The sequence below is a fragment of the Sorex fumeus genome, unplaced genomic scaffold (assembly GCF_029834395.1).
Source record: "Sorex fumeus unplaced genomic scaffold, SorFum_2.1 ptg000073l, whole genome shotgun sequence".
Classification (NCBI taxonomy): domain Eukaryota; kingdom Metazoa; phylum Chordata; class Mammalia; order Eulipotyphla; family Soricidae; genus Sorex; species Sorex fumeus.
In genome coordinates, this window is record NW_026606130.1 from 5,377,105 (window position 1) to 5,521,283 (window position 144,179).

General features: G+C 43.7%; 2 protein-coding genes and 1 pseudogene across 3 annotated transcripts; 1 reads left to right on the forward strand and 2 right to left on the reverse strand.

Annotated features, from left to right (window-relative positions):
- Window positions 1–12,964: 12,964 nt before the first annotated feature.
- On the reverse strand, window positions 12,965–39,238 carry GCNA (germ cell nuclear acidic peptidase). The gene is made up of 13 exons (XM_056130035.1): window positions 39,226–39,238; window positions 36,603–37,548; window positions 35,486–35,545; window positions 32,612–32,728; window positions 30,476–30,522; window positions 29,840–29,990; window positions 28,680–28,759; window positions 22,156–22,449; window positions 21,298–21,373; window positions 18,123–18,267; window positions 16,004–16,142; window positions 14,660–14,864; window positions 12,965–13,800 (listed from the first exon to the last, which is right to left on the reverse strand). The coding sequence occupies exons 1-13, from the start codon at window positions 39,236–39,238 to the stop codon at window positions 13,551–13,553; spliced, it is 2,523 nt and encodes an 840-aa protein (XP_055986010.1). The 3' UTR covers window positions 12,965–13,550.
- Window positions 39,239–41,617: 2,379 nt separating this feature from the next.
- OGT (O-linked N-acetylglucosamine (GlcNAc) transferase) lies at window positions 41,618–96,949 on the reverse strand. 2 transcript variants are annotated; one of them, XM_056130161.1, is made up of 22 exons: window positions 96,769–96,949; window positions 93,697–93,847; window positions 91,603–91,846; window positions 82,179–82,247; window positions 78,699–78,815; window positions 74,818–74,897; window positions 73,620–73,815; window positions 73,230–73,370; window positions 72,016–72,116; window positions 71,705–71,858; window positions 71,514–71,615; window positions 71,156–71,335; window positions 58,777–58,935; window positions 58,551–58,640; window positions 56,718–56,843; window positions 55,968–56,138; window positions 55,739–55,855; window positions 55,485–55,655; window positions 54,637–54,789; window positions 50,724–50,976; window positions 50,169–50,292; window positions 41,618–43,858 (listed from the first exon to the last, which is right to left on the reverse strand). In XM_056130161.1, the coding sequence occupies exons 1-22, from the start codon at window positions 96,803–96,805 to the stop codon at window positions 43,684–43,686; spliced, it is 3,111 nt and encodes a 1,036-aa protein (XP_055986136.1). In that variant the 5' UTR covers window positions 96,806–96,949; the 3' UTR covers window positions 41,618–43,683. The 2 variants fall into 2 exon arrangements, with proteins under 2 accessions (XP_055986136.1, XP_055986135.1); XM_056130160.1 differs by having other exon boundaries at window positions 93,697–93,877.
- Window positions 96,950–96,998: 49 nt separating this feature from the next.
- Window positions 96,999–103,020, forward strand: LOC130038102 (acetyl-CoA acetyltransferase, cytosolic-like; annotated as a pseudogene).
- Window positions 103,021–144,179: the final 41,159 nt, after the last annotated feature.

The following is a 144,179-nucleotide window of genomic DNA, read 5'->3' on the forward strand; positions in this document are numbered from 1 at the left end:
TGCTTGGGTTTCAGTTATACAATGATCGAGTACCCATCCCTCCACCAGTGCCCATTCTCCATAACCAATGATCCCAGTATCCCTCCCATCCTCCATTCCACCCTGCCTCTGTGGCAGGGCATTCCCTTTTGTTCTCTCTCTCCTTTTGGGTACTGTGGTTTTCAAAAGAGGCATTGAGTGGCAATCATGTTCGGTCTATAACCTACTTTCAGCATGCATCTCCCATCCTGGGAGGATCCTTCCAACACCTTTTATTTGGTGCTCCCTTCTCTATCTGAGCTGCCTTTTCCCCTAGCATGTGCGGCTGGCCTCCAAGTCATAGGGTAAAGCTCCTGGTAATTATCTCGGCTATTCTTGGGTGTTAGTATCCTATTTTGTTACTTTATGTTCCCCAGATGAATGCAATCTTTCTATGTCTGTCCCTCTCTATCTGACTCATTTCGCTTAGCATGATACTTTCCATGTAGTACCATCACTTGTATGTAAATTTCATGACTTCATCTTCCAAAAACTAAATTTAATCACCACAAACTTTTTGAGTTGAAAAGAGACCATGCCTAAGAGAGTAAGAGTTAGCTGGACGAAGCTATTTTTGTTTCCAGGGACAGTACAGAGGTCAATGTACTTCGGGGTGAGTTGGATCCTGAGGGCTTCACTAGCCCCTCTGCTCTCCTACTCTCACAAACCACTCCTGTTCTAGCCAGACTGTCTCCAACTGACAAACATTTCCTGACCACTTTGCCTTGGCAACTGTTTCCACAGGTCATCTTCTTGTACTACCTCACAAATAGTACCAACATCTTTCCCACCTCCCATCCCCAAAGGAGGTGCTCCCCACTAGCTTGGTAATTCATGGTTGTGGGCTGTGGCTTTCTGACCCCCCCCCCCCACCAACACCCCACTCCAAGACCGCTGGTTGCAGCCCATGGTCCCCAGCACATAAAAATGTTTTTTGCCTCCTGCTAGGTCCTAAAGATACAAGGAAAGGAGAATAGGAGCTGGATCTTCAGTTATGGGACTTCCCTGTGACATTAGCTCTTCTCTTAGGAAGTTCAGGATATATATATGTCTGCCCAGAGTCCCCGCACTGTTCTGAGTAGACCCACAATCCTGCCTGGACCTGGACCTGGTATGAGGCTTCATCTCACAGAGGAAAGACCTAACACAGCAAAGATGCCTGAGGCCGACCCAAAGCTCAGGACTCCCAGGGCCTGATCCTCTAACCGCTGGGGGCAGGTGGTCAATATCAAGGTTCCCAGAGACATCTGGAAAAACTTTAAGACAGGCTGAGAGGCAGTAGCAGCTAGAAAGAAGGAAATGATCCCCTTTCCTGGCCAGCCCAACAGACAACTGTAGAGCCCCTCCTTCATATGAGGGTCTTAGCCCAGGGTGAGCCTCCCAACTCCCCAAACCACAACTCATGAGGTGTGAAAAAAAAGAAAAAAAATAGGGGGAGGGGTGGCAGAGAACAGACAGGTGCACATTTCACACCTTGACCACAGGTGGGGCCACAAGAGCTTCACTCTGACTAACTTCCTCCTCCAGCTTCCCCACTGGCAGCAGCAGAACTGCAGGGCCCTGCCTGGGCAGATCTCCCCAGGGACTGGGCCTTCCCCTTATCTAGTCTTGGAGCCTTGGTTGGGGCCAAAGTCAAAATTCAGTCAAGGGCCCATGATGCAGGTGACTTCTGTCCTCAGAGTCATAAAGAGGCCACAGACATAGCTCTATCCTAAGCCTTGGGTTTGAAAGTCATAAAAAGGGAAGAAGCCCTGGCCACATACTTTCTGTGTCAGTCACTGTCCACAGAGCAACACCATCACCTCCAGACTTTATAGATGATGGGAAGCTGAGGCTGGGAGGAGAAAAGATTGACCTGAGCTTATCCAGCTGTGCAAGAGGATGAGGCCTGGACTCCTCACCCACTGAGGTGACAGCGTTAGGCAGCAGGCAGCCCTTCTGGAGGGGCCATCACTAGGCCTTTGGCCTACACTCATTCTCACTCAGTATTCTCCAAACTACCAGGGTCCTAGCAGCTGGGATGGGCTTACTTCCTCTTACCATGCCCTGCTGAGGAGACCAGCTCAAAATGATTCTGTCCTTTGTTCCAGTTCACATAGAGTGGATCGGGGCCAGAGCCCAGAGAATTCAGCATTCCCCTAGCATTACAGTCATACTGCATGCTGGGCAGCAGCCATTCCCAGTGCCAGGGATGGCTATCAGGATGGGGATCAGTACAGGGAAGAAAGCTCTCTGTCTTTCTGAACCTCTTCTGGCCTGCCCTTGTCTCATTTCTTTTCCCAGCAATCTAGGGAATGGTGGGGGTCACTGTCACTTTGTGATAAATGGGGTCCAGGAAGAAGATCAGGGTTCCCTAGACTTTGCTGGCACAAAGACAGGTCAATTGAGGATCCGTCACATAGGGTTTCCAGCCTCTGTCAACACAAGCTATTTCCCAAACTATCAACTGATTTCATCAGCATTCCATACATCGCAAGTCCTTGATGGGGGGGGGGGGGGGACAATACTAGTGGATGGAGAGTTTGCCCTGTACACAGCTGACCTGGGTTCAAGCCTGGGCTCCCATGTGGTCCCCCGAACACCACCAGGAAAGATTCCTGAGCGCAGAACCAGGAATAAGTCCTGAGCACTGCTAGGTGTGACACCCCCTCCCCAAAAACGGAAATGAAAGGGTCCTTTGGGTAGAAAAATGGGGGTGCAGGCAGGATAGAATACCCTCCTTTCATTCGGACAAACAGAGCATTTGGTTGTCCTCTTTTCTCCCAACCGTAAGCTCAACAAACGGAAACTCTCCACCAACCATCTCAGGTACCTGTGGTCCCAGCTCCTGCCCTCAGACCTTGAAGACACTTGGCAAGGCCTGCTCATTCTCAGTATCAGGCCTTCTGGAACCCTCTCAGTGGCCCCACTGGCACTTCCTGTGGCCTCCTCAAAGGCCTTCAGTTGTCCCTGGCTTGTTACTGTGTGTGACACAATTTTAGCACTAGGACACCACATTTTCTTCCCATAGACAGAGGGCAGGGACTCTGGTCCGCAATTGTGCCTCTTGCCAGTAAATTGGAATGGAACTCCAGGCCTGAGCCTGAAGGCTCTGGTGAAGTCACACTAAAAAAATCAACCCCAAAAGAACAATATCTTTTGGGTAACAATATCTTTGCCTGTCTGTCTCTGTCTCTGTTTCTTCTTTTGGAAGAGAGATTACAAGACCTGTTTAGGATGGCTAAGGAAGCTCCAGCCCCATTAAGAACAGCATCATGGGAGCTGAGAAAAGCACAGAAAGGAAAGCCAAGGACAAGGGAGGGAAGAAACAGTTATGACAACCTTCAAGGACAAATGTGCTCGACAAATACTATTTACAGCATGAAGTCATGAATCCTCTCTGTACTTGGTCCCAATCCATTCTCTTTTCTCTCACCACAGAAACAACTGCTGTCATGAATTTGCAGTGTGTTCAGTCTCTGTTTTGGAACTTCTAGAACAAATGAAATTGTTGTGCTCACAACAGTCTTGCATTGCCTTTTGGGAGTAGTAAATTCTAGAATTTATGAGAGTGGTATCAAACTCAGCACAATATTCTGTAACTTGCCCCCTCCACCATGGCATTTCTAGACACATTCTTGTGAGTTCATTATATCTTGCATGAATATACCAATGTTCATCCATTTCAAAAATCTGAAGACAGGGGTTAGGACTAGTACAGGGATTAAGGCATTTCCCATGCACACAGTCAAACCCAGTTCAATTGCCAGCACCACATAAGGTTCCCTGAGCACCACTAAAAGAGATCCCTAAACACAGGAGTAAGCCCTGAGCACTAACTGGGAGTGGTCTCAAAACCCCTCCCCAATAAAATACGTGTATCAAAGGAAATTTAAAAGTTGAAGGCAGTGTGATGAGTAGTGAAAGGACAGCTGTGGGTTCAGCCCTCACACACTTTTACTGTGTGTTCCCTTCTGGGATTCACCCCAGGAATAACCCCAACCTTATAAGGTTGTGTGGTTGCAGTGAGGTTGGTACAGAAAAAGTGACTCAAGCAGCATTTAGCACACGATAAATTCATGACTACTAAGTTCATGACTAATATAAGTTCCCTTTCCTTGGCCCTGTGGCTTAGAGAGGAGGGGAAAGATGGTGCAGGGCACAGAAGGGAGGGGAGGGAGAGAGGAAGGGAGAGAGCACAAAGGACTAGATTTTTTGTGGCAAATTTCTTTAGATCATTTTAATGTTTGAAAAAGACTTATCTCCTTTCCTATCTTAACACACATAGCCATCCAATCCACAAGTCTGCAGCCCAGGACAGATGAGCAGGTGCTGGGAGCATTGAAGTGCAATGCAGCAGCAGGGCTAGCCATAAGGATTCCTTGGAGTTCCCAGCCTCTGCTTCTGTCAAAGAAGAGCCCCTCTTTAGCAAGCCGTACCCTTCCCTAGGAGCCAGTCTTTCTGCTCCCCAATTTGTGGCCAGCTCGTACAGAGCTCCAGTTTTCCCTAGTAAGAGAAATGACTGGGACAGAAACTGGGTGGCTGTGGGTCTGGGTGGCTGTGGCAAAGAACCTCGTGAGCCTCATTTCCTCTGCAGTGCAGGTTCCCAACCACAAGCACTAAGGCAGAGGGCCAGGCAGCACAGTCTCGCCGCCTACAGAGCACCAGCCCAGCCATGCTGCTCGAGGTGAGTGCTGCCAGGCCCGACCCAACCACAGCTGGGAGTGGGGAGGCCAGGATCAGGGCAAGCACCAGTGCTGGCCCTCAATTCAGGCCACCGGAGGGTTGGGTGAGCAGGGAGAGGCCACTGAGGTTCTTGTATGTGTATGGGATGAGGAATTAGGAAGCCACTGTAGCCTCAAAACTTTTCTACCACCACAGAAAAATCCCCTCCATTCACTGGCTTTAGTGTCTCACCTGCAAGATGCAAGCAATTGAGGGGACCCTCCCTGGTGGCGTCTGAGGCTCCCCAGAGCTTAGAACTTAAACTCTTCCACACTGAGGGGCCAGAGAGCTAGTAGAGGGGTGAAGGAGCTTGCCTGGCAATGCAATGAAGCTTGGTTCAATCCAAGGTATTGTATAATTCCCGAGCACTCCCTGACTCCTGAGCACAAAGCCAAGAGTAGTCCCCAATGTGCGGTGTCATTCAGAACACCCACCCAACCTGAGGGGGGGGGAGCTGAACTGATTGTTACTAGAAAGAACTTCAGTTCTAGGGTGGTTTTTGCTGGGGGAAGAACCCTTCTTAAGAGCTTGTGGGCCTTTGGTACAGAGGAAAGGAAAAAGAAAGAGTATGTGTTCTGGGGAAATAGAAATTTAGGGACACCATACTAGGGATGCGGGGGAAGAGGGGCTAAGGAGGGATGGGGGCAACAGCAGAGGAACTGGGAGAAACAACTGTGGGGAGGTGCCTGAGAAAGAAGGTGCTAGAACTAGGTGTGGCTCGGCACAGCAAGCCTTGAAGGCTGATCAATGACAAGTGGGTTGGAGGGTCAGGAAAAACTCTTGGCAAGAGAGAGCAGCTTTTCCCTTTATTTAACTTTCTGGGACTTACCTGGAAGTGTTCAGGGACAGCTCCTGGTTTAGCGCTTGGGAAGGGAGAACCATGTTGAGCCAGAGAGCGAACCTGAGGCTCCTGTATGTAAAGTATATGTTCTAGCCAACTGAGCTCTCTCCGGTCCTGAACGTTTGCTTTGTTTTATTAACTATTTTTTGGTTTTTTGGGGGGTCACACCTGGGGGTGCTCAGTGCTTACTCCTGACTTGACACTCAGGGATCATTCCTGGCATTGCTCAAGGAACCATACAGGGTGCCAGGAATCGAACCCGGATCAGCCATATAAAAGGGAAGTGGCCTACCTGCTGTACTATCACTCGGCCCCGATTTTTACTATTTGAGCCACATATGGCAGAGCTTGAGAGCTGCTCCCACCACCTTAGTACTTAGAGGTTGTGTATGGGGGGGGAGCGGGGGATGCAGTGCAGAAAGTAATTCTGGGGCTCCTGTGTGATGCAGAGCACACAACTCATCCACTGATCTATCTCTCCAGCCCCAGAAGGGAAAGTTTTTGTGGGGAGGTCCACCTGGTGATGCTCATGTGTTACTGCTCGCTCCGCAATCAGGAATTACCTCTGGCAGTGCTCAGGGGACCATATGGGATGCTGGGGATCGAACCTAGGTCAGCGGTGTGCAAGGCAAACACCCCTACCCACTGTACTATTGCTCCAGCCCCAGAAGGGAAGCTTTTCCTCCTGCCCATGATCACTGGCTGATGAGATGGCCAAGAGGGGTGAGAAAGAGAACAAACTTTGGGAAAGAAAGTTAATATCCCAGGTCCCAATCTGTGCAGACTGTGTTTAGGAGGAGTGGCCTTGGGGAAAAGGCAAAGACAGCTACCAGGTCTGTTTTGTTTGTTTTGGCTTGCCTTGGGGGGCATACCCAGCAGTGCTCAGGGCTTACTCCTAGCTGAGTGGTCAGGATTCACTCCTGGCAGGGCTTGGGGGACCATATGGAGAGCAGGGATAGAATCTGGGTTGCCCTGGCCTGGGACCAGCCTCCTGAGGGGCCTCTCACTGTACGGCTTCTTCGGCTATTCTGGAAGGAAGCAGAGGCTGGAAAGATAGTACATCTAGTTCAATGGGTAAGGCGCTTGCCTTGCACACAGCCAATCCAGATTCAGTTCTCAGAATACCATATGCTACTTCGTGCCCACGAGAATTGATCCTTGAGCACAGAACAGACCCTGAGCACAACTGGGTTGTGGTCCTAAAATAAACATAAAAGAATCTGGAAGTAATGAAGCCTTTGTGCAATGCCTTCTCCCCCCAACCCACCCACATCTCCTTCCACAGATGTTAGGCCAGCACCAAGTGTTCCAAACCTCTGACCTTGAGTTTATGATGAATGAGACTAGCCCTCCCTTTGAGTACGAACTGGACAACAAGAGCGACACCTGCTGCACCTTCCCACCGTGCCCACAGGACCTCAGCCAGAAATTTGACCAGACCTTCCTGCCAGTCCTCTACAGCCTTGTCTTTGTGCTGGGGCTCCTGGGCAATGGAGCAGTGGCTGTTGTGCTGCTGAGCCAGCGGGCAACACTGAGCAGCACGGACACTTTCCTGCTCCACCTGGCTGTTGCCGACGTGCTGCTGGTGCTCACCCTCCCACTCTGGGCAGTGGATGCTGCTGTCCAGTGGGTCTTTGGCTCTGGCCTCTGCAAGGTGGCTGGTGCCCTCTTCAACATCAACTTCTATGCAGGGGCCCTCCTGCTGGCCTGTATCAGTTTTGACCGGTACCTGAGCATCGTGCATGCCACTCAGCTCTACCGCCGGGGGCCTCCAGCCCGGGTAACTCTTACCTGTATGATGGTCTGGGGGCTCTGTCTGCTCTTTGCCCTCCCAGACTTCATATTCCTGTCAGCTCTCCGTGACAAGCGTCACAAGGTCACCTACTGCAGGCATAACTTCCCACCAGTGGGCCGCACAGTGCTGCGTGGGCTGCAGCTGGTGGCAGGCTTCCTGCTGCCCTTGCTAGTCATGGCCTACTGCTATGCTCGCATCCTGGCTGTGCTGCTGCTCTCCAGGGGCCAGCGGCGTCTGCGTGCCATGCGGCTTGTGGTAGTGGTAGTAGTGGCCTTTGCCCTCTGCTGGAGCCCCTACCACCTGGTAGTGCTTGTGGAAACCCTCACAGACCTGGAGTTCTTGGCCCGTGACTGTAACCGTGAAAGCCACATGAATGTGGCCAGATCAGTGACTGAATGCCTGGGCTATATGCACTGCTGCCTCAACCCAATGCTCTACGCCTTCGTGGGTGCCAAGTTTCGAGAGCGTATGTGGTTGCTGTTTGTGCGCCTGGGCTGTCCTGAGCAGAGACTGCACCAGAGGCCGCCTTCATCTTCTCGCTGGGAATCATCCTGGTCTGAGACCACAGAGGCCTCCAACTCAGGCTTGTAAATTGTGAATGGAAGTGCCTCTTTCAACATCCCACTGGACACTGCACACTGCAAACACACTCCGCCCGCTCCTCCCTTTCTACAGCCTCTATCCCCCCAGACATGCTCCTGCATTTTCCTGACAGTGCCCCAGGGAGCCACTCTCTGGCCTTTGGGGCCCATGCTACTGCTGATTCTTGGCTGCAAAGTCTCATCTACCGCTTCAGAAGTGCCTGCCATAGAGGCAAGGGGTGGGGAGAGGGGGGTGCGGGGGAGGAAAACTGGGGATATTGGTGGTGGGAACTGTATACTGTTGAAGGGACAGGTGTTAGAACATTCTAAGATTGGAACCTAATCATGAATAACTGTAACTGTATCTGTGACTCAACTAAAAAAAATAATAAAAATAAAAACGTAAGTGGCTGCCTTAACCTTTCTTTTCCTGACTGCCCTTCCTTTTAAATTTCTTTGGGTAGCTGTGGGGGGAGGTGGAGGCACACTGGGTCGGTGATACTTAGGAATCACTTCTGACAGGGCTCGGGGCAGAGAACCATATGTGATACCAGGAGTTGAACCTGAGATGACTGTAGTCACGAGAAAAGCAAGTATCCTACCCGCTGCATTATCTCTCCAGCCCTATTGGATTCAGCTACAGACCTTCTCTGTGTGCAAGGAGCAACAGCCAATGGCTTAGTACATATTGCCCCTATAGGACTTCGGCCAAGGCCTCCAGCTCAGCAGCCACTGCAGCTGCCGTCCAAGACCATTGTCTTTGTTCATGAACTGTCTAGAATTCTCCTTAAACCTTCAATAAACAAGATAATCAAGACCAGGTGCTTCTGACACTGGTGGTGGCTTTGGACTTGGAACACTGAATACTTGAAACTGTTACCTAGAGCTTTACTGAGTAAATGAAAAACTAATATAAAAAGATTGAAAAGATAGTACAGTGAATAAAGCACTTGTCTTGCACACAGCTGACCTGGTTCAATCCCTGACACCCCATAAGGTACCCTTAACACTACCAGGAGTGGTCCCTGAGGGCAGAACCAGTAATAATCCCTGAGCACTACCAAGTATGGCCTAAAAATAAACAACAACAAAAAACTTCAATAAGATACAAAGACCAGGGCATGTCAGGAGTATATCAGGGGTGCATTATTACCTATATCCCTGCCTGGCCCTGTGCTACCAATTCCACCCCTGCTGATGTCCCACCCGTTAATGCCTTTTTTCTGCCCTCTTAGGTCAAAGTCACACAGGTACCTGGGTATGAGGCCGAAGGCCAACTTAACCACTGGGTGGATACTTTGGGCCTAATTTGAAGAACGGACCTTCAGACAAGCAAATAACTGTTCCACATGCTCCAGCAGATCAGAACAGCAGGAGAGGTGTGATGAGGAATACACAGAAGACTATGTCATAAAGCAAAATGTAGAGCACATGGAGACCAGGGCCTCAGAACTCTGAGCAGAGCCCCTCTGAAGACAGAGAATGGTGCAGAATTCGAAGGAGTTATTTACAAGGAGTTATTTACAAGGAGTTATTTACAAGGAGTTATTTACAGGGGGAAAGGACAGGAAAAAATGGTATTTCAAGGCAGAAGGGAGGAGAGGCAAAAGGACTGGAAAGGCCAAAAGCAACAGTGCTTATTGGAGGAAGGAGAAGCAGTACCAACTGGCTAGAGCTGAAGGGCAAAGTTAGGGAAAAGATTGAACATGTGAAAGATTGAGCAAGTGATGGTATGAGACCACTGAGTGCTGCAGTGGTTACTCAAGCAAGCAGGATGTAGGTCCTCACTAGGGAGATGGCTATGGGACTGGGAAAAAAAAAGCAAGACGCATTTGCCAACAAGCACATAGGTCAGTTACAGGCCTGGAGAGGAGGCATTTCCTATAAATCTAGTAGGGGTGATACCTGAGGATTTAAAAGCTGGAAAAGTTCACACTACTGTGTAACTTCTCAATCCCATCAAGACATGTGTTGTCAGCCTTCAGTTTATGGCCACTGAAGTCACTTAACACATGTGGGAAGCCAAGAGCCCTCTCATAGACCCTGGCCGTGGTTCCCATGTTGGGGACTGCTTGGGACAGATATTGGTGTCAGTCTCCTAGGACTTCCTAACCTCAGCTGATGCCTGATCTATCGCCAAATACATCAGGCTGACAGTTATCTTATCTGGCCTTATCTATAGTGACCTCCAGGATGCATCTACTGCCATAAGGCCCTTTGATATACAAATGTGAAACTCAGGAGGCATCTATTGCCATAAGACCCTTTGATGTACAAATGTTTACCTTGAATGCTAGGTAAAGCTCTTGTTGCTGACCTTACCAGGTATGGTTATATTGCTCCTGCTCGTGACTGAGCTGCCCCGGACCCTATATAAACAGCCTGTAGCCCTCAATAAAGTCTATCCCTTTTTCTCTCTGTTTCTAAACTGCACTCTGTCTCTTGTGTCTTGTGTTCATTCGGTTGGTCCCTCCTTGCACCAACGGATCAATCCCTAGGGCCACCTCCGTGGGCCGGAGAGTAGTTAAGCAGGGCCCCCCCCGCAAACACATATTTCTTACAGAAAGTATCTGTGAAGTTCAACTAGTAAAGATGCTTTGCGAAAGGGTACATAGTGGGTCTCCAAAGATGTCCACACTTCCCAGACAATGTAAATGCTAGCATTCCTGGCAAAAGGGAATTGAGGTTCCTTATCAATTGACCTTAAAAGTATGGTTCTCGGGGGTATGGTGCCGCCAGCAGGTCTATCTGTACCTGTGAGGTGAGCACATCAGCAGCCCAATGGCGCCTTCACACTTCCAGATACCCCAAAATTGCTGTTGTGCCTTTGGCCAGATCCCAAAAACTTTTGGCAAAGTTTACCAAGAAAGTAAACGGCCAAAAGTTAGGTATGTAGGAAACATACCCACAAACCACCTCCGGATCAGCTATATAATTGGAGGCATGGTCTCTCTGGTTTCTGATTGAACTGCTTAATAGCCATGATCCCAGAGACTCAGAAACAAATCTCGAAATCCAGCGGCTTTTGGCAGAAATGCGTCCGGTCCCTGCAGTATGTTACCGGTGCTGGGCCAACCCAGATGGGAATAGGTTCGTGCCCTGGCCTGTTCCCCCTGGCGGCCCAGTGGCCACCATCCTTCAGAGGCCACTGGACAGTCAGGTTTGGGCCCACAGTGATGAGACACGCAGGGCCTCACGGGATGGGGGTGGAGCCGGGCCTGTCCTCCCCACCCCAATAAGACCCCAAGTCATCGCCCACGAATGGCCTCTCTGGCTCCTGATCAAGCTGCTTAACGGACATGATCCCAGAGACTCAGAAACAAATCTCGAAACCCAGCGGCTTTTGGCAGAAATGCATCCGGATCCCGCAGTAGGTTACTGTTGCCAAGCCACCCCAGGGGGGAAAAGGTGCTGTCCCTCTGCCTGCTTCCCCCTGGCAGCTCGGTGGCCATCATCCTCCAGAGGTCATTGGACAGTCAGGCTTGGGCCTGCAGTGACAAAACTTGTTGGGTCTCACGGGAAGGGGGGGAGCCGGGCCTGTCCTCCCCACCCCAACGAGACCCCAAGTCATCGCCCACGAAGGGCCTCTCTGGCTCCTGATCAAGCTGCTTAATGGCCATGATCCCAGAGACTCAGGAGCAAATCTTGAAACCCAGTGGCTTTTGGCAGAAATCCCTCCAGATTTAAGTGTTAAAATTTTGGAATTTCAAAATCACATGGCCCTACTGCAGCCATGCAACATCATATGTTATTCATAACCAGCAATAGAACACAAATTGTCTACTGTTGCCTTTTCAGCAGATCTGAGTGTTGGGGTAAAATCCCAAATAATAATGGTGGCTCTGGTGTCGAAATATTGAATGTGATCAAAATAGAGAGAGAGTAATGTGGAAATCATCTGGCCCACAGGTGGGGGGAGGGTGTGGGATGGGGGCATACTGAGGTTTTTGGTGGTGGAGAATGGACACTGGTGAAGGTATGGGTGTTTCATTGTTTGACCGAGACTTAGACCCGAAAGCTTTGTAACTGCTCTCACAGTGATTCAATAAATAAAATTATAAAAAAAAATGTAAGGTGGAGTTCATGCACAATTCAATCAGCTAATCAGTGGCTGAATAAATGGCAGTACTCCTACACCCAAAAAAAGTATGATTCTCCTGAATTACTGAGGTAGAGACAAAGTTCCTTGAAAGTGAAAGGCAGACTGAAGGGAAGAGTGGGAGAAATAGATATTTCTGGATTTGAAATTGGAGAAAGACCACAAACCCAGTAATGCAGGCAGCCTCTCAAAGCTAGGAGGAATCAAGGACAGGTCCCCAACCCCAAGGCATCTGGAGAGGAATACAGCCCTTCTAGCCCAAACCTTGATCTTAACCAGAAAGGGCAGTGCCAGACTTCTTACCTCTACTTGAACTGTTAGATAATACATTTGGGATATTTGGTGTCACTAAACACAATGCTGACACCAATTTTTTATTTATTCCAGATATCTTCTAGGAGGGAAGAGGCAATTGAAATACAAGTAGTTGGAAATGCAAAGGAACCAGAGTGATAATACAAGACAGACTTTTTTGGGGTATCATTTCATTGTTTAGGGGCCATACCCTGCAGTATTCAGGACTTTCTCCTGGCTCTGTACTCAGAGGTTACTCCTGCCAGGCTCAGTGGACCATACGTAGTGTCAAGAGTCTAGACTGGGTTGACCGCATGCAAGGTAAGCACTTTATCGACTGTACTGTGGCTCCAGCTCAGTATCTGCCTTGCATATGGCCGGCCTGGGTTTGATCCCTGGCTCTCCATATGGTACCCAGGCTTTCCAAGGGTTATCCCCGAGCACAGAGCCCTGAGCACCACTGGCTGTAACCCAAAAAGTACAAAATAAATTAATACAAGCAAACCAGAGAAACAATGAGGACTTTTCTTCCAGACACATCCCAAAAGCTCCAGATGCGGGGGCAAAGGGTGTATATTTTTCTCTAGGCACACGTTGTCAATGAATAGACTTTTAAAACAAGTAAACTACAGAAAATGTTTATTTTTTAAAAGTTTTATGAACAATTACATTGGCTCAAGAGGTTTTGTTCAATGTCAACAGCAACTGAATGCATGAAACACAGCTGTCTTTCATGTCTGGTTGGTTTAACAAGTTACATCTGACATAGCCACCCAGGCTTTGAAGTACTTCCCCTAAAACTTGTTCTCTCTCCAGCACTATTCTTTACTTAACTGGCCCCTCATAAAAACCTATTTTTTACATTTTGTTCTATGTGCTAAAATGAAGTCTAAGTAAAAACCCCAAGAACCTCCTTTTGATTATAGCCTAAAAGCCAGGCATCCTACCCCTGGTTAAGAACAATCATGAAGCTAGAAATAAGGCAAATGGCCTTGCAAGTATCCTCTTTAGCCATCCCTGGCACTACATACAATCCGAGTGGTTACTCTGTACAGAGGCAAAAACAGCCCAAGCACCACAAAAAAACTCAAAAAAATTTTTTTTAACAACATGAAACAATACATTTAAATGCAAAGATTCAAAGGAATTAATATTTTCCTGAAACGTCTAACCTTTCTAAATTTTCTTTCAGGTCAAGCAAATCTACTCTCTGATACCTTAAGCAATATTCATCTGTTTCTTGGCTAAAAAGGCCTTGCTGAGCTCTCTCATCACATCTCTATGACAAATCCCTGCGGTCTTCTTCTTAACTACTCTGTAATGCTCTTTCACAAACTTTGCAAAAGGCCTCACGTGAGGAGCAATGGGGGTACCATCTTTCCGTGTTAATGGCACCAAAACCAAAGGCCCCCAGCAGTTTCCACATATAAAGCGATCTGTGTTCAGAGATTTCGAATAGCGGCCAACCCTAGTGAGAAAGGAGACATCAAACAACAAATGAATCAGTCACTGTACTCTCTCTGAGCTACTGGTCGAGGACCCAAAAGTTTACCATTTCTCCTGTGAGTTCTCAGAGAGTGAGGGTGAGGCATGAAGCAGCAGCAGCAGCAGGGCTCAAGCCAGCTCAAAGCAGGAGAGAATGAAGAGGGCATAGGAAGTAATGAGGGGCTGAGATAGGACAGCGTGTAGGGCACTTGCTTTGCATGCAGCCAACGCCTGCAAGGTTTTATCCCTGATACTGCATAGTCACCCAATCCCACTAGGAAAGATTCCAGAGAGCAGAGTGGGGAGTAAGCTCTGAGCTCTGCCAGGTGTGGCCCAAAATCCAAGGAAAAAAAAAGAAAGGGGTAATGAGATTTTTCTTCTCCGGCCCAACAACTATCTCAACTAGCTGAGGCCCGGGTTTGATCCAAGGCACTCTGGAGCACCAACAGGAGTGATCCCAAGTACAGAACTGAGATTAAACCCCTAAGTACCAATAGGTCTGGGCCCAAAACAAGTTTTTTTTAGAAGAGCCCTCACTCAAATCAGACAACTATGTACTTAGCAATAAAATCATTAAAAAGTCACTTGCAGGAAACAGTAAAACCCTAACTGGAAAAAGCCCTAGAACAGAGGGGCTAGAACGACAATACAGCAGGTAGGATGCTTACCTTTTTATACTGCTAACTTAGGTTTGGTCCCTGGCACTCCATATGGCATCCCCAGGATTGCCAGGAGTGCTCCCCAAGTAGAGAGTCAGAAATAAACCATGCACACAATCAACTGTGGCCCCAAAACAAAGAAAGGAGGGGAGGAGAGAAGAGAAAGCCAGAGAAGAATCTTACCGAGATTTGCACTGAGTGCATTCATAATGAATCTTGTAGTTAATCTTGTAGTTATGACAACGCGTGATCTTGGGCAGCTCAGGGTGCACCATATTTGACTTTCTGGCATAATACTTCCATGTACTACCATGACAACTATGGACACCATCAAGAATCCAGGATGCCACATGGCACATTTCATGGATCAAAATATCACGGAGTCGGTCTTAGAAGAGGAATAAAAAAATAAAATTATGGGAGCACTGTCTTCTGGTTTACAACCAAATACCCAGATTCTCCACCCTACCTGACGCAAAGCATCTTTTATCACATATGCAGACAGACAAGAGTTTGCCTCACTCCCCGGGACTCTGGGAGTGAAACATCCACCTACATCAACCTAATATTGCTAATGGCAGGAAGCCTTCGGTGAAAAGCCTTTTCAGAACAGCTCCAAGGTACTCCCAATTTTGCAGCTCCTTACCAGAAACACATGCAGTTCGGGTCTGATTTCTCACTTTAGGGAAAGAAGTGGACAGGGTGGAAGCAAGGGATTTGATCAGGAGCAGTTCCATGGAGAAGTTGGGCCTTAACAATTTATTGGACTGGACATATAAGAATGGCAATTCTAGCTGTGGTGGAAAATATGTGCCAAGGTTGGGGCCTGGAAGGCACTGTGTGACTGAAGCCAGCCTCCTTGGAGCATCAGCTGGTGGAAGGCAGTGAGAGAGAAAACTGGCTAAATGAGGCATGAGGCCCCAGGCTGTAGGCATCAGCAGTTACTCAGGAGGTGAGCAATGCACACGCAGGGGAATGAGTAGGTCAGGGAGAAGAGTAAGGTGGCGAGCACCCAGGCTGTGAGCAGAGGCAAAGATGGAGAGGGAATGATGCTAAGGAGAGTTAGTTCAAAGATCTGGTGATTTGGCCAGATAGAACCTCCTGGGAAAATGGATATGCTGCCCTTGGCAATAGGAGGTTGCAGGGCAAGAACTGGGCCGAGGAGAAATATGGACAAGTTGGATTCTCAGGACAGTGAGATGTCCAATCAGTGTCCTCTAAGTCAGTGCTTCTCAACCTTCTTTCTAACCATGCACACCCTGTCCTACCTATTGACCCCTCTAATCATCCCATGCCCTGCTTCCATGTACATAATTTTCCTTGGAATAACTATCGGGAGGGGGATAACCCATATGGCCCCCAGTTGTACAACACTGCTCTAAGCAACACACAGCAGGACTATCAACTCAGGAATGGTGGGTAAAACTGGGGGGCGGTGGAGCACAGGCTGCCATACAACAGAGCAGCACCTGAGAGTGACAGAGTACTACCCCCTGACAAAGAGCACTACTGTGCTCCTGCAATTACCTGCAGAGTCGCAGATTTTCAGAGCAATATCAATCGTGGCATAGCGCTGGTAATTCGGATGATTTGTCCTGCAAGTGGTGCATAGCCCAGCAGTTCTCAACATCTTATTATTCCACTTAATTTCTATGTTCTCCGGCAACTGACAAGAGAAAGAAAACCTTCCATCAGAAAGCAGCTGGACACCAACCAGAAACGAACATCTTAAGAGTTTTGTATACCCAATTTTTTTCCCCTCTCGTCTATGCCCAGATGGCAGGACAGCAGAGGGTTTCACTCATGCACATGTGGCTGTGGCCAGAGATTAAGGAAAGTTTGGGCACAGGGAGTTACTGGGGTACTGCTCCAGAGAGGCCCAGCAACAGGTATCAGAGTAGCAGACTCCAGCAAGGGGACACAGGTGACAGGGTTTCAGATGCGGTGCAGACTAGAAACACACTGGATTGAGAACAGTAGGAACAAGACTAGGTTATCATACACCATGAGAGACTGTACAAGGATATCATAGGCATCAGGGAACCAGACAAGAGAGGTCGCACGCAGATAAAAGAAAAAAAAAGGCGAGGCCTGCACATTTGAAAGGGACCCAGATGCATCTACTTTCACTTTCACTATCCTCCCGTTGTTCATCGATTTGCTTGAGCGGGCCCAGTAACGTCTCCATTGGAGACTTTGTTGTTACTGTGTTTGGCATATGAATACATCGCGGGTAGCTTGCCAGGCTCTGCCATGTGGGCGAGATACTCTCGGTAGCTTGCCGGGCTTTCTGAGAGGGGCGGAGGAATCGAACTCGGGTCAGCCATGTTGGCTGCGTGCAAGGCAAACACCCTACCCTTGTGCTATCACTCCAGCCCACACATCTACTTAAACTGTAAAATTAACTTTTGTTTCTTAAGCATTAAAAAAATTGACATCTCGGGGCTGGAGTGATAGTACAGCAGGTATGGCATTTGCCTTGCATGCAGCAGATCCGGGTACGAATCCCAGCATCCCATATAGTCCCCTGAGCACTACCAGGAGTGGTTCCTGAGTACAGAGCCAGGAGTAACCCCTGTGCATGACCGGGTGTGACCCAAAAATAAAAAAAAATTGACATCTAAAGTTGTGCAGAAAACAAAGGCCAGGGGACCACAGTGATAGTACAGCGGGCAGTGTGTCCTCGTTGCACACAGCCCACCCAGGTCCGATCCCCAGAATCCTATATGGTCCCCAATGCACTGCTAGGAGTGATTCCTAAGAGCAAGAATGGGTCTGAACACTGCTGGGTGTGGCCCCAAAACAAAACAACCAAGGAAAGGCCAAATCACGGCACAGGTCAAGACACTGACCAGGCAGTTGGAACATAAAGCAGACTGACTAGACTGGCAAGAGCACTGAGGGCAAGCTTTGTGATTCCTTATAAGGAGACAGGGAGATGACAGAAACCTGTGCACAGGAGCTACAAAACAAGTGTCAAATACATCTGAGGACATCCCATATGGTTCCCTGAGCTTGCCAGGAATAAGTCCTAAGCATAGCCGGTTGCGGCCTGGATTTTCTGACTATGTGACCCATAGTCAGAAAAAATTCTCAGCTAACAAGTGTTGGCCACTATGTTATATAGGCCCTCTTATTGGCACATTATATGGAGTAACTTTCTCAGATCTAACAATAATTCTATTTAAGAGGTGCTATTATTGCTCCTGTTTCACAGATGGAAAAACTGAGGCAACAAGGGGGTCAGTAACTTGCCCAATTCCTTTAAGCCTTTAACTCGAATAGTTCCTTCCAGACAGGCCAGCCACAACATATACCCTCTCCCCCTGACTTCTGTTCTCTCCACGTTCCTTCCTTTAAGAACCAGAACAATTTTCATTTCCTCCAAGCAACTCAATTTCCTAAGTACTAAGGCTCCCAATGATTTCTCTCTCTGCTTGTTTTCTCTAGTTGTCCTAGTCTGTACCATATATTACAACCCCAAATATTATTTAAGTTCTTTCACTAAACCATAGGTACATCTCATCTTCCCCATCTGGGGCCTCCCAGGGTCAGATAATTATATACAGCACATCTGTAAGTCGGCACCCAAGCGTGCTGAGCATACTGCAGGTGCTGAGAAGTGATAAGTCCCTTATTGATTCACCTTGTTGTCAAAGACGGAGCTGTTAAACAGAGCATAGATTTTCTGGACCAGCTCATCTCTGTTACGTTTGAAATTCTTTCCAGAATAGCACTTCTCATTTTCTATTCCACGTAGGAAACATCCAGGGATATTGCAGTTGGCATCCCTGCAAAGGGAAATTCAGCTGAGTTTTGTGTAGCATAATAAACAGAAGAAAATGCACATATACAGGTTATATCAAGAGATTGGGGGGGGGGGGGCGGGCAGTGGAGAGATGCTACAGCAGGTAGTGCACTTGCCTCGTATGTGATCAATCTAAGTTCAATCCCCAGCACCCTGCTAGGTTATGATCCCTGAGTGCAGAACCAGGAGTACCCTAGGCAATGCTGAGTGTTGCACCAAAAAAACCCAAAAAAGAGTATTTTTTTTAAAACTTCCCGATCCTGGGGCTGGAGTGATAGTAAACAGCATGTAGGGCGTTTGCCTTGCACGTGGCTGACCCGGGTTCAATTCCCAGCATCCCATATGGTCCTCTGAAGCACCGCCAGGAGTAATTCCTAAGTGTAATGCCAAGAGTAACCCCTGTGCATCGCCATGTGTGACCCAAAAAGAAAAAACAACAACAAAAAACTTCCAGTCCCTTTTCAGGATCTTATGAGGGCATGTCCCAAGGTTCCATTGTTTTCTCTTTTCTCCATGTATATATTCAGAGGCACAGAACCCATGGTTTCCACATCAACACAAAAGATCCCACCCAACCTGCATGGAGTCCACATGTCTCTCCTGTGGTCCAGCTCTGAGTTTACAGTTGCTTCATAGAAATTTCCAATTAACAGGGATATGTCTCACGCTCAATACATTTCACTACCCAACTTCTGTTTTAACAGGCAGAAACCTTCTGAGACTTCATTTATTTTTGGCTTTTTGGGGGGGGGGGGGGGTCATACCCGGCAATGCTCAGGGGTTATTCCTGACTCTGCTCTCAGGAATTACTCCTGGTGCTCAGGGAACCACATGGGATGCCGGAGATCAAACCCTGGTCAGCCATGTGCAAGGCCCTACCCACTGTACTATTGCTCTGCTCCCTCCAAGACATTTTCTAAACCATTTTCTTCCTTTCCTTATATTTGATTAAACACAAACCTAATCCTGCTCTCTGTACACGTTTTTTTCCATCCTGTCCCTCCTTCCCAATCAGTCAATTTCCCTTCAGCTAATTTTATGCAACAATACTGCAGCATTCTATAACTTTTGTTCCTCACCTCTAGGTTTTCCCTTCTACTCCAATGTTACAGATTAATTGCCCTAGGCATGTTCCAATCATATACCTCTGGTTTTACATTCACTGCTTGATCTGGCATGCAAGGCATGAGTGATGCTGTTCTCAATACCTCTTTCCAAGCACCAGTTCTAGGTAGTCAAAGTGGGCAAAATCTAAACATTCCTGGGACACTGAGTTGTGATTTCTGATCACCCCTCGGCACAACCTGCTTGCCCATATCCTAGAATGCCCTATCTCCATCCCTACCAAGAACCAAAAATCCTCAAAGGTATAAACTTTTTAGTACTGCAAAGCATGACATTTTCACACATGCAAAGAACTTTCTTCTGTTATCATAATCCCTACAGCCACCCTCCAAAGTCATTGTGAATACTTTCAAGATTTCCACTTTGAGCGCTGGACAGAAAGTGCAGATGGTAAGGTGCTTACCCCAGTTCGATCCATGGCATCATATAGGTCGCTGTGAGAAGGCAGTCTCTGTGGTTAGATCAAAATTACTCTGGCCCCGATCCCTGACACATCCTTCTTTTTCCTCCCTTTAATATGCATTATTCCAATATACAAATTAAAATCAAATGTGCAGGGATCAGATAATACAGTGGGTAAAACACTTGCCTTGCATGCAGCCAAACAAAATTTAAAATTATAATAAACACACTGTACTTCTCTAATAAAACAAATGTAAGCATACACCATCCCTCAATATAAGTTTTTAAACTGATGAAAATCATGGATTTGGGGCCACAGTGGGTGTGCCCGGGGCTTACTCATGGCCTTGTGCTCAGGGATCACTCTTGATGGGCTCAAGGACCATATGGAATACAGGTACCTGGCCAAACCTAGGTTGGCCACATGCAAGAAAAATGCCCTTCCCACTATACTATCACTCCAGCTCTGACATGTTTTTAAAGGGAGAAAAGCTAGAAGCTCCAAATTCTAATTAGAAAAAAATGTTCTTTTTGCTTTAAGTATTCAGAGTGTTGGTCTACACAAACTGTGGTTTTCATTATCAATCCCACATAGTAGTATAACTTTTTTGCAATTGTCTGGAGTCTATAAATTTCCTACTCTGGATGGAGTAGGGCAATGCCTCAAACTGATTTAATCATGTTCTCGCAAGCACTGTTGGAATATCAGATCCTGTAGGAAATACAAGCATGCTGTAGAATTGAAGTGTAGCTTAATTTGTTAAAAAGGAACTCTGTGCAGCCTAATATTTAAGCTTAAGAAAGTCACAAGAGGGGGCAGAGGCATAATACAGTAGCTACACCATTTGCCTTGCATGCAACCAACCTGGGTTTGACCCGCGGCAAGGTCCCCAGAGCACTGCCAGGAATAATTCCTGAGTGCAGAACCAGTAGCGTCTTGGGGTCACACCCCACCCCACCCCCCAAAAAAACAAAAAAGTTACAAGAATCTAACCAAGGAGTAAGAATAACTGGATTCATCTAAAGTACTAGAAAACACTGGAAGACACTCTTGACTGATTTCAAATTCCAACACATGAGATCATGCCATTCCTGCCCTCTCACAATTTCTACCACAATGGCTTTGGTTTACAATAAACCGATGGCCACATGGCTGAAGAAGAAAGGTGGGTAGGTAGGTCTCCTTTGGCTACACATCACTAATTGTCAATGTGTAAAGACAAAGGAGCCTCTACACCCAGGGAACCATGGAGATCTTTGCAGAGTGTCCCCACCGGACCTATCAGGATGAAGGGAGGAAAGAAGCCCAAGAAGTTTCTCTTCCTCCTGCCCCCCCAACTCAAAAATGAAACTTTGGTCCCTTCCCCAGCCTGACTCATTCATCCCCTTGAAATCCCCACCCGGGGTGTGTACTCAGCCCTGTGGAGTGTTTAATGTGGCAATTGTGTAACCAATTCCTTTTCCAATCATCAAGAGGAGCACATACTTATTCTCATGTTCTTCTTTTTCTGCACTGGACTTCTTCTTTGAACGTCTACACTTCTTTTTTGGTGGTTTAACAGCTGGAAAAAAAGAGTATTTTAAAATTGTATTAGGCATAGCTCAGTGGCAAAACACTTTGCTTTACAATGGCACGGCCACAAGTTTAAGCCTAGGCACAACCTCACATGTGTTGCAAGTTCCTGGGAGCACCACTGTCTGGGATCCCAGGCACCACGATGAAACAGCACAAAGCACATGAACTAAAAAAGTGTCAGCAATAGAATCCATGGCACCAGTCCTGGCAATCCATGGCACCATATCCTGGCAACACCAGGAGTGATCCCTAAGCACAGAGCGTGGAGTCAGCTGAGTGCCACCAAGTGTGACCCACTTCAACCATAAATAAAAATTTCTCCAAGCACTAACAATTGAGCCAAATCCTACAAAAATGGCCATACCCAGGAAAAAGTGCAGGGCGGCTGATTCCTAGTACCACATACCCTTCCCCAAATGCTCCCTCAACAGAGCTAGGAATAGTCCATGGGCACTAAAAGGTGTAGCCCAAACCTGCCCCCGACCAGGTACAGTGCAAGGGAAAGTACTCAGGGTGGATAGAACTAATTCTAAAATAGGAGAGTATGAGAAAGTCTTAGGTTCTTCTTCCCTATCCCTTTAAAGATCTCTTTCACAGGGATGTCTGTCCCACGGCCACAGGAAAGTATTATTAAAAAGGCACAGTGTTGGGAGGCAGAGCAGGCAGACACAACAAGATAAACATATTCAGGGAAAGGGCAAGGAAGGCACAGGGATACAGAGTTGGTAGAGTAGTTTGGGACAGCAATGCTTGGCTTATTTGACTTACCAGTAGTAACTGTCTTTTTGGTTTTGCTTCTCCTTGACTCCTTTGGCACAGGCGTGCACTCTTTATATATGATCCCCGATCTACCGTACAATTCTTTAGACAGACCACACTTTGAGGACTGGCAGGGCTTTTCAAAATCAGCTGAGTTGCTGTCAGAGCCAGTACTTGTAAGACCTTTCTGATCACTCAACTCTTCAGTGAGAAAAGGGATATCCTGGGCATTACCATCATCCTCATCATCAATAAATATAGTAGAAGCACTGCTTGGCACAGATTCAACTTTCAGATACAGATCTAAGATTCAAGAAACACAACGACCTATAAATGCACTACCTCCACCATTAGCTCTGAAACACTCACCTTTGGATTACTTTGCATAAATGAAACAAACCAAGAAGCATAATATTCATTATGAATGACACCATTTCTTTCCCCTCCATTACTTTTAACATTTCCTGAGAATAGAGATGAAACCAGATCCCGGCCGCGCGACATCTTATTATGACATCTTATTATCTTATTATCTCATTCCTACTTTGGACAAACTGGCAGGTTACCGAATGTAGCCTGCCCACAGGGCAGTCTGGCAAACTCCCCTTGGCGTACCCAATATGCCAAATACCAGTAACAATGATGGGTCTCATTCTCCTAAAGAGCCTTGAATATAATCTCAGGGCTAGGATGAAGGAGACATTACTGGAACCTGCTCGAGGCAATCGACGAATAACAGGATGATTTGTGATTTGTGAATTTTTGTGAGAGATGAAACAGCAATCCATGTCCAAAGGCAATTTTCAAATCCTACTAAGTACCCCAATGTCAGTTCTTAGTGGTTCCCAAATACAGGTTTGGAGACTTCTATCTTTTGGTGATTAAAAATAACAAAATAATTTTTAATTATAAAATAATTTTAAATTTAAAAAAATGAATAATTTGTATTTTAAGTAGTAGGTCTATTTTAAAACATTTCCACTGCAGGTGAAAAATGTCTTGTTTCCAAGGAAGGATGACTTCTTTTTTTTTCCCTTTTTTTTTTATTATTTTAAATTTTTATTAGTGAAACACCAGTTGTAGACTTACAAATTTTTGTGCTTGGGTTTCAGTTATACAATGATCGAGTACCCATTCCTCCACCAGTGCCCATCCTTCCCCCCTCCCCATCCTCCCATCCCACCCCACCTCTGTGGTAGGGCATTCCTTTTTGTTCCCTCTCTCCTTTTGGGTGCTGTGATTTGCAAAAGAGGCATTGAGTGGCAATCATGTTCGGTCTATAGTCTACTTTCAGCATGCTTCTCCTATCCTGGGAGGATCCTCCCAACACCCTTTACTTGGCGCTCCCTTCTCTATCTGAGCTGCTTTTTCCCCTAGCATGTGCGGCTGGCCTCCAAGCCATGGAGTAAACCTCGTGGTACTTACCTCTGCTATTCTTCGGTGTTAATCTCCTATTTTGTTACTTTATATTCCCCAGATGAATGCAATCTTTCTATGGGAAGGATGCCTTCTTAAACCATAGTAATACCCCCTCTTTTCTCTGTCCTTATTGCATATCTGAAGTTCTTTAAATAATGAATTCAGACAACAGATGAGACTCTCAAAGTATTTCCAGGCTGCAATTCTATGATGAAATTTTGTGCTATAAACGTATCTCCACATTTGCCTTTGCGCCGTGGTGAAAAAAATAGTTATCTGAGGCCCAGATTTGCTCCCTGGCACCTCATGGTTCGTGGGGCACCACCAGGAGTGACCCAAGCACTGAGCCTGGGAGTAGCCCAAGTACTGCTGGATGTGCCCTCCCCCAAAAAGACAATGACAAAGGCTAGAGGTTGGAGGTCAGGGATATAGTTCAGTGGCTAAGTAAGAGAAACTAGAACAATAAAGTGGAGGTTTTTTCCTCAACAAGTTTAACTTTTATCATTTTATTTAAAGGACTGCCTTTTTTTTTTCTTTTTGGGTCACACCCAGCCAATGCTCAGGGGTTACTCCTGGCTCTGCACTCAGGAATCACTCCTGGCGGTGTTTGGGGGACCACATGGGATGCTGGGAATCGAACCCGGGTCGGCCTCGTGCAAGGCAAACGCCCTACCCACTGTGCTATTGCTCCAGCCCCTAAAGGACTGCCCTTTATTAAGATTTTGGACACTAAATTTTTGGTGCTCTTCATACTGCATGAAAATAATGTGGTAACAAAGAAAGAGAATTACAGGCCGATATCCCTGATGAACACAGATGCAAAGATCCTCAACAAACTACTAGCAAATAGAATCCAACTACTCATTAAAAAGATCATACACCATGACCAAGTAGGATTCATCCCAGGGATGCAAGGATGGTTTAACATTCGGAAATCAATCAACATAATCCACCATATCAACAAAAGAAAAGATAAAAAGCATATGATCATATCAATAGATGCAGAGAAAGCATTTGATAAGATCCAGCACCCCTTCATGATGAAAACCCTAGCCAAAATGGGTATAGAGGGGACCTTCCTCAACATAATTAAAGCCATCTACCACAAGCCTACAGCAAGCATCATCCTCAATGGGGAAAAACTGAGAGCCTTCCCTCTAAGATCAGGGACGAGACAGGGATGCCCACTCTCTCCACTGCTGTTCAATATAGTACTGGAAGTACTTGCAATAGCGATTAGGCAGGAAAAAGATATTAAGGGCATTCAGGTAGGAAAGGAAGAAATCAAGCTCTCACTATTCGCAGATGATATGATACTCTACTTAGAGAACCCAATAACTTCCACCAAAAAACTCCTAGAAACAATAGACTCGTATAGTAAAGTTGCAGGTTATAAAATCAATACCCAAAAGTCCATGGCTTTCCTATACGCAAACAGTGAGAGAGAAGAAAGCAACATGAAAAAAACAATCCCATTCACAATTGTGCCCCAGAAAATCAAGTACCTAGGAATCAGCTTAACTAAGGAAGTAAAGGACCTGTACAAAGAAAACTACAAAACGCTACTTCAGGAAATAAAAGAGGACATGAGGAAATGGAAAGATATCCCCTGCTCATGGGTCGGGAGACTTAACATTGTCAAAATGGCAATACTACCGAAAGCATTGTATAAATTCAATGCAATCCCTATAAGGATACCCATGACATTCTTCAAAGAAATGGAGCAAACACTCTTGAAATTTATATGGAACAATAAGCCCCCACGAATAGCTAAAGCAATTCTTGGGAAAAAGAAAATGGGAGGAATCAACCTCCCGAACTTCAAACTGTACTACAAAGCAGTAATAATTAAAACAGCATGGTACTGGAACAAAGGCAGAACTGCAGACCAATGGAACAGGGTTGAATACACTGACATCTCTCCTCAATCATATGCTCATCTAATCTTTGATAAAGGTGCAAGTAATGTGAAGTGGAGTAAGGAAAGCCTCTTTAATAAATTGTGTTGGCATCACTGGACGTCTACATGCAAAAAAATAGGCTCAGAACTCTGCCTAACACCATGTACAAAAGTAAGATCAAAATGGATTAAAGACCTCAACATCAGACCAGAAACCATAAGGTACATTGAAGATAAAGTTGGCAAAACCCTCCATGACATTGAAGCTAATGGTATCTTCAAAGATGCCACGCCACTGGCCGAGCAAGTGAAAACAGAGATAGATAAATGGGACTATCTTAAACTAAGAAGCTTCTGCACCTCCAAAGAAACAGTGACCAAAATACAAAGACAGTCTACAGAATGGGAAAGGATATTCACCGAATACACATCTGACAAGGGGTTGATATCCAGGATATACAAAATACTGGTTAAACTCCACAAGAAGAAAACATCCAACCCCATCCAAAAATGGGGCAATGAAATGAACAGAAACTTTCTCAAAGAAGAAATCCGAATGGCAAAAAAGCACATGAGAAAATGCTCTACATCATTAATCATCAGGGAGATGCAGATCAAAACCACAATGAGATACCATCTCACACCTCAGAGACTGGCCCACATTCAAAAGAACAAAAGCAACCGATGCTGGCGTGGATGTGGCGAGAAAGGGACACTCCTTCACTGTTGGTGGGAATGTCCACTGGTTCAGCCCTTCTGGAAAACAGTATGGACAATTCTCAAAAAATTAGAAATTGAGCTCCCATTTGACCCAGCAATACCACTCCTGGGAATATATCCCAGAGAGGCAAAAATGTATAGTCGAAGTGACATCTGCACTTGTTTGTTCATTGCAGCACTCTTTACAATAGCCAGAAACTGGAAGAAACCTGAATGCCCAAGAACAGATGACTGGTTAAAGAAACTTTGGTACATCTACACAATGGAGTACTATGTAGCTCTTAGAAAAGATGAAGTCATGAAATTTACATACAAGTGGTACAATATGGAAAGTATCATGCTAAGCGAAATGAGTCAGAAAGAGAGGGATAGACATAGAAAGATTGCATTCATCTGGGGGATATAAAGTAACAAAGTATGAGATTAATACCCAAGAATAGCTGAGATCAGCACCAGGAGGATTACTCCATAACTTAGAGGCCAGCCGGGTATCCTAGAGGAAAGGGCTGTTCAGATAGAGAAGGGAGCACCAAATAAAGGATGTTTGGAGGATCCTCCCAGGAGGGGAGATGCATGTCGAAAGTAGACTATGGACTGAACATGTTTGCCACTCAATGCCTCTTTTGCAGACCACAACACCCAAAAGGAGAGAGAGAACACAGGGGATTTCCCTGCCACAGAGACAGGGGGGATGGGGGGACGGGGGTGGGAGGGATATTATCCATGGTGGTGGAAAATGGGCACTGGTGGAGGGATGGGTATCTGATCATTGTATAATTGAAACCAAAGCACAAAAAATTGTAAATCTACAACTTTAAAAAAAATAAAATAAAATAAAGGGAAAAAAAAAAAAGAAACATTTACACAAACCAAAAAAAAAAATAATAATGTGGTAATAGATGGTAGGTGAGACTGTTTTATCCCCATCATTAGACAAAATTTTTAAATGAGAACTTTAAATGAGGTACCAAAATATAAGTTAATGGGTCTATAAGTATAAAGCTATCAAAAACACTAATGTGATTGAGAGTGAGGGCTTGGGAAACACTGGAAATGCCACCCCCTCATCAAAGGGGCCTGTGACTGGAAAAAAGGGCAGTATGTAATGTTCCCCAGTGCCCGCTCAATGCTCTATTTCTGGCCTTCTGTGCTTTCAGATATGAAAACCAGGGCAAAGGCAAATGTAGAGATGTATTTATGGCACAAAGTTCCTCCTGGACATTTTTATTTATTATAAGTAGAATGTCTGTAGTCTGTTTTAAAACATTTCAACAACTAAGAAAGTTAGACATTTCCATCTGCAGTTAAAATGTTTTAAGTTAAAGAACATACATACTTCTTAAAATAAAAATGTCTAGAAGCCAGAGAGATAGTATAGAAGGTAGGGCACTTGCCTTACAGGCAGCTAACCCTGGCTCAATCCCAGTACCCCTTATAGTCCTGCAAACCTGCTGGGATTGATCTTTGACTGCAGAATCCTGAGGCTCCCCCAACCTCGACAAAAAAGACTGTTAGAGCTGGAGAGATAGCTCAAAGGACTAGACCATGTGTTCTGCATGCAGGAGGCACAGGTTTGTTCCCTGGTACCTCATAGTCCTCGGGACACCACCATGAATAACCAAACACTTCCTGGGAGTAGCCCAAGTACTGCTGAGTGTGCCCCCGAAAAACAATAAAAATAAAAACACTACAATGACAAAGGCAAGAAGTTGAAGGTCAGGGATATAGCTCAGTGGCAAAGTATAACACCTGTGGCATGTATGAGTCCCTGCGTTCAATCCCAAGCACCTCAAAATATGTATATGCATAGAAGTATACTGTGTGTTTTTGGTAAAAAATGAAGTTCAAAGTATATATTACAACTCCTTGGACCTTTCCTTCCTGAAAAATTACCTAAATTACAATATTAAACGAATGACATGCAGGGAAACAGTGAAAATAACCTGCAGCTAGGGAGCATTCTACATTCCGTTATCCCTGGGGTGGACGCCCACAGTTAAGGGGCCCACTGGCAGAAAGGCATAAATGGCTCAGGATGTGACACAATAGAAGAGCTCTAGCCTCGCCTGTATGCAGCTCTGAGTTGAATCCATGGGGAGAGAGAAGAAAGGGGAGGTCAAAGCAACAAGCCTTGCTTCAAAGTCCATCATCAAAACATATATCTTCCGATTCAAGGGAAGAAGCAGAGCTGCCTTTAGGCTTCTGTCTCAGATCTTAACTCTCTCCCCTCCTACTTGGATATTGTGAGGTGGGTAAGAACTTTATTGAGGGAAATGTCCAAGGTCTAAGACAGTAAGAATAATGGCTATGTTCGAAATTTTCCTGGGGTGTGTGGAGAATCCAGCCACACCAGCAGCAGCATGCATGAGACAGAATAGCAGCAGTCAACACCGAGTGATTCAGAACACAGCAACTGTCGCTCCAGATCCCGAAAGAACTAAGCATAATGAGGCGACTGAGCTCAGCTACATCTAGAAGTTATTAAAATACTTGCCTTCTTTTTCAATTTCAGTTTTCACTTCCTTACTGGCCACAGGGCAATCATCATCTGAATCTGAGTCGATAATCACATAGCTAAGTGATGAGACCAGGAAAAACAAGAGAAAAGTGAACAGAATGATTTTTCTTTCCTGGCATTTTCTACCTTTCCATTATAACATGATCATTAGGAAATTTTTTTTGCTGGTTTGTCTCCCGCAATAACTCTGTCCCCCTTCTTTGGAATTATTCCTGATTTAACCCCAAACTGAACTTGTCATCTACATCCCCAAACCCACTCTTCCTACAGTTCCCCGTCTTTTGAAGCCACTAGAGTGAAACTGGACCAAGATTTGGGGGTACCCACAAGAGGCCTCTTGGATTTTCTTATTGGTTTCTTATCTCAGAAGAGAGCAGCATGCTGCAGAGATGTCTTCCCACCGTGAGTCAGGCTGATTTCACCTGGGTGCCTCGGAGGGGAGTGGGCTTTGTTCCTTTGCCTGCTCCAAATGAACCCTGGCAGCTGTAAATCTCCAGAACCCAATTGCCGCCACACTCATGGATAATCTTCACAGGCTCGTCCTGGGGCCCCCACCCTGAAAAACCAGGTACATGGGACGTGTGACTGAATATTCCAGGCTTCACGAGGCAGGAATGGGCCACCTTCTCCCATCTCCTTGCCCTTCTGGTTTCCTAGCAGTCACACCTATGAACTGCCTCTGGGCACCATGTATGCGCATTAACAGCTAAGATCTAGAGACTCACAAATGAATCTCGGAAGAGAGCAGCACACTGCAGAGAAGGCTCCAGACCCCAATTATTTACAGTTGTAGAATTCCAGGAGTGCACAGTCATGCAACATCTCATACTATTCATAACAAGCAATACTATACAAATTATTCAGCATCTGCCTGTGGGGCGGGCTTCAGTGGTGGTGGGAAAATTAGAAGTAATAGTGGTGGGATTGATGTTGAAATACTGAATGTGATCAATTATTGAGAACAACTAGCACAGCATGCCTTGCAAGTGGCCAACCCAGTTCCATTCCCGGCACCACATATGGTCCCCTAAGCAATGCCCGGAGTGATGCTTGAGTAAATGCCAGGAATAAATCTTGAGCACAGGTGAGTGTGGTTCAAAATTTTTAAAAATAGAAATCACTAGTTTTCTACTTACCCATCAACCTCCTTGTAGGATTTCACTTGCACTGCTGGCAGAGCCACCTTGAAGGATTTCACTTGCACTTTAGGCTCAGCCTCCTTGTAGGATTTCACTTGCACTGCTGGCACAGCCACCTTGTAGGATTTCACTTGCACTTTAGACTCAGCTAAATCAGACAAAGAAAGAGAGAAAGAAAGAAAGAAAGAAAGAAAGAAAGAAAGAAAGAAAGAGAGAGACAGGGAGAGAGAGGAAGAAAGAGAAGGAAGGGAGGGAGGAAAAAAGGATATCAGAAAGCACCTGAACTACTATAAAATATGAATATGATTAACCCTATCTTTAACTCCCTAAAATTAAAGTACATAAATTACAGTTAAATAACAGTGATGTTATACCCTTATAGCTTCCATGAGATAGAAAACATAAATACAGAGACCTAAAGTGAAATGGTACAGGAAAATAAATTGGAAAAGAAACAGATTCAATTCCTGAGAATGGAAAATTAAGTAAAAAACTGTTTCACCAATCTAGAACACCCTAGAAGAAAAACCATGAAAAAGCTTACAGAAAATACCCAAAATCTCGTTTCACATTTCTAAAATGGCTTGGCTGAATTACTCTGCAAAATATAAAACTAGTTTGGGCTTTACTTACGGGGCGCCAATTCATCATCACTGCTAGAGTCCAAATTTATAATGCAGCTGCAAAAAAAGAAATACTTTAAAGGCAGGTAAATGTCCAAAAATCTCAAATAGAACTGAGAAGACAGCTGAACTTTAGTGAGTTTGCCTTATACGTGTGAGATCCTGAGTTCAACACAAAGAACCACACATATTCTCAGAGACCAATTTCTGAAAGTAAAACATTACAAGACCTTACGTGCTGATGAAATTAAGTGCACAGTGAAATGGAAGAAAAAATAAGAAAATAAGCTTCCCAATCTTTACTGTAGAATATTAGGAAGATGTTGAGTATAATTAATTAGTTATCAGTGAAAAGCCTGTATTCTGCAAAGTAATTTATTTATATTTAAAAATGAGCTATTAAAAATGGAGCTTTGCATGCAAAGCAAATGCTTTGCATGTATATGTGAGGTCCTGGGTTAAGGTTAGATTCTCAGCAACACACATATAAATGAAAATAAGAGTTTTTCAAAATATTTTGTCTAAAAATACGAAGGCCAGAGAATTGGTTCAAAGGACATCACACGCTCTACATGCAGGAATCTTGGGCTCAATCAAAGCACTACATGGGCCCTGAGCAACACCAGGAACCACTCTCCAAAATATATTGTAGCTAAAATCATCTGAGAAAGGGGCCATAGGAAAAACAACGCAAGGATGAAAAGATGGCAGTTGAAAATACAGAGAGTAATGAGGTGAAAGGAGGACCTCAAGTCCTGACACCTGACAACTGCAAGGCCCAGGTCCATCTTTAGCTGAACACGGTTCGTGCCCAGCAATGTGGCCCTGGTGGCTCCCTCACACCACACTGTATCACAGGGTCTAAGCACTGAATTTTCTTCCTTGTACCACAGACTTACTCAGGAGGCTTCAAGTTCCTGGGTCTCTTGCGTTTTTTACCTACAGTAACAGGAATCGAGTTGCAACTTGAAGTCCTAGAAATGGATAAACAAATAAAAATCTGTTATCAAATAGCACAGAGTCAGAAGGAAGCCCTGAATACAGAGACAAGAGAAAGCCCTGAGTACTGCCAGGTAGGGTCCAAAAATATGAAAAGTGGGGTAGGCGGGGTTGGCAGCTGAAAATAGTACAACATGTAGAGCACTGCCAGGAGTGCAGAGCCAAGAGTAAGCAAGCCCTAAGCACTGTCAGGTGCGGCCCACAAAGCAAATAAATACACGTGTGCACACAGACACACACACACCCCTCCTTTAAGGGCAAGGGAGACTGTTCAAAGGGTCAAAGCATGTATCTTGCATGTGGAAGACTTCGAGCTAGATGCTGAGAAGCACACATACAGAAGTAACTAGTGTTTCAAATTTTTTTTCAAAAGTATGAAAACAGGAAATGGTTCCAAGGATTAAAGCATATACTCTGCATGTGGGAGTCTTGGGTTTGATCCCCAGCACCACAGGGTACCTGGAGCAATACCAGAAACTCTCCTAAAACAAAAATCACTGGCTGTGCCCCAAATTGTTATTTTTTAACATAAAAACAAATTCTGAGGAAGGGGCCATAAGGGGAAAAAAACTAGAGGGGGAAGAAATGGCAGTTGAGGGGTTGGAGAGACAGTATAGTTGGTAGGGCATTTGCCTTGCAAGTAGCCGATCAGGATTTGATCTCTAGCATCCCATATTGTCCTGCAAGCACTGCCAGAAATAATTCTTGAGTGCAAAGCCAGAAGTACTCCTGAGCATTGCTGGGCACTCAAAAAAAAAAAAAAAGAAAGAAATAGCTATTGAAAATCCAGAGAGTGTGGCCGGAGTGTTAATACAGAAGGTAGGGCATTTGTCTTGCATGTGGCCAAAACAAATTTAATCTCTATCACCCCATATGATCCCCACAGCACCACCAGGAGTGATCCCTGGGCTGAGAGCCAGGAGTAAGCCCAGAATACCACCAGGTGTGGCCACAAAAAAATCTCCAGAGAGTAAGGACGGGAATGAAGAAATATATCAAGTGGCAGAGCAGATGCCTAGGACCTGCAGGACCTAGATCCATCCCTAGCCCCACAAGGTCCTGGCCCAGCACTGGTAGATGTGCTACCTTACACTGTACTACATCACCAGATATCCCCATACAACACTGACTTGCACAGTGGACTTACTGAGCCAGGGTTTCTATCAGTTTGGGTTCAATATGTTCTTTCACATCAGAATCCAAAGTCAAGCTGCAGGTTGCATTCCTAGAAATGAGGAAAATGTGCTCTTGGTTATCCTGAAACCTATTAACAATGAGTAGCATTATATAAAATCTAATGGTTATGTTTCATCTATTTTCTTACATATGTCTATGCTATGCACATTTTTTAAGGCACAAAAAGGTATATAGGAGCAGAATATGACAAAATATTACAGGACAGCAAGGTACACTCTCGAGCGGGCCCAGTAACGTCTCCTTTGGAGACTTTGTTGTTACTGTGTCTGGCATATCGAATACTCTCGGTAGTTTGCCGGGCTCTCCGAGAGGGGCGGAGGAATCGAACTCGGGTCGGCCATGTTGGCCGCTTGTAAGGTGAAAACCCTACCCGCTGTGCTATCGCTCCAGGAATTAGGTACACTCTAATACCTATAAACAAGACAGCTATTTACAGTTTGTATACAATGGAAGAGGTCTGAGAGGAAAAGTGAGGAAGAAACAGGTGGTTAAAAAGAATGATTCAATGCCACAGAGATGCCTCCAGACCCTACACCAGGCTATCTCATCAGGAGCACTCCAGAGGGGGGTGGGTGAGTCCCTCCATCTGCCCCAACAGTGACACAGCAGCTGAAAACCTCCAGAACCCAATCACCACCATGCTCATGGCCAATCACAGGTGCGGAATAAGCCTCATCTATAAGAATGAATCTGCTGAAAAATTTCGGTATACAGGTTTTTTGACTGAAATCTCTAGGCTCTCAGAGTCGGGAATGGGCTCCCTTCCAATTCCCTGTGCTTCCAGGAACCTGGCAGTCACACCCACGAACTGCCTCTGGTACCATATAAGCTCATAATAGTCATAATCCAGAGACTCACAAATAAATATGGGAAGAGAAAGAGCAACACCCCACAGAGATGCCTCCGCACCCCAAAGTCACCATCCAGCTAAAAATTTAATTCTAGTTGTTTCACCCTATTTAAAATTGTAGAGTTCCTGGAGTGCACAGCCGTAAGTGCAGCCATGACATATACTCTGTCCCACTGATATACCAAGAGTAGCACACCACATTTGTTGGTGTGTTATGTAGAAGGCAACATATTTTGATATATATAAAGGGGCAACCTGTGACAACATGTTAGTTATCTCTTCTTATATAAGGGCTTAATGGATCCAGGGTATGATACAACACTCTTCACACACTTTCCCCTAAGGAAACTTGGATCATTCTTAGCAGATTATTCATAACAAGCAATACAAAATAACTTATTTATTAGTTCATGCTTTGGGGGCATGTTTGGGTGGTGGTGGGAAAATTTGAAATAATGGTGGTGGGATGGTGTAATAAATTATTGTGAACTTAAAAATATTAAATTAAAAAAAGAGACTGATCCAGTTAGATTAGCCCAGAACTCTCATGAAAGTACTATGAAATCACATTACAAGGCTTTGAAAGATAGATCAAATAAAATCCCTTATAAATATGAAAATTTATACTTAATGTTGATTTGCAAGTCTGGCTAAGTTAACTAAGGATTATATAGTTAAATTAAGTGAATAGGGTCAGTGGAAATTTGTAAAAAGTAAGAATTACATGGTATGGGGCTGGAGCGATAGTACAGCGGGTAGGGCGTTTGCCTTGCACACAGCCAACCCGGGTTCGATTCCCAGCATCCCATATGGTCCCCTGAGCACCGCCGGGGTTAATTCCTGAGCGCAGAGCCAGGAGTGACCCCTGTGCATTGCCGGGTGTGACCAAAAAAGCAAAAAAAAAAATTACATGGTATGAGAATTATGTGCCTTAATGAAAATACAAAGACAATTACTAACTGAATATTATCAGCTAATGTTTCACAAAGATTACCTCTTTAGAGAATAAATCTTGAGAATTTTTTAAAAAATCCCTTATAAAATGGTAACAGGAGGAGGGGGCAGAAAGGTAATACAGATGGTAAGGAGTTTGCCTTGCACACAGCTGACCCCAGCACCAGTATGGTTCCCTGCGCACAATCAGGAGTGAAAGCACAGGGCCAGGAATAAGCTCTGAGCACTGCCAGGTGGAACCCAAAAACAAACTAAAAACAATTTAAGGGCACTGTAGCACTGTCATTCCGTTGTTCGTCAATTTGCTCGAGCAAACCAGTAACGTCTCCATTGTGAGACTTGTTACTCTTGTTGGCATATTGAATACGTCACGGGTAGCTTGCCAGGCTTTGCCGTGCGGGCGGGATACTCTCGGTAGCTTGCCAGACTCTCCAAGAGAGGCGAAGGAATCGAACCCGGGTTGTCCTGGGTAGGCCACGTGCAAGGCAAATGCCCTACCCGCTGTGCTATCGCTCCAGCCCAAAACAATTTAAGGGCACAGGAGAAAACTCAAATGGCCAAAGCATGTGCTTTTGCACATGGGAGGCTCAACACGTAAGTAACAATGTGTATTTCAAACTTTTTCCAGAAATATAAAGGCCAGGGAAATTATTCAAAGGACTAAAGCATATGCATTACTTATAGGTGCCTTGGGTTTTATCCCAAACACTACATGGTCCCCCCCAGTAACGCTGAAACTGTCCCCAAATACAACTGTATTTGCCCCCAATGTTTTTAAACCATGAAAATGAATTCTGAGAAAGGGGCTATAGGAGAAAGAACTGGAAGATAAAGAAATTGCAACTAAAAATGCAGAGAGCAAAGAGGAAAATAAGGAGAGAAATGACGTGTAAGAGCACACGCCTCCAGGCATCTGAGAGACACAGACCCAGCACTTCTAGATGTGCTTGGTGGTTCCCTCAAACATACTGCATCACAGAGCCTGAGCACTGAACCTTCAGGCCTGCACAACAGACTTACCCAGAAGGGGCATCTGTGCTGGTGGGTTTCTGTTCGTTTGCTTCAGATTCCGAAGCTGAGCTGCAAAAAACAAATGTGCTCTTGGTTATCCTGAAACTTATTATTTATGAGTAGCACTATATACGAGCCAAGGATTACAAGTGCCCTACCATGAGTAGTGCACTTCTTTGCATGTGAATGACATGGGTTCTATCTTCAGCACCATATGGTCCCCGAAGGCAACCAGGTTTGGTCCAAAAACATACCAAAAAACCCAAACACCATCAATCATAGTGTGTGCATGGGCATTTCTATGATTACAGAAAAAGAACGAGCACCAAATTACTACCCCAGAACAAGGAAGGGAGCATGTAAGGAAAACTTTTCCTTTTTTGGTTTATGGGCCACACCTAGAACAGCTCAGGAGTCACTCCTAGAAGTTGTTGGAGGACGACAGGTGGTGCTAGAGAACAAACCCATATCAGCTGCATGCAAGGGGAGTGCCTAACCTCTATCTCTCCAGCCCCAAAGTTTGATTATTTTTACAATGGATCAATAGTTCCTTGGTTATTTCTGGAACTCAGTAAAAAAAATCAAATACAGTTAAGTGTATCTGCGGTTCATTCTTCACTGATTCAACGTTTACTGAGCCTCTACAAAAGCCAGACTACCAGGTGACCATTTGCTTTTCTGATGTAATTGTTCAACTGAATGTCACAGGGTAACTACTGTCCTCACCCCCTTTTTGTTGTTTCAAGAACTCAGGCAGTAGGAGCAGGAGGGGAGTTACATATACCTACCTGTGTGGCTTGCAACATCAAGGGGACTCTATTTTCCAATCTGTGTACTATGTTTTATGCATTTTCCCATAATATGCTCACATGGTAAAGGTGGGAGGAGAGATACTGGGGAGGGCAGGTAAGCATTCTAAAATATTGTTATAAATATAATATACTGTGCAGACTCTAAACAAAATAAACCCTTTTTTAGAGGAAGGAATAATTTGCCAACAAGATAAAACTAAAAGGAAAGAGAATTTGGAGGCTGGAGCAATAGTACAGCAGGTAGGGCGCTTGCCTTGCATATTGCCAGATGTCTCACACCTGAAACAAAAGAAAACAGAATTTTTCAAATTTACCTATCACCACCCTGGACCTTCATTGGTTCATCAACATTGTTGGACTCAGCCTTCATTGGTTCATCAGCATTGTTGGACTCAGCCTCCATTGGTTCATCAGCATTGTTGGACTCAGCCTCCATTGGTTCATCAGCATTGTTGGACTCAGCCTTCATTGGTTCATCAGCATTGTTGGACTCAGCCTTCATTGGTTCATCAGCATTGTTGGACTCAGCCTTCATTGGTTCATCAGCAATGTTGGACTCAGCCTTCATTGGTTCATCAGCATTGTTGGACTCAGCCTTCATTGGTTCATCAGCAATGTTGGACTCAGCCTTCATTGGTTCATCAGCATTGTTGGACTCAGCCTTCATTGGTTCATCAGCATTGTTGGACTCAGCCTTCATTGGTTCATCAGCAATGTTGGACTCAGCCTTCATTGGTTCATCAGCATTGTTGGACTCAGCCTTCATTGGTTCATCAGCATTGTTGGACTCAGCCTTCATTGGTTCATCAGCATTGTTGGACTCAGCCTTCATTGGTTCATCAGCATTGTTGGACTCAGCCTTCATTGGTTCATCAGCATTGTTGGACTCAGCCTTCATTGGTTCATCAGCAATGTTGGATTCAGCCTTCATTGGTTCATCAGCAATGTTGGACTCAGCCTTCACTGGCTCATCTGCATTGTTGGACTCAGTCTTCACTGGCTCATCTGCATTGTTGGACTCAGTCTTCACTGGCTCATCAGCAATGTTGGACTCAGCCTTCACTGGCTCAACAGCAATGTTGGACTCAGCCTTCATTGGCTCATCTGCATTATTGGACTCAGCCTTCACTGGCTCATCAGCAGTGTTGGACTCAGCCTTCACTGGTTCATCAGCAGTGTTGGACTCAGCCTTCATTTGTTCTTCAGAAATGTTGGGCTCAGCCTTCATTTGTTCTTCAGAAATGTTGGACTCATTTTCATCTGTAGTCAAAAGAACGGTACATGCTTTCAAGAAACCAGAACCTAGAGCTGGAGAGAGATACAAGAGTAAGATGATTGTTTTGCTTGAGGGTGACAAAAAATGAAAGAAGGGAAAGGAAGAGAGGGAGAGAGGGGGGAGAGGAGAGAGGGACAGAGAGATGGAGGACCAATTTGACATTCTACAATATGCATCCTTTATGCAGCTTGGAAAATGTGAGGGCACTCAAATTAGTCCCACAGTATTCCCCACTACTGGGCTTAAGTATATATACAAACCCCTGTCCTATCTCAGACTTAGCGTTTCAGTGTTCTAAATTCCCGTATCACCAGCACCCCTTCACAGTTCTCAAAAGGGCCAGGGAGACAGGGTTAGATCCCCAGTAGCCCAGAAGCCTCTGAGCACTGTGGCCCGTGTAATCTCCAGCACCACAGATCAGGCATATCTGTGGGCCCTGGCTCTATAATGCCACCTAGTGGGCAGGATTATTATTCACCAGCCCTCCGCAGGCCCCTCCCGCTGGACACTCGGTCAAATATATCCAGATACATTCTGTGACTTGCACCCTTCCCCCTTCAACCGTGACTCCTAGCGCCATGCCCCAGTTTTTTTTTCTTTTTTTTTTTTTTGCCACCAGGTCTTGGACCCTTCCTCCTTACTATTACCACCTTAATCTTCTTCTTTTGGCTTTATGGGTCACACCTGAGCGGGAGTTACTCCTGGCTCTGCACTTTACTTCTGGCAGTGCTTGGGGACCCAAATGGAATGCCGGGAGATCGAACCAGGGTAGGCCGCATGCAAGGCACTCTACTATCGCTCCACCTCCAACAACCCCTTAATCTTAAAACAACTATTTTAAGGGCCAGGAGATAGATAGTATACTGGAATAAGTCCCAATCCCCAGTACTCTGGAAACCACTGAGCACCTCTGGGTTGGCCGAGCACCACAGACCCAAAGCAGCACCAAATCTGCAGGCACTGGGCACTACCCAGCAGGCAGGAGTACTTCAGGAAATGACACTACTAGAGGGTCTCACCTGCCACCAAAAAAACCATGAATCCAACTAAAACTTCTTTCCCCTACCATCTTTTTGTTTCACGGCACACATGGCTGTCCTCAGGGAACTATGTGGTGCCAATCAAACTCAGGTCTCCTGCAAAGAAGCTGTGCTCATCCCAACCCACTACCACAGCTTGGCTAGTCTTATACCAGAATTCTGTACAAAACTAGGTCTCAAAGCCCTCCACTCCCGCTCTGTTCTGGCCACGCTCCTGAGGCAGATCCCTTACCCCAAAACTACTACCAGCCTCCACAGAACTCGAGGCATAGCTTCCCGCCCCGCCCCCTCCGCCGCCTGCCCCCCCACCCCGCCCCCCCCCCCCCCGCACCACCGCCGCCCGCCGCGCGCCACCCCGCGCCCCCCCCCCCGCGCCGCCCCCCCCCACCTCGCGCCGCTGCCCGCCGCCTTGACTTCTGACTGGGGAGGGTCAAGTTTTTTCATTCCAGCATTTTATTTGGCCTCCAGCCCTAGTAATATTATAGGTCTCAGAAATCTCACATAATCAGGCCTCGTGGAGTCAACTCGTACATCACCAGCCCCATCACGCCCGCCATTGAACACGAACCCCCTACCACTGAACCCCACTCATGGACTCTCACTCACAATATCTGAGCCTACTTGTCACCTCCATGCGTACTACCGCTGCCTCACTTTGCGCGACACCTGCCCCAACCCTCACCGCTGAGGAACCATTTAATACCCACGAGATATTTTACCCCCCCCCGCCCCCTACACCCCCCAAATTTTACTACTCTTATTACTAACTGGTCAAACATAAATTATTTTTCCAGCGTCTTAAAATTTTCGTTTTCTGTGAAAAAAGTTCATTTTACCAGAATCTCAGCCCCGGAGTTTAGGGGCACACAAAGTGACCTGAAATGTTCCAATCTTGTTTTTTATTAATATGTCCAAGTAGTATGAGCTTCACAATGGACCCCGCTTCAGTGCCCATCACAACCGGCTGGTCATTTACTTACCTGCTGCCTCCATGTCTAGCCGAGTGGCTCCCCTTCGACGGCAAGCTCCCACTCACAGTGCGCGATCGGCGGCAACTGCGCGGGAAGGCGGGCGTGTGGCCTTATATATGGCATCACGGATCTGACGTCATCCCTATATCCACCTATCACAGCACCGACTTCTTGTTGCGTGATCCCGACGCAAATTTAAAGTTCGCGGTATTTTCTGCATAGCCGGTACAAAAGCTATAACACTGTTTCTATATCCCGGGTAACGCCTACTCGTGAGTGTTACCGTGTGTCCTGAAAGCGCCATTTTATGAATTCGGAGGTGACCCCATTTCTGCACCCAGCGACCCAAAACTCTTTTTGCATGATGTTGGGGGTAATGTCCAGAGCCCAATCTGATTGCTCAAATTTTCATCAGTGTAAGGACTTAGTGAATCCAGTCTTTGATCTTTGATTTTCTGTCAGATGTTCGGCAAATTACTGAGCCTTGGGGGATGGGATAGAGTGGGGGGGGTCGGTGAAGGAGTTTGTTGACATCCTAAGATGTCAACAGATATAAGCAGCAACCCCGGGGGGGGGGGGGGCGCGGGGGGGGGGCAGCAAGTTTTGGGAGCAGCAAAATAACTTTTGAAGGTTATTTTGGAAGCAGCAAAATAACTATGGCCTTTACTTCACAATTCTCCAAACCCTGGAGCTACAGAGGGCACTCTGTTGATCATTCCCAATACTGTGCAAAAATAAAAAATTTATGATCGAACAAAACATTTTCCAGGACTGGAGCGATAGTACAATGAATTGGGCATTAGCTTTCCTGCTGTCAACCTGTCTTCGATTCACAGCACCCCTCATGATCCCCTAAGCACACTGGAAGTGATCTCTGAGCACAGAATAAACCCTGAACACCACAGGAATGTGGCCCAGAAAACAAAAAAAAATGTATTAGAATGGTTACAGGTTTTCTGAAATTATTGTATTATGAAGTTTTATAAATCATGATGTTTTAATCACTATCACTATCATCCCATTGCTCATCAATTTGCTGGAGCAGGCACCAGTAATGTCTCCATTCGTCCCTGTCATGTGCTAGTGCAGGCCCATGGCATATTGGGGGCTCTTTCAGGGTCAGGGGAATGAGGACCAAAGCCTCCATCCCTCTCGGGGAGCCCGACATGCTACGAGAGTATCCTGCCCACAAAGCAGAGCCTGGCAAGCTATTAGTGGCATACTCAATCTGCCAAAAACAGTAACAATGATGTTTTAATAAAATTTCAAATTATTTCTCTTAAAAGAAAGAAATGCTTACAGGATCTTTTTTTTTAAAGTCTTGGTTGGAGGCTATTACCCATCTATCGGTGCTGGGTGGGGGGGGGGAGTAGTTTACTCCTGGCTGCGTGCTGGTGAGTCGGCCCACAGTGCTGGGCCATGTTGTGGAATCTAACACCGTCTTCCGCTTGTGCTCTTCTCCAGCCCTACAAATCTTAAGTGTCTGGAGAACAAAATACAAATAAATGTCCTTGCATTTGAAGCTACTACTACTTTAGAATAAATTTCTTACTAGATTGCACAGTCTGGCCACCACCTGTAGACAACTCCCAGAACAGACCCAGTAGCAGTCCAGAGTATCACAAAGGGTGGTGGCTAAACTAGTGATCATTTTTAAAATAATTATAGGGGCCAGGGCAATAGCACAATGGGCAGGGTGCTTGCCTTGAACAAGGGAAACCCCTGCGTTCCATCATCAGCATCCCACATGGTCCCCCACGCACCTCAAGAGGTAATTTCCGAAGGCAGATCCAGGAGTAACCCCAGGTCCTAAGTAACATGAACCAAATAGGTGTGCTGGAAGTCTTAGTGAATCATATACGAAGCCCACCACTCAATAACATTTAGCTAAGGAAACAAGTTATTAAGATCACATTAGTACTATACTGAAATCTGATCCTTTGGCTACTTAGAATTGTTCAAATATATATTGCATCATTGGATGACCCTCTTATTCTGTCCATTACTCATTATTAATAATAATAAAAATGAATCAGTCATAGTAAGGGCAAATCATTCATTTATTGTTTAAAGAGCGCAAGACACATCTGGATTTCTGTACCACAATTTAAACATTTTACTCTTTTGATAAAGCAGAATATAATAGAAAAAAGAACAATTATTAGTTTCCAGTAATGATTTCTATTCAGAATTTAGTCTTCCATACAGACAATGTTACCTGGAAACAAAAGCCTGTTACAATAAGCAAAGCTTCAAACAGAGCGGCTTAACTTTTTTGTGCCAGGAAAAAGTTCATCCCTGTAGAAGGAATGATATGCTATGTAAAAATGTCTGTAAGGTCACACAGCCCCAAGGGCATCAGAAGTATATTCTCCTATTCCACGTCAAGTAATTCAGTGAATTTCAAACATCAGTTTATTCACACCATTCCATTCCAACAACCTTTACCTGATACCTCAACCAGGTATTTTTTAAAACTTTAAATAAATTAAGAAATCTCTAAACCGATGTTTCTTGATTTACAATTGTTAAAAGGTACACAGTTCATTAACACGTAATTCTGGCTAAGAATTACATTTGAGACTCTTTGCTCAGATTTTGGTTAACAGTAAAAATCAGAAATTCAAGTTCTTATTAATCAATAATTTGTCAGCTAGGATACATTCAGGCATCAGCTGCAACTACAGAATAGGTGCACTGCCTCAGCACTTTGGAAAGACATAATCTAGAAAACTACTAGCAGACAAAAATTATCTGTTACTGGATAGCATACGTGCAGTACAGCAAAGACAAAACATATAGTCATATGTTGGCTTGTTAAATCTCAAGCCCTCAATCCTTTGTTGAAGTTCAATAATTTCATTCCTATATTTTTTAAAACCAAGAACTCAAGCTCCAGCAGGGCTAAAGTCCAAACCATATAGCAGAACAGTTCACTACCGAGGCTGAATCCATACACACCTCAAGACCAAGTTCCGAAGACAATTATTATATAACACCCTAGAAACTGATCTTTCAGACTTTACCTATAAATATTTTGATGGAAATTATTTAATGTATTAGAAATAACTAACTTACTGAAATATTTGAATTCTTATACTTACCTGGGATTTCATTTCTGCTGAAAGAAATAGGAAGAACAGGACTCAAAAAAAATCAAACTAGAAAGGAAGGTAAAAATCTTATCACACAACTATCACTTTTGGAAGCAGCATAAAGGAAGGGACAGTTAAAGGTAATAGAACACTGATGAAATAGGTCAAAACTAGGCAAAAATCTACACCATCATTAATGACAGTACCACATCTGTGCCCTTAAATAATCACTCCTAAGAATTTTCATTTGGCACCAGATAATGTATTAATAACAACAACAAAAATACTCCGGAACGTTTGAATCTGATTGGGTTTTGTTAGGTGAATCACAGGAGAAAGCTTAAATTCAGGAGAGAGGAAGAGAAGGAAATGTCAAACAGACCAGACAAAAATTTTAAGTCATCATCACCAACCAACAATGCATTCATAAGCTTCAAAAATTAGGTCAGACACTAACACAACTGATATAGACTCATGTGGTTTATAAAACCGATAAAAAGACTACACCAGCAAAGTCTCCAATAATCTGTAAAGTTCAGAAACTTAAAACAAGGAGCAATCTTTAGCTTAAAACCCTATCTCAAGAAAATCACTTCACATGAATAAAAACACCTGAAACCAAACATTTTTAAAAGCTTCAATAACCCAAAATATAAAGAAATTAATCCAGAATACTCAATCCATAGAATCACAAGATGGCTGGACAATCTTTATCTCCCCTCCACACTAACCACCCCATGGAAGACCAAAGGAGATCAGAACTTCCAGACCTATGCACCACCTGGTTACCGCCAAATTCTACGGAGATTCCTTATGGAACAGCAGTTTCCATCTCGTGTCTCTCCCTACATGCAGGATGCAAGTCTGGCTGTGCTATTCTATATTCATCAAGTGTCACCCATCTGCAACATGATACTGTACAGAGGAGTGAAAAGTTCATAATCTGGTTCCCTTTCCCCCAGAAGGTTGAGGCTCAGGTATAGGGGTGTTAATCCTGTATATACAGTCTTTATTTAGGCCGACTCTGTGACTTCAACTGGTTTAATCATGTGATCAGGTTTGTTGCCAGCTGCATAATGCTCCCACATCTGTAGATAGAGCCTCTCTAGTTCCATTGTATATTGTTTGGTGTTGAATAGAGGGCTGGATATTCTCTGCTTCCAGACTTTGCCACGAATTTTCTTCAGGCTGGGTAATAAAAATAATAACATTTACAAATCATCAAAATCTCAGAACCAGCATCAATCAATATCTTGCAACCTTTGCATTAATAAAAACCAAGCTTCTTTACTGATTGTTTCCAATTACCTCCATGCTAACAAAAAGGGTAATCACAATATGATGCTAATAATTTTTATTTTTGCAGTCCCAAAGATAGAACCTAGGTCCTCCACACATGTGATTTACCACTGAGCAACATCCTCACCACCACAAATAATTGATTTGGTATCTGCATTCTCTAAAAAGGGGGGCTTGCGGGGGTTGACTTTTGGGTCACACTCGGCAATACTCATGGTTAGTCCTATCTTTGTACTCAGGAACTACTCCAGACTGTGCTTGGGGGACAAATGCAACTCCAGGGATCAAATTAAGGTCAGATGCATGCAAGGCAAGAGCTCTACCTACTGTACTCTCTCTCTAGTCCCCAAGAAAACATTATTAACAGTATTATTAACCACAGAATCTCAAACAATAAAAATAAAGTGATAAAAAATAATAATAAAAATTAATAGTAAGGGCCAGAGAGGTAATACAGGAAGTATTTCCTTACATGAAGCCAACCCTGGTTCAAATTCCTGGTACCACATAGGGTCACCTAGACACTGCCAGGGATCACCCCTAAGCATTAGAGCCAGCAATAGACCTTGAGAACTGCAGAGGCCCAAAAACCTAAAAATAAAAGAAAAAGAACTGGCAGTGACAAAAGTTTATTCAACTTACCACTAGTCAGAATATAAAATCTCTGTCCTTTTAATAATTTAGCAATGTGTGTTAAAAAAAAAACTTCAACGTAATGATGGTTGGGTTGGTGTTAAAATATTGAATGTAAACAATTATTGTACAGAACTTTATGAAAATTTTTCTAAAAAAAATTTAATAGTGTGGAGTTCATGCCCGCTTCAATCAGCTTAAAAAGTGGTCGAATAATGGGCTGGAGCGATAGCACAGCGGTAGGGCGTTTGCCTTGCACGCAGCCAACATGACCAACCCGAGTTCGATTCCTCCGCCCCTCTCGGAGAGCCCGGCAAGCTACCGAGAGTATCTCGCCCGCACGGCAGAGCCTGGCAAGCTCCCCGTGACGTATTCGATATGCCAAACACAGTAACAACAAAGTCTCCAATGGAGACGTTACTGGGCCCGCTCGAGCAAATCGCAGTATTCCTACGTAAGAAAAAAACCTTCAATGTGGGTCTGGAGAGATAGTACAGCATGTAGGGCTCTTGCACAAGATCTATTCAGGCACCCCATATGGCACTGCCAGGTTTGGCCCAAGAAGCAGAAAGAAAAAGACTCATTTGTTCATGCAAGTTTATTCACTGAAGAATCACAATAACTAAGGCAAAATCGTAAGTATTCAGTCTGTGGGTTACTGTCCTCCCGTTGTTCATTGATTTTCTTGAGCGGGCCCAGTAACGTCTCCATTGTGAGACTTTGCTGTTACTGTGGTTGGCATAGCGGATACGTCACGGGGAGCTTGCCAGGCTTTGCCGTGTGGGCGAGATTCTCTCGGTAGCTTGCTGGGCTCTCCAAGAGGCACGGAGCAATCAAACTCGGGTCGGCCATGTTGAACTGCGTACAAGGCAGATGCCCTAACCGCTGTGCTATCGCTCCTCTAAGGGGAAAGAAACGGGTTTGACTAGTCCCACAATACTCTATATGTAAACCTGAATTGAGCTGTTTATTTAGATAGTAGCAAACAGGGTGGGGCAATGGTCTTAACAGTGGCTGACCCAGGTTCAGTCCCCAACACTCCAAATGGTCACCTGAGTTCTGCCAGGATTGTTCCATGAGCACAGAGTCAGGAGTCAGCCCTGAGCACTGTTGGGTGTGAAACAAAACCAAAAAATTATAAATAGTGAAAACAATAAAAAGGATTCCTAGGGTCTGGAGATAGTACAGCAGGTAGGACACTTGCCTTGCAAATAGTCAACCTGGGTTCAATCTCAGAACCCCAAGATCCGCCAGCAGTTACCCCTGCATGCAAAGCCAAGAGTAAGGCATGAAGGACCAGAAAGACAGTATAGGTATAGCAGGGAGGGTGTTTTGCTTTGCGGCCTTGCGGCCAACCCAAGTTCGATCTCCAGCGTCCCATATTGGTCCCTGAGCATCACTCAGCACAGGTGTGATCCAAAAAGCAAAAAAAAAAGTAAGGCCTGAGCACCACCCCAACCCACCCTCAAAAAAGTATTCCTACTAGCACCAAGACTGTGGTTCTACTAAGAAATGGGGGAAAATTAATTCTCCTGGAAAAGGATAGTCTTTCCATTTCCCTTCTGATTATATCAGCCGTCATAAGAATCTTATTTTTTTGTTTTTGGGGTGCCACACTAAGCTCAGAGCTGAGCCCTGTCAGGGCACAGAGGACCCCATGGGGTGCCGGGAATCAAAACCAGGATGGCCATGTGCAAGGCAAACCTTTTCAGTCACGGTAAAAGTATGACAGGTAGGGAGCTTGCCCTGTATGCAGTACTATGCAGGTACTATTGTTTCGCTCCAGTCATATATACTGACAATCTTTTACAAAAAAATTGGAGCCAGGTCAGAGAGACCAGCATGTTTGCCTTGCAGCATGTGACTGACCTTGGTTCAAACCCAAGCACCATATATGGTCCTCTGAATGTAGAGCCAAGAATAAACGCTGAGCATAACTGGGTATAACTCAAAACTATCCCTTCAAAAACACACCAGGTAGGGCTCAGGGGTGCCAGATGGTCAGGTGCTCACTCGACTTCAGTGCTGCTGAGGGCCACCAGATCTACACCTGAGAGGAAGGGGCACTCTACCACGACAGAGATCAAACTCAGAGCCTCCCAGATCCTAAGCATGTCCCCTACCACTTTGAGCCATATACCCAACCCCTCTGAGATCACTGAGAATTCTTCAGAACCAGAAGCTAAGATACACCTATGCATTTGTTAAAAGCAATTAACTGAAACAAATAACCCGCTAGAACTACTAAAATGTCTATATGCGGAGAGAGGGATGGCTGAACAGGCTGAACGCATACTTTAGGTGCAAGAGGCCCAGATTTGACCCCTGGCATGATGAATCCCCCAAGAATTGCTGGGTGTGGCCTGAAAACCTGAACAGAGAACTGAAATGAGGCTGGAAGAGATAGCACAGGGGTTAAAGTCCTACATGCAGCCTATACAGGTTCAATCCTGGCATCGTGAGATTCTCCAGGCATCACCAGATGTAGCCCTGGAAGCTCACAGTGAGCACTGCCTGAGTGGCCCAGGTATACCCCAGCACTGCAACACCAGAAACATTCTCAGACCCTTATATAAACCAAGAGGCAGACAAGCAAACAGAAAATTCCAGGGAGGGAACCCCTGAACACTGCTTGGTAGAACTAAAAGGAAAAAATAGCTATGTATTTCACTGGGCTCCAACCTAATCATGAACACAGTAATTCTACCTTCCAAATGAAAATACTTTCGTGCTCTAATTTTTTAAATAGGAGAATGATTAAACATTCATACACAAAATACCATTCAGCAATAGAAAGGAATAAACTGCTCATACAAGCCAACATGAATAAACCACAAAGATTCAGCTGACCGAGTCTTCTAAAGTACATATTGCATGGTTCCGTTTTATATATAGTGTTTAAAAAAATTCACAGCAGTGGCTGTGTCTTGAGATTTTGTGAGGAGAGTAAATTGAGAAAAGACATAAGAGAACTTTCTGTGTACAGTTCTGTATCTTACTACAGGTTTGAGTCATTAACATGTTTCTCAAAACTCACTTAACATTTGTGTATTCCAGGACTAGGGAGATAACAAGTGTCAAAATCCTGATTAAATCCCCGGTTACAGGGGTCAGAGAGATAGTACAGTGAGTAAGGCATTTGTCTTGCACACAGCTGACCCTGGTTCAATCCCCAGCACCCCACATGGTCCCCAACTCTACCAGGAGTTATGCCTGAGCTGTAGAGCCAGGAGTAAACCCTGAGCACCACAGGGTGTGGTCCCAAAACAAAAATATACTTAGAACTTTTAAATGCTGCTTGTCAGAGAAATACATGAGAGTAAAGAAAAGCTCACTTAAGAGATAATGGCCAGAGATACTGTGCAGGGGCTATGTACCACAGGGATTATGGTACATATTTTACATGCTGTCATTCCAGTTCAGTCCCCAGCACAACATGGTCCCCTGAACACCACAGGGCCATTCTGGCAAGGCAGGAGAGAACCCGATCAGTACCCCATCCTTGGGCCCTCACATTGAACTATAGCCAAGAATAGCTAAGAGGGATCCCAGCAGTGCTTAGGAGTCCTGCCCCCACCCCCCAGAGAGGTATGAAGTACATTTCTTTAAGTATCCCCCCTCTACTTCTTACCTATTTGGGGTTATTTTAGATATGTTTCAGTTTTTTTATGTTACTAGGAAGAGTCATTATTATGGTCAAAGATGTATTTCTTGCTTTCTTTTCTGCTGACATTTCTTTTTTTAAGGCTGTGGAGGCCACACCTGCCTGTATTTAAAGCTTACTCCAGTCACGATTTTTAGGGCTCTTAAAACTTTTGAGGAAGATGTTAAAAAAGGCCAATGCTGAGGTAGAGATACTAAATGAGGTAAGATGAACAATTGCCTTGCATGCAGCTGTGCAGGTGGCTGTGACCCTAGATCAAATTCCTGGCACTGCACATGGTCCTCTGAACAGTACCAAGCAGGGATCACTTCTAAACAGAGGAGGAAGTAGCCCCTGAGTACCATCACATGCCCCCAAGCAAACAAACAAAAAACAAATTAAAATCGGGCCAGTTATTTTTAAAGCCCATATTCTCATCTTCTCTCTCCTCCCCCCCTCTAGTTTTCCACTATGGAAAGTCCCATGTTCTCTTATGAGCATGTATCTCTCTCTCTCTCTCTCTCTCTCTCTCTCTCTCTCCCCACAAATCTCTCTCCTCCCTCTCTTTCTCTCACTCCCCATCCCTCCTTCCTCTCACATTTAAATTTCTTCCGGTAAAAACTATCTTGCTTCACTAAAAAAATGTATTGCACCAAAGAGATAGTTCAGGGGGTTAAGGAGCTTTCCTTCCACGCAGCCAACCCCAGCACTGTACGTGAGCCTCTGAGCACTGCCAGGAGTGACCCCTGAGGAGAGAGTCAAGGGAAAGCCCTGAGTAACATTAGGTGAGGTGTGGCCTCAAAGCCTCAAAGCCAAAACAAAGAAACATAATATGGTTGGTTCCTCAATGCTCCCTTATCACTGATCATGACGAATCACAACCATCCTGTTATTCGTCGATTGCCTCGAGCAGGCCCCAGTAACGTCTCCTTCATCCTAACCCTGAGATTTTTAAGAAAGTGCTATATTCAAGGCTCTTTAGGAGAATGAGACCCATCATTGTTACTGGTATTTGAAATATTGGGTACGCCACGGGGAGTTTGCCAGACTGCCATGTGGGCAGGTTACATTCGGTAGCCTGCCAGTTTGTCCAAAGTAGGAATGAGATAATAAGATATCATAATAAGATGCCTCTATCACTGATATCGTACTTAAAATTTTTATTTTAGGGGATGAGGGACAGCACAGCAGTACACGCACCCAACCGCTTTCAGCCCCTAGCACCACATGGTCTCTCAAGCACCCTCAAGTGTGGCCTTAGAGGTCCCCAGCACCAGAAAGCTGAGCAGCACCTCATCTTCAGGTCCTAGCACAGAACCACCCATCTGGTTGGCTATCACAAGTCATCCCCAGATCTCCTAAGGATCGCTTGGAAGCCCCCTCCCCGCCAAATTATATGTACACCTCTATATTAATTTACACTTCTACTACAGAGAAGGAAATTTTTTCGTGTAAGTCATTTGTATTTCTAAATCAACAAAGTGTCTAGCCACTCTCTTATTTTCCTATCAGGGATTTTGAAATGTAAACTGGGTCAGAGAGATAGTAGAGGGGTTAAAGGTATTTGCTTTACATGAGGCTGACCCCTGATCCCTGGCATCAGGTGTCCTGCCCCACAACCCCATTAATTAAGTAAAATGATATGTAAATGTTCTTTCGTCTATATAGAGCCATCTATAGCTATTTTGACATAATTTTAGCCATCATATAGTAAAAACAGGTTTGACATAATTTTCAGCCATCTACGTAGTAAAAATTATCACTTCATTAATCAAAGTTTAGGAAGTTCTCCCATCAAGGAAGTAATCCACCTAGTCTACATTCTATATTTTATAGTTTTATAACATATAGTTTTATAACATGCTAAAATTTCCTTAATTCTTTCACTTAACCATATGAATTTGTTCATGTAAGTTTACTTACTATTCTAGATCAGTTCCCAGCTTCACAGCTATGTCTTCATATTCTTGTCGACTTTTAGCAATAAGCTCAAGACAACCTAAACAAGTGAGCTGAGACGCTGCAACTCGAGAAGCAAGAGTCTCTCCTATAAGACAGCAATTGCACATGTGAGAATGTGAACAGTACAATTATTAATGTTAAAGTATCTACACAATGCATATGAAAACGGCATGCTGAGACTTGAGCACTTTTTTTCTGTTATCTTGCCCTAAATACTGTTTTTAACATTGAGCCAAAGAAATAGCATAGTGGGTAGGGCACTTGCCTTGCACAAAAGCAACTTGGGTTCAATTCCCAGTACCACATATGATTCCTAGAGCTATACCAGGAATGATCCCTGAGCACAGAGCCAGAAGCCCAACCACCACTGGGTGTGGCAAAAAAACCACACAGAAATGTTATTTAGGGTAGGGCTCATGCTTCTTATGTAAGAGGCCCTGAGTTCAAGCCCAGCCTACCCTCGCATAATATTGCCAAAACGAGATGACAGAATCCAGTCATTTATCAGCAACTCACCTGGCATAGTTACCATAGGTGTCCCTGCCCAGAGGACATCCATCCCAGTGGTATGTCCATTACAAAGTGGGGTGTCCAGGCAAACATCAGCCAGCTGGCCTCTCCTTACATGTTCCTCTTTAGGAGCAACAGGGGAAAAAATGATACGGTTCTGGGGCAGACCCATGCTTTGTGCATACTGCTGAATATTAGGTTCCCCTACTGCAGGAAAACGCAACAACCAGAGCACACTGTTGGGAACCCGCTTCAGAATCTAAAAGAAGGGAAATAAGAGAATTAATTTCCTCTCCGACCTCCTCAAGCAAGGCTCCCCCAGGACTCTATTAATTCTACTATATTCTTTACAAGAGAGAAGCCTACAGTCCTGGCTCTGTACTCAGGGGTCACATATGGCAGCACTTAGGGGAACCATATGAGGTACCAGGGATCAACTGGGGTCAGCGGCATGCAAGACTTACGTGCTTTACACTCTCCTAACCCCATCAAGTTCAAAATTGAAATCCCTCACCCATGACATAATAAAGTTAGCCCTTTATTTGCCTCATCTAGATCAGTTGTCAGAAATTATTTATGTAAAGGACTAGAGAGCAAATCTTTTTCAGTTTTTTGCCACATGAACTCTGTCCTATAGAAAAGACATATTTACATAAACAATATATAAATAAGTAGGCATGGCTAATAAAAACGTCAATTAAAAAGTCACTAAAGGCCTATTTTAGTGGACTGAGTTGGTACATGGGTCATAATTTGTGAAGTCCTGACTAAAATCTACCTTTACTTAACGACACACACACAATTACCAAGCTTTCTTGGAGAGTCCTAAGAACAGAAGATCAGATTTTAAAATATTTTAGTATTTTATAAAGGGAGCGATAGCACAGTGGGTAGGGCGTTTGCCTTGCATACGGCCAACCCAGTCGACTCGAGTTCGATTTCTCCGCCCCTCTCGAGAGCCTGGCAAGCTACCGAGAGTATCTCACCCGCACGGCAAAGCCTGGCAAGTTACCTGTGACGTATTCGATATGTCAAACACAGTACCAACAAGTCTCACAATGTTACTGGGCCTGCTTGAGCAAATCGATGAACAATGGGAGGACAGTGACAGTGACAGTACAGAGCCAGACAAAGCTCAACAGTTTGGAGAGCACATGAGCCCTGAATTTGATCCCAATCACCACATGGTCCCCAAAGCACTACTAGGAGCAAGTCAGGGTACCAGGGATCAACTGGGGTCAGCAGGGAGTAAACCTCATTACTCCCTCAGCACTAACAGGTGTGGATCACTGTCAAAAGAAAAAATGGGGAACCAGAGTTACAGTACAGCGGATAGTGCACTTGCATTGCATGCGGCTGGCCCAGGTTCAATCCCCAGCATCCCATATGGTCCCCCAAGCACCTCCAGGAGTAATTCCTAAGTGCAGAGCCAGGAGTAACCCCTGAGCATTTCTGGGTGCAATGCAAAAAGAAAAATGGGAGCCAGAGTGATAGTCAGAGGCTCGCCTTGCACATGGACAATCTGGGTTCACTCCCCAGAATTCCACAGTCCCCTGAGCCCACCAGGAGTGAGTCTGAGCTTAGTGCCAGGAGTAAGCCCAGAGCAAAACTGGATGTGACCAAAAAAAACAGTAATTAAAAAATGTCACAAATATTAGAAAACTTTAAAAAACAGGGCCAGAGATACTACAGTGGGTAAATGAATTGCCTTACATGTGGTCAACCCGGGTTTGATCCCCGGCTTTCCATTTGGTCTCCCAAGCACTACCAGGAGAGATTCCTGAGTGCAGAGCCAGGAGTAACTCCTGAGTATTACCAGGAATTTTGGTACCTGGTATGTTCCCCCAAGTTCTACCAGGAATTATCACTGAGCAGAGCCAGGAGTTAAATAGTCCTGAGCACCGCCAGGTGTGTGACCACCTCTACCACCCCCCAAAAAATAGAATCGGAAAAGAAAGGGAACCTGTAATGTGGAGCAAAATTTAGAACTTTCTGAGGTACTTCTTATTCGCACTATTCTAAAAAGCGATGGCCTAGAGAACAGGGAGATAGCTCAAAAGCCTGGAACTCACGCCTACCAGATAAATTCTGAAATTAATCCCTGGCACCATATAGTCCCCTGAGCACTGCCTTAAAGTTCTTCCCCTGACAAAAATAGTAGTAATGACATTTATCAATCTCTTTCTGGTTATAGTTTAAAATAATTAAACACAAGTTGATACACATGAGAAAATATGCTAGGTGATGGGCCAGCAAACTATAGTCTGTGATCTAAGTCTGGTACAAGTTCCCAGTTTTATAAACAAAATTTTTTTGAACATACACATTAATGGATATAGTATTTCCTAGTGCAGAAAATATCACAGTTGTCATTGTACATATTAAAAACTGGAAAAAGCTGCCATATAGCACTAAGGAAAAATGTGCCTATCCCGACTCGTTAACACACAAATATTGACATCTGCACTTGTTTGTTCATTGCAGCACTCTTTACAATAGCCAGAAACTGGAAGAAACCTGAGTGCCCAAGAACAGATGACTGGTTAAAGAAACTCTGGTACATCTACACAGTGGAGTACTACGTAGCTCTTAGAAAAGATGAAGTCATGAAATTTACATACAAGTGGTACAATATGGAAAGTATCATGCTAAGCGAAATGAGTCAGAAAGAGAGGGATAGACATAGAAAAATTGCATTCATCTGGGGGATATAAAGCAACAAAATATGAGATCAATACCTAAGAATAGCTGAGATCAACACCAGGAGGATTACTCCATAACTTAGAGGCCAGCCGGATATTCTAGGGGAAAGGGCAGTTCAGATAGAGAAGGGAACACCAAATGAAAGGTGTTTGGAGGATCCTCCCAGGAGGGGAAATGCATGTTGAAAGTAGACTATGGACTGAGCATGATTGTCACTCAATGCCTCTTTTGCAGACCACGACACCCAAAAGGAGAGATAGAACAAGGGGGAATGCCCTGCCACAGAGGCAGGGTGGGAGGGGGGGTGGGGGGAAATGGGCACTGGTGGAGGGATGGGTATTTGATCATTGTATGACCAAAACTCAGGCACAAAGATTTGTAAATCTACAACTGTACCTCATGGTGCTTCACTAATAAAAAAATAAATAAATAAATAAATAAAATGTATCAAGAAACATGACAAGCATTCTAGAGATTTTTTTTGACATTTGTCATATATGCAGTATACATGGATTCTCCCACTTGGCCTTGCCTGTGGATATATTTAAATATTAAAGAACATTTTCAGAAAAAAAAACACATAAATAAAAAAGGTTCATAGTGTTTAGACACTGGAAAAGTCAACAATTATTTTTTGTTCTGGGAGGCAGATATTTTCTAGGGACTGAATCCACAGTGTCCACCATATACATAAGGTATACACTCTACTCTGTCTACCAATGAGCTACATCCATGGTCCAATTCTCATTTAAAGTACAGAATGAACTCAACAGCTGCTGAATGGGCAAAGGAGAAAGGCAACCTAGCAAAATGGGCCTACATATAGAACTTTTACTAGTCTCTAGATACGTAATGTATAGAAATAAAAAATAATTCTAAAATCTTAATCTACAGGGCCAGAGAGAAGGCTCAATGGGCTGGCACTTAAGTATAATCCCCAGCCATATATGATACCCTGAGCACTTCCAGGAACAAACTCTGATCACTGAGCTGGGAGTAGGCCTAAAACACAACCAAAACAAAAGCTTTATGTTCACATGGGGCCAAAGCAATAGTACAGCAGATAGGACAGCAGATAGGGTGCTTGCTTTGCATGCAGCCTACCTGGGTTGGATACCCGGCACATGCCATATGAACCCCCAAGCCCCATCAAGACTGACTCCTGAGCACAGTCAGGTGTGGCCCAAAAACAAAAAAATTACAAACACATACTCACATTTGCCCACATCTGTAGAGTAGAAGGATCAATTTTATATAACTGATTAAAGTTACAATACACAATTGCATCCTCTGGTAACCCATACTGAGAACGGGTGGTCACAATAATGGTACGGGGAACCTCCTCTCCAGTTGCAGCCTTATTGTTGATCTAGAAGGTAAAAGCATGATTTTCTAAAGTCACCACAATCTGTTTTTCCTTAATAAAGATCCTTTAAGATTCAGAAGTAAATAACCTTTAAGCCATGTCAATAAGCTATGAGAAAATAAGTTTTGAGGCCAGAGACATTACAGTGAGGAAGACGCTTGCCTTGTATGCAGCTGACACAGATTTGGTCCCTGGTACCCCATAATGGTCCCCGGGTATCACAAGAATGACCCCTGAGCACAGAGTCACTGAGCACAACTAAGTATGGCTCAAACACTCCACACTCAGCAAAAAATGCCGGAGAGACACAGTTACAGTGGGTAAGGTGCTTGCCTTGCATGCAGCTGACCTGGGCTCTCTACCAGGCACAACATATGGTCTCCTGAACCTGGTAGGAGTTACCCCTGAACCCAGAGTCAGGTCTGATCCCTGAGCACAGGGGAGAAGGAGGGAATATTTTAAGCAGGTATAACATTATCTTAATTCGTGGGAGTACCTCCCTTCAGCACCACCAGGTGCCTCTGCAAACAAATGGGTACACCACAAAAACCCAAAACAAAAATCCAACAAGCGTGTTTATGATCAGACAAACCTATACAAGATGCTGATTTCCACTGAAAGAATGTTCTGCTTACTTCCTACAGTCATTGAGAAATAGATAAAGTAGTACCCATCGTGGTCTATCATTCTCTTCTCACCTGGGTAGTTGCCAGCCCATTGCTAATGCTGAATCCATTTATTGTAATTTGGATTTGTCCTCTATTAATCATTTCAATAACTGCTTCTGCAATAGTATTCATAGGGATGACAGGCATATTAAGAGCTGTACTACTGCTGTCTGCATTGTCTCCTCCATCTGGACATTTCATCTGTTGGGGGGGAGATACAAACCGGATCATTATGGAAAACAGAGAAAACTTAATTTCTATGGCAGTATTACCCAGGTTCTGACCTTGACGATTTTCACATCTGGTAGACTGTCAAGGAATGCTTTGAGATCGATGCCATTCAGGACAATCCGATTGTCATAAATATGTCCATTGGACTTAAAATCAATGACTGCTTTTTTCTACAAGAAAAAAATTGACGTGTGTTTTAGAATATATACAAAATAATAACAATTAAGAATATATACAAAATTTTTTTTTGAAATTCCCTCATAGCACTGCTTTTCTGCCTACCTTCAGGTGAGGAAACATGTTAGCATGATCACCAATAAAGAAAGTATGAGGCATATAAGCCAATTTTTCAGAATACTGCTCAGCAACTTCAGCTGGTGAAGTTTCCTGATCAGTTATGATATAATCCATGAAAAGTGCACCACTAGTTCCAGGGTATCCCAGCCACATTGCCTGAAAGAATTGAAAAAAAAAATCAGACCAAAAACTGAGAACCTTCATCTAATGATTCCAAAACTAAGTAAACAATAAGCAAAAGCAATCACATAGAATTTTAGACTTACACTCATTGTGCTAAATTTTTCTTGATGCAAAAGACAGAACAACCATTTATACCCAATTGTGAAATGCTTGTCTCTATATTCATATGTCTATTGGTGATGTGTTCTATATTCAAAATTCTTTGCCCTGTGCATTCTAACCTATACATTTAATACTCAGTCAACCAGGTAGGTGTTTCAATGTGGGTCAAATAATGCAGTGTTGCTTGGGTCCAGTGGTGTCACAGACCACCAGGGCACCCCTGGAATGCAAGAGGCCTCCAGTAGGCCTTCCAGTGCTCACCCAGCAGTGTTCAGGGCCATGTGGTGCCACAGACTGGACTGGGGTCCCTAATCTCTATCTTATCTCCCCAGGCCCTGTGCCCTGTTTTATATGCCAGCCCCAACCCTACTGTTTTAAACAAGAAGGGGAAATCACATAACTATTTTTAACCCAATACATATTGTATATAATTATTAGCAATTCCTTCACCTGAATAGGAGCTGGCCTAAGAGCAAAAAGTTCATTTCGTGCACCCTTGGTATAACCATTCATATTTACAAGGATGTGAATTCCATCCTGATGGATGCGATCAGCTGCTTTCCCATTGCATGGAATCTATAAAATTAAAAATAAGAAATACATATAAACTCAGACTAAATCAATTTTCTTTAATGGAATAAAACATAATTGAACAAGATGCAAAAGTGTAAGGACAAAACTTTTATGCACGGTTTAAAAAAGGTAAAACAAAAGTATTAAGAAAGAACCAGAATAATGTACTGTCACTGTCACTGTCCTCCCGTTGTTCATCGATTTTCTTGAGTGGGCTCAGTAACATCTCCAATGTGAGACTTTGTTGTTACTGTGTTTGGCATATCAAATATGTCACAGGTAGCTTGCCAGGCTTTGCCGTGCGAGCGAGATACTCTTGGTAGCTTGCCGGGCGCTCCGAGAGGGGCGGAAGAATCGAACTCGGGTCGGCCATGTGCAAGGCAAATGTCCTACCTGAAGTGCTATCGCTCCAGTCCAGAATAATGTACATAGTAATTTTTAATGAGTTTTTTTGTTAGCATAGGGTATACATTAGGGAATGGAGGTATAAAGTATTGGCAAACAGGTTGTGAGAAAAGTTATACATGTCATGCTGAAGATACTAGACTTTAGTCAATAAGCAGTTAAGTTCCTACAGGTCTCAGATGTGAAAAGCAGTATGCTTCTTAGTCGCAAAATAATTCATCTCCACAATTCAAAAATGAACAGTTATTTGCAAAAAAATGTTGAGGTATATTACTTATTAGATAGCAAGAGTCTCACAAATCTGCTAGAACTTCAGTAATTTATGTGTGTATATGTGTGTATATATAAATATATATACACACATATATATTAGACATATTATACATGCTGCATATCTATGCAAATCTCCAAAATGAACAACAAAATCAATGAATAAAATATAGTCTATATGATCAGGAAATAAACTACTCCAAAGAGTTGAATCTTAAAAATTTTATGTTTCTAAATAGCAATCTGTCACTGTCACTGTCCTCCCATTGTTCATCGATTTGCTCAAGCGGGCCCAGTAACGTCTCCATTGTGACAGTTGTTATAGTGTTTGGCATATCAAACACATCACAGGTAGCTTGCCAGGCCTTGCCGTGCAGACGAGATACTCTCGGTAGCTTGCCGGGCTCTCCGAGAGGGGCGGAGGAATCAAACTCGGGTCGGCCATGTTAGCTGCGTGCAAGGCAAACACCCTACCCACTGTGCTATTGCTCCAGCCCGCGAAGCAGAAGCATGCTGGTCCCTAAATGGCAATATTACATGTAATTAAATAAAGATAATCAAAAGGCAAAGACTGGTTTTTTTCCACTCCGGCAGAACCTATAATCTCTCTTGAACACTTAACTATCTCTTTCTCTCCCTTTAGATTTCTCAAAGCAAGTTTCTTTACATAAGGCTACTCTGCTTATCTGAAAAAAGGCAAAGGCTGAATCAAAGTTCATCTATTATTTAAATGTCCTTTTTATTATCCTGAGGTACTATCTTGCTCAATTCACACAGTTAATATAAAGTATATACTGTCATAAGTGCTAACTCAATCCCTAAGAAAGTTTTATGTCCAAAAATATCACATTTATATTTAATTTAAAACTTAAGCAAAGTCCATGCCTATGCCTATTTAAATGACAATAAATAACATCATAGTTATTGCCAGTAACAGGCAATATTTAGCACATATCATGAATAATATAAGCTAGTTGAGTTTTACTCCTGATTTGCTCAAAATAAAACATTGGACACTTTAAGAGTTTGACCTACCTGTGAAAGATCTATGAAATGATTGGCTTCTGCCATCACCTTCACTCGGAAGTTTGTGCCATCATCTGGACTCAAGGCATAACAAAAAACCTACAAGGCAATGCAGAGCAAACTTAGTAACTCAAAGGTCACTGGTCTTAACACCTAATAGTGACAATAAACCTACCAATATAAGCTGGTTTATTCATAAAATCAATAGTGTTTGGATTCTAAGGAACCATCTTACCTCAAATTTATCAGGATTGTGCATGCCTGGAATAGACTGCATAAGGTGAGAAGTAGGATGATTCCCAAAGTCAGAACTCACATATCCTACTCGAAGTCTACCATCACTCAGCTTCAAGTCCTTTGGATGGTCATACGGGGGTTTATGAAGAACATTAATCTAACAAAGGAATGCAATGTTTATTAGTAAAGTTAAAACACTACATAATTTTCATCCAGGAAAACTAACTAGGACATGGACATCTCCATAAAACTCGGTATAATAGTCTATCAGGAAAAAAACTCCCTTAAATATATATAGGGATCTGGAGTAATGGTACAGAAAGCAGGGCACGTGTGTTGCATGTGACTGACTGGGTTTGAGCAGAGCCAAGAACAGCCCTGAGCAAACAATGAGTTTGGCTCTCCCAAAATCAAGTACAAGCTAGATAGAAAGCAACAATGTGGAGCCAGGAAGATAGTATAGCAGGTAAGGCAACTGCCTTGCACAGTTGACCCAGGTTCATTAATTCCTAGAAGCACACTCCTTAGCACCCCAGGAATTAGAGCTATGAGAAAACCTTAAATGCCACTGGGCGTGACCTAAAAACAAAAAAAAAAAGAGCAAGTATGTGTTTCATTCAACTCCCATTAGCCTATCATCAGAGGAGACCTGATCAATGGAGAACCTTTGTTTTTAATTTAAAAAGTAGGTAGTCAAAAGCCTGAGTTATATTGGTAAAAGGGAGACTATAACCTAAAGAAGCAGAGTGCCAAGGGCTAGAGAGATAGTACAGTGTGCAGGGCACTTGCCTTGCACAGCGTATGGTACTGCAGGCCCCACCAGGAGTGATCCCTGAGCACAGAGTCAAGAGTAAGCCCTGAGCACTGCAAGGTGTGCCTCCCCCACAAGAAAAAAAAATCAAAAGCAAAGTGCCATGCAGACCAAGGGGCAGGAGCAGGAGAAGAAAAGGCCTTTGGGGTATAACTAAGTCTCTATAAATCCAATAAAGTACTCCATTAAGCAGGGAAAGACCCCACATGGCCACAAAAAATGGGACAATGCTAACACTCTGAACCCCAAAATTTTAGTAGTCAGAGTGACATGCTGAATCCTTACTCCCCTACACAGCACCCCAGGATGTCTGCCTTTAGTGATAAGAGCCAATAGCCTTCAGCTAAAGAAGCCTGCTCAAGGAAGATAGATCAAGAGGAAGAACACAAACACAAGCAGCTCCGTACACCCTCACGTGGGGCCTCTATTTGGAAAAAAAAATAGCAGGTTACGGCACTTGCTAGCATGCAGCTGACGTTGTCAGATCCCATGTAGGTCAGATTCCCAGCACCACACTTTGCCTTCCAAGTACAGCAGGAATGACTCCTGAGCACAGTCAGGAGTAAGGCTGAGGCATCAATTGGTATGACCCCCAAACAAACAAAAATCCTTCCCTAAAAATGGAGCCTACAGAGTGGCCCTTGGCAGCAGGCTATAGTCCAAGAAGGGAATGAACAAAACACTGGAGACACATAACTCTTCAGGGAGGGCCACAGTGAGTTACTTCATACAAAAAAGATAAAATCCCAATGCTGGGTCTGAGAGCAGACAGATTCCATTGTTTTAGAAAATAAAAAGGCGGCAGAAACCCCTTCCCCCCAAAACTTTCAGAGCTAAGCCACTATTAAGACTTTGGAGCGGGGCTGGAGGATAGTACAGTAGGTAGGTTTGCCTTGTATGTAGCCAACCTGGGTTCCGTTCCCTGCATCCCATATGACACCCCCCCGCCCCCGCCTAACACTGCCAGGAGAAATTCCTGAGCACAGAACCAGGAGTGTGTGTGCCCCAAGTGGCCCCAAAATGAAGACTTTGGAGAGATGCTATATATTCAGGAAACTCCTTCAATTGGCAAGACTCCCAATATCAATTGCAGCCGGGTGCTACACGCAGACAATAAAGCCCAAGGACTGTGGTAAGCAAAGGATGAGGCCACCCACCATGGGAACAAAGCGCAGGGGAAGACTGTCCCACCCGCAAGTCAAGCTTGGTATTCAAGCAGAGCTCTAGAACCACAGATTTTTGAGCTCAGAGAATGGATCCAGTCAGTCATAAGAGAAGTCAGCAAGGGACTTTATACCTAGACTGGTTCTCCCTATTCAAAGCGTTAATGGATGGAAATCCCAAAGAGACGGACCCTTCTACCCAAACAAATCCTAGGTCTTGGAAAGCATAACAGAGCTCTAATCTACTAAATGAAGGAAAAACAAAAGAGCTATTAAAAAAATTGGGGGGGGGGGTTTGGATCACATCCAGATGTGTTCAGGGCTTACTCCTGGCAGAGCTCAAGGGAACATATGGGGTAGGGTATTGGGTTGGCTGAAGTGCCTGATCAGCTTTACTATCTAGTCCCCTAATTTTTTTAAATTTTGGGACAGCGTAAGAAAAATTCTCAGAAATCCATCTTAATAACACAAGAAAGAGTACAACAGTCTAAATTAACTACTGTGAAGACACTTGATGATATTTCCTAAGTACAGATGTATTCATAGAACATAAAATAATAAAACCAACAAAATAAGAATATGCAAAGACAAGGATGTAACTTAATGTAACTTAATGGTAGAGCACTTACAATCCAGTGCAATGATCTGGATTTGATCTGAAAAAGATTTGATCTGAAAAAGAACATGCAAGAGTCACCAAAGGGACTGAAGTTATGAGAAAGTTGGATTTCAAAAACACATGAGTGGGGCTAGAGAGATAGTACAGCAGGGAGGGCACTTGCATTGCACGCAGCCAACGCAAGCTCAATCTCCAGCAACCCATATGGTCCCTCAAGCACTGAGTGCAGAGCCTTGAGCACGACAGGGTAACCCTTGAGCACTGCAGGGTATGCCCCCCCAAAAGAATTCAATGAGTGCTGCAGAACCAGAGAATTGGTTCAGAGGGCTGGAGCATATTCTTTGCATGCAGTAGCCCAAGGTTCAATCCCTGGCACCACATGGGAGCATTATGTACCTTGAGCACAAAGAGGGAAGCAGCGCTTGGCATAGGAAAAAAGAATCCGAAAGTGGGCCTGAGAGATAGTATAGCAGGTGTTCGTTTTGTACACAGCTGGGCCAGGTTCAATTTCTGGCATGACATATGGACCCCAGAGCATAGCCAGGAGTGATCCCTGAGTCAAGAAACAGAAGTCAGCCCTGAAAGCGACTGAGTATGGTCCTAAAGGCAATTTTTTTTTAATTTTAGGTAAATTAAATGGAAACTTCCATGGAAAGCAACACAAGCATGCTTATTCTGGAAAAGTAAAGGGGAAACTAAGAATAAAGTTAAGAGCAATGCCACAAATGAAAAAGGATAAAAACATTTAGAAAAAAAATAGTAACTATCAGGTGCCTAAGAGACAGTTCAGTGTGTAAGGTGCTCGTCTTGCACACAGCTGATCTGGGTTTGACCCCAGCCATCACGTACGGTCCCCCGAGCACTGCCGGGAGTAATTCCTTAGTGCAGAGCCAGGAGTAACCCCTGAGCACCACCCATGTGGCCCAAAAACAAACAAAGAAGTAACTATCAAATCCAAATAAACAAAGAAATATTGGGGCTGGAGAAATAGCAAAGTAAGCAGCACAACTGCCATGCATGCAGACAACCCAGGTTCGATTCCCAGCATGTCATATGGAACCCAAGTCTGCCAGAAATGATTCCTGAGTACAGAGCCAGGAGTATAACCCAGTATGGCCCAAAACCAAAAAGAGATAAATATTCTTAAAACCAGCAAGTCTTTAAAATAAAGAAAAGAGGCAGAAGAAATACTGGGTGGGAGTGGCAGTACAATAGGTAGGATGCTTGCCTTGAATGAACCCAACCTAGGTTTGATGCCCAGTACACCAGATGGTCCCCCAAGCTCTACCAGGAGTAAATGCAGAACCAGGAGTAAGTCCTGAACACCACTGAGTGTGGTCCAAAATTGAAAAAATAAAAGAAGTATTAATGACAATGAGAAGGGAGCAGAGAGCCTATTTTGAAAGACAACAGCTGAGGTACACCCAAAATTAAAGAAAGAATTAACTTTACAGGTTCAGGAGTTGTAAAAAGACACTCAATTTTCTGAAATCAAAATGTTGCAAGCCAAGGCACATGATTAAAATCATAATTTAAAAATACTTTTATAGACAGAGGAAAAAATGCATAGCATATAAAGGCACCCCCACCAAGCTAACATCAGATTTGTCAAGAAACACTAAGTATAATGACATATTCACAAACCCAAAGGAAAAACAATCCAAGACAAGAATACACCTAGTGGGGCCAAAGAGACAGTATAGCATGTACGGCACTTGCTTTACATGCAGCCAACCTAGGTTCGATCCCCAGTACTTTATATGTCCCCATGAGCCCTGAGCCCAACCACGAATGATCCTTGAGAGTAAGGCCAAGAGAAAGCCCTGAGGATCACCAAGTATGGACAAATAAAAAGAATACATCTAGCAAAATAATCAAATATAGTAAAAGAAGAAAAATTTATCCACATAAACAATACCTTGTCGAATTTACCCCCACTAGACCAGCACCGCAAGGTATGTTTAAAGTTCTTTAACTGAGGCCAAAGCAGTAGTACAATGGACATAGCACTTGCCTCGCATAAAGCTAGCGAGTGTTTGATCCCCAGCATCCCATATGGTCCCAACCATATGGATGCACCAATAGAAGTTAATTCCTGAGTGCAGAGCCAGGAAAAAGCCCGGAGTATTGCCAGGTATGGCTCAAAATATTTTTAAAGATTCTTTTACTGAGGGTCTATAGCAATAGTAAAGCATTTAGAGTGCTTGCCTTCTATGTGGCTAACCCAATTTCAATCCCTGGCACCTCATATGGTCCCCTGAGCACTATCAGGCATAATCCCAGAGTACAGAGCCAGGAATAAGCCAGGTTTGCAAAAACACCCTAATATCAAAGGGAGGAAAAGAATTTGTCACTCCCAAGAACTTTGAGGCCAGAGATAGTATACCGAGTAGGGTACTTGCTAACACAGATGCCCCTACATTTACATATCCTAAATGCAAGGAACTGACAGTAATACAACAAAAATAGGAAAAGATCAACATACTGGATGGATTTCTGGAAAGTTAGCAAGGGAAATAAATAATGCAAGTCTAGTCTCACAGATCCTATAAGAAGCCTCAATATACTTACGAAGATCAAAATCATATCAATCTTTTCTGACTACAATGCTAAGCAAGGGATCAACCACAGAAATTTGAAAAATCTCAACATATGGAAACTCAAAAACATGCTTCTGAACAATTCCTAAGTGCAAATGAAGAAATCAAAAGAGAAACAGAGTGGCTGGAGCAATAATACAGCAGGTAGTGCGTTTGCCTTGCTGTGAACCCAGGTTCGATTCCCAGCATCCCTTACGGTGCCCCAAACACACATCAGGAGTAATTTCTGAGTGCAGAACCAGGAGTAACCCCTGATCGATGCTGGGTGTGGTCTAAAAAAAATACAAAGAAAAATGAGAAGTAGAAAATTATCTGGAAACCAATAAAAATGAAGATGCCAGGTATCGGATCCTCTAGGATACAATAAAAGTGGTATTCATGGCTGGGGCCGGATCGATAGTACAGTGGGTAGGGCGTTTGCCTTGCACACAGACAACCAGGGTTCAATTGCTGGCTGCCGGCTTCCCATATGGTCCCTGAGCAATACCAGGAGTGATTCCTGAGTTGCAGGGCCAGGTGTAACCTCTCAGAATCGCTGGGTGTGACCCAGAAATCAAAATTAAATAAAAATGATAAAAAATTTTTAAGATAAAAAAGGCAAAATTTCTTTTAAAAAGTGGCATTATGGGAGATGCATGCTGAAAGTAGACTATAGACCAAACATGATTGCCACTCAATGCCTCTTTTGCAAACCATAGCACCCAAAAGGAGAGAGAGAACAAAAGGGAATGCACTGCCAGAGGCAGGGTGGGATAGAGGGGTTGGGGGATGGGAGGGATACTGGGATCAGTGGTCGTGGAGAATGTGCACTGGTGGAGGGATGGGTACTCAATCATTGTATAACTGAAACCCAAGCACAAAAATTTGGAAGTCTACAACTATACCTCATGGTGTTTCACTAATTAAAATTTTTTAAAAGTGGCATTAATGGCTTTCCCTTTCCTGCCCCACTCCCTCTCTCTGCTGTCTCCCTCCATATTCCTCTCAGCAAATTTCTCTAAATACAATTACTGTCAAAAACAGGTGTTATGATCATAGGGAAGTTTTTGACAATATAAGCCCACATGAATAAAAGAGAATGATTTCAAACAATATGATCTCATATCTAAAGGACCAAGGACGAATGAACATCAAATGAAATCAAGTCAGTTGAAGAAAGGATTAAAATTAAGAGACATAAAATTAGAAAAGTTAGGTATGTGGGAAACACACCCACAAACCATCTCCGGCTCAGCTATATAACTGGAGGCATGGCTTCTCTGGTTCCTGATTGAACTGCTTAATAGCCATGATCCCAGACACTCAGAAACAAATCTCGAAACCCAGCGGCTTTTCGCAGAAATGCATCCGGTCCCTGCCGTAGGTTACCGGTGCTGGGCCAACCCAGGTAGGAATAGGTTTCGTGCCTTGGCCTGTTCCCCCTGGTGGCCCGGTGGCTGCCATCCTCCAGAGGCCACTGGACAGTCAGGTTTGGGCCCACAGTGACAAGACACACAGGGCCTCACAGGATGGGGGTGGAGCTGGGCCTGTCCTCGCCACCTCAATAAGACCCCAAGTCACCGCCCACAAACGGCCTCTCTGGCTCCTGATCAAGCTGCTTAACGGCCATGATCCCAGAGACTCAGAAACAAATCTCGAAACCCAGCAGCTTTTGGCAGAAATGCGTCCGTACCATGCAGTAGGTTACTGTCACCGGGCCACCCCAAGGGGGAAAGGGTGTTGTCCCTCTGCCTGCTTCCCCCTGGCAGCTCGGTGGCCGACACATCCTCCAGAAGCCATTGGATAGTCAGGTTTGGGCCCACAGTGACGAGACATTTTGGGCCTCACGGAATAGGGGGGGGAGCCGGTCCTGTCCTCCCTATCCCAACGAGACCCCAAGTCATCGCCCACGAACAGCCTTTCTGGCTCCTGATCAAGCTGCTTAATGGCCATAATCCCAGAGACTCAGGAGCAAATCTCGGAACCCAGCAGGTTTTGGCAGAAATCCCTCCAGATTTAAGTGTTAAAATTTTGGAATTTCAAAATCGCACGGCCACTACTACAGCTACGCGACATCATATGTTATTCATAACCAGCAATAGAAAACAAATTGTCTACTGTTGCCCTTTCAGTAGATCTGAGTGTTGGGGTAAAATCCCTAATAATGGTGGGTCTGGTGTCAAAATATTGAATGTGATCAAAGTAGAGAAAGAGTAATGTGGAAATCATCTGCCCCACAGGTAGGGGGAGGGTGTGTGATGGGGGTATACTGGGGTTGTTGGGGGTGGAGAATGGGCACTAGTGAAGGTACTGGTGTTTCACTGTATGACCGAGACTTAGACCCAAAAGCTTTGTAACTGCTCTAACAGTGATTCAATACATAAAATTATAAAAAATGAAAAAAATACATACAATGCCTACGTTTCCCAAGTGCTTCAAAAAAGACGAATATTTCCCTGATCCCAAGCCAGACAGGATCAGACGAATACCAGAAAGATCAGTATTTCTGAACATAGAAGTAGAAAATCCTCAATGAAATACTAGCAAACTGAAACTAGTGAAATAATAGCACAAGAGTTTCGAGTTCCTGCTTTGCAAGCATACGGTCACCAGTTCAAATCTGTAAGCAGTCTGTAATCCTTGATGCCACCATCCGTATCTGTAGGGTGTGTGTGCAACTAAAAAGGATGTCTAAGCATTGTAGTCAGGAGGTACAACCCCTGCCAAGCATATAATGTCAACAACATAGCACCCCCAAGCATCACAGTCATTTTGTTGCATGTCTCAAGTAAGAGTCCCAGTGAGCACATGCAAGCAAAACTAGAGAGCAAAGTTCAGTGACCATGTGTAAGCACCACAACCTGATAAGCGACCCTCCGGAGCACTACAGCTAATAAAACATGTGAGCACCTCAGTGAGGTGTCGGTGCAATCTTAGAGGTGCTGGTGCAATCCAGTCATAGCAACAAAAAAGGGAGTAACATTCTTCAAATACTAGCAAACTAACTTCAATAGTACACTTAAAGAACCATATAGCATGATCATGTAGGGTTCATTTTAGTGATGCAAGAATAGCTCATATACACAAATAATTTAATGTCATAAACCACATACACTAATGAAAGGAACCATAAAAGTTCATATCAACAGAGAACAAAAAAGCACTTGTGAAGATTCAACATCCACTTTCGATAAAACAATTGAGAATACAGAAGGAACATATAAGAGCCATACATGACAAATTCATAGCACCTACCACACAGCTATTATCATGGTGAAAACTCAAACACTTTTTGTTTCCCCTTAGAATGGAACAACACAGGATGTTCACTCTCAGCACAATTGTTAAACAGTTTTGGGTGCCCTAGCATTTAAGCAAGAAAAAAATTTTTCCAAACAGTATAGATGAAACTGTGAAAAAAGACTAATTGATAATATACATAGAAAATTCCAAAATAGGGGCAAGAGAGACAGTACAGCAGGTAGGGCACTTACCTTGCTGACCCACGTTGGATCCCCAGCATCCCTTATGTCCCTACCTATGCCACTAAGAGTGATCTCTGAACAGAGTCAAGAGTATACTTTGACCACTATTGGGTGTACAACCCCCCAAAACACGTAGGGGGCCCATAGTAACACTACAGCAGATAGGGTGCTTGCCGTGCACAGGGCCAACCCAAGTTACATCTCCCGGGATTCCATATGGTACCCCAAGCCCTACTGGGAGTAATTCCTGAGCACAGAGCCAGGAATAAGCCCTATGAACAGCTGGGTATAGCCCCAAAACAAACAAAAAAATCCCTGGCATCATATTTGGTTCCCCGATCCCTGCCAGGAGTGCTACCTGAGCACAGAGCCAGGAAGGAGTAAGCCCTGCCCGGCCAGTTGTGGCCCAGAAACAAAAATCAAAATTGGCTACTAGAAATTATAAATGAATATGAAGACTGTGGTAAATAGGATAAAAATAACAAGAATGAAATATTTTCTATATGCAAACAATGAGCAAAGAAAATTAAAGATAACAATCCCACTAGCAACTAGAAGTTTTTTTGCGTATCTAACAAAGCAGCAACATCCAAATCCAAAAAATGAGCAAAATAGAAGCCAAGTGGTAGTACAGTGAGTAGGGCTACCCTGCACATGGCTGACCCAAGTTCGATCCCCGGCACCCCACTGTCCTCCCGTTGTTCATCAATTTGCGAGCGAGCCCAGTAACGTCTCCATTTTTTTTGAGACTTGTTGTTACTGTGTTTGGCAAATTGAATACGTCATGGGTAGCTTGCCAGGCTCTACCGTGCGGGCGAGATACTCTCAGTAGCTTGCCGGGCTCTCCTAGGGGGACGGAGGAATCGAGCCCAGTTCAGCCGGGCTGGCTGCGCACAAGGCAAACGCCTAACCACTGTGCTATCACTCCATGGCACCCCGGCACCCCAATGGTCCCTTAAGCTTGCCAGGAGAGATCCCTGAGCACAGTGCCAGGAGTAAGCACTGAGCAGAGCAATATGTAGCAAAAAAGAATGCTGAGAAAAAGAAACTCTTGCCCTCAAAAACCAAAACTTGAAAATATCCTAGCTTCCAGCAAAAATACTCATAGACAAAGATATGAAAACACAAATTCAAATCATACCAGAATATAAAATACAATGAGGAAAATAAAGGTAGAACACCCCAAGATGTAGACCTCCAAGGAGTCTTCAACGATAGACGCCACTGGCAAAGGCCACAGAATCAAAACTAATGGGATCACATCAAACTAAAAAGTTTCTGTATGGCAAAAGAAACATGGGCTAAAACTAAATGACAGTTGAATGGGAAAAAGTATTTGCACAAAACACATCAGATAATGGATTGATATACAGCATGAAGTACTCACAAAGACCGACAACAACAAAGAAATTTAAAAACCCATCAAAAATTTGGAGGGGAAATGAATAGACACTTGTCTAAGGAAGATAAATGGATGGCCAACAGACACATAAAAATAGTCATCACTTATTATCAGGGAGATGCACATCAAGACAACAATGAGATATCACCTTATACCAGTGAGAATGGCACATATAAAAATACTGGTCACAATCCCCATTGGCAAGGATGTGGTGAAAAAGAACCCCTCATCCCCCGCTGGTGCCACCACTGTTTGGTCCAATCCCTATGGAAAACAGAATGGAGGGTTCTCAGTAAACTCAGAATTGAGCTCCCAAATGACCCACCAATTCCACTTTTGGGTATCTATCCATAGGACAGAAAGAAAAGCCTTCATTCAAAAGGACATATGCACACCATTATTTGTTGCAGCACTCAGTACAATAAGCTAAGATTTAGAACCAACTCAGATGCCCAACAAATCAGTAGATCATGAAGACATGGTATATATACACATTGAAACAGTACACAGCTGTAAGGAATGATGAAATTGTGCAATCTGCTGCAACATGGATGGAACAGGAAGATGTTAAATGAAGCTATAAGAAGGATGAATACAGTATTATATCACTGCTATGTGGTATTTAGAATAACTGGATGAGGAATGCAATGGCTTAAAGGGGGGGATGCTCAGATCAAGCTTGGCCCCAGAGTATAGGGATAAGGAAAAAAAGATGGATGGGGGGGGGAACACAGATGAGAATCAATGAGGGCCTTGCCAAGGGATTCAGGCACAAAAGTGGTGCGAAGGAATGATAGAGCCAAATATCCAAACCACAGAGTCAACAACACTGAACTCATGAGACCTCAAATTTTAACAACTGAATTTAGAAACGTTCCTGTCAAGAGGAGAGGCTAGGAGTGTGTGAGGGGGAATATGGGAAAGAACCTGGGAACATTGGTGAAGGGCAGGTGACACTGGTGGTGGGATCAGAGCTGCAATATTGTATGTCTAAAACCCAACTATAAAATCTTTGAAAATCAAGGTGCTTTAATGAAATTTTTAAAAAGAGAAAACTTTTTGTGGGGTATTTGTAGTCCTACATTCAGAGAGATATGGTTCACAAAAACACAGGGGGTCAAAGGGATAGTACAGCAGATTAGGCAGTTGTCTTGTGCATGGCCAACCTAGATTTGATCCCCAGCATCGTTATGGTCCCCTGAGCACCATTAGAATAATTCTTGAGTGCAGAGCCCGAAGTAACTCCTGATCACTGGATGTGACCCAAAATCAAAAACAAAGAGAGGGGCCAGAGTGACAGTCCAGTGGGTAAGGCTGACCCGGGTTCAATCCCTCTGGGATCCAATATGTGGCTGACCCGGGTTCAATCCCTGGTATCCCATATGATCCCCCAAATGCAAGAAATAACCACTGAGTATCACCAGGAGTGACCCTCAAAAAGCCCCCCCCAAAAAAAGGAATAAAAAAAAGCCTAAACACCAAATCTATTTAAATATTCATTCACAGATTAAAAAACAAGTTGTAGGGCCAGAAAGGTAGCACAGTGGGCAAGGCACTTGCTTTGCACAGTTGACCAACCTTGCCTTGATTCCTAGAACCCCTTATGGTCCCCCTAAACATCACCAGAAATAATTCCTGGGTGCAGAGCCAGGACTAAGCCCTGAGCACTGCTGGGTGTGGCCCAAAATCAAAACAAAAATCATTGTGGTAGGGGACAAGGAAATAGCTCAAGTGGTAAAGCATATGCCCTAAGTCTAATCCCCTGTATACCCTAGGAGCATCCAGCACTGTCAAGTATAACCCCTACAAAAAAACTAAAATTTGCATCTTTTCATGGGTCTGTGTGTGTACTTCTATGTGGACAATGGAATGAATATTACTTAGCAATTTTAAAACATGATGTCAGGGCTGAACAGATAAGACAGCAAGTAGGGTACCTGCCTTGCAGAAAGTGGACCAGGGTTCAATCCCAGCACCCCTTATACCCTGTCAGAAATAATCCTAGACTACACAGTCAGGCAAGATTAAGCCCTAAGCACAGCCAAATGTGACCAATCTCCAAACAAAAAAAAAGGAATAAAAGAAGTTACAATTGAGAGAGAACACAATTAAGGGGGGCTTTTGAGAATGGCTAACAAAAGTCCTTTTACCTTTTTGGAGGGATCAAGGATGAACTCAGGTGAAAGCATGCACTTACTCCATACCCTCCACTTCCACTTATGTTCATGTATAAAAAATTCATTCAGACATACCTTTCTTATCATTTTTGGTACCTGGATTTTACTTAACAAAGAGATTAAAATTCAAAAGAATCACACCTTATCCAAGCAGAGGTTTCCATGTCTCTCAGCAATAGCCTTCCTGAAGCCATGTGAAAGAGGATATAGCATACTATGATGTGGATGTACAGAAGGTAATCTATTCTTCTCTAACTGGTCAGCCACAATACTGACTAACTTCTTCATTCGCTCATCATAATCTGTCCAATCACAGACAATCTGGAAGACAAAAAAGAAATTATCATCCAGAAAACCCTAGTTCTAGGATATAATACTTTATGTACTTTTGACCTAAGGTAAATAGGTAAGATAACCTATTAAAAGTACACAGATCAGTATGTCAATTAAATGTGATTTAACAATACTGAAAGCTTATTACTGGCCTGTTAGTCTTTACCTGCAGGCAATGAGCCAAATTACAATAAGCATCAGGAAAATCAGGTTTAAGCTTCAGAGCAGTACGATAAGAAGCTATTGCTTCTGGAATATTCCCTGAATCCTGTAAATAAAACAAAATGGGAAGATTAAAAAATGTCTACATTTAAAAGTTGCTATTAATTATTGTTCCAAGACTTAGAACAGTAGTACCTTGTGAATAGAAGCCAGATTACTGTGAGCATCAGCAAATGCTGGGTTAATCTGAATGGCTCGAGTATAACATTGCAAGGCTCCCTGAACGTCCTGCATCTCTTTTAGAGTATTTCCCATATTTGAGTAGGCATCAGCAAAGGTAGGACTGATTCTAAAACAGAGAGCACAAGGCTTTATTTATTTAGTACAAAAAGCCTTTTAATCCCCTCTGATGCTAAGTCTATTACCACTTGAGCATATGCCAAATGCCAAACATTAAAATGAAAACTTGGAAAAAGGGAGGGTGGGGTGAGTTCTGAAATTCTTACCGAATAGCCTCCTTATAATGCATCAGAGCTTCCTGTAGTTTTCCTTGCTGCTGGAGTACACTTGCTAAATTTGAATGGGCAGCAGCAAATTCTGGGAATACCTAGTAAAAAGTCAAAATAACTAAAGTTTGAAAATGCTACAACAATATTAACTTACCACAACAAACTCTGCTAAAGGACTTTTATATACCTCCATTTTTAATTTCTTTAATTCTACTCAGTCTTCAAAGGCTAACAAGTACCTTAATTCTACCTCTTCCTTTGATACTCTGCTTTGAAACATAATCAAGTATATCTCTCCCTTTTAATTTATGCCTACCACTTCAGCACCACTGAAATCTCACCTCTACTTATCACTAATATAGCCAACAGGTAATACGTGAGATATATGGTACAGATCATATACCAATCTTAACTTGACTTACAATGGTATTATATCCTAATAAGTCCTAATATTCATAAATTAGGGCCAGAGAATACAAGGGTTAGGGCAGAAGCAAAACATGTACCAGACAGACCCTGGTTCAATACCCGGCACCTTGATCCTAAGGACGAAGCACTGCCAGATGTTGCCCTGGGGGTTCCCAAACATGAGTCCTAGTGGTCACTAGCACTCACATTGAACTATCCAGCCCAATTAGCCAAGAATTGACAAGAAAGGTCTGTAGGCATTCTAAGGACTGCTTGGGAGCACCATTCCTCTCCAAATAAAAGGAAAATATCCTAAGTAGAAAATGCTGTGACCATTGCTAGTATCATATAATGGTTTGCATTGAATGTTTCACTTTGATACCAACGTAGTCGTAATGTCTTAACTCAAGGGAGCCAGAGAGATAGCATAGCAAGTCAGACATTTGCCTTGCATGCAGCCGACCCCAGCTCAATCCCCAGAATTCCATGTTTCCAAAAAAAAAGTCTTGAGTCAAACCCTCAAAAACTTGGGAATGTAAGTACTCACTGGTGACTTTTCTTGAACTACAGCTTATTTTTCAGTTCATTTCTGCAGATCTTATCTACCCGTAAAATAAACTGCATTTAGAGATCTTCTTAACTGCTTTTAGAGATCTTCTTGATAGTACCTCAAGTACCTTTGGTACTCAATGACTGGTTCAATAATAATTCAGCATTTTTACAAAAGAGGCAGATGACATGGCCAACCAAACTATGTTCCCTGATACCAGAAACAAAACTCAACCACAACTTTCTCAACATACTTCTAATGCTTTACGATACAAGCGAACTGCTTCTTCAATGTTTCCCTGTTCTCGTTTGATATTGGCTAGGTTATTCAGAGAATCTGCGTGGGTGGGACACAGTCGAAGAGCTGTATTATAACAATCTTCTGCTTCGGCAACCTAGAAAACAAAATAACTATTAAAAACTTATAGCAAGGAATCACAGAGCCAACAATATTATTCTAGTAATTGCTTAGGTAAACCTAATGACTGACAGTGTTTCTGTAAACAGATTTTTGTTATTCTTCCTCACTACCGAAACTACCAAGTCAAATATTCTATCACATATCAATACTTAAAACAGTAAAGTACAAAAAGACTTTTTGAATCCTACCAGGCAACAATGAAAAATGAAATAAAAATCCTTACACTGCCCTTCTCTTTGAGAGCATTGGCTAGGTTGCAGTAAGCATCAGGGAAATGTGGTTGCAATTCAATCGCTCGCCTGTAGGTGTCTATTGCCAGATCTATCAGGCCTTGCTCATAGTATACACAAGCCAGGTTGCCATGTACCACTGCATGGTTTGGACTCAGGCTAAGAGCACGAAGGTAAGCTGCCACAGCTCTGTAAAGAAACACACACAAACACACACAATGCAAACAACTTTTAATGGATGCTTTGTTATAATTCATGTGATACTTTACCAAGGGAATGCATCAATTGCAGTTCACTATAATGCATGCCACACTATACTGAACTTGAAATCAAAGTGGTATCTTTATAAAATTTCACAATGGAAAGATTTCTAATTGCATGTAAGAATGAGGCTTTCAGCTCTTCCGGCAACCACTGCTAGAGAAGCTGCCACCATACCCACACACTGGCAGTGTATGGTCATGCATAACTGCTCCAGCTTCCTCAAGCAAATATACAGCACTGAGCCTAATAATCTCAAGGCCTGCAATTCCCTTCTGCTGTAACAGGCTTGGCCTCAGCAAGATGGTGGACATGGAACTAATGGCCAACTGCAAGGGCATCATGGTGGTCATGAAGCAGTTACTGACCAAGCAGAAGTTCACCACCTCCTACGTGCAGACACCATCATCAAGAATGCACACACCATCCACAGCAGCAACCACCACCACATGGTGTACCACCCCAAACTTCATAGGGTGGCCACCCACAGAGCCAGGACCATCTTGCACAGCCAGAAGCCTGTGATGATGAAAAGTGGGCACATTCCACGAAGAACTCGTGAGTGCAACCCTCATATGGTAAGCTGAATTTTTTTTAAAAGGAGGTTTTCCTTTAACAAAGAAAAAAGTCAGAATTTACTTAGCTCTCTGGATCTGATTAAAGAAATAATTTAATCTAAAAGAAAACCATTCAAAAATCTGATAATAAAGGAAATTTCAACTTCCAAAGAGCAAAATAAATGACTTTACAGGAAGACAACAATGAAAAGTGAGGCAACAGTATTTTTAAGTAGAAGGTAATACAAGTCATGATCAAGAGAAAAGCCAATACACTAAAAAAGTATACATTTTGACAGATCATTGTCATCATTTCATTCCAAATTCTCAATACAACAGACAATGAAAAATTAATCAAACAATTTTCTCTCACCTGTCAAAAATCCGTGCCTCTTTTAAGACATTTCCTAAATTGATGTAAGCATCCAGAAAATTGGGGTCAAGGGTAACAGCCTAAAAATTGATTACAGGGCAGTTATTTAGAGCAAATTTGGGTTTTACCACATTAACTTCACAATTACAATTTTTTTATTCTAAGATCATTTTAGAACCTGCAATCATTTTCTAAACAAACTTATTTCATTTTTTAAAGAAAAAATCTTTCCAATTATTTTCAGGGGGTGTTGGGGCCACACCTAGCAGTGCTCTTAAGACTTATTCTTGGATCTATAATCAGGAATCAGTTTTGGTGTTCAGGGGATGGTTAATGTGGTGTTAGGGATCAAAACAAGGTCAGTCACATGTAAGACAATCACCTCAACCCCTATACTATCTCTCTGGCCTTTATTTCTTTCATTTTAAAAACCCAATTAGTATCACCCATGCATGACTCCTCATGTACCAAATTTTCACTAATTTTCCTCTAAGAAAGTATTTTTAAGCATCAAAAAAATTGTCATACCAGTATCAATTTATTAGTAACAAGCAATATAAAACAAACTATTGTGGACCTGCTGTGGGGGCAGCCTTAAAGGGTGGCTGGGAAAATGGCATGGTGGATGGATGATAGTGGGACTGGTATTGGAATACCGAATGCTTGTAAGAAATTATCACAATTTTATAAACCACAGCATTTAAATGAAAGTGGGGAGGGACATGAATTGTGTCCTAAAAGGATACATTTTATTATTTTTTTCTAGCTCTTGGCCCATATCTGACAGTGCTTGGGATCACTCCTGGCGGGCTCTGGGAACAATTCTGGATGCCAGGGATCAAACCCAAGTCAGCCACATGCAAGGAAATGCCCTACCTGCTGTACTATCATTAAGACCTACGACTCACAGATCTGAAACACAATTTTTGATCAGAGGGTTTTTTTTGGTTTTTGTTTTTATTTTTGGGGCCACACTCAGCTGTGCTCAGGCATCATTCCTGGAAGGCACAGGGAGCCTTACAGGATGCCAGGGGATGAAGCAGGATCAGCTGCATGTAAGCTGTACTATCTCTCCCACCCTGAGAGGGTTTCTATACACATTTCAAGTGACAGCTTGTAAAACCAAGTGTAGGATTCAGAAATTCAGAGTTAGTGCAGAGGCTTCCTGATTAGCATAAGGCCTCCCAGGGTGCCCTTACAACTTCCTAAATCACCTGCCCAAATTGGAAAGGCATAAGCTGCACAGACATTTTGGCTGTTTTCCTACAGATACTAGTTTTTCCTTTTATTTTAGGGTGACAACAGGCTACACTCAAGGATTACTCCTAGCAATGCTTAGGGAACCATATGCAGTGTCAGGGTCCTAACGAGGTAGGCTGTGTGCAAGGTTAGTGCCATAACCCTGTACAATTCTGAGGTCCCTTCTGTTTTTTTTTTTTTTGAGTTTAAAAGTAGTGCTAAGGAATAATCCCATCTCAGAGCTCACAGGTATCTCCTGGAAGTGCTCAGAGATAACCATATGGTTATCAGGAATGGAACCCAGGCCTCTCACATGCAAAACATGCACTTCGCAGCCCATAAGGCCATCTCTCTGGCCCACTACAGATGCTACTTTTGAAATTTTCTTTCTTCCCTTATGTTCAAATTGATAGATTATGTAATAGCACTGTAGCACTATCCTCCCGTTGTTCATCAATTTGCTCGAGCAGCACCAGCAATGTCTCCATTGTGAGACTTGTTACTGTTTTTGGCATATCGAATGCGCCATAGGGAGCTTGCCAGGCTCTGCTGCGCAGTCAGGATACTCTCGGTAGCTTGCCGGGTTCTCTGAGGGGCGGAGAAATCAAACCCAGGTCAGCCATGTGCAAGGCAAACGCCCTACCTGCTGTGCTATCGCTCCACCGGGGTTATGTAATAAATTCTAAAATTATCCCCCAAAATATCAGTTGTCGTTTAATGCCAATGTTTTGAATATTTATTTTTAGTACTATAATTTGTTCAAGGCATGAAATCATAAGAGGCAGAGATAGTACAATGGGTAGGGCACTTGCCTTGCACATGACCGACCAGGGTTCAATTCCAGCATCCCACAGGGTCCCCTGAGTACCACCAGGGATAATTCCTGAGTACAGAGCCAGGAGTAAACCCTGAGCACCACTGGGTGTGGCCCAAAAAGCAAAATAAAAAGAACAAAAATCAGGGGCGAAAGCGATAGTACAGTGGGTAGGACACTTGCCTGCACATAGCTGACCTGGGTTCAATTCCCGGCATCCCATATGGTTCGCCTGAGTGGGCATCACCTGGAGTAATCCCTAAGCATCGCCAGGTGTGAACCAAAAGAGAAGGGGGGGAAGGGGGAGGAGGGAAGAAGGGGAAAGAAGGGAAGAGGGGAGGGAGGGAAGGGAGGGAGGGATTTTCCTATAGTGCTTCCCATTATTTGGATTTTGCTGATTGCATACCTATGGTGTCCTTTAATGTTTCCTTATCCCGTTCACTTCCTGTAAAGTGGTAGTTAGGACTACAGAAACTTAATCAGACTTGGACTTTCTGTTTGTGAAGTCACTTCACTGGTAGAACTTCTATCACAAGGTGCATAATGTCTGCTTGTGTTACTTTTTAGAGCACTGATAAATATCTATCCTACTAATTGTGATACTCTAAATTCTATCACTCTTAATTACTGACTGGAGCACTTCTATCAAAAAATTTAAATGAATAAAAATAAACTTTCCCAGGGTTATCATCAAGTCCATGTTCTTCCTTGAACACATATCTCGCTTACTTATCTCTATGTATCTTTGCTTGCTTTTTTCCACTCTAGAGAAGCCCATGTTCTCTCTTGAACACATACTTCTCTTTCTCCCTCATTTCTAAGGAAATTTTAAAACCTAGTAACTTTCCCAAATCAACTATTGCTTGTGGGCGACCCTGAGGTCTTGTTCATATAGAAAGAAGACAAAGAGGAGCTGGAGTGATAGTACAGCGGTTAGAGTATTTGCCTTGCACGAGGCAGACCCGGTTTCGATTCCCGGAATCCCATATGGTCCCCCCAGCACCGTCAGGAGTAACCCCCTGAGCATCACTGTGTGTGACTCAAAAAGAAAAAAAAGACAACCGCATTATTCTTCCCTTTGAGATAAGTTTTTTTTTGGGGGGGTATGGGATGAGGGATGATGCCAGAGATAAAACCCAAATCACATGCATATATTAACATATGCTTTACCACCAAGTCACATCCCTGGGACCTTAATCAGCTTTTAAAATGAGTTGCTCATCTTCCAAAAGTGACGAGTTAATTTCCTTTTAACATAAGTACAAACTCACAGATTTAAATAGATTGATAACTCCAACATATTTGTTATTACTCATTCCTACTGACACTAAAGTCCCATCTTTAGTCGGTGGGAATCTATTCCACTTGTCTCCTGAGTTTTTCTGAAACAAATACATGAAATTCTTGTTTGCAGTGTGAAAAAGCACTGTAATAGATTATTTTGTATATTTCTTGCCCCAAATGCTGGAATCACTTTTTTATCATGAAACTGCTTCATCATAAAGCTGACTTTTTTAAAAATAAAGGTTAACTACAAATTAGAAACTGTGATTACCATTAAGCAAACACTGCAATTCTGTCAAAGACATTATGTGACTAGTTAAGAAAAGGTCTATTTGGATCTGGAGTGATAGCACAGCGGGTAGGGCATTTGCCTTGCACGCAGTCGACCCGGGTTCGATTCCCAGCATCCCATATGGTCCCTTGAGCACCACCAGGGATAATTCCTGAGTGCAGAGCCAGGAGTAACCTCTGTGCATCACCAGGTGTGACCCAAAAAACAAACAAAAAAAAAAGGTCTATTAAAATATCAGTATTAATGACTCACCTTTTCAAAGTGATGAATTGCAAGCCAAATCTCCCCTTGTGCATTGAAAACACAGCCAAGATTACTCCAAGCTACTGCAAAGTTCGGTTGCGTCTCAATTGCTTTCAAATAACATGCCTTAGGAGGGGTTAATGAAAGAAGATGGGAGGGGAAGGAGGTAAAGGGAAAGGGGAATATTTGCAAAGGGGGAAAAAAAAAGATTGGGGGGGGGAAGAAGGTGATATCATTATTCCTTCTCTGACCAGCCAAAAGTGACCCTGCAGCATAGGCTCGCTTGCGCCAAAACTAATGCGCTGCCACAGCTGGCTGCTCCTGCGCCTGCGCCACCAGAACCCAAGTGCAAACCACCATTTTCAGTTCTGCCAACCAATAGCCGACCTTACACTGGAATTTATCTGTCAAGTTGTCTTAAACCTATGATAAACTTCTCTTATCTGAATACCCAAGGGTTCTTGCTAAGTTTATAAATGCTACCTAGAGAATGTGACTAAAAGCCAACTTTTCCCATCTCCTCCCCAGCCATCTCTCATTTCCCCAAAGTGTGTTCTTTAATACATTAATATATACCACTAGAAAAAAAGGATTGCATGATTAAATAAATTAGAAAAAATTTTACTACAGAACTTTCCTAAGCCTTTAGTAATACATGGAGGGTTCCCTAAAATTAGTTGACCATGGAACTCTTCTTTCACTGGGCACACTTCAGAAAGTTATGAAACACATTTTGGGAAACTTTACTCTAAACAATACTGTTCCTCACTAACATCGAAACTCTGCAACTGAGGAGAAAAAGTGTTTTTTTTTTTCCTGCAAGTCAGAAATTACAGTCATATCCTCACAGACTGGGTATGCAGTTCTGTAGTTTGGATGTCTCCAAAATGCAAGGCCCTGGGTCTGATCCCCAGCCTTGCAAAAAATAAATAAATTTTAAAGTAAGTTACATCCTCACAATTCTCCCATCTCCCAAGGAGGACTAAAGCTGAAACCTCATATGACAGGATTGCACCTAGGTTGAGGTCCCTGTAATGCGAGCGCAAACATCGCTTGCGCAACCTAACAGCACCGCACTGCGCAATCGCTGCGAACTGCTGCGCTACATAGAATACCCCTAGACGTAGCAAACGGCCAACCAGATCCATTAATCTACTAGACAGGCCCATAGAGAATATTTGTTTAATGAGATTAGTTGGACTCGAAGTATGTTAAAACCCAATTTTATCCAAAAAGGCTACAGAATGGGACTGAGGGAGCCAGTCAATCAGATTACTCATCTAGTCAACCGTTCACAGGGGCTCATTGCACGCATTGCGCATTAACGCTGCGCAGCCTTTGCGCTACTGCAGGGTCACAGCGCATCATCAGAAGAGCAGAATGCTGCAATCCAAACAAAGAAGAAAAAAGGAAAAAAATGAACAACAAGAAGAGTTAGAAGCTTTAACTAGTAAATTATCTCTAATAATTTTAATATCAATTAACTTTTACTTATCTTTGATAGAATTGTGGCCATAGTATAAAACATTCTCTTACATAACTTGCTTGTAATAAAATTATTTTAAGCTGTTTCTGAAGCCACAAGACAGAAGATTCAGGCATGGAGGCAAATTGTTTCGCTGTGGCAGTTACAAACCCGTTACCATATTTCTCATCATGTGACTTTTCGGTGCGTTCCTTGCTGGAAGAGGAGGAGGTGTGTGTCTGCCCTAGATCCAGGCCTCGAGCTCCCTTCAGCGAGGCACCTTACGCATGGAATAGGAGGTTTCACCCACCTGAAACCTTCTAAATACAATATCAATGGTGAAAAACCAAAAACAAGAGAGAAAATAAAAACAAGATCATTAGTAAAAGTTCAACAAAGCAATTGAAATTCTTTGGATGTCTATTACATATGGGAATGAGGACAGTCTCAAATCTGTAACATGGGAAACATGCAGAAGGGAGAGGGTTAATCAGGGCTATTGCATACAGCGGGGATTTTTTTTTTCTGGAAGAAAGGCTCTTCATTTACTATAAAGACAACTTAATTTTGCTTCTATCTACTAGGAACATGCTGGCTTGAATTTTCAAATGCACTGATTACAAAAGAAATACATTGCATTTCACTCAAGAGTATTTTCTTGTTTGCTAAGTTCTCGCAAAAACAGAATAACATTTTTCAAACTAGGTGTCTCCAGAGCTCTGAAATAAAGAAGTCAGCAACCTAAGGCAGGCGCAATGTCTCAGCCTAAACCAATCTCTAAAGCTGCAGTGAAGTGCAATTCATGTTAGCTGTCCGCTTGGTGGGGTGATAATTAATAGGAGCTTATCAAATATTTGTTCAAAAATTACCAATTAGATTTATCATCTAGGATTGGAATCAATTATAATTAATAAGCTGGAAACCAACAAAAGGTTAATCCAAAGTGTCAGCATAATTTATGAACTATGCACTTAAGAATAGTGCCTTTTTAACATTAGATGGTGCTGAAAAGACTTCTCCCTCCCTAGATAAAGCAAACAGACAGCTACGCTGCGCATACACTCCACGAATTAGCATGCGCGTGGGGCTCAGAGCAACAGGTGGGAGTTTCAGAAGCATTCTGGTTTCTCCCCACTCCTCACCCCTGCAGCGCGGTTGCGTAAGGTGGCTTGTAACAAAACAATCGCATTTTTAATTTAATTTAAAATTACACCAAAAGCTTTAATAACCCAACCTGGCGTTCAAATTCAGTATTTAGAAACAAGGAATGCTAAAAGCCACCTTTCCACTTTGGCAAGTTTTCTTTCGATCAGTCCATTTCCCAAACAAGCCAGCTTTGTCCTTCTGACTATTTTTTTTCCAAGGAGATGGGATGGGGAGGAATAAAAGAAGGAAGAAAGAGAAGGTAGACAACTAGGACTGGAAAAGAGGGGAAAAGAACTTGAGGAAAGGAAGTGGGAACGAGCGAAGGGGCGGGATGTTCCAATTATTAATTTGCAATCATTTTTAACAGCCTTTCTTCCACTGTGAAAGGGTAAGGAAGATGGAGGGAGGAAGGTTAAATAAGAATTTTAAATGCCAGTATTACAGGGTAACATTTGGATGAAATTCTTCTCCACTTACAAGCCACAAAGGACTTAGAAGAGCAGCATATTCAATGGCACCTGCATCATACAGGAGTCTTGAGCCAAATCACAGGCGCTCTGCTTGTCACCAGCAGGCAAGCCTCAGATTTGAAGGAATGTTATTTATTCCAACATGAGATCATGTCGGAGCCCACTGTTAAAAGATGATCTAGCTCAGCAGAAAGGCTCCAAAATGTTCAGGTTCTTGCTTTACTCCCAGACTTAGAACAGATATGCCAAAGCCTGGCCCTGCTCTAGTCTGGGGTGATTCATGCCGTCAGTTTTCCTCTGTTTCATAGGACTGTTTTGTGAAGATAGCTCAATGAAGAGTTGAAGACTTGGCAAAAAGTACAAGTTTTCGTAACACTGATGTTTAAATGTGTTCTAGCAAACACCTACCTTGGCTTCTTCCAAGCGACCCAGGGCTTTGAGCAGGTTCCCCAGGTCACTGCGAACACAGTACAAATCCTAGAAACCCAGACATATTTATCATTAATCATATTCTGCTTTCTTCACCAAAAACGTCTTTTGAATTACTGCTAATATTCAAGATCTAGCTCCTGGCCATGGTATTGAGTCAACTAAAGATACTGATTAACAAGTAAAAGTTCAGAACTAAAATGCCTCATCCTCAACTCCAAACTTCAGAAAGCTCTAAAAATTCACTGGCTGGCTACTAACAAGAAGCAATTTATAGAATTTACCATTCCTGCTCCAACGTCGTGTGAGGACTCAGACCTTTCACTGCAGATATGAACGTGATTTACCAAAAGGCAAAGCTACTCCAGGCATACCTGGGGGTTTTATATATGGTATCATCATCTTTCTAGGAGCCCAAACATTCTGAATTTCAAAATGCATTTGGTCCTAGCAGCTTCAGATATAGTTTCTCAACTCAAACATAAGTCATGCTTTTTAAAAAAAAAAAAGCTTCACCCCTTTGTTCAAATAGTTTGTCCAAGGTCATGATCAATCACAATCTATCCAGAGCCAAAAATTCTCCATAGTGGGGGAAAAAGTACCTATGGTTAGCTATCAGTAAACCTACCCTTAGGCTCTTTAGCATATTTAAAAACTTGGACTTCAGTTTATCTGGATTACGACCTAACCAAACCTTCCACCCTGGCACCTGCCACTTAATACTAATACTCATTAGCATTAAGTGCCATTAAAAAAAAAATAAAAAAAAATAAAGGCCCTCCCGTTGATCATCGATTTGCTCGAGCGGGCCCAGTAACGTCTCCATTGGAGACTTTGTTGTTACTGTGTCTGGCATATCGAAGTGCCATTAAAGTTGAGTAAATAAAGAAAAGCAGTTGAGACTGGAGAGGGAGTACAGAAGGTAATGTCTTGCACACATCCGACGAGGTTCAATGCCTGGCACTACATATGGTTCCAGAGCCCGGCAAGCTACCGAGAGTATTCGATATGCCAGACACAGTAACAACAAAGTCTCCAATGGAGACGTTACTGGGCCCGCTCGAGCAAATCGATGATGAACGGGAGGGCCTTTACTTTACTTTTACTTTTACATATGGTTCCAGAACCCTGCCAGGAGGGATTCCTGAGCACAGAGCCAGGAATTAGCCCTGAGCACCATTGGGTGTGGCTCAAAATAAAAACACAAAGGAAAATAAAGGAGTTGATTATGCTTTTTATTAGCCGTGCAATATTGCTGCTAGTCACCTGATTCACCAGTCTGTTCATCAACGTGGCCAGTCTGGGTTCAATCCCTGGGATCCCCCAAGTACTGACAGGAGTTATCCCTGAGCACAGAGCCAGGAATAAGCGCTGAGCACCATCACATGTGGTCCAAATTTATTTTTAAATGAGGATAAATTTTTATTTGTTCTTGTTCGCCTTTTCCCATCAAATCTACTGTCAATAAAGATAACAGTAGGGAGTCAGCTTATCATCCCAAGCAGTAACAAGGGTAAAAATTTATTAGGAGGCCAGAGAGATATACAAGTAAGGTGCTTGCATTGCAGACAGCCACTAGGGTTCAATGCCCAGCACTGCATATCGTTCCAAGGCCCACTGGGAGTGATTCCTGAGGACAGAGCTAGGAGCCCTGAGTACAGCTGGGTAAGACCCAAAGAAACAAAGTAAGGAGAAAAAACCCTTTGGGGACAAATGATTATCAAAGAGGGTAGGTAAGGCACTTGGCCTTGCACACCGCTAACCAGGCTTTGATCCCTTAGCATCCCATATGGTCCCCAACCTCCACTAGGAATGATCCCTGAGCACAGAGCCAGGAATAAGGTCTGAGCACAGCTGGGTGTAGCCCAATACCCCCCTCACAAAAAAAATTTAGTTCTAAAAAGTGAGATTTTATCTATTTCACCCAAGTATCATCCTCTATTTCTTATATACAACCACATTTTGATTTCCAGAATCAGGTGATTATCTTCACATATAAAAAAAATTTTGTCGGGGTTAGAGCGATAGCACAGCAGGTAGGGCGTTTGCCTTGCACGTGACCGACCCGGTTTCGATTCCCAGCATCCCATACGGTCCCCTGAGCACTGCCTGGAGTAATTCCTGAGTGCATGAGCCAGGAGAACCCCTGTGCGTCACAGGGTATGACCCAAAAAGAAAAAAAAATTGTCATTAAGTAGTGAACTTAATGACAGGTGAACCAAGTCAGAAAGCAAATAAACCACCACCAAGCTGTATCCTTATGATTGCCATAACTAGCAACATCTGGGCACTTTGGAGAAAGGATGGCTGTCTCTCTCCCATGATCTCAAGCATAAAGCCCAATGGCTAAATAAAACTCAAAACATCAGAGGTATAATATCATTTATCTTATAAGATACAGTCCTTTAATGAATTGAGACACTCCTAACCCTATACGCATCATTAATTCTGTCATCTGTGTCATTTCTCTAAATTTTAAGGATTACCTGTTTTGACAGACATAACTGAATAATTCAATCTAGTCACACACATTTCTTCTGCTAAGCTTATTGTGTTGTCTTTGGCCTTTTACCTACAGCTATGCGATTTCTGTGCCATAATCAGAATTCTTAAAATCATTTAACAATTTTAGCTGACTTGTGTAATTTTACCCTCTGGGTTCTATCAACTCTTAAACGGAAGCAAGTTGTGACATTGTACCTATATTTAGCTATATCATCTAGAAGAGCAGTGTTTCTCAACCTTTTACCAACTGTGACCCCTTCCAAACTTGCTTCCTTCCCAGAACAGGCCCATCCCGAACCCCACCCACTGACTCACCACTTGGAATATCCTAGGGGCCCCTTAGAGTACGACCGACCCCCCAGGGGGTACTGGAACAGTCCAGGGGAGGAAGTGGTAGAAGCCTCAGGAGCAAATCAGGGATATTTTTTGCATGTCCACTTAAAGGAGGTAAGTGAACAGAAGGTGCTAATTATTTTTCTCAAAAGGGGATCACAGGCCAAATAAGTTTGGAAACCTCTGAACTAGAGACATCACAGCATATTAAATCAAATTGTAACAATAATCATGAGTAAGAAGAGACTATCTTTGGGACTGGAGAGATAGCACAGCAGGTAGGGCATTTGTCCTGCACGTGGCCAACCCAGGTTTGATTCCCAGCATCCCATAAGGTCCCCTGAGCACTGCCAGGAGTAACTCCTGAGTGCAGAGCCAGGTGTGCCCCCCAAAAAAGAAGAGACTATCTTTGAGGATGGATAAATAGTACAAAGGGTAGAGTGTCTGCCTTGGACATGACCAACTGGAGTTCAATCCCCAGCATCCCATATGGTCCCCTGAGTTCGCCAGGCATGATACCTGAGCATAGCCAAGAGTTAAGTCCTCAGTGACACCAGATGTGGCCCAAAAAGCAAAGAGAAAAAAAGAGACTACCTTAAAGACAATTATAAAATAATTGGGGCCAAGGGCTGGAGCAATAGCACAGCAGGTAGGGCATTTGCCTTGCGCACGGCCAACCCAGGTTCAATTCCCAGCATCCCATGTGGTCCCCTGAGCACCGCCAGGAGTGATTCCTGAGTGTATGAACCAGGAGTAACTCCTCTGCATTGCTGGGTATGACCCAAAAAAAGCAAAATAAATAAATAAATAAAATAATTGGGGCCAGAGTGATAGTACCACAGATAGGCCACTTGCCTCGCTTGTGGCCAACCGAGTTTCAATCCCCAGCATCCCATATAGTGCTGAGCATCACCAGGTATGGTCTAAAATATATATATAAAATAATCAGTGAGGTAATTTTAGGAAAGGTAAAAAACGGCCCATGTTAAATAGTAAAGTTCAATTCTCCCACTTAGCAATCTGTACTGTTAGGCACAAACAGCTAATTTCTAAAAAGTCAAGGAAAGCACTGCTCTCCCAAAAGTTCAAAACCTAAGATATCAATTCTGCTTCCTCTATCAAATAAAAAAACGTTTGCTAAGAGAATCACATTCCTCAAGATATATAGTACAACAAAGTCTGTAATGCCTTAAATGTGGCAGACCTGGATTCGATCCAACACATAAGATTCCAGTACCGTCAATAGCGAACTCTGAGCACAGAAGCAGGAGTAAGCCCTGGGTATCACTAGGTATGGACCAAAAAAAATCAAAACAAAAACACATTTCTCAAACCTAGTGCATTCTATTCAGTCCTAAGTCAATTCCTTTTGCACTTAAAAAAACGTTCAATAATATGCCTAGAACTAGGGAGGAAAAGCAAAGAATTTCTAGGGAAGTCAAAGGATAAATTTAACCTGACTCTTAAAGGATGAGAAAGCTTTATAACAAAAGAGTAAGAAGTTTTAGACAAGGAAAAATAGTATGAATAAAGGTAAAGATGGAAATGTGTAAGACTTTTCCTGTAGAACTATCATTCTAAGATAAACATGAGAGGGTTGCTTAGGTTAGGGGGTGTTTAAACTAAGAATGGTTCCTGCTTTCCTTCTAGAGCCACCCCATCTCCCCACAATGTCTATACATACACAAGTAAAATCAGGTAGATGAAAACCTAGTTCTCAATTGCCTCTCAAATTAAATTCAAACTCCTCTGTCTCCATTCTTACTAAATCTTCCAATTGACTCTCTACTACACTCACTTCTTGTTACTACTTGACTCACCACTTCAGCCAAGCAAGTCTACTTAATATTTACCTTCCTACAGAATGCTTAGGCTATAAGCACCCACTTGAGAAAATCTTCTGATTAATACTCTAACAATTATCCAGGAGATTTCACCTTTTTTCCTTTATGAGCCAGCCCCTGTCTTATATTATCCACAACTTCATTCCCACCACACATCTCCCCAATTCCTCCCAAAGCACTGAACACAAAATAAGCACTCAAATTATTTTAATGACATTTGAATAAGCAAATTTTATAAAAATCACAATAGAGAAATAAAAACATACAGTTTTATACAGTTTCACTAAGTACGGTTTGAAACAGTAACAAATGACAGTAAGACAGGATGGTAAAAATAATAGCAGCCCTTAGTGCAGTGAATCTACAATCAAAGTAGCAATCAATGGTTCAACAAACTATAGGCTTAAACAGGGTTCTTTTGAGTAACTTAGGGGAAATAATCATTTTACAAAGGACAATTTCATACATGACTCATAAAAGAGCTTGATTTATAAGTATGGGAACTCCAGTTAGCCATCATGTGTAAAGATTATCAGTTGCCATAGCAATTTCATGTAAAATGGACTAAAATTCCAGTGAAGGGGGTCGGAGAGATAGTACAGCTGGTACGTCAGCCTTGCACGCAGCCAACCCAGGTTCAATCCCCAGCATCCCATATGGTCCTCTGAGCACCACCAGGAGTAATTCCTGAATGCAGAGCCAGGAGTAACCCCTGAGCACTGTCGGGTGTGACTCAAAAAAGCAAAACAAAAAAAATTCAAATGAAATCAGTAAATCATCAAATAAGGGTCAGAGAGAGAGTTCAATGAGCCAGAGTACATGCTTTGCATACACAGGGCCCAGGTACAATTCTCAGAATCATTCATGGCCCTTGAGCATAATTAGGAGTGACCCCTTGAGCATAAAGTCAAGAGTAGGCTCTGAGCACTGCAAATATGGCAAAAACAAAAAGCCCGAAATCATCTAACACTGCATAAGCCAATTCAGAATCTAAGAATATAAACAAGCTGTCTTTAAAATGTCTAGGGGCCAGGAGTTAAAGGTTCTTGCTTTGCAACCCCAGCTTCAATTCCTGGCACCACATATGGTCCCCCGACCACAGGCAGGAATAACCCTAAACACCATCAGGAGTGGCCCAAACCATCCCCACACCTCGGTAATTTCTAACATGGAGTCACAGAATAACCTCTTAATTGACACAGCATCCAAATAAGCACTGCTGGGACAGAGATAGAGTTCAATGGGCTGAGCACATCCTGAGCATGTGGGAAGCCTGAGTTTGATCCCAAACACCACACGGTTCCCTGGTTCCAAAGGATAATACCTCAAGTGGGAGTAGCCCCTGATCACTGCCTGATGTGGCCCAAATACAAAAAAGGATAACACTGCTGAAAAGATATTAAAAATACTACCACTGATATTTCACCTTCACTGCTGCAAAACAAAAATAATCTGATTTTTGTATGTTTTACAAGTACATCTACAATGCAGGTGAACAGTGTACTGTAAACAAGGGCATATTTAGAAAGAATCAAGAGGGGCTGGAGTGATAGCGTTTGCCTTGCACGCAGCCAACCCAGGTACGATTCCCAACATCCCATATGGTCCCCCCAGCACTGACAGGAGTAATTCCTGAGTGCATGAGCCTGGAGTAAACCCTCTGCATCGCCGGGTGACCCAATAAAAAAAGAGTCAAGAATCTGTCAGTCCTGAAATTACCCCGAAAAGGGTATTTGACAGTAAATTAAGACTAGATGTGGGGTAGGGAGCACACAAGAGCAGCAGCTTAAGGCCTCACCGAACTAGGGTGATGCCCAAGTTCAAACACAGCTGCCTCTGCCTGAGCCAAATACATATACTGAGGCAATCTTGACAGCTCCTACCTTCAGTTGATTCCTTACAAAAGGGGGGTGGGAATCCTCTACATAAATAAATTTAAAACATCACCATGACATATTTAAATAAAATCAAGTCAACCTTTTGCACAGTCCCATTTCCATTGTTTCTGAGAAAGACAAAGCAGCACCTTCTACTATTGGCAACAGAACCAGATGGGAATGCATAGCTGTTTAATGTATAAAGGGGGAAGGCACAATTATAAGCTTCTAGTTTAGCAGACTGGTTAACAAAAAGCATGGTTCTGTCTTCCACTTTAGTTTTTCCTTCTCAACCCTACAGCTAAATGTGCTGTCAGAAGCACTAACTGCTCTGCTACACATGTAGGCAACCGGAAACCAAGCCAAGAGGATCAGAGTTCAAGATGTTTGAGGCCGCAGTTATGTAAGAGGACAAAATAAATCTGTAATAGATCAACAAGTGAAGGGTGAAACCAGCAATGATTAATAAAGAGAAAGAACTTTCTATGACAAGTAGGTGCACCGGTGAGCTCCAAGCCTTGGCAACAACAGGGTCCCAAGGCCCACTGGTAGCACATACAGGAGCCTCTAAAACTTTTTGTGGGCAACTAGAGCTAGGTAGTTACAAAAGAAGGCCAGGAAAATAGCTCCAAAAGATAATATGCATGTGTTACCTGCAGAAGGACTGGGTTCTATCACCAGCACAGCATGGTCTACACCCTGAGTACCACCAGGAATAACCCAAATCTACTGCACTCTGAGTAACCCCTGAGCACAGCCAGGAGTGGCTCTCCTCCCCCCAAAATGACAACAAGGACAGAAAGAAAGTACAGGGGTTAAGGCACTTGACATGAATGTGGCCAACCCCACTTTGACTCCATGGCACCATATATGGTACCCCCCTGAGAAACCCCAAAGATCACACCTGAGCAGAGCAAGGAATAGCTCTTGAACACTGGCAGGTGTGGTCCAAAACCCCGAACCTTACTCTCTACCCCAAAAAGAAAAAAATTACAGAAAGATGAGGCCTGAGAAATATTAGAGTAGGTAGGGAATTTGCCTTGTACGCACCCAACCTGAGTTCAGTCCCCTGAGCCCTGCCAGGATTGACCCCTACAGAGTCAAGAGTTAATCCTGAGTTATCACTGAGTGTGGCCCAAAAGCCAAAAAAATTATGAAAGGTCATTCAGATAAGACAAATAACACATGATGGTGAAGATAACATAGTTCTCAGAGCTGTGCATCCACAATCAAAACAGAAGCAACGGTTCAAAAATCAGAACTGCTCCTCAGAGTAATTCACAGGGCTGCATACAAATATACACCGATTAAGTGTCTCAGAAAGAGAGCCTAAGAAATCTGTTTCACTAGATACCTCCAAAGTTAACTGGAAAACTTTCACTATATCCATAAGAAAGCATATAATAGATTATTTTCAGTTTTCAAAATTACCTGAAAAGAGGGGCACAGAGATAGATCAAAGAACTAACATACATCTGGGATGCCTAGATTTTGCCTGTGGGAGGCCTGGATTTGATCCCCACCACTGCATGGTTCCCTCCCCAAGCACCACCAGGAACAAAACCAGAGCTCTGAAACCACCAAAAAAACTGAAAAGATACGTTAACAGATGTCATGATAAAAAGTTATTTCAGATTTGAGCATACTAATTTTAGTTTCAGCTTCCTAGCCAGAAAAATATAGAATTATGGAACAGCAGAATAGGATTTTAAAATTGCTCAAGGTCTGCCTTGAGGGGCCAGAGCGATAGCACAGTGGGTTCGATCCCCGGCATCCCATATGGTCCCCCAAGCACCACCAGGAGTAATTCCTGAGTACAGAGCCAGGAATAACCCCTGAGCACCGCTGGGTGTGACCTAAAAAAGCCAAAATAAAAAAAAGGCTGCCTTGAGCAGTGTATCCTCTAGGCATATCACAGTCTATTACATCTTGCTCCAGTGTCTACTTCCAAGATACAAAGGCTCCAGTTTTTTATATGCACTTTATCATTGTTATTGTGCCATCCCAAGAGAAGTTGTATTTGTAAAATCAGAAATAACATCATCTATTTTGAAGATCATTGTGAACATTATGTTAAACCAACATCCTAAGTAGTTAACACAATGTCAAAATGCATAGTAGACTTTAAATAATGGCTATAAGGGTTTTGTTGCTTTTAATCATCATTATTTGTGGTGTATATCAATCCAATAAATATCAATCCAAGGGGCTTCAAACACGCAAGGAGTCACATCCCCAGCACCACTACACTTAACTCTTAAGTTTATATCTATCTTTCTTCTTTTGCACTTCAAAAGTTCTGAACTAGTTTTTTTTATTAGAGACCGGTAGGTTTTTTTGGAATTGGGAGGTGGTGGTGCTATCTATAAGGGATGACAGCACAGGAGGTCAGAGAACAGTATAACAGGTAGGGTGCTTGCCCTACATTCTATCTTCAGTATTAAACTGTGGCCAGATTGGTGGGAGGGGGCCTCCAAAGCCACCTGAGTACTCTTGGTAGATCCCACCCACCTCCACAAAAATCAAAGTAGTGGACTGGGGTGATGGCTCAAAGGGCTTAGAGCATATGCTTTGCATGAAAGAGGCCCAGGTTTAACCCTCAGCATCATACAGTCCCCTGAGCACTGCTGTTCAAACCCAACCAGATATGGCCACCAACTCCTCCCGCAAAAAAAAAAAAAAAACACAAAAAGGGGAAAAATGCAGATCTAGTCCAAGCAATTTCACATTTTAAGTAAACAGACAAAACTCGTAATTTTATTCAATTCAAAAACTCTTGATGTCTGAATTAAGTTTCTTTCTGGGCTTTTGTGAAGGAAAAATAACTGTCAACATTTTACTTACAGGATTGTACTGAAGAGCAGAGACGTAAGCTTGCACTGCTCCTTCCATGTCCCCTGCTGCTACCAATGCAGCTGCCAGGTTAATATAACCATCAATGAAATCTGGTTTGAGACGCAACGCATGCCGGTAATGTTCAATTGCTTCCTGCAACTGCCCTCTTTCCTTGTATACATTTCCCAAATTTGAATAGGCTTCAGCCAGAAGAGGATTCTGTTTAATTGCCAAAGTGCTAAAGTGAGCAGACCTGGAAAAAGCAAAAGGCGTTGATGCATGAGTATGCATGTTAAATGTTAAAAGACACCACAGCCCATATGAACTCAGTTTCTGAAGATCCTGTGCTATTGCTAAATAATACATTACCTTTTATACAGTAGTATAAAAAAATCTGGAAATCAAAGTATGTCAAAGGTTAAAATTCTGCAAATTTCTAATTTAAACACTTCTTGCAAAATATTTCTTACCAGAATATTACCAAACTGCCTCATTTTAACCATGATTATTAAGATCAAAATAAAAAGACAGGCTGGAGAGATAGTACTGCAAGTAGGGTGCTTGCCTTTCATATGACTGAACGAGGGTTCAATCATCACAATCACATATGGTCCTCTGAGACCTTCCAGGAGTGTACCTGAGTAGAGTCAGGAGTAAGCCCTGAGCACCACAGGCATGCTCCCCAAAAACAAAAAAAGCAAATAAAAAAGAAACTCCTTTATACATGTGTCTTTTTAGATTTGTTCCTAAGATTTTATAACATCTTTAAATGTCTGGAATTGTCTGTATTAGCTTGTACATGTAATTTCATTCTTTAATTTTATGACATTCCTGCTTCTCCCTCCATCATAATTCCTAAAAACAACTATTTTACTTCAGGGGCTGAAGGGATAGGTACAGCGGGTAAGGCACTTGCTTTGCATACTAACTATGAAAGTTTAATTCCAGGTACCCCGGGTGGTTCCCCCCGCAGCCTGTCAGGAGTACAGAGCCAAAAGTAAACACTGATTACCACCAGGTGTGGCCCAAAAACATAACAAAATATTTTATTTAATTAAACAATAAGGGTCAGAGAGAACTCTCAAGAGGCTAGGCACATGCTTTGCATACAGGAGGCCCATGTTAAATCCCTGGCACCACAGGGTCGGTCCCTTGAGCACTTTCAGAAATAACACCCAAACAAAGAGCCAGAAGTAGTTCTTAAATATTGATGTGGCCCATAAAACAAAAAGAGGAGCCAGAGATCAAGTACAGTGGGTAGGGTGCTTGCCTCGAACGCAGCTAAACCGGGTTCGATCCCTGGCATTGCATACAGTCCCCCTGAGCACCACCAGAAATGATGCCTGAGCACAGAACCAGGATTAAGTCTTGAGCCACAGCCAGATAAAGCCAAAAAAAGAAAAAGAAGCCTAAATAAGTTAGAATGACAATTTATTAAAGGACAAGCAAGCACACAGGGCCAGAGCAATAATACAGCAGGGCGCTGGCCTTGCACACAGCCAACCCAACTTTGATCCCCAGCAATCCTTATAGACCCCAGAGCCATGCAAGGAGTGATCTCTGAGCTCAGAGCCAGGAGTAAGCCCTGAGCACCCAAAACCAAAAAAATTAAAATAAAAAAATAAAGGGACAAGCAGATTCTTCCCTTTTCTTTTATACAGCTGATTACTAAAACACAGAACTTGTTACCATCTGCCATTTCAACCACATATGCACCTCCTACCACATTATATGCATCATCATTTTAGAGCATCTCCGTTCCTCAAGGTGACACATCTTAAAAAGGCGAGACTGGATGCTCCAACTTAATACTTAGAATGATTTATTACCTGAAAAGAGTAATAAATACCTGCAAGCAACAGACCTAGACAGAAACAAATCTAGAAACGGTCCCTTGCCATTTCTAATCATAATATAATCACAATTACAAAGAGAAGGAGAAAAACTGGCAGCTGGGCATGTCACAAGTGGGCAAGAGAGCAGATGTGCGTCGGTGGCTCAGTGGAAACCCAGTACTGAAAATTTCAAGTTCAAATATTTATCATTTTCCAAGTCCAGCACCCAGAGGCAGCAATCACCACCAGGTACCCCCACATCTCCTACCTGTCCAGCCTTCGACACTGGAAGTGTATAGATGAAAGTAATAAAAGCACACCAGTATTGTCTGGCTCTTGTCTCCAGAGCTGCATGCAGTGTCTCTCAGCTGCCTCAAAATCTCCTGCCTGATATTCTCGATGTGCCAACTCAGCTAACCCTTGGAAGGAAAGCATACGTTTCGTTGGTTCTGGAGAATCATCAAAACATTTGAGGGAAGGAGGGGGGGAAAACAAAAAGTTAGAATGCAAACAAAAAAATGTAAAAATATGGTATATTAAACTTAAAGATGAAAATGCTTGAAACTATGTAAAGCACAAGAGTGTTCTGCACATAATTTACACTCCCAAGTTAACATCAGGTGCAGAATTGGTATTATTAGAAATTTATCCATTACTTTTCTTTCACAGACTAGACAGAAATATATGCTTTCAAGTAAGATTACATTTTAGGATAAGTACTTTTATTTTTAAGTTATAAATGAGAGGCAGTATCTAAAGATTCACTAAACATTATTCCTTATGCTTGAGTAAACATACAGAAACAAAATATAAGGTATTTTCAAGAGAAATACATTGTTTCAAATTTTATGCTGGATTTCCTAGAGTCAGAATACTGGTCACAAACCATCTTTTAATCTCCCTTAAGATACCAAATGTTTTTAACTCTCAAAGTACATGTTTATATTATATTTTACTCTTTTATTAAGTTAATGGAAACACTAGATACAAGTATAAAGGTTGGACAGAACTTGAAAACCACAGTGAGGGCAGAGAGCTCAATGGGTCCATGTTCTGCATACATGAGACTAGGATTGGATCCCCAGCACCACATGGTCCCCCTGAGCACTGCCAGGAGTAGCTCTGAGCACCACCGGCATGGCCTCCCAAAAATCAAATCATCAAAGTGCCATTTTTATAACTGCTAATAGTGTAAATTTAGCATGAGGCAAAACATTTTAAAGGGGTCGGTCAAACATTTTCCATCAAGACTCAAGATTACACTGCTCCTATACCACCCCGAACTCACAGTAAAACAAAATTAGCTAAGTCCCATCCAATCTGATTTAACATTTTCCAAAGAGCTCTACCACTGGCTTTAAAACAGTGCCAACATTCTTATCTATGTAAACCAAGCAGTTACCTACAACTGCAATGGCTTTTTTAAAACGGGAGAATGTTAAACATTTGATAAAGGACAAATAAATGAAATAACTGCTGTGGATCTGTGACTTAGATACACAAAGAAAATTCTGTGTATATATGGCTTAATTTAGATAGATATATGAAGGATACAGTTTTTAAAAACCCAGAGAAGGAAAATGACAAAACAACCTAAATCTTGATTAGGACTTAAACAGCAATACATATCTGGGAATTTGTACTGGAACAGGAGCTTGGAATGGGGACCCATGGACGAATCACTTTTAATTCGACCAAGGTCACCATGACAAGCTCAAATTTAAGCCTATCATCACAGCTGGCTAGTGATCTGTACACTTAAAAAAGCAAGGAAAATTTCTGATACAACTGACCACTAACTAGTAGAGACTAACATCCAGTCTGGGGAAGGCCATGTCTCATGACCACAAGAAAACGACATTTTAGACCAAGTGTCTAGAACTTTCTAAATCCATATTTAAACTCATTATTATCACTTTTCAAAGCCACGTATGTGCTATTTTAACTCTGGAGAGGAAAACTTTCTCAGTATAACACGTATAGGAAAAGGGCTAGCTAGTTCAGAATCTCAAATCTTTAAAAAAAAAATCTCTTGCGAGGAAGCAAGAGGGGAACACTATTAATCCCATTACCTACAATCATGGAAACGATCAAAGATTCACCTATTCCCACAAAGTCCAAACCCAGCAAAACCTCTAATACATCTCAACTGAAGGGGAGGGGGGCCGGGCACAGGACACATTCATGGGGGTTCTTAGAAACGCAGCCCAATTCCATCACCCCACCCCAAACAGCCTCAACACGGAAAGGCAGCTGAAGGGCATCCCTGTAATTTGGTTGTTTTCTTCTTCTGAATATGAAATTCTCTCGTCTGGATTTTCTGAAAGAGCAAACTACACTGCACTTGTGCAGCCACACTTCAATTGCTTTACAAACTCTTCAAGCAGGGATGAAAACTTAGAAAAATAAAATAAAGACACACACACACACACAGACCCTATGAATAAAGAGATACTGAGCTGAAGAATGGGGATGGAAAACCCAGAGGCGATGGCGGAGGAATACAGCGAGAAAGTAACACAAAGCCAAGACTTCGGCGGGCAAGGGTGGTCAGCGCCAAACACAAGCAGCAAAGTGGCTGCTCCCCGAGGCTAGGAAGCAGCAGCACCGCAGGACTGGCAGCCCCGCGAAGGAAAGGGTGTGGTTCCCCGCGGGCGGGGAGGGAGCGCGGGGTGGGAAAGCCAGCCGAAGGGCCGCGGGTGGAATTGGGCGATGGCAAAAAGGAACCCCTGGAAATTTCCAGACTGCACCCGGACCACTCGACCGGAGAGACCGGCAAGGCGCGGCTCAGCGGGGTGCCGTTCCCCGTCCCCTCTTCTCGAGCTTACGTGGAGCACACAAGCAAGCGAGAAGATTTTTTTTTTCTTTTGCTCGCCCTTGGGCGATGCAAAGTGAGGATCTGATTACATCGGAATGGCACCCCCGCCCTAAATTAACGGGGGACGCCGAAATCGGGCTAAGGGGACGGGCAGGAGCGGGAAAAGACGGATAGGGGGCGATGAATTGGAATCCGGGAGAAATCGGTTGCGCAGCAAAGGGAAAAGGCAGGGAACTCGAATGCAGTCCGAGGTGTTCTAAGCGCGCACGTGTGCTCAGAAGTGTCCCCGAGGAGTAAGAAGCTAGCACACTTAGGGGTTCCGAAGCAAGGAAAGAAAGGGGCAAGCACGTTTAAGGAGCAGACAGAACAGAAATCCCGATCAGATGCCAGCAGACGACGTGAAAGCTCGGCAATGCCAGTGATGTAATGGGGGGTGACTAAAGGGAAGGACCGGAATGATAGGAGGTGGGGGGCGGCTTGGGACCCCGAGGGGCATTCCAAGGTAGAACGGGACACCGGTACCTGTGCTGTCGGCCACGTTGCCCACGGAAGACGCCATCTGGAGCTTCTTGAGAGAACCAGAGGGTAACTGATTCCCGCTGCCGCCACTGCTGGCAAGAATGTTTCCAGAGCTAATAGTTACAGTACTAAAAATAGTGCGTTGAAGTCTTGGGCGACAGTAGCAACTATGAGCTTCCAACCTCAGAAACTCTAGTTGGCCATCTACCTCTCGCGGTCTTGAAATGGCGGCGATGGCTCCTCGGCCGAAACAACACGGGCCGGAACTACTTTCTGTTACAATCAAGTACCAGCGCGGAAGTGGCGCGGTAACCAGCGCTACCAACAAAATGACCAGATTCAAAGTCATCAACCTTTATGTAACCTTCCGCTCAGGGCCCATTGCGACAAACATGATTGTGCCGAGAGCGCATGCGATCAGCCCTGTCAACTCGCTCCCGGTTGGGAAATTGGGGTAGCACTATCCAAAATTTTTTAGACTGTAGCGGAAGCATAATCACACAACCGATACATTTTTGCCAAATACTACTACCTAGCTAATACTGTAACTTGTTGTCTACACAAGACTACCTGAAAAAGTTTCATCAACTTTATGTGTACGTAAGTGGAGAATTACTAGATGGATGAATCAATTTTGAGAAAGTTCATTTAAATGATTACAGAGTGAGCGTCAGAACCGTCGCTGAAAACCCGGGGAGGAGGGTTTCCATTTGAACGTGACTTGATTCTGACCCCAGCTATTGGTTTAGGCACCTTGATGAAAAAAGACTGATACTTACCCAGCGCCAAATGTATGGACACATCTCCGATTTTTGCCCTACCCCTCCCCCCGAAATTTCAAAATCGTTTCGCTATTCAGGCTAGTTCTACGGTACCAGGGCAAATGCTTTCATAACTCAGGAACATGTTAAGAGTTTGCACTGCAAAGGCAACCATAAAAAATGTTAAAGATGATTCATATTCGTTTGAAAATCAGTGATTCGTCTGAGCTGTGTCTTCGGTTTCATCCGAGAGCTTTGCAAATCATCACAGTGGGTGACTTCAATTGCTAAAGACAATTCAACAGTGATAAATGAATTCACTTGCCGTCTACCTAAACCACACATCTAGATTGAGTCAGTATTGCTTCCACTTCCTTCAACAAATCAGCTCTTAAGATCCTCCTGCAGTTTCAAGTCCACTGTTCAGACATTTTGTCACATTGGTATTAACTCACACCTCATTTCTTGTTCCAGAAAGGACTTAGAGTAACTTCTCACACAGGCAAGAAATTATTACTAAGAAATCGAGGCAACAAGTTGGATTTTTTTCAGAACTTTCAATTTCAAAAAGTCCTTGATATAAGAAAATAGGTTAGTGAATGTATTCAGTGTTTCTACTGTCTAACCATTTTGCTAGAGAGAAAGTGGGAAGGAAACTGGGTGAGGGCTATATCTCAGCCTTAAAGTATGTGTAAAGCCCTGAGTTAGGTCCCCAACCATATACTACTCTCCCCCCAAAAAAAGCTGTTAAGAGATGTGACACAATGGTAAAGCACTTGACATGCAGGGGTTCTATCCCCACCCTACCCTATACCTCCCCCAAAAAAAGAAAAGAAAAAAATTTAAGTCCTCGGGTCTCAAATTCTTTAAGGCAGCTCACAAGCTCTTCATTGTAATATGAACACAGAGAAAAATTATAGTATTTCTTTTGTGACATACATAATCAAGTCAATGAAGTGAGGTTGGAGCAATAGTACAGCAGGTAAGGCTCTTGCCTTGCACATGGTAAACCCTGAACTAACAGATGTGGCCCAAAATCAAACCCAAAAAAGTCAATGAAGTGGTAAAACTCACTGCACAATTTTTTTCCTGGAAGAGAGAGAGAGGAAAAGTACCTACCCATAGAGGCAGGTGAGGGGGGCGGGCTACGCGGTGGCGGGGAGAACTGGGATCATTGGTAGCTGGAAATGTACACTGGTAAGGGGACAGGTATTGGAACATTATATGACTGAAATCCAATCATGAACAACTTTGTAACTCTATATATCACTGTGACTCTATTAAAAAATTTAATTATCCTAGAAACTGGTTGTTTTCTTAAGTTGATTTAACTAGTAAACAGCCCCTCCCTTAAAATGTTCCATCTGCGGTGAATAAACTGAGTTTTCAACTTGGAAAACATACATCTCAGGTTCCATTGACAGATGTTTAAGCCTTACTGATTACTAGCTATTGACTAATTAAATAAAAGTTTTTGTTGTTAAATGTTAGGTCATATTCCCAGTTAAGTAGGCTATTTGACCCATGGGATACTTGTGGTTTAAGGTAGAAGAGATAGGAGAACGTTATGAAACATTATTGTTTCAGGGGAAATTTGAATGGTGGGGTTCACAGTGGTTGAGTAAAAGAAAAAAATCCCTATGGGAGCCTGGGAACCCTCTCCAGGTATCATATTGGGGGCAGTTAGTTTGAAGGACAAAGATCTTTGGTCAATCAAGTAACATTTACTGGAGTCTCACTGAGCAAAGCCAGGTGGAGAACATAAAAAATCAACTAGATGAGACCTCAGCCCTCTACTAGGACATAGCTCAGCAGCAAAGCATTTGCTTTGCATATGTGAGACCCTCCATTAAAACACTAACCTCCAAAAGAAAATATTTGCCTCAGGAGATTGAAATGCAATTAGGTCCATTCAAAAAACCACTAGACCCAAAACACAATGCAGAAAGGCCATGTGCACTCCTGTGTTCATTATGGCACTATTCACAATAGCCAGAATCTGGAAACAACCCAAGTGCCTAAGAACAGATGAGTGAATAAAGAAACTGTGGCACATCTACACAATGGAACACTACACAGCTATAGGAAAAATGAAGCTATGAAATTTGTTTATGCATGGATGGACATGGAGAGTATCATGTTGGTTGAAATGAGTTAGAGGAAAAAAGGACAAACATAGAATGATTGCACCCATTTGTGGGATGTGAAAATATAATGTCTGAATAATACCCAAAGACAGTAGAATAAGGGCCAAGAGAACTAGCCCATGGTAGAAAGCCTGCCACAAAGTGGAAAGGGGAGGGCAGTTAGGACATAGAAGGCACCACTATGACAGTGATAGTTCACTCTGGAAATGATGCTCTGGACAAAAACTGAGTGCTTCAAGGAGGTAAAGTGATAGGCACAATACCCTACCAGTAACAATGTTGCAAAGCACAGTGCCTAAGAAGAAAATGAGAGAGACGAAGAAAGAGAGCGGTGTGCTTATCACTATGTATATCACTGTGATTCAATTAAAAATGTTTAATTATCCTGAAAACTGGGGGTTTTCTTTTTGCTTTTTTGGGTCACACCCAGCAATGCTCAGGGCTTACTCCTGGCCCTGCACTCAGGAATTACTTCTGGCGGTGCTTGGGGGACCAGATGGGATGCTGGGGATTGAACCCAGGTCAGCCATGTGCAAGGCAAATGCCCTACCCGCTAGCTCTGGCCCCTGGATTGTTTTCTTAAATTGATTTAGCTAGTAAACACCCCCACAGAGGCAGGCTGTAGGGGGAAGGGGGGGAAGGAGGTGGTCATGAGGGAAACTGGGGACATTGGTGGCAGGAAAGGCGATATTGGTGAAGGGAAGGGTTTTGGAACACTGTATGACTGAAATTCAATCATGAGCAACTTTGTAACTGAGTATCTCATAGTGATTCAATAAACAAATACTTTAAAAGTCAGTAGAAGACAAGACAGGAGAGTAATATTTAAGCAATATCAAACATTTGTGTCTAGGGGTCTGAGACATGACTCTGTGGTAGAGTTTGTATATTTGATGTTCTGGGTAATCCCTTACAGAGCCAAAAAATATTAGCATCTATAAATATCCTGGGAGGGAACAGTCACTTTAGGTACTGGTGATGAAAAAAGCCTGAATATTGAAATATTAAAAGAGGTGTATTTGTGTGTTTCTTCTCTTTGCCGGAATTCCAATTTTTTTTTAATGAGCAGCACGTCTAAATTTAGAATCATCTTAAATACATCAGGTGATTCTTCAACCCCAATCCCAAACTTTGCCACTCGAATGACGCGGCTCCTGAGGCATTCGTTTTCTATTACTGCTTAAAACAAATGGCCACAAATTTCACGATTTAGAACAGCCCACATTTCAGAGAAGAGGCGCCGGCGCTCAGCAAGAGAGCAGGCAGCTGTCTGAGGCTGTTGCCGCCGCCGCCGCCGCCGCCGCCGCCGCCACCAGCACTGCTAGCTGTGGAAAATGGCTCCAAAGGTGAAACGAAGCTGAAAGCCCGTAGGTGTAGCACCACCACTCTCCAAATGTTTGGAGAATAATATTGAAGTAAGAGAACGATCCCCCTGAATTAGCTAACCACGCATAATAAAGAAAATGAGTCTTTAGACCTCCCAGAAATCTTTGAACCTCAATACAAAATAAACTGATTTGATAGCAGCACCAACAACGATAAATTTGGGAAACACGATTTTGTAGTGGATTGCAGCTGTGGTTCAACGGAGAGGTCAGTGATGTTAATAAAGCACATGCTTTGCAGGTGTGAGGCCCTGGGTTAGAGCCCAACAACACGAAGGAAAAAAGATGGAAGTATGGAGATGGAACAGAGGGAAGCAATGAGATGTATACCTTCATTTTTATTTGATTTGCTTTTTGGTTTGGGGCCACACCCCAGCAGTGCTCAGGGGGTTACTCCTGGCTGGCTCTGTAGTCAGAATTACTCTTGGCAGTGCTTCAAGGTCCTTTACGGGATGCCAGGGATTGAACCCGGGTGTGCCGTGTGCAAGGCAAATGCCGTACCCACTGTACTATCCCTCCAGCTCTTTAATTTTTATTTTGAGAGGACGGAGCTCCCAAGCGGCATTCAGATGGTACAGGAGTCACTTCTGGCAACGCAATCAACCGACCAATGAGATAATTCAATGCCAAGATTCAAGATTACAGTGGTGTTTGAGCTTTGAGGTGCTGGCCAGGCATCCTAATGTAGGTACCTTTATTTATTTTGTTGTGTAACCATACCCAGCAGTGCTCAAGATTTATTCCTGGCTCTGTGCTCAGGGATCACTCCTAGCAGTCTCGGGGGACCATATGGGATGCTGGGGATTGAACCCAGGAAGGCCGCATGCAAGGCAAGTGCCCTTCCCACTGTTCTGTTGCCCCAGTCCTTGATGTAGGTCGCTTAGAAGGTGACCTTTTCCCAAAAACAAAAGTCAAAAGTGGGTGGGGCAGAGAGATAGTACAGTGGGTAGGGCACTTGCCTAACATATGGCTGACCCAGGTTTGATCTCTGGCATCCCATGTAGTTCCAGGTGCACTGCCAGGAGTAACTCCTGAGTACAGAGCTAGGAGGAGTAAGCCCTTGAACATCGCTGGGTGTGACCCCAAAACCAAAAAAAAAAGAAACAGAGAAAGGTGAGAAAAAGGGGCCAGAGAGATAGACAGTGGTCAGGGCGCTTGCCTCATACACAAATGAACAGGGTTTGATTCCCCACACCACATATGGAACCTGTGCCCCACCACCATCCCCACCAAGAATGATCCTTGAGCTCAGAGCCAGGACAAACACAAAAGGGAGCGGTGATGTTTTGCATATGTGATAGCTGATCTTGCGGCATCCTGAGTGCAGGCGCAGACCACATTATCTTCATCTCTGCCGCAGGCACTGTGGTCAGCTCCAGCCTCAGGCCCATTCAGTGGGGTCCTGTGTACTGTTGCTGTGTGTGAGCTGGGCACTACAGTCATCAAAGAAGTCCTGAAGTAGGCTGCCACGGCTCCCAAAGAGGTGTCAGAGGTCATCATTGAACACGTGCTCACAGCAGATTGTGGGCAGTATCCCATTTCACAGGCCCATGAGGGCCCAGGAAGCCCCGTCTCGGTTCCAGCCTGGAGCTGCGAGATGATCTGCTTTCAGGCCCCAAAGCCATGTGGGACAGGAGACACCCATATCGTGATTGCAGGAGGCATGGAGAACATGAGCATGATCCCACACTTGATTCACATGTAGACAGGAGTGAAGATTGGGTTAATGCCCCTGGGTGATAGCGTCCTCTGCAGAGGACTCACAGCACGTTCCACGACTACCATGTGACATCACAGCTGAAAATGTAGCCCAAAAAATGTGAAGTGAATCGAGATCAGGGCAAACTTGAAGTTCTGTCCCGGAACTAGACAGAGGGCACACATATGGACAGTCATTTTGACAATGAGATAGTGCCCGTGTTTGTCTCGTTGGAGAAAGTCTCACTGAAGTGGAAAGAGTGAGTTTCCTCAAACACTTGAAATCATGAGGAAGCTGAAGCAGCCTTTAAGCCTTAAGTAAACTAAGCCTTACTCCCTGAAGGACAGTTCCTGGTGACCCCTGCTAATGCTTCAGTGCTGCCACTGCAGTTCTCATAAAGGAATCAGAAGCTGTGAAAGCTATCACCTGTAGCTGTCACCTTTAGCACTGATTTTTCTTGGCACAAGTGGGTGTGAATCCTTCCATCATGGGAATAGGACCCATTCCAGCTATAAAGAAAGCTGTTGCAAGAGCAGGTTGGTCCCTGCAGGACACATTTGAAATCAATGAAGTCTTTGCAGCCCTCTCTAACAGAAGAACTGGGGTTAGACCCAGAGAAGCTTAACACACAAAGAGGGATGATGCCCTTGGACCACTGCTTCTGTACATCTGGCTGATTCTTGTCAGCCTGCTGCACACCCTGGATGTGTGAATATCAGGGTGTGAACATCACAAGTTGCTGCTCTGTGCATTGAAGGCAGAATGGGAATAGCCTTGTGTGTTCAGAAAGGCTAACCTTTCGAACTGAGACTACCCTTGAATTTCAGTTCTGAAAATTAGTAAAAATTAGCTTGTCATGTACAGACAGCAGACTAAACCAAAGACAGAAAACACGTACCAAGGCAAGAACTCAGACTTGTCAGCGTGTTGTCCTTTTAATGTGTAACACACAAAATACAGGACAATGGCATCTAACATGGCTAAAAATAAAAATAATTGGGGTTATTAAAAATGAAGATTAAGATACAGCCGGAAGAGAAGGGCCACATGGAGGACGGGACCCACGGCTCCCGGAGAAAAAGAAAAAAACAGGTTCCAAAAAGAGCCGAGATCATCGGGAAGGCCCAGATGGGGTAGGTACCGCATCCCGCCTCTCCCAGATGGAACCCCGGTGACCAGAAGCCTCTACAAGCACAGCTCGAGTATGCGGGAACTAGGACTTTTTCTCAAAACCGCGCAGCCAACATCTCTCTATATACAAAGTGATCAATGGGAAGTAAACCACCCAACCTTTCTCCCTGAAAATCAGAGTTAAGTTTGGAGCACGGCCACAGCCCCAGAAACACAAGAACTTAATGCAGAACCCAGCAGCTTGGAGCAGAAAAGTGAACGGACTATGCATTAATCCAGGCCATCATGTCTGCCCGGAGGGGAAAAGGTGTTGCCCCATTCGCCCTCTCTTCTCTGGAAAGAAGGATGGCGGCCGCATGGGAGCCTGGTGGACAGCAGGTATGAGCCGGGGGTGTGGGGGCGACTAAAACCTCATGGGAAGGGGAGCGTTCCGGTCTGTCCTTCACGCCCTACCGAGGTCACCAGTTGCCCCCCACGAGCGGCTCTCCAGCACGGCCACAGCCCCAGAAGCACAAGGACTTAATGCAGAACCCAGCAGTTTTGAGCAGAAAAGTGAATGGACTATGTGTTAATCCAGGCCATCATGTCTGCCCAGAGGGGAAAGGGTGTTGTCCCATTCGCCCTCTCGTCTCTGGAAAGAAAGATGGCGGCCACATGGGAGCCTTGTGGACAGCAGGTATGAGCCGGGGGTGTGGGGGCGACTAAAACCTCATGGGAAGGGGGGCGTTCCGGTCCGTCCTTCACGCCCTACCGAGGCCACCAGTTGCCCCCCACGAGCGGCTCTCCAGCACGGCCACAGCCCCAGAAGCACAAGGACTTAATGCAGAACCCAGCAGCTTGGAGCAGAAAAGTGAACGGACTATGCTTTAATCCAGGCCATCAAGTCTGCCGGAGGGGAAAGGGTGTTGCCCCATTCGCCCTCTCTTCTCTGGAAAGAAGGATGGCGGCCGCATGGGAGCCCTGTGGACAGCAGGTATGAGCTGGGGGTGTGGGGGGCGACTAAAACCTCATGGGAAAGGAGGCGTTCCGGTCCGTCCTTCACGCCCTACCGAGGCCACCAGTTGCCCCCCACGAGCGGCTCTCCAGCACGGCCACAGCCCCAGAAACACAAGGACTTAATGCAGAACCCAGCAGCTTGGAGCAGAAAAGTTAAAGGACTATGTGTTAATCCAGGCCATCATGTCTGTCCGGAGGGGAAAGGGTGTTGCCCCATTCGCCCTCTCCTCTCTGGAAAGAAAGATGGCGGCCGCATGGGAGCCTTGTGGACAGCAGGTATGAGCCGGGGGTGTGGGGTCTACTAAAACCTCATGGGAAGGGGGGCGTTTCGGTCCGCCCTTCACGCCCTACCGGGGCCACCAGTTGCCCCCCACGAGCGGCTCTCCAGCACGGCCACGACTCCAGAACACAGAAACCAATTTCTTAACTATCTGACTTTCAGTAGAAATACTTCCAGGGTCAATAGGTAAAATAGCAGAAATCCAAAACCAACATTTAATTCTTGAACCCAGCTGTAGAAAGCAAATCACTTCACAATGCTTTTTCAGCATGTCTGATTTGGGGGGGGGGGGGTAAACTCTAAATAATAGTGGTGAATCTTTTATTGAAACAGTGAATCTAATCAAAGCAGATAGAGTGTTAACTAGTATTCATCTGCCTCACAGGGACTGGGAGGGGTGGGGGGTGGGGTTTTATTGGGGTTCTTCATGGTAAAAAATAAGTATTGGTAAAGGGAAATGTGTTTGATATTTGCATGACTGAGACCTAAACCTGAAAGCTTTGTAACCTTTCCCACAGTGATTCAATAAATAAAATAAAATAAAATAAATAAAAAAAATTCGTTGTACAAAACGGGACACTAACACCCAGGAGTGGCTGAGATTAGTACCAGGAATTTTGCTCCATGACTTGGAGGCCAGCCACACACGTGCTAGGGGAAAAGGAAGCTCAGATAGAGAAGAGAGCACCAAATAAAGGGTTTTGGGAGAATCCTCCCAGGATGGGAGATGCATACTGAAAGTAGACTATAGACCAAACATGATTGCCACTCAATGCCTCTCTTGCAAACCACAGGACCCAAAAGAAGAGAGAGAGAATAGCGGGGAATGCCCTGCCACAGAGGCAGGGTGGGATGGGGGGGATCGGGGATGGGAGGGATGCTGGGACCCGTGGTGGTAGAGAATGGGCACTGGTGGAGGGATGGGTACTTGATCATTGTATAACTGAAACCCAAGCACAAAAATTTATAAGTCTATAACTGTACCTCATGGTGTTTCACTAATAAAAAAATTAAAAAAAAATAAAGATTAAGAGGCTGGAGCAATAGTACAGTGGATAGGGCATTTGCCTTGCATACAGCCGGCCCAGGTTCAATTCCCAGCATCCCATATGGTTCCACCCCAAACCCCCAGCACCACCAGGAGTAATTCCTGATTGCAAAGTCAGGAGTAACCTCTGTGCATCGTTCAGTGTCACCCAAAAAGCAAAAATAATAATTATTATAATAATAATAAATAACACTGTCACTGTCCTCCCATTGTTCATCGATTTGCTTAAGCAGGCTCAGTAACATTGTGAGACTTGTTACTGTTTTTGGCATATCGAATACGCCATGGGTAGCTTGCCAGGCTTTGCCGTGCGGGCGAGATACTCTCGGTAGCTTGCCGGGCACTCCGAGAGGGATGGAGGAATTGAACTCGGGTCGGCCATGTTGGCTGCATGCAAGGCAAATGCCCTACTCGCTGTGCTATCACTCCAGCCCATAAATAAATAAATAAATAAATAAATATTAAAATAAAAGGTGGCCATTTTCAGCTCAAAATCAGTAAGACAAGGGGAACCCTCTGGAAGTTCTGACAGATGAGAACATGCTTGCATACCTCCCTCCCTCCCTTCCTTCCTTCCTTCCTTCCTTCCTTCCTTCCTTCCTTCCTTCCTTTCTCAGCACCAAGTTTTAATTTGTGGGTTTTGGTTTTAGTTTGGGGGCCACACCCAGATGTACTCCTGGCTCTGTGCTCAGGTATTACTCCTAGCAGTACTCGTGGGATTATATGCAGTATCCGGGATCTAGCCTGTGTTAACTATATGCAAGGCAAGCATCTTCCCCATTGTACTATCTCTCCCACCTAATCAACACTGGGCTGGAGGGATAGCCAGCGGGTAGGGCGTTTGCTTTGCACGTGGCTGACCCGGGTTTGATTCTTCCGTCCCTCTCAGAGAGCCCAGCAAGCTCCCGAGAGTATCCCACCCGCACAGCAGAGGCTGGTGGACTCCCCGTGACATATTCGACATGCCAAAAACAGTAACAACAAGTCTCACAATGGAGACATTACTGGTGCCCGCTCGATGAACATTGTTCAAATTGATGAACAATGGGAGGACAGTGCTACAGTGCTACACTGCTAATCAACACTAAGTCTTTAAAGAAGTGATCCTGAGTACAGAGTCAAGAGTAGAGCCAGTGTGACCCCCCCTCAAAAAAACCCTCACCTGACTAGATCAGGCTCACCTGGGACCATCTCTATTCATTCTCTTTTCTTATTTTTTTATTTTATTCTTGTAGTTAAAATAACATGTTTATAATAATTTTATGTTTATGGTCTTAATGCACAGTTACTACGGCTCACCAGCAAAGTTCAGCACTGTCCTTATATTATATTTATATTATATTCCAGTCCACATCTTCATTTCTCCATCCCACATTACAATTCCTTCCATCTGCATAATTCCTTCACAAGTACCACTGTCACTGTCACTGTCACCCCGTTGTTCATTCATTTACTCGAGCGGGCACCAGTAACGTCTCTATTCCTCTCAGCCCTGAGATTTTTCACTCAGGGTGCCCAAGAGTGGGGCAGGTGAGAGCCCACCCTGCCCCAAGGGACCCAGCCCCTGCAGCCAACCTTCACAAGTACCACATAAGCTAAATTACTAGGATGTATATCACAGGGTGGGAGCAGGAATTTTGGGAGCCATGTAAGAATTCTGCCTACCAAAAATAGCAATGAGTAGCTCTGAAAAAGGAAGGGAAGGTTCTAAGTATCACCTGCCATTTAGTTTGAAGCAGACAGGTAGATAGGCAGACCACCTGGCAATTAGTGTTTTTGGTTTTTTTTGGGGGGGAGGGGTTCATTTGGTTTTGGGCCAGACCTGGTGATGCTCAGGTCTTACTCCTGACTCTGCACTCAGGAATTTCTCCTGGTGGTTCTCAGAGAACCATATAGGATGACTGTGATTGAACCCGGGTTGGCCCCAAACAAAGCAAACTATCTCTCCAGTCCTGAGGCAATGAGTTCTTGGGATGTAATAAAACCAAGGTTGGATTTGAAGAAATTATTATCACCAGTTCTAAAGCAGCTAAAAGCATTATGGCCTGACCCATTTTGTGGGCATAAGAACTGAGATCTGGTAAAATTCTAATTGGCGCCAGCACACGCTCAGAGAAGGCTAAATTTCCCCCACCTCAAACCCTTCTGGAGAGAATCTCCAGAATCCAGCAAGAGCAAAGGGTCATGATAAGGATATGGAGACAGATCACACCAAAAGTTTCAAGCTGTTCCCTTGACAATACCATAGTAATGGACTCTTATCTAGGTAGAAAGTCCCCCGTGGGGTTCCTTGGGAAAAAATTATTACCAAACTTATACTTGGCAAGGGTAAGCAGGGCCCCTCATCATTCTGGGGTGTAGATGCATCTCCACCTGAGATATGGACTCTCAGCTCTCTCTTTTCTTCCTCATAATCTCTAAATAAAGCTGTTTTACTTCACTTTTTGTCTCTGCTGAAACTCTTTTCTGTGAGAGAATAGTGGTGGGACTAAAAAAAGCCTGGGTAAGAAAGAGAGGGCTAGACATCGAAAGATTACATTCATCTGGGGAACATAAAGTAACAAAATAGGAGACTAACACCCAAGAATGGCCGAGATTAGTACTAGGAGGTTTACTCCATGGCTTGGAGGCCAGCCACACATGCCGGGGGAAAAGGGAGCTCAGATAGAGAAGGGAGCACCAAATAAAGAGTGTTGGGAGGATCCTCCCAGGATGGGAGAAGCATGCTGAAAGTAGACTATAGACCAAACATGATTGCCACTCAATGCCTCTTTTGCAAACCACAACACCCAAAAGGAGAGAGAGAACAAAAGGGAATGCCCTGCCACAGAGGCAGGGTGGGATGGGGGGGGGGGGGTGGGGGGTTGGAGGGATACTGGGATCCATGGTGGTGGGAAATGGGCACTGGTGGAGGGATGGGTATTTGATCATTGTATAATTGAAACCCAAGCACAAAAATTTGTAAGTCTACAACTGTACCTCATGGTGTCTCACTAATAAAAATTAAAATTAAAAAAATGCCTGGGTAAGTTTTAGGACTGATCTTTCTTTCCTGCAATGAACAATTCCTTGATCAAGCCTGAATCCACAGCTCCTCAAGAAATTGGGTGGTGGGGATCATCTCCTGCATGTTGCAGAACTTGAGGACTTCAGGTGCAGCTTGATGGCTGCCTCGTGGGGCTGGTGAGACGTGAGATGTACACTGTGCAGGGACTCACTGCAGACTTTCTTCAGTCCTGGATTGCCATAGCCACTTCCTGGATGGGTAGAAAGTGAAGTGGGAGAATGTCCTTCTTGTGGCTGCCATCACTCCCTTCTCCCCACTTCACATAAGTCACCTGCAACTGTTTCACATACTGAGATCAACTTTCCTGTACTATATTAGCCCTTTCAACTGGCCACATGTAGTTAAAATAACATGTTTATAAAATACCTCCAGGCAACAGAGCACTAAAAAGAGTGAAAAGGAGAGGATATAGCACAGGAATCAGGGAGTCATGTTTTGATGCACAGGACCTCTGTTTAATTCTTGGTACCACATGGCCCCCTCAAGCACCACCAGGTATGACCCTGGTGACCCCAGTACTGCAGGGCATAAACATTACTGCATCCTCAATTCTGAGCATTCAACTGCACATTGCAGCTGGCTGAGTATCACTGTTGGTCTAGTATCACAGGGAGCTCACAGGCACCTTGGGTACTGCTTAGGAATCCCTCATCCCAACCAAAAAGAGAAACAACCAGCATTGAGAATGTGGCTCAGTGGAAAGGGACATGCTTTGCATTTATGAGGCCCTGGGCTCAATTCCAGCACTGAAAATTTTTTTTAAAATGATGGAGAGCATACCCTACCATGCTCAGGACTTTCTCCTGGCTCTGTGCTCAGTGATCATTACTGGTTGAGTGCAAGAGAACATATGTGGTGCCAGGAGTCAAACTTTGGTTGGCCACATGCAAGGCAACGGCCTTATCTGCTATACTCTCTCTCCAGTCCTCTTATTTGGGGATTACAGGGATCAAACCTGAGGCCTTACGCAAAACTTACCTCTCAGCTACCTCCCCCCACCCCTGTTCCTAAAAAGACATTTTTAAATATGAGAGCCTAAGGCTGGAGAGATAGTACAAGGATTAAGGCACTTGTCTTGCCTGCAGTCACCACCTAGATTTGACTATCCAACACTGCATATGGTTGTTTCAGCAAAACCAGGGGTCATGTGGCCAGAGTGACAGTACAGCGGGTAGGCATTTGCCTTGAATGTGGCAGACGTGGGTTCAATCTTCGGCATCCCATTTGATCCACAGAGCACTGCCAGGAATTATTTCTGAGTGCAGAACCAGAAGTAACCCCTGAGCATCACTGGGTATGACCCCAAAAGCCAAAAAAACCCACCAGGAGCTACTCCTGAGCACTGAGATTAGAATAGCCTGAGCCTGGAATAGCATTTGAGCACTGCTGGGTATAGCACAAAAATGAAAAAAGAGGGTCTCGGGTCTAGGTTGTATGCCTGCACCCCATTGGTTGCCTAGCACTTTGCTAAGGGTAGCCCTCCCCAAATACCCCTACTTGTGATCTCTCTCTCTCTCCCAAATACCCCTACTTGTTCTCTCTCTCTCTCTCCCAAATACCCCTACTTGTTCTCTCTCTCTCTCTCTCTCTCTCTCTCTCTCTCTCTCTCTCTCTCTCTCTCTCTCTCTCTTCCTTACATACATACAAACATACACACACAAAGTGAAACAGCATGATCCCATAATGTTCAAGGTTTCAAATTCATGCCTCAGAATTTGTAGGGGGAACTAAAGGCAAGTGGGGAAAGTAATTTAGCAGGGATCAAAGGCCTTTGATAATTGCATGCCCTAGTCTATATGGTAGGCAGAGTGCTGCTCTGAGTGATTCTCTACAATTTGGGGGAAGACCCACACTTATTGGTGCTCGGCGCTTACTCCTGATTCTGCACTCATGGATCACTCCTGGCAGGGCTTATGAGACCATACAGTGTGCTGGGGATCAAAGCTGGGTTCGCTGCATGCAAGGCAAGCACCCTACCTGCTGTACTAATGCTCTGGCCCTCTCTAAGATCCTGACAGCTGTGACAGCTGCTTCTGAGGTGAAGAGCAGGATCTTAAAACTAAAGCATAAACTGAAAAAAATAAACCTCTCAGGCTTCATGTTGCATGCTGAAAATAGGTGAAAGGGTGTCGAGCTGCAAGAACACATGTGTGATATCAAAATAACTCTGGAATTCATCTCCTACCTCTGTTGCCAGAGTTACTTCTCTGCTTCTGGCTCGGGCAATTACAACAGCCATCTAATGGGTCTCTGGGGATCTTGCTCTGATTTACGTTGCTTCAATTTTCAACACTCCACCTTAGGAAATCTAAAAGATAGGGCCAGAGAAAGGACCAGAGAGAGAGAGAGAGCGAGCACAGCGAGGAAGGTGCTTGCTTTGTACGCAGTAAACCTGGGTTTGATCTCTGACACTGCATCTCTGAGCACCACCAAGAGTGATCCCTGACCACAGAACCAGGAGTGAGCCCTTTGCACAGCTGGGTATGGCCCAAAAACAGAAGAGAGAGAAATAAAATCTAAAATACAGACCAAAATTAAGTCAACCTCTTGCAAACCCCACAGGCACTGTGCACAGTGTATCGGTTTCACAGTTAATCCAGGTTCCTCTGAAGCCATACCCTTGTAACTCAAACTCATGTGACCTGAAGAGAACCAGCTGTCTCACACTTCTAAACAGGCTTTCTCCTGATCGTCTCCCTCTATCAAAATGGCCCTTCTTTTCTATGTAGAAAACTCTTATTTATTCTTCACAATCTCTGTCTCAGGGCTGGAGACACAGTAGCCAACCCAGCTTGGAGCCCTGGCAAGCCATATATACCCCAAGCCCCACCAAGAGGGATCTCTAAGCACAGAGCCAGAAATAAGCCCTAAGCACCACTGAGTGTGGCCCAAATGCACACTCCCTACAAAAAAGAGAAGAAAACAAACAAAAAAACAAACAAAAAAATTCCCTGTCTTAAAAGACGGGGATCCACCTAGCTAATAATTGCTTGTTCTCTTCTCCCCTTATGCTTGGCCCTCAGAATTTCATTCACCTTGAACATATATCCCTTTAGTATTCGATGCTGGCCACAGTCTCCTCTCTTTCCTATGCCCTTAGGTGTTCACCCAAGGGACACTGGTTCTTTTGCTTCATATGAACTGCTTTGTCCTTTAAGGCCTCCAATTTTCCCATTGAGCTGCTCCCACTGTCTTCTCCTTCCCTTCTCAACATTTCTTCAAGCCTTGATCATCCAAACTACTCCCTTAATAGTACCGTCCAGGGGCTGGAGTGATAGACAGCGGGTAGGGCATTTGCCTTGCACGCGGCCAACCCGGGTTCGATTCCCAGCATCCCATATGGTCCCCTGAGCGCTGCTGGGGGTAATTCCTGAGTGTAGAGCCAGGAGAAACCCCTGTGCATTGCCGGGTGTGACCCAAAAAGCAAAAAAAAAATATATAGTACCGTCCAGTCCATTTGCATATCTATCTGCTAAACCAGCCTAAGAAACCACTAACCTTGGATGTATACTTCAAAACAATTATCTCCTCTCCTTTACCTTGTCATTTGCAGCAGACTAGGGGGAAAAGTTCATAAGATGGTACAATTTAGTCCCACTGTTAACTTTCGATCTTTAGCCTCAGCTGAATCCCTTCTGCAAATAACACTATATTCACTCACACCCATGCTTATCTCCTGCTGAATGTCCACCTACCTGTGTCCTAAGTGGCATTTACTTTTGCTGCGAGGGATCAGGGCCTCACTTATGTGAGGCATGACTTCTGCAACAGGTTCCTATTCCATCACTTTCTGATTTCAATTTGTGATGTCTTTTCCTCAGCATTAAACATGTCTGGTCCTCTCCCATTAAAAATCAAAACAATGAGATAGTAGGGGTGGGAGTAATAGTACAGTGGGTAGGGCGCTAGCCTTGCATGCAGTTGACCCAGGACCCAGGTTAAATCCTAGGATCCCATATGGTCCCCCCAAACACTGCCAGCAGTAATTCTGAGCGTAGAGTCAGAAGTAGTCCCTGAGTACCTCCAGGTGTGGCCAAAAATAACAAAAAAGGGACTGTAAAGATACTATAGTGAATTAAGTGCTTGCCTTGCATGCTACCAATCCCTGTGGTCCCCAAAGCCCTACCAAGAGTGATTCCTGAACACAGAACCAGAAGTGAGCCACGAGAATCACCGGATATGGGTCCAAAAAATCAACAACTGCCCAAAAAACACCAAAACCAAACTCTTGCTTAACCCTGAATTATCCTCGAGTACCAATTTCTCTCCTTACTTTCAGAGTTTTAAGCTACTCCAAACACTGGTAGTCTGATTTCTATCCCCTCAAATTCATTCACCCTCAACCTACTGAAAAAATGTTACCATTGAAATCATCGGTGACTACCAAACTCCGAAAGCCAACAGCTGCTTTGGAATCTTGAGATCATTGTACTTTCCTACGCAATTTGATAGTGTTGATAATTGCCTCATCCTTGAAACATTTGTACTCCTAGATTTCCATCATATTAAATTTTCATCACATGAACATCCCTTGCCTAAATGTCCAGTACTTTTTAGATCTCTTTGTTCTCATTCTTGGTTATTCTCTTTTTCTTGCCATTAAATCTCTTCTTCCCGAAACCATACATTAAGGGTGCCACCGTGTGCACTGCAGAGGGCAAACATGTAACTCAGCAGTTGAACAATTGCCTTGCCTGTGTGAAGTCCTGGGTTTGATTTGGGGCACTGCAAAACAAAACAAAATAAAACAAAATATTCACGGTGATTAAATTTTTTAACAAGAAAGAAATGAAATAAAAAACTGTGAAGGGTCTGAGATTTTAGCTCACTTGCAGTTATGTCTTTTATATGTTTTCTAAAGAAATAGAAAACAGTGTCTGGAGAATTAGTAAAGTGGGTAGGATGCTTGGACTCAGGTTCAATTCCCAGCATCATATGTCCCATGAGCCCCACCAGGAATGACCCTTGAGTGCAGAGCCAGGAGTAAATTCTGAGCATTGTTAGCTCTACTATTTTAAAAATAATAGACTTTTCTTTTTTCTTTCTCTCTTTTTTATGTTTTTGGGCCCCCTGGAAGTGCTCTGAGGCCATTATCATGCTGGGAATCAAACCAGGGTCGTCCATGTGCAAAACAAGTACCCTATCCACTGTACCATCTTCTGGCCCCAGTATTTTTTATTTTTAGAGAAGCCTTAAGCAATGGTTCTTGGTAGCCGCCAGCTCTACACTGGTTAGTACTTGGGAACTATAGTGCTAGAGATAAATCTCAGAGCCTTTCACGTGCCTTAGCTGTCGCCCAGCCCTCTGAAAATCCTTTTATTTTAAGTGACTTTCAGGGGCTAGGGAGATAATACTGAAGTTCGAACTCATGCTTTGACTGAATCCAATGCAGATTGGGTCTCCTGCACTACATGGCCTCCTGAGCCCTACAGGTTCCCAGCACTGCCAGGTGTGACTCTGAAGGCCCCCAAGCATCACTGGGGCTGGCCTCTGCACTGTAGGGCCAGAGCAACCTCACATCCTTGGACCCTTAAACTGAAAATCTGTTGACTGAGTATTTTCAGGAATATTTTCACGCACCACTTGGGATGCCCCTCAAAATCAAAATTAAAAAATTAAGAAATAAAAATAAAGCTAGCAATATATACAGTGGATAAGGCACTTGCTTTGCATGCACCGTCTCTGGGTTCAATCCTTGGCATCACATAGCACAGAGCCAGGAGTAAGCCCTGAGCACTACTGGATATGGTCGCTCCAAACAAAGAAAACAAACAAAAAGAAACAAAAAATGCCCTTTCAGTGGCCAGGTTTGATCAGTAAACTTAGGTTTGATTCCCAGCATCGCAAAAAAAAGAAAGAAAGAAATCCATTTCGTGCTTACCTGGTAAGGAACTCTGATGATCATGAAGGTGATTTTCCCTGTGCAAGGTTTATCTACTGTGCTCCAGATGTGTGGATCTTGGGATTGCCTTATTTGTGAAAAAATCAACTGTATGACTGTGTATTGGGGGGCTATGTTTGCAAACTCCCCTGGTTTAAAAAAGTCTTGGGGCCAAAGGGATAGTAGTTTTTTTTTTTAATTGAATCACCGTGTGGTATAGTTACAAAGCTTTCATGTTTGAGATTCATGTTTGGAGCGATAGCACAGCGGTAAGGCGTTTGCCTTGCACGCAGCCAACATGGCCAACCCGGGTTCGATTCCTCCGCCCCTCTCGGAGAGCCCGGCAAGCTGCCGAGAGTATCTCGCCTGCACGGCAGAGCCTGGCAAGCTCCCCGTGACGTATTTGATATGCCAGACACAGTAACAACAAAGTCTCCAATGGAGACCTTACTGGGCCCGCTCGAGCAAATCGATGATCAACGGGAGGGCCATGTTTGAGATTCAGCCCCACAATGATTGAACACCCATCCCTCTACCAGGGCATACTTTCCACCACCAGTTACCCCAGTACATCCTCTCCCATCCCAGTCTTCACCCTGTCTCCATGGCAGAAAATTTTTCCAATACTCTCTTTCTACTTTTGGGCATTATGTTTTGCTCGAATTTTCCCATCACCATTCAAGCCTGCCTGCCAGGGGCAGATGCTAGATCATTTATTGTCCCTTGCTCATTTTGTACCCCTCTCGGAGAGCCCAGCAAGCTACCGAGAGTATCTCGCCCGCACGGCAAAGCCTGGCCAGCTACCCGTAATGTATTCGATATGCCAAACACAGTAACAATTGTCACAATGGAGACATTACTGGGCCTGCTCAAGCAAATCGATGAACAATGGGAGGACAGTGACAGTGACAGCTCATTTGAATATCATGGGTGCCACGGCTTCTTGCTTCTGGAATCCTAGACTGTAGATGGTTGGGTTCAGAGACATTTCTGTAGGGTACAAATCCATTTTGGTATTCAACTGGGCATCTCTGGACCAGGGCTGTTGGTGCACTAAGATGGAGTCTGGAAGCACATTGTGGGCTGACAGCCTGGTTGATGAGAGGGTGGGGAGCCGGGGAGGGACAGCCCAAAGCCCCAAAGCCTTTCCTGCCATGCAGCATGGAGATTTAGTGCTGGAGCCTGCATACCTGGGTCTTGTTTGTGGCAGCTCTTGGTTGCCGGGATTCCATCTGGACTAGGCAGGGAGAATGGACCTGCTCCATCTGGGGTGCCCCAGTGAAATTGGCTCGGTATGGGGTCCAGAGATATTTCTGGCTCTGTGGTGTCTTCTGGGACTCGCTGCTGTGTCTCTGGCTTTTGATGTCTTTCGAGATTTATTTATGGGTCTCTGAAGCAAGGCCAGTAATAGAGTTTACAGGGTGGTGCTGGGGTTGGTACATGGGGGTGACTGCCAGTGCTTCCATGTGTATTGGGAAGTAGGGGGGAGGTAGTCGACCCCAATGCCGTGAATATCTGGAGATTTAAGTCACAGAACCCGCATATCCAAATTTTCAGCAGATTATATCTTGGTGAGGTCTGTCCTGAGACAGTAGAGTCAGGTTGGGGGTATGGTGGCGATTTTGGATTGCGGCTGCTGGGTGCTCTGCTTGGGCAGGCACAGGCCAACCTGCACACCTCCAATTTACCCCAGTCTGTTCAGCCAGTGCGGGTCTGAGATTAACTGTCGCTTTTGATCTCTTTCAAGATTCATCTATGGGTCTATGAAATAAGGTAAAGGTAAAGGTAAAGGCCCTCCCGTTGATCGTCGATTTGCTCGAGCGGGCCCAGTAACGTCTCCATTGGAGACTTTGTTGTTACTGTGTCTGGCATATCGAATACTCTCGGTAGCTTGCCGGGCTCTCCGAGAGGGGCGGAGGATGGGTCTATGAAATAAGGCCAATAAATGAGCTAGGATAGCTGAGCCACAAGGGTATGGGTCCCACATACCTAACTTTTGGCCATTTAATTTCTTTGTAAACTTGGTCCCAAGTTCTTGGGGTCAGCCAAAGGCACAGTGGCAATTTGGGGGTGTCAGGAAGCCTGAAGTCACCATCAGGCTGCTGATGCACTCGCCCCACAGGTACAATTCCGAGTACAGTAAGGTTTGCTGAGAGTAGTAGGAGTAACGTCCTAGAATGACACCAGGAGTAGCCCCTAGCATCAGCTGATAATACCTCCACCCACCCAAAATAAAAGATCTTTTCAGAACAACAGGTTGTTCTCAGCTAATACCTCTGACAGATATCATCCATCAGAGATATTCTTTCATCATCAAGATCCAATCAGTCTTCAGGAGTCAGAGAGATGGTGTGGGTAAGGTGCTTGCCTTGCATGTGCCTGACCCAGGTTCGAACCTTTAAATCTTATATGGTCCCCAAAGTACTGCCAGAAGTGATCCCTGACCACACAGCTAAGAGTAAGCCGTGAGCACCACCAAACGTGGACCAAAAATTAAGAAAAAGAAAAGAAAGCTTTTCCTCTTTTTAAAAAATTGTTTATTATAGCACCATAAATTACAAAGTATTATAGAGTTATTTATAATTGAGTTTCTGGCATACAGTGTTGCAACACGAATCCCTTCACTAGTGTCTACTTCCCTCCATTAATGCCCCCAGTTTGCCATCCGCCATCCAATCTGCCTCTATAGCAGGCATTTTTTTTCTTTAGGTTCACTCTTTCTGTGTGTGTTTTTTTGGAAGGGGGGGCACATCCAGCTATGCTTAGGGATAACTCTTGGTGGTCCCCAGGGAAACATATGAGGTGCCAGGGATTGAACTTGGGTCAGTTCTATGCAAGGCAAGTACCTTACCCACTGTTCTCTCTCTCCAACCCTAGGGTTCACTCTTTGTGTTGCACATTCTATGGACTTTGACAAATGTTCAATGCCATGTCACCACCAATACAATATCATACAGTCTGGTTGGGCTGGATCAATAGCACAGTGGGTAGCATTTGCCTTGCATGCGGCCAAACTGGCCAACCCGAGTTCAATTTCTCCGCCCCTCTCGGAGAACCCAGCATCTCGCCCACACGGCAAAGCCTGGCAAGCTCCCCGTGACGTATTCGCTATGTCAAACACAGTAACAACAAGTCTTACAATGAAGACGTTACTGGGCCCACTCGAGCAAATCGATGAACAACGGGAGGACGGTGCTACAGTGCAACAGTATGGTTTTACTTTCCTAAAAATCCCTTGTGCTCTTCCTACTTAACCTGCTCTTCCCCAACCTCTAGCAGCCACTGATCTTGTTTCCATAAACTTGATCTTCTAGAGCAGTTTTAATTTGGAAAATATTGAGTGCTGACACTATAGTTTATAAGAAAAGTATAGGCTGAAGGTACAGGCTGAGCACATGCACTCCCTACAGGAGCCCAGATTCAATCCCCAGCACCACAAGTTTCTCCCTCTTAAGCACCGCTGGAAGTGATTCCAAACCTGTAACTTGGAGTAAGCCCTGAGCTCCCCTGGGTGTGGCAAAAAAAGAAGGAAAAATAGATTTGGTAATTCAGATGTTAAAAAATGTATCTCTTGTATATATTTGTTTCTCACCCACTTTCAGGCTCACAGTTTCCAGAAGCCTTGGAATTTCCTAAGTGTTGAGGGTGTTAAAGGTGCCTCTTGTTATGTTAATGAAGGCAACTAGAAAAATACCTGCTGTGAGGGCTGGTTGTCAGGGAAACCAACCAGAATAGAACTTGAGCTGGAGAGTAAACAGGTTTCCTGAGTTCTGTCAGTCATTCTCGCGAACTAAGGGAATCTGAGAAAGGATCCTGGGAACCTTAGTTATATTGGCTGGCTGGCCAGAAGTACAGGCAAGAACCAGGGCGTGAGACTGGTGTCTGAAGCAGATGGCTATCTTGGGAGCCTGAGCCTTATTCTATCTCTAGGTTGAGAGTTGCTGTACTGAGCTGAATTCTCGGATATCTTGAATTGCTTATTGGTGTGAGAAAGACTCCACACAAAATCAAGTACTGTGAGTTCAAAGAGCGTAGGCGAGCGGGACGCATGCATTCTGTCGCCAAGAACCGCCTCCCCAGGCTGGTCGATGGCTACAGATGAATAAAAGAATGGGGAACGGGAAACAGAGGAACAGGGCCCCAGGCTGGTTGGCAAACAGGGACTGTTTATTTCTCTCTCTTCTCCTTCTCCTTTCTTACAGCGTAGTTATTTCTTCCCCAGCATAGATCTCTCTCCCCTTACAGTTTCATCATTTTTCTTCCCCCCCTCCCTCTTTACAGCACAGTCATATAGAAATCATGAAGGGTGGGGGCTGGAGCTATAGTACAGCGGGTAGGGCGTTTGCCTTGCACGTGGTCGACCCGGGTTCGATCCCCAGCACCCCATATGGTCCCCTGAGCACCACCAGGAGTAATTCCTGAGTGCAGAGCCAGGAATAACCCTTGAGGCGTTTGCCTTGCAAGCGGCCAACTCGGGTTCGATCCCCAGCACCCCATATGGTCCCCTGAGCACCACCAGGAGTAATTCCTGAGTGCAGAGCCAGGAGTAACCCTTGAGCACTGCCAGTTGTGACCCAAAAAGCAAAAAAAAAAAATTGAAGGGTGGGGGTACACAAAGTTGTGGTTGAACATTATCATAACAACAAACTGATGTAGAGCCCCTCCTTCAGGGGAAGTTCTTCTAGGAGATTAACTCAAGGACAAAATCCCATTTTGAGGTTTCAGCACTCTAAATTACCAGGAGAACCGCTCAAGGGCGGGATCCCTTCTAGGGTATATTGCTTTCTCCTTCCCTCAGCTAGTAATCCATTTAAACAATTAGAGTAAATTTACTTCTTATTAACATTTCTAGTCATTTTGTATAACCACAATAAGAGATATATTAAGCTTAAAGGGTGGCTCTTCCTGGGGACATCTTGCTATATATCCCAGACTACAATCCTCAGGCCAGGTTAGTCTTTTCTAACCCCAGCAGGGTCCTTACTTCCTTTTGGTCATGACAGAGTTTGTCTCATGACCGTGCTCTTAACTTATACTTCTTACGGCGTTTAGCTTGTCTGTTTTTGATACAAGGGTAGTTTACAGCTTGCCCTGGGTCCATCCTTGTTCCTTGCTAGAACCTCCTTTTGGGGGTGTTAGGAAGTAAGGGCAACTGAGGCTAAGTCAGGTAAATATGACAGATGGCCAGGAGTAAATTTTATTCAGAGTCAATTAACTCACTCCCATGTTACAAAAGCATAGCATCAACTACTTCCTGTGTCTATACAAAAAAGACATTGCTAAACCATGCAAATGACATAAAGGAAAGAAAAAGCAATATAGAATTATTAATGCCTGATGGAATTGGGTGTGCTTCAGGAGCACTGCTGTGGGAGTAACTCGATAAACCTAAGCTTCCTGCAGGAGAAGCAAGAATAAACCAATGTTATGCAACAATGCATAACTGAGCTATAAGATACCAATCAACAATACCACAGAGTTCCCATAAGTCTAATATATCCCTAATTACTAACATCTTACATTAGTATGGTACATTTAGTAAACTTAATGCTATATTGATCATTATTATTGATATCCATACTTTCTTCCATTTCCTTGCCTTTTAGCTAATTACCTTTAGTAATTACTTTTTATTTTTTTGCTTTTTTTGGAAGTCACACCTGGCAATGCACAGGGGTTACTCTTGGATCGTGCATTCAGGAATTACTCCTGGTGGTGCTTGGGGGACCATATGGGATGCTGGGAATCGAACCCAGGTCGGCCGCGTGTAAGGCAAATGCCCTACCTGCTGTACTATCGCTCCAGCCTCAGTAATTACTTATTACCTTTAGTTTTCTGTCCCAGCTAGGCTGAACCACATTACATTTAGTCAAGTTTCCTTTGAGTCCTCTGGGCTGTGATGATTTCTTAGTCCTTGTTTTGAATGCCTTTGACAGTTATGAAAAGTGATGGCCAGCTGGTTTATGGAATACTCCTCCACTGGAATTTTACTGATGTTTTCCTAATAGTTAGCTTGGTACTATGGGTCTGGGCGAAAAAGACCACAAAAATCAGGTGCCATTTTTATAACATCACCACCATGAAATATTCTATCAACAGAACTTTTTGCTATTGACTATGGTCACTGGGCTGAAGTTTACTAAATTTTCCCGCAAGAATGGTTCTCTCCACCACCCCAACCCCCACCTCTTTCTATTCCTGCCCCAGTTCTCCTTTTTATACTATGCTCTTTGGGAGAAAGTCACTATGCATACTCCCAATCTTTTCTCTTTTATTCCTTTTTTTGGGAGACACTCAGTGGTACTCAGGTCTTACTCCTGACTCTGTGCAGGGATCACTTCTGGTGGGCTCAGGGTACCATATGGGGTGCTGGGATTCGAACCCAGGTTGGTAGTGTGCAAGGCAAGCTTTTTGCCCACTGTACTATTACTTTGGCCCACATACCTAATCTTTTTTGGGGGGGGGGCATGCCCAGAGGTGCTCAGGTGCTCATAGGAGTCTATGAGGGCCAGAGAGATGATACAGGGATTAAGACTCTTACCACTGGACCCTAGTTGAACCCCAACTAGGATTTGGGTTTGCATATTATCTCCTGGACATGTCCTGGAGTGATCCCTGAACACAGAGCCAGGAATAAGCCCCGAGCACAGCTGGGTGTGGCAAGTAAAGAAAAAGAGAAAAGTGTTATTAAGGGAGTTTCATGAGACACAAATGAACACCACACAGAGAGGCCCAGTTGAAAGTCTTTATTACAGAAACTGATGACCACGAGTACACTTGTGTCCTAAAGAACTCGTAGCCCTTAGCACAGTCAACGATTAGTTTAATAAAGGCAAAAATCACATCCTAGTCAGACAATGGGCTGCAGGAGCTGTGATCAGCAAAGCAAGTTACAGAGGCAGAAAAAGCTCATTAATGGTTAAGCTAGCTTACAGTCAATGAGAACAAATGGCTTACAGTTATGGGGCAGTCACAATTGTGTGGGACAGTAGTGATTCCAGGAACTGAATAGTTTGTTTATGGGAGATACTTGTTGATGGGTCACACCTGACCCTTGGAACAATAAAGTGAAGTTCCCTTCCTGCTGATAGGCTAGAAGGAGAATAAAGATGGAGTCCCTTATGTCAGGAATCCTTACCTCAAAGGAAAAGAAAAAAGAAAAATGCTCCATCTCCTTGAGGGCAGAGAATCTACATAAGTTATTTGAAGTTCTGAAAGGGAAATTTCTCTCTTCCTGACACTGGAAAACCTTTCCTGGGACCTACAGAATATTTTACATCCTATAAGAATGATTGGTTGCTCCTTGCATTAAAGAAATCTGACCAAGAATCAGATGCGGGCACTTGAGAAATTCATTTATGCATGCAGACTAGACCTGGCTAACACCAAAATGGGTTGAACCATGAATGCAGTTCACAGAGAACTTGTATTGGTTAGATACAGGATATATCAATACTTTTTTTGGGGGTGTGGAGTTTTGGAGCCACACCCATTGATGCTCAGGGGTTACTCTTGGCTCTGCACACAAAAATCACTCCTGTCAGTGCTGACATATCTGACATAGGCTGAGGATCTATTCCAGGTTGGCCATGTGCAAAGACAAACACCCTACTCACTATACTATCACTCCAACCCAAAGATACACCAATTCTTTGGGAACAGTTTTTCTCATCTAACATATACAATGCGTACTAACATATGTAATGCTTGGACAATCACTAATTAATACATTCTGTTTTATTTTATTTTTAAATTTATTTTATTTTTATGAAGTTGTTTACAATATTTGATTACATTTAATATTCAAACACCAATCCCACCACCATTACTCCTTCCTGCCACCATATTTTCATCCTGAACCCCAAACCCTGCCCCCAAAGCAGAACTGAAATAATTTATTTTGTATCGCTTGTTATAAATAATCTGCTAAAAATGATCAGTAAAGGTTTCTTAGAGGAAAGTGTGTGAAGATTGTTGTATTTCACCCAGGAGCCATTAAATTCTTCTATAAGAGATTAGTAACATGCTGTTAAAGGTCGAGCCACACACACACACACACACACACACACACACACATATATATATATATATATATCTGTATAAATATATTTCCCCCTAAGATTGGTTGCCTTCTACCTTAAACACTATTAAATGTGGTGTGCTTCTCTTAGTATATTAGTGGTGTAAAGTATGAGATGTCACTCCCACGTGGTACAGGAATAGATTCGCTCATGGGTGAGGCTCGTTCCAGTGAATACATTCTGTTTTAGGTTTCATATGGACATTTACTGATTCTATCTGTGACCCTGTTCTATTCCTGCTCAAGCAACTCTATTAGACTGGCACTCCTGCTCTGTTCTGGTCATAACTTTATAATGTATGGCTTATTCATCTTTGCCCAGATCCTAGAATTGGTCACTCATAGGTTCTACCTATAGTTTTCTGCTTCTGTTCCAAATTTCCCCCACTACATTTGTAAGTATTTACTGAAATTGGTCTTTCCCTTTAAAATACATATTTAAAAATCTTGACATGTGGTGCCGGATCGATAATACAAAAATACATTTGCCATGCATGCAGCAGGATTCAATTCCTAGCACTCCATCTTGTCCCCTGAGCCTGCCAGGAAAGATCCCTGAGCACAGAGCCAGGAGTCAGCTCTGAGCACTGCCAGATATGACCCCCAAACAAAACAAAAAAACCTTGGCATGGAGTCAGAGATATAGTACAGTGGATAAGGCATTTACCTTTTACATCGCTGACCCTAGTGCAATCCCCAGTGCTGCATATGGTCTTCAAGCCCACCAGGAGTGATTCCTGAGACAGAGCCAGGAGTAAAACCTGAGCACTGCTAGATGTGGCCTCCAACAAAGAAAATAAGTACTTTATGCTTCTATAACGTAAGCCTTGAGGGGATGAAGAGTGTACAGCAGGCAGGGTGCTTTCCTTGCAGGTGGTCAAGGAAAGCGTATGGTCCCCAGCCTGCCATGAGTGATCCCTGAGCACAGAGTAGGAGAGAGACCTGAGATCTCCTGGGTATGGCCCAAAAAAAGAAAAAAAATGTGTAGTGTCACGGCCAGCAGGTATGCAATCTCCAGTCATCACAACATCAACACCATCAATGAAAGGAAGGGATAGCCGCCATGTGAATATTTTTGAACTATATCTGGCAACGTTTAGGGGTTGTTCACATGCTATTCTTGTCTGTTCATTTTTTGGACCACATCCAAGTCCTTGGGGCCTACTTTGACTCTGAACTCAGGGATCACTCCTGGAGAGGCTTGGGGGACCAAATGGGGTGCTGGGGATTGACTGTGTGCAAGGCAAGCACCCTGCCTGTGATACTATCTTTCCAGTACTGCACAAGGATGCTTCATTGATACGGGGATCATGTGGTGCTGGGGATCCATGCAAAGTATGCATTCAACCCATTGAGTTATCTCTCTTGCCCATAAAATTATTTCTTGTTTTTGATGTTGTGGCCACACCTGGAATTTTTTAGGGCTTACTCCTGGCTCTTTGCTCATCAATCACTCCTATGGACTCAGGGGACCATATTGGGTGCTGGGAACTGAACCCAGGTAAACTGCATGCAAGGCATGTGCCATCATCACTGTTCTATCTCTCCAGTCCCCATAAGGTTTTTAATTGAAAAGAGAAAAAGAAAATCACAGCAGAGTTAGATAGCATTATCATTTTGGATGGATCCTGAGCTACCAAAGCTGCCATCCTGCACTTCTGCACAGCCTTTTCTAATCCCATTGTTTATTTTAGATAAACTTGGGTCTTTCTGCCCTTAGAGCCCGAATCTCAGGCTGAGTGGTACTACGACATGGGTACTACGACATGCACAGCAACAGCCTTACCCCACCTCTTCCTTTTCTGAATACAAGCACCTAGGTCTGGAAATCTGCACAGGTGTCTAGAGAATAATGGCAGATGGTATAGATATTGAAGCAATGCTTGAGGCTCCTTACAGGAAGGGCAAGATATGTAATCAAGCTCTTACAGTCCCAACACTACAACAGAAATGAGCAAAGATCTCAGGAATAGCATCCATTTCAGGAAGCCATTAAGGGCTGGCTGATAGCATGGCCACTTGGAGCTTAGGCAGAACTAGAGCCATGGTACTGACCAGAGGGACTGTAGACCGTGGGTTAAACCTGAAAACAGGGCTTCATTCATGTTTTATAGAAATTCTTTAACCAGTTGAACATTGTAAATCTGGATAACTTATTATGTAACTATAAGAAAGTAAAATTCAACATGTTGGGAGTCGGAGCCTTAGTAAGGCAGATAGGACTTTTGCCTTGCACTAGGCTTATACGGGTTTAATCTTTGGCACTCCATAGGTCCCTTGAGCCTGCCAGGAGTAATCCTTGAGTGCAGAGTCAGGAGTAAGTCAGTAAGCGCTGCTAAATACAAAATGTATGTGTGTATAATATTATATATAATATTTGTATTATATATAATACAAACATACATGTATATATATGATTTGGGGGCCACACTCGGTGGTATTCAGAGTTACTCCAACAGAGGTGGGGTAAGGCTGTTGCTGTGCAGCCTTTCTCACTGAGGGATCACTCCTAGCAGGGCCCCAGGGAACCATATGGGGTGCCAGGGATCAAACCTGGGTTGGCCACACTACCTGATGTACTATCGCTCCCCCCTCCCACTAAATTTAACATGTTAATATGCAAAATAAATTATCACAGTGAGGGATCATGATAAATTAAAAATGACAATTCCATAATTACTTCATTTCATCAATTTTCCACTTCTATTTATAGTCTATGGGCATTTTGGTGGTGTTGAGTCATCCCAAGGGGCTCAGAGTAGAAGGAACTCCTGGTGAGCACCTGTAGACAGGGTTATGAAACCACCTAGAGATTTTTTTCATCCTGTTGGAATTTCTGGAACTTGCACAGAAGCTGCTATCTGGCAACAACTTGCACAGTGGCTCCTATCTGGGAACTTGCACAGAGGCTCCTATCTGGGAACAACTTGAACAGAATCTCCTACTCCCTCATTCCATTCCAAACCTTTTCCACAGCAAATAAGATGCCCATGCAGCCCCACAAGGGCACGACTTCACTGGCCTCTTTAGAGACCATGAACCTTGCTGGGGAGTGTTCTTTCCTTCTTTCAATAAACCTCCTTTCAGCCTGACTCCTTTTGGTCTCGGTTTCTTTCTTTCCACAAACCTGTTCCCAAGCTTTTCAGGTGTCAGTGGGGAGAAATAACTTTCTACATCATTACCATGAACTTAAACACTACTGTAACCCTATTACCTAAACTGTGGTAACAATTTTTAATAGATAGTTGTTGGCCATCATTTTTTAAAACTTCAACTATAGGATAAAGACAGTGAAGGAAATAGATCAAGGTGGAGGAAGATGAGAAAGGGTAATAATGAGGGAGTAGGGGTCAGGGCTTTGATTATATTGGTGATGTAGGACAGTGGTATAGCCATATATCCAAAGCAAGGACTCAAACACTGAAAACATCAGATCTAAGCTGCAACCACTGAACTTTGTAATGTGCCTGTCAAGGTAGCAGGCCAGGCGGAGAGGTGAGAAGAGGGACAGAGCACTGGGGGAAGTTGACACGGTGATAGAATTGGTGTTCAAATATTATATGCCTAAAATGCAACTATCAATACTAAATCACTCTTCTTTTCCCTCCTGGAGAGCCCGGCAAGCTACTGAGAGTATCTTGCCCGCACTGCAGAGCCTGGCAAGCTCCCTGTGGCATATTCCATATGTTAAAAATAGTAACAGGTCTCACAATGGAAACATTACTGGTGCCCACTTGAGCAAATCGATGAATAGGAGGACAGTGCTACAGTGCTACTGTTCTTTTATTAAATCAAAAAATGTAAAAATTCAAGTGCAGAAAGAGAGAGAAAGAGAGACTGGAACAATGGAGCAATGGTACAGGGCACCTTCCTTTCATGAGGCTGATCTAGGTTCAATTCCCGGCAGCCTGTATGATCCCCTGAGCATCACCAAGGGTGATTCCTTAGGGCAGAGTCAGGACTAAGCCCTGAGCACTGCCATCTGTGGACCAAAAAGTCAAAAAGAAAAAAAAGATTTATTGCAATAAATGAACTTGGGCTGGGAAGATGGTTTAAAGAGCTACAGCACCTGCCTGACATGTAGAAGGCCCCAGGTTCAATCCCCAGCACCAATAGTTACCTGGTGTCACAGGGCCCAAGCAGTACTGTCAGGCACACTTCTCTGGGGAGGCCCATCCCCCAAAATAAAAATAATTGCAAAAGGAAATAGGCTTTGCATAGTTGTAGGCATTTGGTAGACAAGTCCAAATCCACAGGGTATGGAGGCTGTAAAGACAGTACAGTAGGTAGGGTGCTGCTTTTCACATAGCCAACCCAGGTTTGATCCATGGTAATGCATATATTCCCCCATGAATCACCAAGAATAAGTTCTGAGCACCACTGTGTGTAATCCCAAAATAAACCAAAAAATATATATAGGGCAGTGCATAGAAATAGGAAGGTTGGAACATTCAAACTGCAGGGCCAACTTTAGGTTCAGGGGAAAAATTTTTCCTTCATCAGGAAAGCATTACCTCCACTCTATGGCCTTTCAACTGATTCAATCAGACTTCCCAGATTAGCTAGGATAATTCCCTCAAAGTCAACTGGTCATATACTGTAATCACATGTATAAAAACCTCTAATGGGCTAGGAATGTGACTCAGCAGTAGAGCACATGTCTCACACATAAGATGTCCTAAGTTCAATTCTCACCACCACCAAGAAAAGTACAAAAATTCCTTTCTGGGACCCTTGACACTTGTGCATCAGCTTGCTTCTTAGCTCCATAACACCCAAAGGTGGTACCAAGCAGCAGCTGGAGGTTGACCTGCTTCTATAGGCTTTCAGTCGCAACATCTTCACCAAGTTGTTAGTGCTCTTCTTCCGGAACACCTTCACCATATCAAAACGCTGGGTTTCAGGGCCATAGCAACAGTACAGTGGGTAGGAGGTTTACCTTGCATGTGGCCAACGTGGGTTTGATCTCCGACACCCCATATGGTCCTCGGGTCTGAAGGAATGAGTCCTAACCACAGATCCAGGAGTCACCCCTGAGCACCGCCAAGTGTGCACTCCGCCCGCCCCTAGAATAAGGAAAACCTCAAAAATGTTGGATTTCAAAGCTCTGAATGTATTGGCAAATATGGCACATGGATTTCATTCACTCTGCTATTCTGTGTAGCATCATGACACTTTAAAGCACTTGCTTGGTAACTTCTGCCTATAAACATGTTAAGTTTGGGGCTGGAGAGAGAGTAAAAGAACTTGCCTTGTACGTGGACAGCCTGGGTTCAAAAGTCCCCTGAACCCCACCAGGAATGGGTTCCTAAGGAAAGAGACAGGAATAATCCCTGAGAACAGTCAAGTGTGATACCCCCAAAACAAAACCAAAGTAAACTTTTTTTTAAATCTTTGGTATTTAATTTTTTTTTATTAGTGAGACACCATGAACAGAAGTAGGAGAATGCTATTTTCCACCAGGCATGTGCAAACACCTCAGGCAAGACAATAGATGTTTCTGAAGGAAGAGGAGGAGAAGATCCTGTGGAAGGAAAAAACAAGGAGACTATGAGGTGACCAACTTTTCTACATTCTACAGCAGCACTCTTTCTGGTCCTGGTCCACAGGTGAACTACATTCTGTCCATCTGCCCGGCTTCAGGCCTCACCAACCTTCTGTCTACACCTCCAATTAGCCCTGAGGCCTTGTCTGGCTGCTCCGGATGGCCGGTGAGTGGGGGAGGAACACATAGATCTTTTGACAGCACGGAGATTGAGGGTTCAAAAAATCTAACAAAATGTAACTAACATTTGTTTATTGCCTCATTTTTGAAGGATTGTTGAAATGAACTAAATTGACCTGAAAGTGGAGTCCAGACCATTAACGAGAAGGCAGAGTCTCAGGCCATTAACCAGAATGCAGAGTCTTGCCATGTGCTGGCACCCAGGAAGAGTATGGTCTCATTTCCTTGATATGTCAAGAACACACTAACCCTGACATGCATTGCTGTGATTTAGTATAGAAGAACCGCATTCATGGCTCGGCCTCTGCATACACATCACAATATCAGTCCTTTCCTGTAAGTATCAGCAAATATTCTTCTCGTGGAAAATTGAACAGAAGTCACATGTTTGCAGTGATTTATGATTTGAAAAAACTCAGAGTTAAAAATCAGGATTTCTCCAACTTGGGGAAGAGGTTTAAAAAGCCCACGGAAATACCAACGTTATTTTTATTTGCTCATTTGGGTCTATAGACTAATTGAACTGGTAGTTCAAAAGACCATCAGAGCAGCCAGAGAGCTAGTACAGCCTGCAAGATGCTTGCTTTGAACATGGCTGATGATTGTGTTTTGATTCCTGGAGCCACATATGATTCTCCAAGCCCTGCCAGGAGTCATTCCTGAGCACAGAGCCAGGAATAAGCCTGAATACTGCCTGAGGTAAAGGAGACAAAAGTACGGGAAGGAAAAAAAACGGAGAAGGATAGAGGGAGGAGATGGAGGAGCAAAACAAAGAGGGGAAGGAAAACATGAAGAAAGTTGGTTTCAGGAGGTTCTCAGAAGGTCTCCATAACAAGGGCTTTAATGATATGGAGAAATGTGAAAAGGGGGGAAAAAAGAACCAGGCACATTACACCACAGACACAATGCATTAATTGTGAAGGATTTATATAGACTAGGTAAGATGTTTTATCCCATACTCTAGAGAAGAGAAGGAAGGAGTCTGGAAGTGGAAACAATTGCCTTTGGCAGCAGTATCTGAGCCTCTGTGGTAATGGATGGCTTGATGCCAAGTGCTCAAGAGGTCACTGGACAGAGCTGCCTTATGATCAATCTAGAGGAGGAGTGCCATAATATTTGACTGAGAAGTTTCACTTTGAAAAAATTAGCCTGAGCAAACACTCCTGAAATTCATATGGAACAATAAGCACCCACAAATAGCTAAAGCAATTCTTGGAAAAAAGAAAATGGGAGGAATCAACCTCCCTAACTTCAAACTCTATTACAAAGCAGTTATAATTAAAACAGCATGGTACTGGAACAAAGGCAGAGCCACAGACCAATGGAACAGGGTTGAATATACTGACATCTCCCCCCAAATATATGATCATCTAATCTTTGATAAGGGAGCAAGAAATGTGAAGTGGAGCAAGGAAATCTTCTTTAACAAATTGTGCTGTCAAAACTGGACAGCTATATGCAAAAAAATGGGCTCAGATCTCTGCCTAACACCATGTACAAAAGTAAGATCAAAATGGATTAAAGACCTCAACATCAGACCAGAATCCATAAGGTACACTGAAGACAAAGTTGGCAAAACCCTCCACAACATTGAAGCTAATGGTATCTTCAAAGATGACATGACACTGGCCAAGCAAGTGAAAAAAGAAATAGACAAATGGGACTATCTTAAACTAAGAAGCTTCTGCACCTCGAAGAAACAATGACCAAAATACAAAGACAGTCTACAGAATGGGAAAGGATATTTGCCTAATACCCATCTGACAAGGGGTTGATGTCAAGGATATACAAAATACTGGTTGAACTCCACAAGAAGAAAACATTCAACCCCATCAACAATGGGGCAAGGAAATGAACGGGAACTTTCTCAAAGAAGAAATTCGAATGGCAAAAATGTACATGAGAAAATGCTCTACATCATTAATCATCTGGGAGATGCAGATCAAAACAACAATGAGATATCATCTCAAACCACAGAGACTGGCCCACATCCGAAAGAACAAAAGGGACCCTCCTTCACTGCCGGTGGGAATGCCGACTGGTTCAGCCCTTTTGGAAAACAGAATGGACGATTCTCAAAAAATTAGAAATTGAGCTCCCATTTGACCCAGCAATACCACTCCTGGGAATATATCCCAGAGAGGCAAAAAAGTATAGTCAAAGTGACACCTGCACTTGTTTGTTCATTGCAGCACTGTTTACAATAGCCAGAATCTGGAAAAACCCTGAGTGCCCGAGAACAGATGACTGGTTAAAGAAACTTTGGTACATCTATACAGTGGAGTACTATGTAGCTGTTAGAAAAGATGAAGTCATGAAATTTACATATAAGTGGTACTACGTGGAAAGTATCATGCTAAGCGAAATGAGTCAGAAAGAGAGGGACAGACATAGAAAGATTGCATTCATGTGGGAAACATAAAGTAACAAGATAGGAGACTAACAACCAAGAATAGCCAATATAAGTACCAGGAGGTTTACTCCATGACTTAGAGGCCAGTCACAAACGCTAGGGCAAAAGACAGCTCAGATAGAGAAGGGAGCACCAAATAAAGGGTGTTGGGAGGATCCTCCCAAGATGAGAGATGCATGCTAAAAGTAGACTATAGACTGAACATGATTGTCACTCTATGCCTCTTTTGCAAACCACAGCACCCAAAAGGAGAGAACAAAAGGGAATGCCCTGCCACAGAGGCAGGATGGAATGGGGGGAATGGGGTGGTGATGGGAGGGATACTGGGATCATTGGTGGTGAAGAGTGGGCGCTGGTGGAGGGATGGGAACTCAATCACTTTGTAAGTCTACAACTGTACCTCATGGTGTTTCACTAATAATTTTTTTAAAAAATAAGTAGCCTGTATTTCTTTTATATAGTCTATGCATGCATATATTCTAAAATAGGTGTTTTCAATGGCACACGTACAAAAATATTCACCGAGATATTGTTTTGCAAGTGTGAAAAAATTGGCACTAACATAAAAGTTCATCGTTGAAAATTGGCTCCCATAAATCGTGTTTGGTACAGCTTAGCAGTGATCCTATGCAAAAGCAACAAGAAGCAGCCCTCCAGGGATGACTTGAGAAGAGCTCCAGGATAAAAGCCAGGTGCCAATAGTGTTTGTTTCAATTAATATTTTTTGTTTGTTTTTGTTTGGGGGGCCACAATCAGCTGTACTCTGGTCTTACTTCTGGCTCTGTGTTCAAAGATCACTCCTGGTGAGTCTTGGGGGACCATATAGGGTACTATGAATTGAACCTGGGTCAGATTTGGGCAAGGCAAAGCCTCTGTACTATTGTTTCAGCCCTATAGGTTTTTTTTTTTTTAAATACGGCCCTTCCTAGTGGTACTCAGGGGCCTGGGGTCCACGGCCAAGATATTCAGCCAGGCTACCTGTTTGTTGCTGACCTGGCATGGTGGTCCTGGGTACCACAGGAAACACACATGGCAATGCCTAGGCGACCATGAGGCATGAGTTGCTGGAAGTCAAAACTGGGGCCCCAATCATACAAAGCATAACACTCCTCCCCTTTAAATATTTTCCCCGGCCCTATATGTTCTTTTTCCCTTCCATTTGAGACTGCTACTGTTGTTTTAATGACTTGAGTCATTGAAACAACAGTAGCAGAGAAGGAGACTTCTCTCTCTCTTTCTCTCTCTCTCTCTCTCTCTCTCTCACTCTCTCTCTCTCACACACACACACACACACACACACACCTGGTCGTGGTGCTTGCACAATTAGTTTGGTGCTCACTGCAGGCAGATGGTGAGGGAGGGAGTGGTCTACATGCTTTAGTGGCTATATTTGCACATGTGATCACCAGGGCTTGCACTTTTTCAGTGGTAGTGGTATCCACGCAGGAGTCACACACTTTAGCTGACGTACTTAAACACACCTGGATGGGATTCTCCAGATATTACATCAGGCTTCCAAGACAGCACAGCTCCCAGATTTGAGTGGTGATTGCTAAAGCCTGGAATGAAAAGGTCTTCTGGGGCCCCAGACCTGTGTTCTGGGGTCACAGTTGTCTCACAGCAAGCACCAGCACCTGCATAGACAGCAGCTGGTACCTTATTGGCCAGCACCATATCTCTGTCTCAGTAAGGTCCTCCTTGATGAACACAAAGTGCACATTTTCCCAGATATGTGGCGACAATTTCTCCTGTGCAGGCTTGGACTCCAGATATCATCAATGGTCTTGCCTGTCATGGTGTTTTTGCCCACCAGCACCACAGCCTTTGCTCAGAGGGATATGAGGATCAACTGCATCTGCTTGGAGTCCATATTATCTGCTCCCACAGCAGAGCATTTTGGATAATCATCCAAAAGTTGAATGATCTTCAGGAAGTATTTGGAATTCCAAATTGCACTGTCTTTCCTGGGCATCATGGTGTTGCATCAGGGATTGCCACGTGGAATTTTAGAATGAAGTCACTCTAACGAGGACACCTGATGAGAGAAGCTAACAGCATATATAAACATATTCTTCCAGATCTTTCAACATCCTCACCTATCTGTAATGCTAATTTCACTCTTATTCTGCCTGTTAAGCATCCACAGGAGTAGCTCATTCAACAGTCCAATAGTCCAACCTTGCCTTTCCTCCAAGAACTTTATTCTTAATTCCATTTCAGCTCCCTCTCTCAGAACTACATTCCTGGCTTCATCATTGCCCAGAAAAGAAAAAAAACTTCTGAAAACAATTTGTGTCATACCTAGAATTGCTCAGGAGCTCTTTTTGTCCTGTACTCAGGAGTGACCCCTGGCATTGCTGGGGGACCATATATGATGCTGGGGATTAAAACCATGATTGGCTACATACAAGGCAAATGCCTTTCCCCTGACCTATCTCTGCAGCTCCTTACTTCTGAAATCTTAAACCCTAATCTCATACCAAGTTAGAAGGGATGAGGGCTGGGGATGTGTCTCGGTTGTAGTGGACATGACTTGCATATGTGAGGCCTTAAGTTCAATCCCCCCAGCACTGCCAAAAATTAAGTAGAGGAAACTTTCCACTTGTAGCAAATATGAAATGATTTACTCTGCACGAAAACAATAAAAGAACAAGACTTTCCAGACATCAGGTACATGATAATGATCACAGCAAGAGCAGAAACAAACAACATGAGTCTTATGACTGTCCTAGCATACTGTCTAGAGAGTTTGTAGGGCAGAGTTCAGAGAAGTGGAACCCAGGCATAGCCTAGCAGTCTCTCAGGCTTGAGAAAACAGGAGCCCAGAGAGGCCACGCTAGCCAAATCTTACAGGATAGAGTGCCCGTGAGAAAAAGAATGGCACAGAGAGAAGATTCTGGAGCTATGCAGAGCAGACCCCTTGAATCTTTAGCTGAGTACTTGTTAGTGAAGGCACATAAAGAAACTACCTAAAACTAATGGTAGGAACCACTTAAAAGCTTAAAAGAATTAGAGAAGAATGGAGCCGGAGATACAGTAGCACTGTAGCACTGTCCTCCCATTGTTCATCGATTTGTTTTGCGGGCCCAGTAACATTGTGAGACTTGTTCTTACTGTTTCTGGCATATCGAATAGTCACGGGTAGCTTGCCAGGCTTTGCCATGTGTGCGGGCAAGATACTCTCGGTAGCTTGCCAGGCTTGGGATTAAAGCATTGGCCTTGCACACGGCTGACCCTAATTTTATTCCTGGCACTGCATATGGTCCACCTGAGTACCACCACGAGTGATTCCTGAGCACAGAGTCAAAAGTAAGCCCTGAACACCTTCTGGTGTGGCCCCAAAACAAAAAAGAAGACAGAGTGGGGAAAAGCTCAAAGCTTAGACAGGTACTAGAATAGTTTATGTTCCCACCAGCAAGAGTGGAGAAAATTGCATAATTTATATGACACTGACTAGAATTCTATAGCGATTTGACTCACTAGTGGAGAAAAATTAGCCAAAAAAATAAAAATCTTTGATCCTGGATTTAAAAGGGAGTTGAAATGGGGCTGGAACAATAATGCAGCAGGTATGGCACTTGCCTTGCCTGCTGCCAAGTTGGGTTCAATTTCTGGCACTGCATACAATTCCAAGCCTCACCAGGAGTAATCCCTAAGCATCACTGGATGTGACCCAAAACCCAAAACCACAGAAAAGGAGTTTAATAGCAAAAATAAATAGTAAAAGCCTCAAAAAGATAAAATTGATTCCAAATAATTTCTGGAACAAAGCTAAAGCACATTTGTAGTAGTACAAATATAGCCAATATCCTTCAAGGTAAAACTTACATTTGGCACCCCTGAAAGTAATATGTTCTGAGCTAAAGAGATAGTACAGATAGAACACAGCTGACCCAGGTTCGATCCCCAGAACCCTATAAGATCTTATAAGGTCTCCAAGCACTGCCGAGAGTAAGTCCTGAGTGCAGAGCCAGGAGTAACTCCTGATCGAATGTGGCCCCAAAACAAAATAAAATAAAATTATGCACCCAGATGTCTTTTCTGCATTGTGTGTTTGGGTCCTTGAGGTATATTTACAGGAGTGAAATTGCTGCATCATGTGGAAGGTCAATTCTTAGTTTTTCTGAGGAATGTCCATGTTCCTTAAACGCTGAACCAGTCAACATTCCCACCTTCAGTGAATAAGTGTCCCTTTTCCCTCGCCAACACTGGTTGTTGTTCTTTTGGTAGCTTGCCAGGCTCTCCGAGGGGGCGGAGGAATCGCACCTGGGTCGGCCGCGTGCAAGGCAAACACCCTACCTGCTGTGCTATCGCTCCAGCCCAAAATAAAAATAAAAAATATTAAAAAAAAAGAATACACTTGACAGGGGCAGAGCGATAGTACAGTGGATGGGATGCATGCTTTGCATGTGGCTACTTCAGCATTCCATATGATACCCCAACCCTGCTAGGTGTGATTTTTTTCACAAAGCCAGGAGTAAGCCCTGAGCACAGCCAGGTGTGGCCTAGCTTCTATCACCTCGTAATCCTCAATAAAATTTTTTTGCTGCCACCCCCATGGCTGATCTTCATAGGCTTGTCCTGGGCCCCCCCACTCAAGAGAATAAATCCACTGAAAAACCCAAGTATGCGGGACCAGTGACTGAAAAACACCAGGCTTCAAGGGGACGGGACTGGGCCGTCCCTTCCCATCTCCTGCCCTTCTGTGGCTTGGCTGTCATGCCCACTGCCTCCGGTGCCATTTAAGCACATTAACAACCATGATTCAGAGACTCACAAATGAATTTCTGAGCTGAGTAGCTTGCGGCAGGGATGATTCTGGACCCAAATTATTTAAAATTTTGGAATCCCAAGAGTACGCAGCCACTCATACTATTTTTCTTTTTTGCTTTTTTGTTGAATCACTGTGAGATAGACCCTTGCAGACATCTTATACTATTCATAACAAAATAAATTATCTAGCATCTGCCTGTGGGGCAGGCTTGAGTGGTGGTGGGAAACTTAGAGATCATGGTGGTGGGAAAGTGTAATGGTGGTGGGATTGGTGTTGAAATAGTGAATGTAATCGCTTATTGTGAACAACATTCACGGTCACGGTCCTCCCGTTGTTCATTGATTTGCTTGAGCGGGCCCAGTAACGTCTCCATCATAAGACTTGTTGTTACTGTGTTTGGCATATCGAATACGTCACGGGAAGCTTGCCAGGCTCTGCCGTGTGGGCGAGATACTCTTGGTAGCTTGCCGGGCTCTCTGAGAGGGATGGAGGAATCGAACTCTGGTCCACCATGTTGACTGCATGCAAGGCAAATGCCCTACCCGCTGTGCTATCGCTCCAGCCTGTGAACAACTTTATGAAAATAACAATTAAAAATTAAAAAAATCCAAAAAGGATGTGTGCCAAGTTTCAAAAAGGGAAAACTAGACATTGAAAAGCAAACTAAATCCAATGTTATCTGAAAGAAGGGAATAAGAAAGATTACAACAGAGGGGGGGAAAAGCAATACGGGGGCTGAAGCTACAGCACAGCTGGTAGGGTGTTTGCCTTGCATGTGTCTGGCCCAGATTCGATCCCCGGCATCCCATATGGTTCCCCAAGCAATTCCAGGAGTAACTCTTGAGCGCAGAGCCAGCAGTAACCGCTGAGCATTATTGGGTGTGACCCAAAAAGCCAAAAAAAAAAAAAGCAATAAGGAGATTTCATTAATCCAAAAGCCAGTTCTTTCAAAAGATCGATAACAATGACAAACTTTTAGCTAGCCTGACTTTTAAAAATAGAGGAAACAAATTACTGAAAAAATAATGAAAAATTAAACTTTAATATAGACATCACCGAAATAAAAAAAAATCCAAAGGGGTCTGGAGAGAGTCTCTGGTGGGTGAGCTCTCGCCTTTCAGGTGTGAGGTCACCAATTTGAGCCCTTGACATCACTCCTATTGCTAAGTGTATGCTAAATATGGCACCTCCAATTGTGCTAAGTGTGGCACACTCCCCAGTGTCATTTGGTATTTTCAGTGCCAAAATCAATTCAATCACAATCAGTGGTGCAATCTCTCACTCACTATAATCAACTGTGTGCAAGCACCACAACTCCAAGTGTGTGAGCACCACAAGTTGTGCAACCTCAGTGAACACCACAACCAAGCATCTGAATACTACAACCTAAGTTTGTGCTATCCCAGATCACTACAACAATAAAACAGGAAGGGGAAAAAATTTAAAAAAGAACAAAGAGACGACTATAAATAACTCTAGACTGACACGTTGGAGAGCATAGATAAATACTTCAAATCACACATTCTAAAACTGAGTAAAACCTAGAAAATCTAACTAGACATATAAGGAGACAAACTTGTTGAACTAATACAAACAAACTTGTAGGGGCCAGAGCAATGGTAAAACAGGGCATTTGTCTTGCATGAGACTGACCTGGGGTCTATCCCTGGCATCTCACCTGGAAAGCCCACCAGCAGTGATCGCTGGTTGCAGACTCAGAAGTAACTACTGAGGACAGCTGGGCGTGTCCCAAAAACAAAATGAAAAAAGGCCCAAAACACCTTTCCAACAAAGAAAAGCCCAAGATATGTGAATTCACTGGTGAAATCTCCCCAACACTGAAAAAAAATTTCTCATACAATGGAAATGGCTTATTAACAGTGACAGGTCATCAAGAGGAGGTCAAGTGCTGACCTCCTCTTGAAGAACATCTAGGACTGGCACTAAGCTCAACACAGACACTAGGCCTCTTGTTCTGACTCCAGCTGTGTGACCACATCACCCTCACAAACCGAGTTTTCACATAATGGATGATAGAGCGACCTGTGTGGTCTGTGAATTCCACACGCACCTCTGTGCACTGTCCCTGCAAGCTGGTCCTGCCCAATATTTTGGTGATTCAGATTAATTTGATGCGACTCATGTCTATGATGGCAGCATCATCTCCCCAACATTTAAAGATGAATGAACAACAGTAATTCTCAAATTTTAGGAAAAAATTAAAGAGTGAGAATCACTTCCTAACTCCTTCTATAAAGTCATCATTAGTAACAAACCCAGATAAAGACATTGTAAGCAAACTACAGTTCAAAATATCATATGAACACAAATGTAAAAACTGAAACAAAACATAGCGAATCAAATTCAACAGTATATTGAAGTAATTATATACTGTGTGGAATTTATCCCAGAAATGCAATAGTAGCTCAAGATGTGAAAATTAACTGACTTTCACACCACATTAACACACCACATTCAGGATGAAGTTAAAAAAAATACATAATAATTTCAATTGCTGCAAAAAATGCATTTGATCGAAGACAACTTTTTTTTTTACTTTTTAAAATATTGAATCACCATGAGATACAGTTACAAAGCTTTCATGATTGAGTTTCAGTCACACAATGATCGAACACCCAGCCCTCCACCAGTGTACATTTTCCACCACCAATGTCCCCAGTATCCCTTCTCCACACCACCTGACTACACCCCTTGCCTCTATGGCAGACAATTTTCTTCTTGTTCTCTTTCTACTTTGGGGCATTATGGTTTGTAGGACAGACACTGAGAGGCCATCATGTTTGATCCTTTATCTACTTTCAGCACACATCTCCCATTCCGAGTGATCCCTTCAACCATCATTGACTTAGTCTATCCCAACTGCCTTCTCCCCCATCTCATGAGGCAGGCTTCCAACCGTGGAACAATCTTCCTGGCCTGTCTCTACTGTCCTTGTATGTTATTCTCATATTATGTCATTTTGATCACTTGATCACTTGACTTCCCGTTAATCGTCGATTTGCTTGAGCAGGCGCCAATAACGTCTCCATTTGTCCCTGTCGCGTGCTAGTGTAGCCCAATGGCGTCTGTTCGTTCTAGGAACACGAAGCGCCTCAAACCGATTGTTCATGATCTTGATGAAGAAGTCTGACCATCTGGTAGGTGGGCGGCCACACAATCTCTTGACATCCCGTGGAATCCAGTCGGTAACAGCTCTAGTCTAGCGCTCATCTCTAAATCTCATTACGTGACCAGCCCATCTGATTTTTGATGCCTTGGCAAACGAGACAGCGTCCCTGATTCTTGATCCTCAACGGAGGTCGGAACTCCGGATTCTTTCTCTCATTTGAGTGAAATGTGATACTCCAAGCATAGCTCTTTCAATTCCTCTTTGGGAGACCCAAGTAGCGTTCTCATCCTGTTTGCGTAGGGCCCACGTCTCTGAAGTGTATGTTAATGCAGGAAAAACAGTGGAATCAAAGAGATGTGCCTGGAGCCGGAGGTTCTTCGTCCTCTTAGCTATTTCTTCGACGCTCTTAAAGGCGTTCCAAGCCACTCTCTTCCTCCTGCGCAGCTCGGGTGCCAGGTCATTTGTCATGTTGACTTCTTGACCTAGGTACACATAACTGTTGCATTCGGAGATGGTTGTTCCGTTGAGAGCGAATGGAGCGTCAGGAACGAGGCTGTTTCTCATAAACATTGTCTTTGTGAGATTCAGTTGTAATACAACCTTTCCACACTCACTGTCGAAGTCGGCCAGCATTTGTGCTGCTTGGCTAATGTTTGGTGTTATTAAAACAATGTCATCAGAGAAGCGGAAGTGGTGTAGTTGCCAATTGTCTATCTTCACTCCCATTCCTTCCCATTCCAGTTGTCGCATGATGTTCTCGAGGGTAGCACTGAAGAGTTTCGGTGAAATGGTATCACCCTACCGAACCCCTCTCTTGACATCAATGATTACTTCTTTGTAGAATGGTGAGATCCTGGTAGTGAATCCGTAATACAGCTCATGGAGGATCCTGATGTATTGAGTTTGAATGCGCGGGTAACCTGTTGAACCCCATTCGTGATGGGGATCGGGGACTGCAATTATTCCCCAAGAACGAGGAATTCCCAGTAAGTGCAGGTCATATGTCATTTTATGTTCCACAAATGACTGCAGTCATTCTATGTCTGTCCCTCTCCTTCTGGCTCATTTCACTCATCATGTCCATTCACTTATAAGGAAATATCATGATTTCATTTTTTCTAACATATTCATAGTATTCCATTGTGTAGATGTACCAAAATTTTTATAACCAGTCATCTGTTCTCAGGCACTCAGGTTGTTTCCTGATTTTGGATACTGTGAACAATGCTGCAATGAACATACAGGAGCAGATGTCATTTCTACTGTGCTTTTTTGTACATATTCCCAGAAGTGATATTGCTGGAAGCTCATATGGAAGCTCAATTTCTAGATTTTTGAGGAATGCCCATATTATTTTCCAGAAAGGTGGACCAGTCGGCATTCCCGCCAACAATGAAAGAAAATCCCTTTATCCCCACATCCATGCCAGCACTGGTTGTTCTTGGTCTTTTGATGTGTGCCAGTCTCTGTAGTGTAAGATGATATCTCATTGTTGTTTTTATTTGCAACTTCCTGATGACTAGTGATGTAGAGAATTTTTTCATGTGCTTTTTGGCCATTTGTGTTTCTTTTTTGAGGAAGTTTCTGTTCATTTCTTTTCCCCATTTTTTGATGGGATTGGAGGTTTTTATCTTGTACAATTCTATTAATGTCTTGGATATTATATCCTGGATATTAACCCCTTATCTGATGGGTATTGGGTAAATAATTTTTCCCATTCCATGGGTTCTCTCTGTATTTTGGTCACTGTTTCTTTTGAGGTGCATAAGCTCCTTAGTTTAATGTAGTCCCATTTGTTTATATTTGTTTCCACTTACTTGGTCAGTGGTGTTTCATCCTTAAAGATGCTGTTAGGAGGCTGGAGCAATAGCACAGTGGGTAGGGTGTTTGGCTTGCACGCGGCCAACCCGGGTTCGATTACCAGCATCCCATATGGTCCCCCGAGCACCGCCAGGAGTAATTCTTGAGTGCATGAACCAGGGGTAACTCCTGTGCATCGCCGGGTGTGACCCCCCCCCAAAAAAGATGACTTTAGCTTCAATGTTATGGAGGATTCTGTCTACATTTTCCTCCATGTATCTTATGAATTCAGCTCTGTTATTGAGGCCTTTAATCCACTTTGATCTGACTTTTGTGACTGGCATTAGACAGAGAGGAAGACAACTTTTATTTTCTTTCTTAGTTTTGGGGGAGAATTTGTGTGGGATTGTGAGCCACATCTAGGGGGGCTTATGGTCTATTCCTGGCTTTGTGTTCAGAAGCAACCACTGGCTGTGCTCAGGATACCATGTGATGGAGAATGAAATAGAGTTAACTCTATTGCAAGGCAGTTGTGCTTTAACCCATCTTCTATCTGTCCTACCCCAAGATAACAATTTTTATAATAAAAATTCAATAAACTAGGAATAGATGAGAACTTCTTCAACATAATAAAAGTAGGGGACCCACAGGAGGAGCAGCTTGTGACTTACAATGCCATTCTGACAAATGTGAAGTCACTAGTTCATTCCCTGGTCATACTGTACCACAGCAAGGTGTGAATCACAGCTAGCACAAATGAAGCATGTACAACTAAGAAAAGATGTGTGAGCACCATTGTCAGGAAATATGACCACGGGCAAACACATCTATATACACTTCAGTGAGCCCTGGTGAGCACTAAAATTAGATTGTGTGTGAGCAGCAGCTCAATTGAAAAATATGACCCCAGTGAGCATATGTGGAAGCACCACAACAAAAGGAGGATAACCCTCAGCAAGAACCACAACTAAAAGTGCAAGTAACCCCAGATCATGTTAGAAACAAAAGGAATGGAAATGGGTGGGTGGGTAGGAGCAACAAAATAAAATAAACACAATAGGAGCAGTATATAGTATATACGTAGTGGTGAAAGCTTTTCCCTTAAACTAGAAATAAGGCAAGAATGCCCGCTCTCACCATTTTCATTCAATAATAGTACTGGAAGTTCTATTATTGAGCAATTAGTACAATTTTGGGGGGTGCACACCCAGTGGTGCTCAGGGGTTACTTCTGGCTATGCACTCAGAAATTACTCCTGGAAGTGCATATGGGATGTTGGGAATTGAACCCAGGTTGGCCACTTAAAAGGCTGCACTATTACTCCAGTTCCTAGCACAATTTTTAAGTTAAAAAAAGAATTTCTTCTGAAAAGGAAGAACATTTTTTAAAAATCACAGGTGATGGGCTGGAGTAATAGTCCAGTGGGTAGGGCACTTGCCTTGCATGTGGCCAATCCGAAGTCCTCCCATATAGTCCCCTGAGCACTGCCATGAGTGATCCCTGAACATAGAGTCAGGAGTGAGCCCTGAGTAGAACCAAGTGTGGTCCAAACCCCCCAAAAACCACAAATGATGTAATTTTATATCTGGAGGGAGGGAGAGAGAGACTGATGGAGGAAAGGAAGGAAGGAAGGAAAGAATTAAGGAAAGAAGGAAGGAAGGAAGGAAGGAAGGAAGGAAGGAAGGAAGGAAGGAAGAGAAAATATAAAGGAACAGAGGGAAAGAGGAAATTGAAAAACAAGAACGAAATGGCAAATATCAGTTTCTGGTTTTGAAATTTAGTTCAAAATTGCAGAAATCAAAAACAGTTTGCTATTGGCATAAAGATAAACACATACCAATGGAATAGAAAATCCAGTAATAAATGCTTGCATAAATGGTCAGTTGATTTTTGACTAGAATGCCAAGACTATTAATTGGGAAAGGACAATTTTTTTCAAGAAACATATTGGAACACTGCAAAAAATAAAACAAAATGAAGTTAGACCTTTGCCTTACTCCATGTAAAAAGATCACTCCCAAAGGATCAAAGTACTATGTGTAAGAGCTAAAACTCTCAGAAGAAATGGGGAAATCTTCATGACATTATGTTTGGCAACGTTTTATTGCATGTGATACTAAAAGTACTAAAATAAAAAAAGAAAAATAGGGCAAGAAAGATGACACATGAGTTAAGGTCTTGTATGTGGGATCCTCAGCACCACAGGGAGTTATTTCCAAACACAGAGGTTTGCCTTCAAACACTGTCAGGTGTAGCCCAACACCCCCCAAACCAACAACAACTTGTATCACTTGACATACTGTTGCTCACCAATTGCTCGAGCAGGCACCAGTAATGTCTGCATTTGTCCCTGTCGCATGCTAGTGTAGCCCAATGGTGTCTGCTCGCTCCAGGAACATGAAGAGCATCAAACCATTCGTGCAGGGTCTCGATGAAGAAGTCTGACCATCTCAAATGTGGGTGGCCAGGAGTTCTTTCGATGTCTCGTGGAATCCAGTCAGTAACATCTCTAGTCCAGCGGTCATCTCCAAATCTCATTACGTGTCTAGCCCATCTGATTTTTGATGCCTTGGCAAATGACACAGTGTCTCTGGTTCTCAATCACTGAAGGAGATTGGAAATCCAGATTCCTTCTCTCACTTGAGTGAAATGTGATACTCCAAGCATAGCTTTTTCGATTCCTTTTTGGGAGACCTGACTAGCATTCTTTTTTTTTCTTTTTGGGTCACACTCAGCGATGCTCAGGGGTTCCTCCTGGCTCTGCACTCAGGAATTACTCCTGGCAGTGCTCGGTGACCATATGAGATGCCGGGGATCTAACCCAGGTTGGCTGCATGCAAGGCAAACGCCCTACCCACTGTGCTATGGCTCCAGCTCCCTGAATAGCGTTCTTATCCAACAACAACAAAATATTAAAATAGATCAACTGGATTTCATATATTTTAAACTTTTTGGTTTTGCTTTTGGACCACACCAACGGTGCTTAGGGGTTACTCCTATCTCTGCACTCAGGAATTACTCTAAGTGGACTTGGGGTGCTGAGGATCAAACCATGGTTGTGGCTTTGGCCCCACATTTTAAAGTTTTTTTTTCTTTT

Bases quoted from the DNA above. Each gene is read 5' to 3' on its own strand.
- GCNA (XM_056130035.1), bottom strand. The intron at 29,991-30,475 runs GTAAGTAAAGCC...TGTCTGATTTAG, and splicing joins TGATGATGAATTGGCGCCCC to CTGAGTCTAAAGTGCAAGTG. The intron at 21,374-22,155 runs GTAAGTCAAATA...CTTTTTTTCCAG, and splicing joins CAAAAAGACAGTTACTACTG to CTGTTAAACCACCAAAAAAG.
- OGT (XM_056130160.1), bottom strand. From the start codon at position 96,805: ATGGCGTCTTCCGTGGGCAACGTGGCCGACAGCACAG. The intron at 72,117-73,229 runs GTATGTTGAGAA...ACTTTTTACTAG, and splicing joins TGTATCGTAAAGCATTAGAA to GTATTCCCAGAATTTGCTGC. The intron at 50,977-54,636 runs GTGAGTATGTGT...CCCTTCTTTTAG, and splicing joins CTCTACAGATGTGGGCAAAT to ATTCTGAAGCGGGTTCCCAA.